The sequence below is a fragment of the Vulpes lagopus genome, chromosome 6, assembly GCF_018345385.1.
Source record: "Vulpes lagopus strain Blue_001 chromosome 6, ASM1834538v1, whole genome shotgun sequence".
In the NCBI taxonomy this organism is placed as follows: Eukaryota; Metazoa; Chordata; class Mammalia; order Carnivora; family Canidae; genus Vulpes; species Vulpes lagopus.
The window spans coordinates 75,603,350-75,725,701 of NC_054829.1; the positions used below are offsets into that span (position 1 = coordinate 75,603,350).

The window sequence follows — 122,352 nt, forward strand, 5'->3', positions numbered from 1 at the left end:
GTTGAGGTTTAGGGTCAGGTTTAGGGTTAGGTTTAGGGTACGGTTTAGGGTTAGTGTTATGGTTAGGGTTAGGGTACTGGTTAGGGTAAGGGTTATGATTAGGGTAAGGGTAATGGTTAGGGTTAGAGTTAGGGTTAAGGATAGGGTACAGTTTAGATTTGTTTTAGGGTTAGGTTTAGGGTTAGGTTTAGGGTACGGGTGGGTTAGGGAACGGGTAAGGGTTAGGGTTAGGGCTGGGTTCAGGTTAGGGTTAGGGTACGGGTTAGTGTTAGGTTAAGGGTTAGGGTTACGGTACGGCTTAGTGTTCGGGTTATGGTTAGGGTTAGGGTGAGGGTTACGGTTAGGGTAAGGTTAGGGTTAAGGGTAGGGTTAGGGTTAGGTTACGGGTTAGGTTACGGGTGAGGGTTAGGGTTAGGTTACGGGTTAAGGATAGGGTTAGCTTTAGGGTACGGGATAGGGTACGGGTTATGGTTAGGGTTAGGGTACGGGTTAGGGTTAGGGTTAGGGTTAGGGTACGGGTTAGGGTTAATTTTAGGGTTAGGGTAGGTTAGGGTACGGGTTATGGTACGGGTTAGGGTTAGGGTACTGGTTAGGGTTAGGGTTAGGGTTCAGGTACTGGTTAGTGTTACAGTTAGGGTTAGGGTTAGGGTTAGGGTTAGGTTACGGGTTAGGGTTAGAGTTTAGGTTAGGGTACGGGTTAGGTTTAGGTTTAGGTTTAGGGTACTGGTTAGGGTTAGGTTTAGAGTTAGGGTTAGGGTACGGGTTAGGTTTAGGTTTAGTGTTAGAGTTAGGTTTAGTGTATGGGTTAGTGTTAGGGTTAGGTTAGGGTATGGGTTAGGGTTACGGTTAGGGTAGGGTACGGGTTAGGCTTAGGGTACGGGTTAAGGTTAGGGTTAGGGTTCGGGTACGGGTCAGAGAAAGTTTAGGGTTATGGGTAGGGTACGGGTTAGAATTAGGATTAGGGTTAGGGTTAGGGTACCTGTTAGGCGTTGGTTTAGGGTACGGGTTAGGTTACAGATTAGGGTTAGGTTTAGGGTACAGGTTCGGGTACGGGGTAGGGTTAGGGTTAGGTTACTGGTTAGGGTCAGGTTTAGGGTACTGGTTAGGGTTAGGGTTAGGGTACGGGTTAGGGTTAGGTTTAGGGTTAGGGGTTAGTGGTTAGGGCTATGTTTAAGGTAGGGTACGGGTACAGTTAGGGTTAGGGTTACGGTACTGGTTAGGGTTAGGGTTATGGTTAGGGTACGGGTTAGGTTTAGGGTTAGTGTTCGGGTTAGGTTTAGGGTATGGGTTAGTGTTAGGATTAGGGTTAGGGTTAGGGTACTTGTTAGGGTTAGGGTTAGGGTTAGGTTTAGGGTACAAGTTGGGTTAGGGTTAGGGTTCTGGTTAGGTTGAGGGTTAGAGTTAAGGTGTGGGTACGGGTTATGATTAGGGTTAGGATTCGGGCACGGGTTATGGTTAGGGTTAGGTAAGGGTACGGGTTAGGATACGGATTAGGTTTAAGTTTAATGTACGGGTTAGGGTACGGGTTAGGGTTAGGGTACGGGTTACGATTAGGGTTAGCATTAGGGAACAGGTTTTGGTACGGGTTAGGGTGAGGTTTAAGGTATGGTTTAGGGTTAGGGTTAGGGTTAGGGTAAGCGTTAGGCTTAGGGTTAGGGTTAGGTTTAGGTTTAGGGGACTGGTAAGGGTTAGGGTTAGGTTTAGGGTACAGATAAGGGATAGGGTTAGGGTTAGGGTTAGGTTACGGGTTAGACTTAGGGGTAGGGTTAGGGTTAGGGTACGTGTTAGGGTTAGGGTTAGGGTTAGGGTTAGGATTCGGGTACTGGTTAGGGTTAGGGTTAGGTTAGGGTACAGGTTAGGGTTAGGGTTAGGGTACTGGTTAGGGTTAGGGAGAGGGTTAGGCTTAGGGTACGGTTTAGGGTTAGGTTTAGGGTACGTGTTATGGCACGGATAAGGGTTAGGGTTATGGTAAGTGTATGGGTGAGGGTTAGGTTTAGGCATAGGGTTAGGTTTAGGGTTAGGGTTAGAGTACGGGTTAGGTTTAGGGTTAGGGTTAGGTTTAGGGTACGGGTTATGGTTAGGGTTAAGGTACGGTTTAGGGTACGGGTTAGGTTTAGAGTTAGGGTACGAGATAGGGTTAGGGTTAGGGTTAAGGTTAGTGTACGGGTTCGGGTTCGGGTTAGGGTTAGGATACTGGTTAGGGTTAGTTTTAGGGTTAGAGTACGGGTTAGGTTTAGGGTTAGGGTTAGGTTTATGTTATGGTTTTGGGTGAGGGTTCGGGTACGGGTTAGGATTAGTGGTAGGGTTAGATTACGGGATAGGGTTATGGTTAGGGTTAGGGTACTGGTTATGGTTAGGTTTAGGGTACGAGTTAGGGTTAGGGTTATGGTTAGTGTTAGGGTACTCGTTAGGGTTAGAGTTAGGTTCAGGGTAGGGGTTAGGTTTAGGAATAGGTTTAGGGTACTGTTTAGGTTTAGGTTTAGGGTTAGGGTACAGGTTAGGGTATGGGTTTGTGTTAGGGTTAGGGTTAGTGTGCAGGTTAGGGTTAGGGTACGGGATAGGGTTAGGGTTAGGATACGGGTTAGGGTTACAGTTAGGGTACTGGTAGAATTAGTGTACGGGTTACGGTTAGGGTACGGATTAGGGTTAGGATTAGGGGTGGGTATGAGTTAGGGTTCGGGTTATGGTTAGGTTTAAGTTTAGGGTTAGGATTAGGGTTAGGGTTAAGGTTAGGGTATGGGTTAGGGTTAGGGTTAGGGTTAGGTTGAGAGTACTGGTGAGGGTTAGGATTAGGGTTAGAGTACGGGTTAGGGTTAGGGTTAGGGTTAGGGTACGGGTTAGTATTAGGCTTAGGTTAGGGGTTCGGGTTAGGGTTAGGTTACGGGTCATGGTTAGGGTTAGGTTACGGGTTAGTGTTCGGGTTATGGTACGGGTTACGGTAAGGGTTAGGGTTAAGGTACCAGTTAGGGTTAGGGTACGGTTTAGGGTATGGTTTAGGGTTAAGATTAGGGATAGGGTACTGGATAGGGTTAGGGTTAGAGTTAGGGTACATGTTAGGGTTAGGGTTAGGGTTAGGTTTAGGGTCAGATTAGGGTAAGGGTAAGTGTTAGGGTTAGGGTTAGAGTTAGGGTTATGTTTAGGGTTAGTTTACGTGTTAGGGTTATGGTTAGTGTACGGGTTAGGGTTAGGGTTAGGCCTGGGTATAGGTTAGGGTCAGGGTACAGGGTAGTGTTAGGGTTAGGTTTAGGGTTACGGTACGTTTTAGGGTTAGGGTACGGGTTAGGGTTAGGGTTAAGTTTAGGGTTAGGTTTAGGGTTAGGGTACAGTTTAGGGTTAGGTTACGGGTTAGGTTTAGGGTTAAGGTGAGGGATAGGGTTAGGATTAGGGTACTGATTAGGGTTACGCTTAGGGTTAGGGTACGGGTTAGGTTTAGGGTTAGTGTTAGGGTACGGGTTAGGGTTAGGGTACGGGTAAGGGTACCTATTAAGGTACAGGTTAGGTTTTAGGGTTAGGGTTAGGGAATGGGTTAGTTTTAGTGTTAGGGTACAGTTTAGGCTTAGGGTTATGGTTAGGGTTAGGCTTAGGGTACCGTTTAGGGTTAGGTTTAGCTTTAGGGTTAAGGTAAGGTTTAGGGTTAGGGTACGGGTTAGGGTTAGTGTTCGGTATGTGTTAGTTTTAGGGTATGGGTACGGGTTAGGGTTAGGTTTAGGGTTAGGGTACAGGTACGGGTTAGCGTTAGTGTTAGTGTTGGGGTTAGGGTACGGGTTAGTGTTAGGGTTAGGGTATGGGTTAGGATACGGGATAGGGTTAGTGTTAGGGTTAGTGTACAGGTTAGGGTATGGGTTAGGCATAGGGTTAGGGTTGGGGTTAGGGTTAGGGTATGGGTTAGGGTTAGGGTACACGTACAGTTTAGGGTTAGGTTAGGGTTGGGGTTAGGGTATGGGTACTGGTACGGGTTATGGTTAGGGTACTGGTTAGCGTTAGAGTTAGGGTTAGGATTAGGGTACGGGTTGGGGTTAGTGTTAGGGTCAGGGTACGGGTAAGTGTTAGGGTAAGGGTTAGGATTAGGTTTAGGATACAGGTTAGGGTTAGGATTAGGGTACTGGTGAAGGTTAGGGTTAGGGTTAAGGTACGAGATATGGTTAGGGTTAGGTTTAGGATTAGGGTATTGGTTAGGGTTAGGGTTAGGGTTAGGTTCAGGGTACAGATAAGGGTTAGTGTTAGGGTTAGGGTTCGGGTTAGGGTTCGGGTTAGATTTAGGGTTAGAGTTAGGGTTCGGGTTAGGATTCAGGTTAGGGTTTGGGTTAGGTTTAGGGTTCGGGTTAAGGTTAGGGTTCCGGTTAGTGTTCGCAATAGTGGTAGGGTTAGGATTAGTGTTCAGTTTAGGGTTAGGGTTCGGTTTAAAGATAGGGTTTGCGTTAGAGTTAGGGTTAGGTTAGGGTTCGGGTTCGGGTTAGGGTTAGGGTTCGTGTTAGGTTTAGGATTAGGGTTCGGGTTCGGGTTTGGGTTCGGGTTAGGTTTAGGGTTAAGATTCATGTTCGGGTTAGGGTTAGGGTTCGGGTTAGGGTTCTGGTGAGGGTTAGTGTTAGGGTTGGGTTAGAGTTAGGATTTGGGTTCGGGTTAGGGTTAGTGTTCGGTTTAGGGTTAGGGTTAGTGTTCTGGTTACAGTTAGGGTTTGTGTTAGGTTATGGTTAGGTTTCAGGTTATAATTAGGGTTCAGGTTAGGGTTAGGGTTAGGGTTAGGGTTCGGGTTAGAGTTAGGGTTTGCTTCGGGTTCGGGTTCGGGTTATGGTTATGGTTAGGGTTAGGGTTAGAGTTAGGGTTAGGGTTCGGGTTAGGATTAGTGTTAGGTGTCCGGTTCCGGTTCCTGTTAGATTAGGGTTAGGGTTAGGTTTAGGGTTCGGGTTCGAATTAGGGTTCAGGTTAGGGTTAGGGTTAGGGTTAGGTTTAGGGTTAGGGTTCGCTTTAGGGTTAAGGTTAGGGTTAGGGTTAGGGTTCGGGTTAGGGTTAGGATTCGGGTTAGGTTTCAAGTTAGGGTTAGTGTTAAGGATAGGGTTCATGTTAGGGTTAGGGTTCCAGTTAGGGTACGGATAAGGTTTAGGGTTAGGATTAGAGTTTGGGTTAGTGTTAGGGTTAGGCTTAGGTTTAGGGTTAGGGTTCACGTTATGGTTAGAGTTCGGGTTAGGGATAGGGTTAGGGTTAGGTTTCAGGTTATGGTTAGTGTCGGGTTAGGGTTAGGGTTCGGGTTAGCGTTAGGGTTAGGATTAGGGTTCAGGTTAGGGTTCTGTTTAGGGTTCGGTTTAGGGTTCTGGTTAGGATTAGGGTTCGGGTTAGGGTTAGGGTTTGGGTTACAGTTAGGTTTAGGTTTAGGGTTAGGTTTAGTGTTCGGGTTAGGGTTCGGTTTAGGGTTAGGGTTTAGGGTTAGGGTTAGGGTTAGGGTTCGGGTTAAGGTTAGGGTTAGGTTTAGGGTAAGGGTTAGGGTTATGGTTAGGGTTCGGTTTTGGGTTCGGTTTCGGATTCGGGTTAGGGTTCGTGTTAGGGTTCGGTTTAGGGTTAGGGTTAGGGTTCGGGTTAGGGTTAGGAATAGGGTTCGGGTTAGGGGTAGGGTTCGAGTTAGGGTTAGGGTTAGGGTTCGGGTTAGGGTTAGGAATAGGGGGGGGGTTTCGGGTTAGGGGGGTAGGGTTCGTAGGGTTAGGAGTATGGGTTAGGGTTCGGTAGTTAGGGTTAGGGTTAATGTTCGTGGTAGGTTTACGGTTCGGGTTAGGGTTAGGGTTCTGGTTAGTGTTAGGGTTCGGGTTAGGGTTTGGGATAGGGTTCGAGTTAGGGTTAGGGTTAGAGTTAGGGTTAGTGTTAGTGTTAGGGTTAGGGTTATTTTTAGGGTTAGGGTTAGGGTTCTGGTTAGGGTTAGATTTCGGGATAGGTTTGAAGTTAGGTTTAGGGTTAGGGTTAGGTTTAGGGTTAGGGTTAGGTTTAGGGTTAGGGTTCCGGTTAGGGTTCGGATTAGGGTTGGGTTGGGTTAGGTTGGGGTTTGGGTTAGGTTAGGGTTTAGGGTTAGGGTTAGGGTTAGGGTTCGGTTACGGTTAAGGTTCGGTTAGGGTGTTAGGGTTCGGGTGTAGGGTTAGGTTAGGTTTGGTGTTAGGTTGGTTAGGGTTAGGTTCGGTTAGGTTGTTGGGTTGGGTTAGGGTTAGGGTTGGGTTCGGTATTGGTTTCGGTTAGGGTTAGGGTTGGTTCGGGTAGGTTTGGTTCGGTTGGTTAGGGTTGGTTGGTTGGGTTAGGGTTGGGTTGGTAGGTTGGTTTAGGTTGGGTTCGGGTAGGTTGGGTTAGGGTTGGTTCGGTGGGTTCGGTTGGTTAGGGTTAGGGTTCGGTTAGGGTTAGGTTGTTAGGGTTGGGTTGGTTAGGGTTGGGTTGGGTGGGTCGGGTTAGGGTTCGGTTGGTTGGTTAGGGTTCGGTTCGGGTTAGGGTGGTTTGGGTTGGGTTGGGTTGGTTCGGTTAGGTTGGGTTGGGTTAGGGTTGGTTGGGTTAGAGTTAGGGTTGGTTGGGTTAGGGTTGGTTTGGGTTGGTTGGTTAGGGTTGGTTAGGTTAGGGTTGGGTTAGGTTCGGTTAGGTTAGGGTTGGGTTGGGTGGTTAGGGTTGGTTGGGTTAGGTTGGTTCGGTTAGGGTTGTTGGTTAGGGTTGGTTGGGTTAGTTGGTTGGTTTCGGGTTAGGGTTAGGGTTTGGGTTCGGTTGGGTTAGGTTCTGGTTAGGTTCGGTTAGGTTCGGTTGGTTAGGTTAGGTTCGGTTAGGTAGGGTTAGGGTTAGGTTAGGGTTCGGTTAGGGTTCGTTAGGGTTAGGGTTGGTTGTGTTAGGGTTGGTTAGGTTCGGTTGTTAGGGTTCGGTTAGGGTTAGGGTTCGGGTTAGGGTTAGGTCGGTTAGGTTAGGGTTCGGTTAGGGTTAGGTTGGTTTGGGTTGGGTTAGGTGGTTCGGGTTGGTTAGGGTTCGGGTTGGGTTGGGTTAGGTTGGTTAGGGTTGGGTTCGGGTTGGGTTAGGGTTCGGTTAGGTTGGGTTAGGGTTGGTTGGGTTCGGTTAGGGTTCGGTTGGTTGGGTTAAGGTTAGGGTTCGGTTGGGTTAGGTTGGGTTAGGTTAGGGTTGGGTTAGGTTGGGTTAGGGTTGGTTAGGGTTAGGGTTAGGGTTCGGGTTAGGGTTGGTTCGGGTTGGTTGGTTGGTTGGTTGGTTAGGGTTAGGGTTGGGTTAGGTTAGGGTTGGGTTGGGTTCGGGTGGTTAGGGTTGGTTAGTTGGGTAGGGTGGGTTAGGGTTAGGTTGGTTGGTTAGGGTTGGTTAGTTGGGTTGGGTTAGGTGGTTAGTAGGTTCGGTGTTGGTTAGGGTTGGGGTTGGTTAGGGTTGGTTAGGGTGTAGGTTCGGTTAGGGTTGGGTTCGGAGGTTGGGTTGGTTAGGGTTAGGGTTCGGGTTGGGTTAGGGTTAGGGTTCGGGGTTAGGTTTAGGGTTCGGGTTAGGGTTAGGGTTGGTTAGGGTTCGGGTTAGTGGGTTGGGTTCGGGTTAGGGTTCGGTTGGGTTATGGGTTCGGGTTAGGGTTAGTGGTTCGGTTCGGTTGGTTAGGTTGGTTCGGGTTAGGGTTGGTTAGGTTAGGGTTGGGTTGGTTGTTCGGGTTAGGGTTCGGGTTAGGGTTAGGGTTCGTGTTAGGTTGGTTAGGGTTGTAGGGTTAGGGTTCGGGTAGGTTAGGGTTGGGTTCGGGTTTAGGGTGGGGTTCGGTGGTTAGGGTTCGGTTAGTTGGTTCGGAGGTTAGGGTTTCAGGTTAGGGGTTGGGTTTGGGTTAGGGTTGGGTTATGGGTTAGGTTAGGGTTCGGTTAGGGTTCGGGTTAGGGTTAGGGTAGGGTTCGGTTAGGGTTCGGGTTAGGGTTCGGTTTAGGGTTATGGGGTTCGGGTTCGGTTAGGGTTAGGGTTCGGTTGGTTAGGGTTAGGGTTAGGGTTGGGTTCGGAGGTTCGGTTAGGGTTAGGGTTAGGGTTCGGGTTAGGGATAGGGTTCGTTTTCGCGTTAGTGAGAGTGTGGGTTAGTGTTTGTGTTAGGGTTCGGGTTACGGTTAGGGTTAGGGTTCAGGCTAGGGTTCCGTTTAGGGTTCGGTTTAGTGTTCGGGTTAGGTTTAGGGTTAGGATTAGGGTTCAGTTCGGGTTAGGGTTAGGATTAGGGTTAGATTTCGGGTACAGGTTCGGGTTAAGGTTAGAGTTACGGTTAGGGTTAGGGTTCGATTCGGGTTATGGTACGGATTCGGGTTAGGGTTAGGTTTAGGGTTACAGTTCGGGTTAGGGTTAGGTTGAGGGTTAGGGTTCGGATTAGGGTTAGGGATAGGGTTACGGTTACGGTTAGTGTTCTGGTTAGGGTTAGGATTTGAGTTCGGATTAGGGTTAGGTTTCGGATTGTTGTTAGGGTTAGGGTTCGGGTCAGGTACACGTTAGGGTTCGGGTTCGGTTTCAGGTTAGGGTTAGTGTTAGGTTTCGGGTTAGGGTTCGGGATAGGGTTTGGGTTAGGGTTCGGGTTAGGGGTAGGGTGAGGATTAGGGTTTGGTTTGGGATAGGTTTAGGGTTATGTTTAGGGTTAGGGTTCGGTTTACGATTCGGGTTCGGGTTAGGGTTAGGTTAGGGTTAGGGTTTGGGTTCGTGTTAGGGTTAGGGTCGGGGTCAGGTTCGGGTTAGGGTTACAGTTAGGGTTAGGGTTAGGTTTCGAGTTCGGTTTCGGCTTCGGGTTAGGGTTCGGGTTAGTGTTACTGGTCGGGTTGGGGTTGGGTTAGGGTTAGGTTTAGGGTTCGGGTTAGGGTTATGGTTACGGTCAGGGTTAGGGTTAGGGTTCGGGTTATGGTTAGTGTTCGGGGTAGGGTTATGTTTATGTTTAGGGTTCGGGTTAGGGTAGGTTCGGGTTAGGGTTAGGGTTAGGGTTAGGGTTAGGGTTAGGGTTATTGTAGGGTAGGTTTCGGGTTAGGTATCTGGTTAGGGTTATGTTTCTGGTGAGGGTTAGGGTTGAGGTTAGGTTTTGGTTTGGGGTTCAGGTTCGGGTTAGGGTTAGGGTTAGGGTAAGGGTGAGGGTTTGGGTTGTGGTTAGGGTTAGGGTTAGGTTTGGAGTTCAAGTTAGGGTTAGGGTTAGGTTTAGGGTTCAGGTTAGGGTAAGGGTTAGGGTCGGTTTAGGGTTAGGGTTAGGATTAGGTTTCGGTTTACTGTTAAGGTTAGGGTTAGGTAGGGTTGGTTAGGGTAGGGTTTAGGGTTAGGGTTAGGGTTAGGTTTCGGGTTATGGTTATGGTTATGGTTAGGGTTAGGGTTTGGGTTAGGGTTAGGGTTAAGGTTAGGGTTCATGTTAGGGTTAGGGTTAGGGTTAGGGGTTTGGGTTCGGGTTAGGTTTCGGGTTAGGGTTAGGGTTAGTTTTAGGTTTAGGGTTAGGGTTCGGGTTCGCTTTAGGGTTATGTTTCAGGTTAGGGTTATGGTTAGGGTTTGGGTTAGTGTTAGGGTTAGGGTTCGGGCTCGGGTTCGGGTTAGGATTAGGCTTAGAGTTAGGGTTAGGGTTTGGTTTAGGGTTCGGGTTCGTGTTAGGTTTCGGGTACGGGTTAGGGTTCGGGTTAGTGTTCAGGTTCGGGTTAGTGTTCGTTTTCGGGATAGGGTTAGGGTTCGGGTTAGGGTTAGGGTTAGTGTTTGGGTTCGGGTTAGTGTTAGGGTTCAGGTTACGGTTTAGTATTAGGCTTTGGGTTAGGGTTAGGTTTAGTGTTCGTTTTAGGGTTAGGATTCGGGTTCGGGAAGCGTTCGTGTTAGGATTAGGGTTAGGGTTCGAGTTCGGTTTAGGGTTAGGTTTAGGGTTACGGTTAGGGTTAGAGTTAGGGCAGGTTAGTGTTAGGGTTAGGATTAGGGTTCGGTTTAGGGTTAGGGTTAGAGTTTGGTTTAGGTTTAGGGTTAGGGTTTGTGTTCGGGTTAGGGTTCGGGATCGTGTTTGGGTTAGGGTTAGGTTTAGGGTTCAGGTTAGGGTTAGGGTTAGGGTTCAGGTTAGGGTTAGGGTTAGGATTAGGGTTAGGGTTATGGTTAGGGTTAGGTTTACGTTTAAGTTTAGGGTTAGCGTTGGGGATAGTGTTTGGGTTAGGGTTAGGGTTGGGGTTGGGGTTGGGGTGGGGTTGGGGTTAGGGTTAGAGTTAGGGTTACGGTTGTGGTTGTGGTTGGAGTTAGGGTTAGAGTTAGGGTTATGGTTAGTGTTGGGGTTGGGTTTAGGGTTAGGGTTAGGTTTAGGGTTGGGGTGGGTTTGGGTTTCGGGTTGGGGTTAGGGTTAGGGTTGGGATTTGGTTTAGGGTTAGGGTTAGGGTTGGGTTTAGGGCTGGGTTCGGGTTAGGGTTAGGGTTAGGGTTTGTGTTAGGGTTACGGTTCGGGTTAGGGTTAGGGTTATCGTTAGGGTTCAGGATTAGTGTTCGAGAGAGGGTTCGGGTTAGGGTTAGGGTTACGTTTATGGTTCAGTTTAGGTTTAGGTTTAGGGTTAGGGTTAGGGTTAGCGTTATGGTAAGGTTTTGGGTTCGGGTTAGGGTTCGGTTCTGGTTGGGTTTAGGGTTAGGGTTAGGGTTAGGGTTAGGCTTAGTTTTCGGGTTAGGGTTAGGGTTAGGGTTATTGTAGGGTTAGGTTTCGAGTTAGGGTTCGGGTTCAGGTTAGGTTAGGGTTAGGTTTCAGGTTGGGAATCGGGTTCGGGTTCGGGTTATGGTTCGGGTTAGGATTCGGGTTAGGGTTTGGGTTAGGGTTAGGGTTAGGGTTGGGGTTGGGTAGGGGTTGGGTTTGGGGTTAGGGTTATGGTTGGTGTTAGGTTTAGGGTTAGGGTTAGGTTTAGGTTTAGGTTTCGCTTTAGGGTTAGGGTTAGGGGTCGGGTTCGGGTTCAGGTTAGGGTTAGTGTAAGTTTTAGGTTAGGTTTAGGGTTCGGGTTCACTATAGGGTTAGGTTTCATGTTAGGGTTAGTGTTAGGGGTAGGGAGGGGTTAGGGTTAGGGTTAGGGTTCGGTTTAGGGTTCGGGTTAGGATTAGGGTAAGGGTTCGGGTTAGGGTTAGGGTTAGTGTTAGGGTTCGGTTTAGGGTTAGGTTTAGGAGTAGGTTTAGGGTTAGGGTTAGGTTTTGGTTTAGGGTTAGGTTTGGGTTTGGGTTAGGGTTAGGGTTAGGAGTTCTGGTTCAAATTAGGTTTCGGGTTAGGGTTAGGGTTAGATTTAGGTTTAGGTTTAGGGTTCGAGTTCGCTTTAGGGTTAGGTTTCGGGCTAGGGTTAGGGTTAGGGTTAGTGTTCGGGTTCGGGTTTGGGGTGGCGGTTTTTGGGGTTTGGGCTAGGGTTAGGGTTACGGTTGTGGTTGGGGTTGGGGTTAGAGCTTGAGTTAGGGGTTAGGGTTAGGGTTCGGGTTAGGTTTAGGGTTAGGGTTCTGGTTAGGATTCGGGTCAGGATTACGCTTAGGTTTAGGCTTATGTTTCGGGTTCAGGTTAAGGTTAGAGTTAGGGTTCGTGTTAGGGTTAGTGTTCGGTGTAGGGTATGATTAGTGTTAGGTTTAGGGTTAGGGTTCGGGTTAGGGTTAGGGTTCGGGTTCAGGTTAGCATTCGGGTTAGGGTTAGGGTTAGGGTTCGGATTAGGGTTCGGGTTAGTGTTAGGGTTAGGGTTCGGGTTAGGGTTAGGGTTCGGCTTAGGGTTAGGGTTCGGTTAGGGTTACGTTTAGGGTTAGGGTTTGGGTTAGGGTTAGGTTTAGGGTTAGGGTTTGGGTTAGGGTTAGGGTTAGGGTTAGGGTTAGGGTTAGGGTTAGGGTTAAGTTTCGGGTTAGGTATAGTGTTTGGGTTAGGGTTCGGTTTCAAGTTAGGGTTCGGGTTAGAGTCCGGGTTAGGTTTCGGGTAAGGGTTAGGGTCAGGGTTAGGATTAGTGTTCGGGTTAGGTTTAGGTTTCGGATTACAGTTAGGGTTAGGATTAGGGTTATGGTTTGGGGTAGTGTTAGTGTTCGGGTTAGGGTTAGGTTTCGGGTCAGGGTTAGGGTAACGGTTAGGTTTCGGTTAAGGTCAGGTTAGGTTTAGGGTTAGAGTTAGGGTTAGAGTTAGGGTTCAGGTTAAGGCTCGGGTTCAGGTTAGGGTTAGGGTTCGGGTTAGGGCTCGGGTTCAGGTTAGGGTTAGGGTTCGGGTTAGGTTTTGGGTTAGGGTTAGGGTTCGGTTTAGGGTTACAGTTAGGGATAGAGTTAGGGTTTGCGTTAGGTTTTGGGTTAGGGTTAGGGTTAGGGTTAGGGTCAGGGTTCGGTTTAGGGTTAGGTTTAGGGTTAGAGTTAGGGTTCGGGTTAGGGCTCCGGTTCAGGTTAGAGTTAGGGTTCAGGTTAGGGTTATGGTTAGGATTCGGGTTAGTTTTATTGTTAGGGTTTGGGATTGGGTTAGGTTTAGGGTAGGGTCGGATTAGGGTAGGGTTCGGATTAGGGTTATGGTTCCGGTTAGTGTTAGGGATCGGGTTAGGGTTAGGGTTCGGGTTAGGGTTAGGGGAAGGGTGAGGGTTCGGTTTAGAGTTCAGGTTAGTTTCAGGGTTAGGTTTAGGGTTCGGGTTAGGGTTCGGGTTAAGGTTCGGGTTAGGGTTCGGTTTAGGGTTTGGGTTAGGGTTACTGTTCAGGTTAGGGTTAGGGTTAGAGTTAGGGTTCGGGTTAGGGTTCAGGTTCAGGTTAGGGTTAGGGTTCGAATTCAGGTATGGTTAGGATTCGGGTTAGGTTTAGTGTTAGGGTTCGGTATCGGGTTAGGGTTAGGGTTAAGGTTCAGATTAGGGTAGGGTTAGGGTTAGGGTTCTTCTTAGGGTGAGGTTTAGGGTTAGGATTCGGGTTAGGGTTATGGTTCGGGTTCGGGTTCGATTAGGGTTAGGGTTTGGGTTAGGGTTCGGGTTATTGTTCGGGTTCGGGTTCGTGTTAGGGTGGGGTTAGGCCTAACCTTAGGGATAGGGCCGTGTTAGGGTTCAGTTTAGGGTTCGGGTAAGGGTTAGGGTTTGCTTTATGGTTAGGGTTAGGGTTAGAGTTAGGGTTCCGGTTAGGGTTACGGTTAGGGTCGGGTTAGGGTTTGGCCTAGCGTTAGGGTTAGGGTTCTGGTTAGGGTTCGTATAAGGTCAGGGATCCCGTTAGGGTTCGGGTTAGGGTTAGGGATCGGTTCAGTGTTAGTGTTCGGGTTCGGGTTAGGGTTCGGGATCCGGTAGGGTTCAGGTTAGGGTTCAGGTTCTGGTTAGGTTTCGGGTTCGGGTTAGGGTTTGGGTTAGGGTTAGGATTTGGCTTAATGTTCGGGTTCGGGTTCGGGTTATGGTTCGGAATCGGGTTAGGGTTTGGATTCGGGTTAGAGTTAGGGTTCGGGTTAGGGTTCAGGTTAGTGTTCCTGTTCGGGTCTGGGTAAGGGTTAGGGTTTGGGTTAGGGTTTGGGTTCGGGTTAGGGTTAGGGTTCAGTTTAGGGTTCGGGTTCAGGTTAGGGTTAGTGTTCCTGTTAGGGTTAGGGTTAGGGTTCGGGATAGGGTTAGGGTTAGGTTTCGGGTTAGTGTTAGGGGTTAGGGTTCAGGTTAGGGTTCGGGATAGGGATAGGGTTCGGGTTAGGGTTCGGGTTAGGCTTAGGTTTCGGGTAGGGTTAGGTTTTGGTTTCGGGTTAGGGTTAGGGTTGTGTTCAGGTTCGGTTTCGGGTTCCGGTTAGGGTTCAGTTTAGGGGTAAGGTTAGAGTTAGGGTTAGGGTTCAGGTTAGGGTTCATGTTAGTGTTTGGGTTCGGTTTAGGGTTCGGGTTCGTGATCGGGTTAGGGTTCGGGGTACGGTTTGGTTAGGGTTCGGGTTTGTGTTCTGGTTCGGGTTCGGGCTAGGGTTTGGTTTACTGTTCGGGTTCGGGTTCGGGATTGGTTTAGGTTTCGGGTTAGGGTTCGGGTTAGGGTTAGGGTTCGTGGTAGGGTGTGGGTTAGGGTTCGGGTTCGGGTTAGGGTTCGCGTTCGGGTTGGTTTAAGGTTCTGGAAAGGGTTCGGGTTCGGGTTCGGGTTAGGCTTAGGGTTCGGGTTAGGGTTCGGGTTAGGGTTAGGATTTGGTTTCGGGTTAGGTTTCGGGTTAGGGTTAGGTTTCGGGTTCAGATTAGAGTTTGGGATGGGTTAGGGTTCGGATTCGGGGTAGGATTAGGTTAGGTTTCGTATAGGGTTAGGTTTCAGGTTTGGGTTAGGTTTCGAGTTAGGTTTAGGTTTAGGGTTCAGGTTTTGGTTAGGGTTAGGGTTCAGGTTCGGGTTAGGGTTACGGTTAGGTTTAGGGCTCATTTTCAGGTTCGGGTTAGGGTTACGGTTAGGTTTAGGGCTCATTTTCAGGTTCGGGTTAGGGTTAGGGTTCGGGTTAGGGTTTGGGTTTGGTTTCGGGTTAGGTTTCGGGTTCGGGTTAGGGTTAAGGTTTGGGTTCGGGTTAGGTTTTGGGTTAGGGGTCAGGTTAGGGTTCGGGTTCGGGTTAGGGTTAGGGTTAGGTTTCGCGTGAGAGTTTGGGGTAGGGTTCGGGTTCGGGTTAGGGTTAGGGTTAGATTTCGGGTTAGGGTTAGGGTTAGGGTTCAGGTTAGGGTTCGGGTTAGGTTAGGGTTAGGTTTCGGGTCGGGTTAGGGTTCGGTTTAGGGTTTGTTTTAGGGTTCGGGTTAGGGTTCTGGTTCGGGTTAGGGTTCGGGTTAGGGTTCAGGTTAGAGTTAGGGTTCGGGTTAGGGTTAGGGTTCGGGTAGGGGTTAGGGTTCGGGTTAGGTTTGTTGTTAGGGTTCGGGTTGGGGTTCAGGTTCGGGTTCGGGTTAGGGTTGGGGTTCGGGTTAGGGTTAGGGTTAGGGTTCAGGTTAGGGTTCGGGTCGGGGTAGGTTTCGTGTTCGATTTAGTCTTAGGGTTTGGGTTAGGGTTAGCGTTAGGGTTAGGATTAGGTTTAGGGTTAGGGTTCGGGTTAGGTTTCGGGTTAGGTTTAGGGTTAGGGTTCGGGTTGTTTAGGGTTCGGTTCAGGGTTCGTTTTAGCGTTCGGGTTAGGGTGGGGTTCGGGTTAGGTTTTGGGTTAGGGTTCAGGTTAGGGTTAGGGTTCGGGTTAGGGTTAGGGTTCGGGTAAGGGTTAGGGTTCGGGTTAGGTTTGTTGTTCGGGTTCGGGTTGGGGTTCGGGTTAGGGTTAGGGTTAGGGTTGGTGTTCGTGTTAGGGTTAGATTTAGGGTTCGGGTTAGGGTTCGGGTTAGGTTTAGGATTAGTGTTGGGGTTGGGGTTGGGGTTTGGTTTAGGGTTAGGGTTAGGAATAGGTTTAGGGTTAGGGTTAGGGTTAGGGTTAGTGTTAGGGTTAGGGTTAGGATTAGGGTATGGGTTAGGGTTAGGGGTAGTGTTAGGGTTAGTGTTAGGGTTAGGGTTATGGTATGGGTTAGGGTTATGGTATGGTTTAGGGTTAGGTTTAGGGTTAGTGTTGGGTTTGGGGTTAGGGTTAGGTTTAGGGTTAGGGTTGGGGTTTGGGTTGGGGTGGGTTTATGGTTAGGGTTAGGGTTGGGGTTTGGTTAGGGTTAGGTTTTGGGTTAGGGTTAGGGTTAGGGTTAGGGTTAGGGTTAGGGTTAGGGTTAGTGTTAGGGTTACGGTTAGGTTTAGGGTTAGTGTTATGGTATGGGTAAAGGTTAGGATAACTGTTAGGGTTAGGCTTAGGGTTACCGTACTGGTTAGGGTTAGGGTTAGGGTTAGGGTTACAGTATGGTTAGGTTTCGATTTGGGTTAGTATTCTGGTTAGGGATAGGGTTAGTGTTAGGGTATGGGTTAGGGTTAGGTTTAGGGTTAGGTTCAGTGTTACGGATAGGTTTAGGGCAAGGGTATGGGTAAGGTTTAGGATTAGGGTTAGGGTTAAGGTTAGGGTTACAGTTACAGTTAGATTTAGGGTTAGGGTTAGGGATAGAGAATGGCTTTCTTTTAGGTTACGGTTAGGGTTAGGGTAAGGTTTAGCGTATGGGTTAGGGTTAGAGTTAGGTTTAGGGTACTGGTTAGGGCTGGGTTTAGGGTTAGGTTTAGGGTTAGGGTACCGGTTAGTATTAGGTTTAGGATTAGTTTTAGGTTATGGTAAGGATTAGGTTTAGGGTTAGGAATAGTGTTAGGGTTAAGTTTAGGGTGAGGGTTATGTTAGGGGTTAGGATTAGGTTTAGGGTTTGCGTTACAGTTAGGTTACGTGTTGGGTTAGGGTTACGGAACGGGTTAGTGATAGGGTTAGGTTTACAGTATGGTTGGTGTTAGGGTTAGGGTTAGTGTTAGGGTTAGGTTAATGGTTAGAGTTAGTGTTAGGGTTAGGGTTAGGGTTAGGGTTGGGGTACTGGTTAGAGTTAGGGTTAGGTATAGGTTTAGGGTTATGGTTAGAGTTTTGGTTAGGGTTAGGGTAACGGTTCGAGTTAGGGGACTGGTTAGTTTTACAGTTAGGCTTAGGTTCAAGGCAAGAGAACGGGTTATGGTAAGGGTAAGAGTTAGTGTTAGGGTTAGGTTTAGGGTTAGGGTGTGGGTACGGGTTAGGTTTAGGGTTAGTGTCAGTTTTAGGATACGAGTTAGGGTTAGGGTACTGGTTAGGTTTAGGGTTAGGGTTAGGGTTAGGGTTAGGGTTAAGGTTAAGTTTAGTGTTAAAATACCGGTCTTGGTTAAGGTTAGGGTTAATGTTACGGTTAGTGTTAGGATTAGGGTTAGGGTTAGGGTTAGGGTTAGGGTTTGTTTTAGGGTACAGGTTAGGGTGAGGTTTAGTTTTAATATTAGTGTTAGTGTTAGTGTTAGGGTTAGTATTAGGGTAATGGTGAGGGATAGTGTTAGGGTTAAGTTTAGGATTAGGGTAGCGGTTATGGTAAGGGTTAGGGTTAGTATTAGGTTTAGGGTTAGGGTTAGGGTTATGATTAGGTTTAGGTTATGGATTAGGGTTAGGTTTAGGGATAGGGTTAGGGTTAGGGTTATGGTTAGGGTTAGGTTTAAGGTTGGGTTCAAGCCTAGGGTACAGATTGTGGTTAGGGTTAGGGTTAGGGTTAGGTTTAGGGTTGGGTTCAAGCCTAGGGTACAGATTGTGGTTAGGGGTAGGGTTAGTGTTAGGGTTTGGGTTAGGTTTAGGTTTAGAGTTCGGGTACGGTTTATGGTTAGGGTTAGGGTTAGTGTTAGGGTTAGGATACAGGTTAGGTTTAGGGTCCTGGTTAGGGTTAGTTTTAGAGTTGGGTTAAGGGTTAGGGTACCAGGTAGGGTTAGGGTTAGAATTAGTGTTAGGGTTATGGTAAGGGTTAGGTGTAGGGTTAGGATTACTGTTAGGGTTAAGTTTATGGTTATGGTTAGGGTAAGGTTAGGGTTAGGTTTAGGGTTTGGGTTAGGTGTAGAGTATGGTTTAGAGTTAGGGTTAGGGTTAGTTTAGTCTTAGGGTTAGATATAGGGTACTACTTAGGGTTAGGAATAAGGTTAGGGTTAGTGTTAGGGTACGGGTTAGTGTTATGGTTATGGTTAGGGTTAGGTTTAGGGTTAGTATTAAGGATAGGGTTAGGGTTAAGTTGAGGGTACGGGTTAGGGAAAGGGTTAGTGTTAGGGTTAGTGTTAAGGTTAGGGTTAGTGTTAGGGTACTGGTGAGGGTTACTGTTAGGGTTAGGTTTAGGTTTAGGGTACAGGTTATGGTAAGGTTTAGGGTTATTATTAGGGTTACGGTTAGGGTTAGGGTTAGGGTTAGGGTTAGGCTTATGGAATGGTTTAGGGTTAGGGTTAGGGTTGGGGAAGGGGTTTTGGTTAGGGTTAGGTTTAGGGTTAGGGTTAGGGTAAGTGTTAGGGTATGGGTTAGGGTTACGGTAAGGGTTAGGGTACTCTTTAGGGCTGGATTTAGGGTAGGTTTAAGGTTAGGTTACCGGTTAGGGTTAGGTTTAGGATTAGTGTTTCGGTTACGGTAAGGATTAGGTGTAGAGTTAGGGTTACTCTTAGGGTTAATTTTAGGTGAGGGTTAGGGTACGATTAGGGTTAGAGTTAGCGTTTGCGTTAGGGTTAGGTTTAGGGTACGGATTAGGTTTAGGGTTAGGGTTAATGTTAGACTTGGTTAGGTATAGGGTACACGTAGGTTTAGGAATAGGGTTAGGGTTAGGTTTAGGGTACGGGTTAGTGTTAGGGTTACAGTTAGGGTTAGGGTTAGGGTTAGTGTTAGGGTTAGGGTTAGGGTTAGGTTAAGTTATGGTTAGGGCTAGCGTTACAGAACGTGTTAGGTTTAGAGTTAGGGTTAGTGTTCGGGTTAGGTTTAGGGTTAGGGTTAGTGTTATGGTTAGGGTTAGGGTTAGTGTTCGGTTACTGGTTAGGGTTGGGTAAGGGTTAGGGTACAGGGTAGGTTTAGGGTTACGGTGAGGGTTAGGTTTATGTTTAAGGTTAGGGTTAGGGTTAGGTTTGGGTTAGGTTACGTTAGGTTTAGGGTTCATGTTAGGGTTAGGGTTAGGGTTAGTGTTCAGGTACTGGTTAGTGTTTGGATTATGGTTAGGGTTAGGGTTAGGGTACGGGTTATGGTAAGGTTTAGGGTTAGTATGAGGGTTAGGGTTAGGTTACAGTTAGGGTTAGCGGTCTATAGTTATGGTATGGGTTATGGTAAGGCTTAGGGTTAGTATTAGGGTTAGGGTTAGGTTAGGGTTAGGGTTTAGGGATAGGGTTTGGGTTAGGGTTACGGTATGGTTAGGGTTAGGTTGAGGGTTGGTGTTAGGGTTAGGGTTAGGGTTAGGGTTAGGGTTAGGGTACTGGTGAGGGTCAGTGAGAGGGTTTGGTTTAGATTTAGGGCACCAGTTATGGTAAGGTTTAGGGTTAGTATTAGGGTTTGGTTAGGGTTAATGGTGGGGTTAGGGTTAGGTTTAGGTTCAGGTTAGGGTTAGGTTTAGTGTAAGGGTTAGGTTTACGGTTAGGGTTAGGGTTAGAGTTAGTGTTAGGGTTAGGGTTAGGTTTAGGGTTAGGGTTAGGGTTAGGGTTAGGGTTAGGGTTAGGTTTAGGGTTACTGTTAGTGTTAGGGTTAGGGTAGGGTCAGGTGTAGGGTTAGGATTAGGTTTAGGTTATGGGTTAGGGTAAGGGTTTGTGTTAGCGTTAGAATTAGGGTTAGTGTTAGGGTACTGGTTGGGGTTAGGTTTAGGGTTAGGTTTTGGTTAGGTTTAGGGTTAGGGTTAGAGTACGGGTAAAAGTTAGGGTCACGGTTTGGGTTACGGTACGGTTAGGGTTAGGGTTAGGGTTAGGTTACAGGTTACGGTTAGAGTTAGGGTTAGTGTTCGGGTACTGGTTAGGGTTTCGATTATGGTTAGGGTTACGGTTAGGGTACGGGTAATGGTAAGGTTTAGGGTTAGTATGATGGTTAGGGTTAGGGTTAGGTTACAGTTAGGGTTAGAGTTAGGGTTTGGGTTAGGATTAGGTTTAGGGTTAGGTTTAAGTTTACGGTACGGCTTATGGTAAGGCTTAGGGTTAGTATTAGGGTTAGGCTTAGGTTAGGGTTAGGGTTAGGGTTACGGTTTGGATTAGGGTTACAGTACGGTTAGGGTTAGCTTGAGGGTTGGTGTTAAGGTTAGGGTTAGGGTTAGTGTTAGGGTACTGGTGAGGGTTAGTGTTAGGGTTAGGGTTAGATTTAGCATACCGTTTGTGGTAAGGGTTAGGGTTAGTATTAGGGTTAGGGTTAGGGTTAAGGGTAGGGTTAGGGTTAGGGTTAGGGTTATGGTAAGGTTAGGGTTAGGTTTAGGATAAGGGTTACTTTACTGTTAGGGTTAGGGTTAGGGTTAGGGTTAGGTTTAGGGTTAGTGTTAGGGTTAGGGTTAGGGTTAGGGTCGGTTAGGTTTAGGTTTAGGGTTTGTGTTAGTGTTAAGGTTAGGTTTAGGGTAGGGTCAGGTTTAGGGTTAGGATGAGTTTTAGTTTACAGGCTAGGATTAGGGTTAGGGTTTGTGTTAGGGTTAGGGTTAGGGTTAGTGTTAGGGTACTGGTTGGGGTTAGGTTTAGGGTTAGGTTTAGGGTTAGGTTTAGGGTTAGGGTTAGAGTACAGGTAAAGGTTAGGGTCACGGTTTGGGTTACGGTACGGTTTAGGGTTAGGGTTAGGGTTAGGGAATGGGTTTTGGTTAGGGCTAGGGTTAGGGGTAGAGTTAGGGTACGGTATAGGGTTAGGGTAACGGTTAGGGTACGGGGTAGGTTTAGGGGTAGGATTACGGTACGATTTAGGGTTAGGGTTAGGGTTAGTGCTAGGGTTAGGATGCGGGTTAGGGTTAGGATTAGGGTTAGGGTTAGGGTTTTGGTATGGTAAGGGTTAGTGTTCGGGTTACGATATGGTTTAGGGTTAGGGTTATGGTTAGGGAACGGGTTTTGATTTGTGTTAGGGAAGGGTTAGGTTTAGATTTAACGGTTAGGGTTAGGGTTAGTATTAGGGTTAGGGTTAGGGTTAGGGTTAGGTTTAGGGTTAGGGTTATTGTTAGAGTTAGGTTTAGGGTTAGTGTTAGGGTTTTGGTTAGGGTTAGGGTTAGGGTTAGGTTTCGGGTTAGGGTTAGGGTTAGTTTTCGGGTTAGGCTTAGGTTCAGGGCTAGGATACGGGTTATGGTTAGTGTTAGGGTTAGGTTTAGGGTTAGGGTACGGGGTAGGGTTAGGGGTAGTGTTAGTGTGAGGGTTAAGATACGGGTTACTGTTAAGGTAATGGTTAGGGTTAGTGTAGGGTTAGGTTTAGGTTAGGGTTCCGGTTAGGGTTAGGGTTAGAGTTAATGTTAGCGTTAGTGTTAGGGTTAGGTTTAGGGTTAGGTGACGGGTTAGGTTTAGGTTTAGGGTTCGGGCTAGGGTTAGGGTTACCGTATGGTTTAGGTTTAGGGTTAGGGTTAGGGTACGGTTAGGGTTAGGTTGAGGGTTAGTGTTAAAGTTAGGGTTTGGGTTAGCATTAGGGTTAGGGTTAGGATTAGGGTTAGAGTTGGGGTACTGGTTAGTGTTATGGTTAGTGTTAGGTTTACGGTTAGAGTTAGGCAACGGGTTTTTTTAGGGTGAGGATTAGGGTTAGTGTTAGGGGACGGGTTAGTGTTTGGTTAGGGTTCTGTTACGGTTTGGGTTAGGGTGAGGGTTAGGGTTAGGGTTAGGGTTAGGTTTAGCGTTTGTGTTAGGATTAGGTCGGGTTAGGTTTGGGGTACTGTTTAGTGTTAGAGTTAGGGTACGTGTTAGGGTTATGGTTACGGTTAGGATTAGGTTTAGGTTTATTGTTAGGGTTAGTGTTAGGATTAGGTTTAGTGTACAGTTTAGATAAGGGTTAGGGTTAGTCTTAGTGTTAGGGGTAGGGTTATGGTTATTATTAGCGTACTGGTGAGGGTTAGGGTCAGTATTAGGGTTAGGGTTAGGTTTAGCGTTTGTGTTAGGATTAGGTCTGGTTAGGTTTGGGGTACTGTTTAGTGTTAGGGTTAGGGTACGTGTAAGGGTTATGGTTACGGTTAGGATTAGGTTTAGGTTTATTGTTAGGGTTAGGGTTAGTATTAGGATTAGGTTTAGGGTACGGTTTAGGGTAAGGGTTAGGGTTAGTCTTAGTGTTAGGGGTAGGGTTATGGTTATTATTAGCATACTGGTGAGGGTTAGGTTGAGGGTTAGGTTACAGTTTAGGGTTAGGTTTAGGGTTCGGGTTAGGGTTTGTGTTAGGGTTAAAGTACGGTTAGCGTTAGCATGAGGGTTAGTGTTAGGGTTAGGGTTAGCATTAGGTTTAGGATAGGGTAGGGATAGGGTTGGGGTACTGGTTAGTGTTAGGGTACGGGTTAGGGTTATGATTACTGTTAATGTTAGGGTTAGTGGTAGGGTTACGGTTAGGTTTAGAGTTAGGTTTAGGGAACGGGTTAGGGTAAGGGTTAGGGTTCGTGTTAGGATTAGTGTTATGGTTAGTTTTAGGGTACTGGTAAGGGTTAGTATTAGTTTAGGTTTAGGGTGAGAGTACCGTTTATGGTAAGGGTTACAGATAGTATTAACATTAGGGTTAGGGTGAGGTTTAGGGAACGGGTTAGGTTTAGGGTTAGCGTTATGGTTAGTGTTAGGGTACTGGTAAGGGTTAGGGTTATGTTTAAGTGTAGGGTTAGGGTACGGTTTATGGTCAGGGTTAGGGTTATTATTAGGTTTAGGGTTAGGTTTAGGGTACGGGTTAGGGTTAGGGTATGGGTTAGGGTTAGGTTTAGGATTAGGGTTAGGGTTAGGGTTTGGGTACAGGTTAGGGGTAGGGTTAGGGTTAGGGTTAAGGTTAGGGAATGGGTTTTGGTTAGGATTAGGGTTAGGGTTAGAGATAGGGTACAGGTTAGTTTAGGGTAAGGGTTAGGACACGAGGTAGGTTGACGGTAGTGTAAGGGGACGGGTTAGTGTTAGGGTTAGGGTTACGGTAAGGTTAGCGTTATGGTGAGGTTTAGTGTTAGGGTTAGGGTTAGGTTTAGCATTTGTGTTAGGGCTAGGGTTAGGGTTAGGGTTGGGGTACTCTTTAGGGTTTGGGTTAGGGTATGGCTTAGGGGTATGGTTACGGTTAGGGTTAAGGTTAGGTTTATTGTTAGGGTTAGGGTTAATATTAGGGTACTGGTGAGGGTTAGTGTTAGGGTTAGGGTTAGGTTTAGGTTTAGGCCTAGGGTAGGGTTTATGGTTAATATTAGGGTTTGGTTAGGGTTACAGTATGGGTTAGGGTTAGGGTTAGGGTCAGTGCTAGGGTTAGGATAAGGGTTAAGTTTAGGGTACTCGTTAGTGTTAGGTTTAGGGTTATGTTTAGGGTTAATGTATCGGTTAGGATTAGCGTTAGAATTAGTGTTAGGATTATGCATAGTGTTAGGTGTATGGTTAGGATTAGTGTTAGGGTTAAGTTTAGGGTGAGGGTTAGGGTACGGGTTAGGGTTAGGTATAGCGTTTGCATTAGGGTTAGGGTACGGGTTAGGGTTAGGTTTAGGGTTAGTGTTAGGGTTAAGGTATGGGTTAGGGTTAGGGTCACCGTTAGGGTTAAGGTGAGGGTTCGTGTTAGGGTAGGGTTAGTGTTAGGTTTAGGTTACAGGTTAAGGTTAGGGTTAGGGTTAGTGTTAGTGTTAGGTGATTGGTTAGGGTAAGCGTTAGGTTTAGGTTTATGTTTAGGGTACGGGTTATGGTAAGGGTTAGGGTTAGTATTAGGGTTAGTGTTAGTGTCAGGATTAGGGTTAGATAAGGGTTAGGGTTGGGTTTAGGGTTAGGTTAGTGTTACAGTACGGGTTAGTGTTAGAGTTATGGTTAGGGTACAGTTAGGGTTATGATTTGGGTTGGTGTTACGGTTAGGGTTAGGGTTGTGTTTGGGTTAGGGGTAGGGTTGGGATACTGGTTAGGGTTAGGGTTAGGGTTAGGGTACGGGTTAGGTTTAGGTTTATGGTTAAGGGTTAGGGTAACAGTACAGGTTAGGGTTAGGTTTCGGGTTACGGTACTGTTAGTGTTAGGGTGAGGGTTAGTGTTAGGGTTAGGGTTAGGGTTAGTGTTAGGGTTAGGGTTAGGGTTGGGGTACTGGTTAGTGTAAGGGTTAGGGTTAGGTTAAGGGTACGGGTTTTGGTTAGGGTTAGGATTAGTGTTAGGGTTAGGGTACGCGTTAGGGTTAGGGTTAGCTTTAGGGGTAGGGGTTAGGGTACCAGGTTTTAGTTAGGGTTAGGACTAGGGTTAGGGTTAGGTTACGGGTTAGAGTTAGGGTTAGGGTTACGGTACGGTTAGGGTTAGTGTGAGGGTTAGTGTTAGGATTAGGGTTTGGTTTAGCGTTAGGGTTAGGGTTAGAGTTGGGGTACTGGTTATTGTAAAGGTTAGTGTTAGGGTTAGTGTTAGAGTTAGGGTACGGGTTTTGTTAGGGTAAGGATTAGGGTAGTGTAAGGGGACGGGTTTGTGTTAGGGTTAGGGTTATGGTAAGGTTAGCGTTATGGTGAGGTTTAGTGTTAGGGTTAGGGTTAGGTTTAGCGTTTGTGTTAGGGCTAGGGTTAGGGTTAAGGTTGGGGTACTCTTCAGGGTTTGGGTTAGGTTACGGCTTAGGGGTATGGTTACGGTTAGGGTTAGGGTTAGGTTTATTGTTAGGGTTAGGGTTAATATTAGGGTACTGGTGAGGGTTAGTGTTAGGGTTAGGGTACCGGTTATGGTAAGAATTAGGGTTATTATTAGGGTTAGGGTATGGGTTAGGTTACGGGTTAGAGGAAGGTTTAGGGTTTGAGTTAGGGTTAGAGTTAGGGTTATGGTGTGGTTAGCATTAGGATTAGGGTTAGTGTTAGGGGTAGGGTTAGGGTTAGCATTAGGGTTAGGGTTAGGTTTAGGGTTGGGGTACTCGTTAGTGTTAGGGTTAGGTACAGGTTAGGTTTATGATTACGGTTAATGTTGGGGTTAGGGTTAGTGTTAGGGTTACGGTTAGGTTTAGGTTTAGGTTTAGGGTACGGGTTAGGGTAAGGGTTAGGGTAAGTGTTAGGATTACTATTATGCTTAGTGTTAGGGTACTGGTGAGGGTTAGTGTTAGGGTTAGGGTTAGGGTGAGAGTACCAGTTATGGGATGGGTTACAGATAGTATTAGTGTTAGGGTAAGGGTGAGGTTTACGGAACGGGTTAGGGTTAGGTTTACGGTTAGGGTTAGTGTTAGGGTACTGGTAAGGGTTAGGGTTATGTTTAGGTGTAGGGTTAGGGTACGGCTTACAGTCAGGGTTAGGGTTGTTATTAGGTTTAGGGTTAGGGTTAGGGTTATGGTTAGGGTTAGGGCTAGGGTACGGGTTAAGGTTAGGTTAGCGTTAGGGTTAGGGTTAGGGTTTTGGTACTAGTTAGGGTTAGTGTTTGGTTTAGGGTTAGGGTTAGCGTTAGGGAACGGGTTTTGGTTAGGGTTAGGGTTAGGGTTAGAATTAGGATACAGGTTAGGGTTAGGGTAAGGGTAAGGGTTAGGGTACGGGGTAGGGTTTGGGTTAGGGTACTGGTTAGGGTTAGGTTTAGGCTTAGGTTCAGGGCTAGGGTAGGGCTTATGGTTGGGTTTAGGGTTAATGTTAGGGTTTGGTTAGCGTTATGGTACGGGTTAGGGTTAGGGTTAGGGTCTGTGCTAGGGTTAGGATAAGGGTTATGTTTAAGGAACTCGTTAGGGTTAGGTTTAGGGTTAGGTTTAGGGTTAGGGTACTGGTTAGGATTAGCATTAGGATTAGTGTTAGGGTTATGGCAAGGGATAGGTGTAGGCTTAGAATTAGTGTTAAGGTTAAGTTTAGGGTGAGAGTTAGGATACGGGTTAGGGTTAGGTATAAGGTTTGATTTAGGGTTAGGGTACGGGTACGGGTTAGGGTTAGTGTTAGGGTTAAGTTACTGGTTAGGGTTAGGGTCACGTTTAGGGTTAGGGTGATGGTTTGTGTTAGGGTAGGGTTAGCGTTTAGTTTAGGTTACCGGTTAGGGTTAGGTTTAGGGTTAGGGTAAGAGTTAGTGTTAGGGTTAGTGTTAGGTGACTGGTTAGGTTTAGTGTTAGGGTTAGGTTTAGGGTTAGGGTACGGGTTATGTTAAGGGTTACTGTTAGTATTAGGGTTAGTGTAGGGTTATAATTAGAGTTATGGTTACGGTACGGATAGGGTTAGGCTTTGAGTTGGTGTTAGGGTTAGGATTAGGGTTAGTGTTGGATTAGGTTTAGCGTTAGGTTTAGGGTTGAGGTACTGCTAGGGTTAGCATTAGGGTTAGGGTACGGGTTAGGTTTAGGTTTAGAGTTAGGGTTAGGTTTAGGGTAAAGGTACAGGTTAGGGTTAGGGTTATGGTACTGTTAGGGTTGGTGTGTGGTTTAGTGTTAGGGTTAGGGTTAGGGTTAGTGTTAGTGTTAGGGTAGGTTTGGGGTACTGGTTAGTGTTAGGGTTAGGGTTAGAGTTAGTGTTAGGGTTAGGGTTGGGGTACTGGTTAGTGTTAGTGTTAGGGTTAGGGTTAGGCTACAGGTTTTGATTAGGGTTAGGATTAGTGTTAGGGTTAGGGTACGCGTTAGGGTTAGGGTTAGGGTTAGGGTTAGGTTTAGGGTTAAGGTTAGGGATAGGGTTAGGGTACAGGTTTTGGTTAGGGTTAGGATTAGGGTTAGGGTTACAGTATGGGTTAGATTTAGGATTAGGGATGAGGTACGTTTTGGTTTAAGGTGAGGTTTAGTGTTAGGGTTAAGGTTAGGGTTAGGGTCAGGGTTAGGGTTAGCGTTAGGATTAGGGTTAGGGTTAGGGTTGGGGTACTGGTTAGTGTTAGGGTTAGGGTTACGTTTAGGGTTAGGGTTAGGGTTAGGGTTGGGGTTAGGATTAGGGTTAGGGTTAGGGTACGGGTAAGGTTTAGGGTTAGGGTTAGGTTTAGGGTTACGGTACGGGTTAGGGTTAGCGTTACTGTTATGGTTAGGTTTAGGGTTAGGGTTAGTGTTAGGGTTAGTGTTAGGGTTAAGGTTAGGGACCTGGTTAGGGTTAAGGTTCGGGTTTGGGAATGGGTTTTGGTCAGGGTTATGGATAGGGTTAGGTTACGGGTTATGGTTAGGTTACGGGTTAAGGTTATAGTTACGGTTAGGGTTAGGGTTAGGGTTAGGGTTAGTGTTAGGGTTAGGGTTAGGTTTCGGTTTAGGGTACGGGTTAGGGTAAGGGTTACGGTTAGGGATAGTGTTAGGGTTAGGGTTAGTGTTAGCATACTGGTGAGGGTAGTGTTAGGGTTAGGTTTAGGTTTAGGGTACCGGTTGAGAAGGGTTAGGGTTATTATTAGGGTTAGGGTTTGAGTTAAGGTTAGGGTTAGGGTTAGGGTTAGGTTTAGGGTACAGATTAGGGTTAGGTTTAGGGTTAAGTTTAGGGTTAGTGTTAGGGTTATGGTACGGGTTAGGGTTAGGGTTAGGTTTAGGGTTAGGGTTAGGTTTAGGGTTAGGGTATGGGTAATGGTTAGGGTTAGGGTTAGTGTTAGGGTACTGGTTAGGGCTGGGTTTAGGGTTAGGTTTAGGGTTAGGGTTGCCATTATGGTATGGGTTAGGGTTAGGGTTAGTGTTAGGGTTAGGGTTAGGGTTAGGGTTAGGGTAAGGGTTAGGGTACTTGTTAGGGTTAGGCTTAGGGTACTGGGTAGGGCTGGGTTGAGAGTTAGGTTTAGGGTTAGTGTTTGGGTTATGGTAAGGATTATGTGTAGGGTTAGGATTAGTGTTAGGTTTAAGTTTAAGGTGAGGTTTAGAGTATGGTTTAGGGTTAGGATTAGGGTTTGCCTTAGGGTTAGCGTACGGGTTAGCGTTAGGTTTAGGGTTAGTGTTAGACTTAGGGTTAGGGATAGGGTACTGTTTAGGTTTAGGGATAAGGTTAGGGTTAGGGTCAGGGTTTGGGTTAGGGTTAAGGTTTGGTTTAGCGTACGGGTTAGGATTAGTGTTACAGTTAGTGTAACGATTAGAGTTAGGATTAGGGTTAGGGTTAGGGGTAAGTTTAGGGTACGGGTTAGGGTACGGGTTAGGGTTAGGGTTAGAGTTACTTTTAGGTTTAGGTTAACGGTTGGGTGAGTGTTACTGTTAGGGTGAGGGTTAGAGTTGGGTACTGGTTAGGGTTAGGGTTAGGTTTCGGTGAGGGAACAGGTTTTCCTTAGTGTTAGCGTGAGGGTTAGGGTACAGGTTAGGGTTAGGTTCAGGGCAAGGTTACTTGTAAGGTTAGGGTCAGGGTTAGTATTAGGGTTAGGGTTAGGGTTAGGGTTAGGTTACGGGTTATTGTTAGGTTTAGGGTACGGGTTAGGTTTAGGGTTACGGTATGGGTTAGGGTTAGGGTTAGGGTTAGGTTTAGGGTATGGTACAGTTGTGGTTAGGCTTAGGGTTAGTGTTAGTGTTAGTGTTAGTGTTAGGGTTAGGGTTAGGGTTAGAGTTAGTGTTAGGGTTAGGGTTAGGGTTGGGTTGGGGTACTCGTTAGGGTTAGGGTTAGGGTTAGGTTTAGAGTTAGGGTTTTGGTTAGGGTTAGGGTTAGGGTTAGGGTATTTGTTAGTGTTAGGGTATGGTTAGGGTTAGGGTTAGGCTTGGGATAGTGATAGTGTTACAGTTAGGGTTACGGTTAGGGTTAGTTTTAGTTATGGGTTAGGGTTAGGGTTAGTGTTAGGTTTAGGGTTAGTGTTAGGGTTTGTGTTAGGGTTAGGGTACGAGTTACGGTTAGGTTTAGGGTTAGGGTTAGGGTTAGGGTTTTGGTTAGGTTTAGGTTTAGTGTTAGGGTTAGGTTAGGGTACGGGTTACGGTTTGGTTTAGGGTTAGTATTAGATTTAGGGTTAGGGTATGATTTAGGTTTAGGATACGGGTTATGGTTAGGGATCAGGGATATTTACGGTTAGTGTTAGGTTTAGGGTTAGGGTACATTTAAGTGTTAGGTTTAGGGTTAAGGATAGGGTTATGGTACGGGTTAGGTATAGGTTCAAGCATAGGGTACAGGTTATGGTTAGGGTTAGGGTTACTGTTAGGGTTTGGGTTAGGGTTAGGTTTATGTTTAGGGTACCGGTTATGGCAAGGGTTAGAGTTATTATTAGAGTTAGGTTTAAGGTTAGGGTTAGGGTTAGGGTACGGTTTAGGTTTCGGTTTAGGGTTAGGTTTAGGGTTAGGATTACGGTACGGGTTATGGTTAGGGTTATGGTACGGTTACGGTTAGGGTTAGGGTTCAGGTACCGTTAGAGTACGGGATAGGGTTAGGTTTAGGGTTAGGGTATGTGTAAGGGTTAGGGTTAGGGTTAGGGTTAGAGTTACGGTACGGGTTAGAGTTAGGGTTAGGTAACGGGTTTTGTTTAGGGTTAGGGTTAGGGTTAGGTTAAGGGTTAGTGTATGGGTTACCCTTAGGGTTAAGGTTAAGGTACTGGTTAGGGCTGGGTTTAGGTTAGGTTTAGGGTTAGATACCAGAGAGAGTTAGGTGTCGGATTAGTATTTGGGTTATGGTAAGGATTAGGTGTAAGTTAAGGGTTAGTGTTAGGGTTAAGTTTAGTGTGAGGGTTAGGGTACGGGTTAGGGTTAAGTTTAGGGTTAGTGTTAGCGTTAGGTATAGGGTACTGTTTAGGCTTAGGGATAGGTTTAGGGTTAGGGTTAGTTTATGGGATTGGGTTAGGCTTAGTGTTAGTGTTTGAGTTAGGGTATGGGTCAAGGTTAGGGTTACAGTTAGGATTAGGTTAGGGTTAGTGTTCGGTGTAGGGTTAAGGTTAGTTTTAGGGTACTGGTTAGGGTTAGGGTTAGGGTTAGGTACGGGTTATGGTAAGGGTTAGGGTTAGTATTAGGGTTAGGTATATCGTAAGGGGTTAGGGTTAGGGTTACGTTTAGGGTTAGTGTTAGGGTACAGTACGGGTTACGGTTAGGTTTAGGGTTAGGGTACGGGTTATGGTAAGGTTTAGGGTTATTATTAGGTTAGGGATAGGGTTAGGGTTATGGTTAGGTTTAGGGTTAGGGTTAGGTTTAAGGTACGGGTTAGGCTTAGAGTTAGGGGTACAGTAAGGTTAGGTTCAGGATTAGGGTTGGTGTTAGGGTTATGGTTATGGTTAGTGTTAGGGTTATGGTTAGGGTTAGCGTTGGGGTACTTGTAAGGGTTAGGTTTAGGGTTAGGTTTAAGGTTAGGGTTAGGGTTTTGGTTAGGGTTAGGTTTAGGGTTAGGGTTATGGTTAGGTTTACAGTTAGGGTTAGGGGTCGGTTTAGGGTACTGGTTAGGGTTAGGGTTAGGGTTAGGCTTAGGTTCAGGGCTAGGGTACTGGTTATGGTTAGGGTTAGGGTTAGTGTTAGGTTTATGTTTAATGTTAGGGTACGGGTTAGAGTTAGGATTAGGGTTAGTGTCAGGTTTAGGATACAGGTTAGGGTTAGGGTACTAGTTAGGTTTAGGTTTAGTGTTAGGTTTAGTGTTGGGGTAACAGTTAGGGTTAGGATTAGGGTAAATGTTAGGGTTAGTGTTAGGATTAGGGTTAGGGTTAGAATTAGGGTACGGGTTAGGATTATGTTTTCGGTTAGTGTTAGGTTTATGGTTAGTGTTAGGGTTAGGGTTAGGGTCAGGTTTAGGGTACTGGTTATGGTAAGGGTTAGGGTTAAGCTTAGGGTTAGGGTTAGGGTTAGGTTTAGGGTACGGATAGGGTTAGGTTAGGGTTAGGGTTAGGGTTAGGGTACGGGTACGGGTTAGGGTTAGGGTATGGGTAGTTAGGTTTAGGGTTAGGGTAAGGGTTAGATTAGTTTTAGGGTTAGGGTTAGGGATAGGTTTAGGGTACGGGTTAGGGTAAGGGTTAGGGTTAGGGTTAGTATTAGGGTTAGGGTTATGGTTAGTGTTAGGGTACTGGTGAGGGTTAGTGTTAGGTTTAAGTTTAGGATTAGGTACCCGTTATGTTAAGGGTTAGGGTTAGGTTTAAGGTTAGGGTTACGGTACGGTTTAGGGTTAGGGTTAGGGATAGGTAAAGGTTTTGGTTTGGGCTAGGGTTAGGGTTAGAGTTAGGGAACGGGTTAGGGTTAGGGTAAGGGTTAGGGTACGCGGTACGGTTAGGGTTAGCGTTAGGGTTATGGTACGGGTTAGGCTTAGCCTTAGGGTTACTGTACGGGTAGGATTAGAGTGAGGTTTAGTGTTAGTGTTAAGGTTAGGGTTAGGGTTAGGATTAGGGTTTTGGTTAGGTTTAGGTTTAGGGTTAGGTTACGGGTTAGGGTTAGTGTTAGTGTTAGAGTTAGTGTATGTGAGGTTAGGGTAAGGGGTCGTGTTAGGTTTACGGTATGGTTTAGGGTTAGGGTTGGGTCCGGGGTAGGGTTAGGGTTTGGGTTAGGGTACTGGTTAGGGTTAGGGTTACCTTAGGTTCAGGGCTAGGGTATGGGTTATGTTTGGTTTAGGGTTAGTGTTAGGGTTTGGGTTAATGTTAAGGTATGATTTAGGGTTAGGTTTAGGGTTAGGTTTAGGGTAGGGTACCAGTTAGGGTTAGGGTTAGGGTTTGTGTTAGACTTTTGGTTAGATATATAGTATTGGTTAGGGATAGGGTAAGGGTTAGGGTTAGGAGACGGGTTTGGGTTAGGGTTAGGGTTATTGTGAGGGTTAGGGTACGGGTTAGGGTTACGGTTATGGTTAGGTTTAGGTTTAGTGTTAGCGTTAGTGTCAGGGTTAGGTTTAGGGTAGGTGTTAGAGTAAGGGTTAGGGGTAGGATTAGTGTTAGAGTTAGGGTTAGGGTTAGTGTTAGGGTACTGGTGAGGGTTAGTGTTAAGGTTATGTTTAGATTAAGGCTTCTGGTTATGGTAAGGGTTAGGGTTAGTATTAGGGTACAATTAGGGTTAGGTTTAGGGTGTTGTACGGTTAAGGTTCGGGTTAGTGTTAGTGTTAGGGTCACGGTTAGGGTTAATGTTAGGGTTAGGGTTACGTTACGGGTTAGGGTTAGGTTTAGGGTACAGGTAGGGTTAGGGTTACGGTATGGTTAGAGTTAGGATTAGGATTAGTGTTAGGGTTGGGGTTATGATTAATGTTAGGTTTAGGGTTTGGGTTAGTGTTGGGTTACTGCTTAGGGATAGGGTTAGGTTTAGGGTTAGCGTTAGGATAAGGGTACGGGTTAGGGTGAGGGTTAGTGTTATGTTTAGGTTTAGGGTTATGTTTAGGTTTAGTTACGGGTAAGGGTTAAGGTTAGGGTTAGGGTTACGGTACAGGTTAGGGTTATGGTTAGGGTTATGGTACGGTTAGGGTTAGCGTTAGTGTTCGGGTTATGGTTAGGTGTGGGGTACTGATTAGGGTTAGGTTTAGGGTTAGGGTTAAGTTTAGGGTTAGGGTTTTGGTTAGCATTAGGGTTAGGGAGTGTTAGGGTCCGGGTTAGGGTTAGGTTTAGGGTTAAGTTTAGGTTAGGGTTAGTTTTTGTGTTAGGGTATGGGTCATGGTTAGGGTTAGGGTTAGGGTTAGGGTTAGGGTTAGGGTTACGGTACAGGTTAGAATTAGGGAACGGGTTTTCGTGATGGTTAGGGTTAGGGTTAGGTTTAGGGTTAGGGTATGATTTACGGTACGGGTTAGTGTTAGGGTACTCATTAGGGTTAGGATTAGGGTTAGATTAGGTTTAGGGTACCAGTTAGGGTTAGTTTTAGGATTAGTGTTTGGGTTATGGGAAGGGTTCGGTGTAGTCTTAGGATTAGTGTTAGGGTTAAGTTTAGGGTCAGGGTTAGGGTACAGTGTAGGGTTAAGTTTAGTGTTTTCGTTAAGGGTAGGGTACGGGTAAGGGTTAGGTTTAGGGTTAGTGTTAGACATAGGGTTAGGTATAGGGTACTGGTTAGGGTTACGGATAGGGTTAGGTTTAGGGTTAGGGTATGGGTTTGGGTTAGGGTTTGATACTGATTGGGTTAGGGTATGGATTACGGTTAGGGTTACAGTTAGGGTTATGGTTAGGGTTAGTGTTAGGGTTAGCGTTAGGTTTACGTTACGGGTTAGGGTTAGGGCTACAGAACGGGTTAGGGTTAGGGTAGGTTTAGGGTTGGGGTACTGGTTACGGTTATGGTTAGGGTTCGGGTTAGGGAACGGGTTTTGGTTAGGGTTAGGGTTAGGGTTAGGGTATGGTTTAGTGTTAGGTTCAGGGCTAGGGTTCGGGTGTGGTTAGAGTTAGGGTTACTGTTAGGGTTTGTGGTAGGGTTACGGTTAGGGTTAGGGTTAGGGTTAATGTTAGGGATAGGATATGGGTTAGGTTTCGGGTACTGGTTAGGGTTAGGTTTAGGGTTAGGTTCGGGTAGGGTACCGGTTAGGGTTACGGTTAGGATTAGTTTAGGATTATGGTAAGGGTTAGATGTAGGGTTAGGATTAGTGTAGGGTTAAGTTTAGTGTTAGGGTACAGGTTAGGGTTAGGTTTAGGGTTAGTGTTAGACTTAGCTTTAGGTATATGGTACTGGTTATGTTTAGGGATAGGGTTAGGGTTAGGTTACGGTTTGGGTTATGGTAGGTGTTAGTGTTAGGTTTAGGGTATGGGTTATGGTTATGATTACGGTTAGGGTAAGGGTTAGTTTAGTGTTAGTTTTAGGGTTAGTTTTAGGGTTAGGGTTAGGGTTAGGTTTATGGTCCAGGTTAGGGTATGGTTAGGGTTAGGGTTAGTTTTAGGGTTAGGGTTATGTTTAGTGTTCAGGTACTGGTGAGGGTCAGTGTTAGGGTTGGTTTTCAGATTAGGGTACCGGTTATGGTAAGGGTTATGGTTAGGTTTAGGGTTAGGGTTACGGTATGGTTTATGGTTAGGTTTAGGGTTAGGGAACAGGTTTTGATTAGGGCTAGGGTTAGGGTCAGAGTCAGGGACGGGTTAGGGTTAGGGTAAGTCTTAAGGTACAGGGTAGGGTTAGGGTTAGGGTTAGGGTTACGATACGGGTTAAGGTTAAGGTTTGGGTTACGGTGGTTAGGGTTATGGTGAGGGTTAATGTTAGTGTTAGGATTAGGGTTAGGGTTAGTTTCGGTTCTATTCGATTCGACTCTTTTCCATTCTCTTCGATTCTATTCTATTCCTTTCTCTTCGATTCAATTTGACTCGTTCTTTTCTATTCGATTCATTTCGATTCGATTCAAATCAATTTATTCGATTCGATTCGATTCTTTTCTATTCTATACTATTCTATTATATTCGATTCGATTTGATTCGATTCTTTTCTATTTTATTCTACTCGATTCGATTCTATTCTATTCGTTTTAATTCTTTTCTATTCTATTCAATTCTATTTGATTCGTTATTATTCAATTCTTTTCTATTAAATTATATTCTATTCTATTCTACTGTATTCTTTTCTATTCTATTTTACTCTATTCGATTCGATTCGATTTTATTCTATTCGATTCGATTCGATTCTTTTCTATTCTATTTGATTCTCCTTGATTCTATTCTATTCTTTTCGATTCGATTCGAATCGATTCTTTTCTATTCTATTGTATTCGAAGCATCCTATGAAGGGGGGTCCCCTCCTTGCAAAGGACACCAGGTCCCTGTGAAGGCTATGAATGGTGAAATCTGTACTCCTCACTTTCAGCTTCTGGTTTTCCTCCTAAATGCCATTTTCCTCAACCATAATAGCAAAATTTTTTTTTGTTTTTAAATTTTTTTTTTATTGGAGTCCAATTTGTATGAATTCTTTCTTCAGCAAGGGTGTCATTCAGGATAGAAGGAGAGATAAAGAGTTTCCCAGACAGGCAAAATATAAAGGAGTTCATGACCACTAAACCAGTCCAGGAAGGAATTTTAAGAGGGACTCTTCTAGTGGAGGGAAAAAAGAGACTGAAAGCAACAAAGACTAGAAAGGACCAGAGAACGTCACCAGAAACACCAACTCTACCGGTAACACAAAGGCACTTATTTCATATCTTTCAATAATCACTCTGAATGCTGATAGACTAAATGCTCCAATCAAAAGATATAGGGTATCAGAGTGGCTTAAAAAACATGATCCGGGATGCCTGGGTGGCTCAAGGGTTGAGCCTCTGCCTTTGACTCAGGGTGTGATCCTGGAGTCTGGGATCGAGTCCCATATTGGGCTCCGGGTGGGGAGCCTGCTTCTCTCTCTGCCTAATTTTCTGCCTCTCTCTCTCTCTCTCTCTCTCTCTCTCACTCTCTCATAAATAAAATTGTTATTAAAAAAAACAAGATCCATCTGTATGCTGCCTGCCAGATGCTCACCTTAGACCTATAGACACCAGCAAGTTGAAAGTCAGGGGATGGAAAATCATCTATCACACTAATGGACATCAAAAGAAAGCTGGAGGACCCATACTTATATCAGACAAACTAGATTTGAAACCAAACCCTGGGGGACACCTGGTGGCTCAGTGGTTGAGCATCTGCCTTTGGCTCAGGGTGTGATCCTGGGATCCCAGGATTGAGTCCCACATAGGCCTCCCTTTGGGGATCCTGCCTCTCCCTCTGCCAATGTTTCTGCCTCTGCTTCTCTGTGTATCTCTCATGAATAAATAAATAAAATATTTAAATTTCAAAAAAGAAAGAACAAATACTGTAAGAAGAGATGAAGAAGGGCATTATTTCATAATTAAAAAGACTCTCTATCAAGATCAAACAACTAAATATTTATGCTGCCAACATGGGAGTACCTCAATATAGAAACCAATTAACAACAAACATACAGGAACTCACTGATAATAATACAATGACAGGGGATTTTAACACCCACTTATGGCAATGGACCGATGCAGAAAATCAACAGGGGAACAATAGCCTTGACACACTGGACCACAGGGACTCAACAGATATAGTCAGAACATTTCATCCTAAAGCAGAATACACATTCCTTTCAAGTTCACATAGGACATTCTCCAGAACAGATCATATCATGGGCCACAAATCAGCCTTCAACAGGTACCACAGGTACAAGAAGGTTGATATCACACCCTGTACATTTTCGGACCATGACGCTATGAAACTCGAAGTCGACAGTAAGAGAAAGTTTGGACAGACTAAAAATACGTGGAGATTATGAACATCCTACTAGAGAATGAATGGAGCAACCAGGAAATTAAAGAGGAGATTTAAAACAAATGAAAATGAAAACATGTTTCTCCAAACCTCTAGGATGTAGCAAAGGCAGTCCTAAGAGGGAAGTACATAGCAATCCAGGCCTACCTCAAGAAACAAGAAGTCTCCAATACACAACCTAACCCTACACCTAAAGGAGCTGGAAAAGGAATAGCAAACAAAGCCTACAGCCTACAGAAGAAGGGAAAAAATAAAGATGAGAGCAGAAATAAACAATACAGAAACAACAAAACAGTAGAATGGAATAACGAAACTAAGCCTGGTTCTTCAAAATAATTAATAATATGGATCAATCCCTAGCCAGCCTTATCAACGAGAAAAGAGAAAAGACCTAAATAAATAAAATCACAAATGAGAGAAGAGAGATCACAATCAACACCAGAAAAATAAGACAATTATAAGGGGATACTATGAAAGATTATACACTAACAAACTGGGAGACCTGGAAGAAATGGACAAATCCCTAGAAATGTGCAAATGAGCAAAACTGAAATAGGAAGAAATAGAAAATGTGAACAGACCCATAACTAGCAAAGCAATTGAATCAGCAAGGCACCTGGGTGCCTCAGTGGTTGAGCATCTGCTTTGGCTCAAGTCATGATCCCGGGGTCCTGGTGGATCAAGTCCCACATCAGGCTCCCGGCATGGAGCCTCATTTTCCCTCTATAAGAGCCTATACCTCTGCCTCTCTGTGTCTCTCAGGAATACATAAATAAAATCCTTAAAAAAGAAAAAAGGTAAAAAATTGAGAAAGGACCCAAATAAAATCACAAATGAGAAAAGAGAAATACAAACGTTTATAAGAGAACATTATGAAAAATTATATGCCAGCAACCTCGAACCTGGAAGAAATAGATCAATTCCTAGAAATATATAACATAGCAAAAATTAAAAAGGAAGAAATAAGAAACTTGAACAGACAGATAACCAGCAAAGAAATTGAGTCAGCAATCAAGAATCTCCCAACAGGGGGAGGGGCAAGATGGCTGAAGAGTAGGGTCCCCAAGTCACCTGTCCTCAACAAATTACCTAGAAAACCTTCCAATCATCCTGAAAATCTACGAATTCGGCCCGAGATTTAAAGAGAGACCAGCTGGAATGCTACAGTGAGAAGAGTTCGCGCTTCTATCAAGGTAGGAAGACGGGGGGAAAAGAAATAAAGAAACAAAAGGCCTCCAAGGGGGAGGGGCCCCGCGAGGAGCCGGGCTGAGGCCGGGGCGAGTGTCCCCAGGACAGGAGAGCCCCGTCCCGGAGAAGCAGGAGCTGCACCAACCTTCCCTGTGGAAAGGCCTCCCGGGGAATTGGAGTAGGATCCCCAGAAAGGCGGGGATGCCCTCAGGCTCCCGGGGACACTAACAGGCACCTGCGCCCCGGAGATGCGCTGAGCTCCCTAAGGGCTGCAGCGCGCACGGCGGGACCCGGAGCAGCTCGGAGGGGCTCGGGCGGCGGCTCCGCGGAGGGGGCTGCGGGGTGGGAGCGAATCCAAAAGCGCAGGCTCCCGAGCACAGGGCGCCGGGACACAGCCCAGGATCCGGCCTCCCCCGGGACAGGCAGAGGCCGGGAGGGCCCAGGACAGTGAGGACGCTCCTGCCCGGAGCTGAACAGATCAGCGGCCTCGCCCGGGAGCCCCCAGGCCCTGCAGATGGAGAGCCCCGGAGCTACTGCGGGGGCTGACTCCAGGGCTGCAGAACTGCCCCCGCCACTGTGGCTTCCTCCCGGGGCCTCACGGGGTGAGCAACCCCCACTGAGCCCTGCACCAGGCAGGGGCAGAGCAGCTCCCCCAACTGCTAACACCTGAGAATCAGCACAGCAGGCCCCTCCCCCAGAAGACCAGCGAGATGGACCAGTTCCAGGGGAAGTCAAGGGACTTAAAGTATACAGAATCGGAAGATACTCCCCCGTGTTTTTTGTTTGTTTGTTTGTTTGTTTGTTTTTGTTTTGTTTTGTGCTTTTTTTTCTTTCTTTCTTTCTTCTTGATTTCTGATTGCTTCCCCCACCACACCCCCCCTTTTTTTTCTTTTTCTCCTTTCTTTCTTTTTCTTTCTCTTTTTCTTCTCTTTTTCCCCTTTTTTTTCCTCTTTCTCTTTTTTCTTTTTCTCTTTTCTTTCCTTCTCTCTCTTTTTCTCCTTTTCCCAATACAACTTGTTTTTGGCCACTCTGCACTGAGCAAAATGACTAGAAGGAAAGCCTCACCTCAAAAGAAAGAATCAGAAACAGTCCTCTCTCCCACAAAATTACAAAATCTGCCCTCGGGCAGATGATGGATAAAGAGGATGGGAGATAGATGATGGTCATAGATGATAGATAGATAGATAGATAGATGATAGGAATGGTACTCAGCTATCAAAGAGAAGGAAATCTTGCCATTTGCAATGACGTGGATAGAACTAGAGGGATCGTGTTAAGTGAAATAAGTCAGTCGGGAAAGAGAATGACCGTGTGGTGTCATTCATAGGTGGAATTAAAGAAGCAAAGCAGATGAACATCTGTGAAGGGAAGGCAAAACAAATTAGATGAAAACAGATGCAGAAAATACAGAGTCTTAATCATAGGAAACAAACTGAGGGTCGCTGGAGGGGAGGGGAGAGGGGAGGAGATAAGAGGGGACCGGCATGAAGGACGGCACGTGACGTCATGAACACTAGGGTTATCTCCAACTGGTGAATCCCTGAATTCTTCCTCTGAAAGTATAATACACTATACGTTAATTAATTGGGCTAAATTAAATTAAGTTAAAAAAAAACAGTTGTATCAGAGCACATTTCCTTCTGGACTCTGTTCTCCAGCTTATGCCGGGACCACCCCCCCCCCCCCGTGGGTCTGGTTTGTTTAAGTAGGCGCCATGCCTCGTCCATGGCCCAGCCCAGGGCTAGAACTCACGACCCCGAGATCAGGACCGGAGGTGAGGTCGGGAGTTGGATGCTTAACCAACGGAGCCAGCCGGGGGCCGAGAACCACACTGCTTTCTCCTGTGTCTCTGTGAAATAGGAAAGTGCTGCATCCCGCTCTGTCTTGCTTCTCCTACACTGATTTGCTGTCTGGGGTCATTTGTGGGGGCGGATGGATGTTATGGGGTTTTTTTCCTATTTCTAAGATCTGCCACCATGGTTTTGATAGGAATGACATTGAAACTGAGGCTGGCTTCAGGAACTGCGGACATTTTCACAAGATGAGGCTCCCACCCCTCGAGCCCAGGACGGCCTCCCAGAGCCTGGTATGGCTCAGTGCACATGTCTTGTGCTCCTTTGGTTCAGTCTCATTATTTATTCTCTGTGATGCTCCTGAGACGGGAGTCACGTCCTTCATTTCCTTCCTGAGTGCTCATTGTCAGGACACAGCAAGGCTACTGAGCTCTGTAGGGTCAGTTTGTGTCCCGTGACTTTACTGAACTCACTCCTTAGTTCTAACAGGTTTTGGTGGAGGCTCTCAGGTTTCCTGTTTCTAGGACCTCGTCTTCAGCAAATAGGGACAGTGTGACGTCCCCCTTCCAGGAGTGGAACCTTTGCTGTTTCCTGTCTCTTGACTACATTAGGACTTCCAGCGCTGAGAGGGGACCTCCTTGGCTTGTTCCTACTCAGGGGAGAAGATTTCAGGTTTTCACCCTTGAGGATGACGTCAGCTGCGGGCCTTCCTAGCGGCCTTTATTCTGTTGATAGACATTTCCTCAAAACCCACTATGCTTTTGATGTTGTATTTTGTCAAATGCTTTTTCTGCAACTCTTGAGAGGATAATATGCATTTTGTCCTTTCTCTTGTTTTTCTTTTTTAAAAAGATTTTATTTACATATCCTTGAGAGACAGAGAGAGAGAGAGGCAGAGACACAGGCAGAGAGAGAAGGCGGCTCCATGTAGGGAACCTGACATGGGACTCGATCTGGGGACTCCAGAATCCCGCCCTGGGCCAAAGGCAGGCACTAACCTGCTGAACCATCCGGGCTGCCCCATGTCCTTTCTCTGGTTAATGTGATGGATCCTGCTGACCAACGGACAGAGGGGCCGTGGGTAGGACATGGGCAACATAGATGAACAATAGTAACAGCTATAAGCGTCTGGTTCTCAAATAAAGAAGTCACAGAAATTTAGAAAGTACAGCCTAGGGAATAGAGTCAGTACTGTTGTGACAACTTTGTACGGGGACAGACGGTGACGCCACTTCTCGTGGGGGGGGAGCAGAGTAAGGCACAGAATTGTCAAGTCACTAGTTGTAGCCCTAAAACTACTGTCACATTGTGTGTCGACTGTACTTCAATAAATATCAAGGAAAAGGGGTTTCTGGTAGGACTCCCGGTGGGTCCGTGAAAGGCATTTACACGGTTGTTACACACACGAAGGCACCTCTGTAGAGGAGATAAAGATGTTCACATGTCTTCATGTTAATTTTTAGAAGATTTACTTGAGAAAGGGTGCAGTGGGGAGGGGCGGAGGGATGAGGGGGAACCTGGAGGGGACTCCTCACCCACCGGAGCCCAAGCCCCACGCGAGGCTCCACGCCACAACCTCAAGATCCTGACCTGAACCAAACCAAAGATTTGGCGTGGAACCAACTGAACCACCCAGGAGCCCCTCAAATGTTCTTAAGTGCAACCCCATGCTGTGAACTCTGGGGGTCGGGGGGACATCTGTGACCCCCAGTCTGCCTAGAAGGGCAGAAGGCCTGCAGGGTCCAAGGATGGGAACTGAGGATGTGGGAGTGCCTGCATCCCCTTCCCACCCAGTATGGGACCAGACCCTCCCCCGGGACCCTCAGCCTTCAGGGTGAAGGGCTAAGTGCTGATTGGACCCTGCCTGCCCACAGTCATTATGCGGGACCCCACTGTGGGCGGAACTGTGCCGCCCCCGGGTTCCACTGCTGCCTGGCGCTCACTGTGTGTCTGCAGACCTTTGGAAGCACTCGGGCTCCGGATCTGGCTCACAGAGACCCGACTCTCCCGCTCTCCCCAGTAGCTCAGTCCTCCCACTCTCCTCAGTACCCCAACTCTCCCACTCTCCCCAGTACCCCAGAACTCCCACTCTCCCAAGTTCCCCAACTCTCCCACTCTCCCCAATATCCCAGTACTCCCACTCTCCCCAGTTCCCCAACTCTCCCACTCTCCCCAGTACCCCGGTGCATAAAGAGGAGGCGCTCACACAGTGACAGGTCACAAGTGAGTGGCCGCTGATGACTGCTCCCCGCGGGCCACTCTGGGGCCTGTGGGTCCCGTTGGAGGCGCTGGCCTCCCGGGCTGGGGTCCAAAACACCCCGACCCCAATACGATGACCGTGAGCAGCTCCTGCAGCCCTTCCACAGCCCCACAGGGTGAGGGCGGCCCCCTAAGGCCCTGTCCAGGGAAGGAGGCTGCAGTTGCAGTTCGGCAGCTCCGCCAGGACCCCCGCTCCCCTGTAAGCCCTGTGCTGTGCAGGGAGACCCAATACATGACCATTCTAGCCCATCCTAGATGCATGGACCCCGACAGGGATAACACCCCCCCCCCCCGCCCATCCCTGTGATCAGAGAAGGACGCTCAGGGCCTGTTGGGTCCCCCTGGCTGGTGAGCCGTCTTGCTCTTCACGCACTGGAACGCGGAGTCCCTCGTGCTCCCCCCAGACCCCCCTCAGGCTATTCACGCATCGTTGCCCTCAGGGTGGGGAGTTTGATCCCACTCTTGCTGGCATCAGGTTTTAATTTTGATGAAGTCCAGTCCGTTGCTTTCTCCCCTTGATCGTTGTGCTTGTTGTCTCTTGATCAAAGAGAAACCTTTGATCTCCCCCGGGCTGGGAGACATCACCCCAAGCATCAGATCGGCAGTTCCCCAGAGCCTCCTGGGTCCCCCGCCCGTGTGCTCCTCATACCGGGGTGGGAGCGCTCTGTGATCCCAGCATGACGGCGTGTCCTGGGACAGTGGCTGGGAAGGTGGACTGTAGGTGGACGAGCGACAGACAGGCAGTGAGGGCCCGTGTGTGATGTTCCAGCCCAGCCTGTGCCCCTCAGGGATATGGGGTTGTCTCCGGCTCCAGTCAGACGGCGGGGGACCTGCCCTTGGGGAGCACCCTCACGCATGTGTCCTCGGAAGGTTCTCATGCGCCGTCATTCTTGGATGTGTTTGGATTCCAGCACCATGTAGGAGGACTCGGAGACCTTGCTGGACTTGCAAAGGGCCAATATCGTGGCCCAGTACCATCAGGTGAGGCCCAGAAGGGACCATAGACACTACACACTCACGAGAGGGGGGAACCATACCTGCAAGAGCAGGGGAGGCCCAGGAGAGGATCAGAGCCAAGGATGAGCCAGGTCAGCCCAGACAAGGACCATAGTCACCAGGAACAAGTGAGAATCTGGGGATGGTCCCGGTATCAGTAGCAACTAAGGGTTCATCCTGGATCGTAGTCATCGGTAGCTGAGGAGCCCAGTCACCAGGTACGGTGAGGCCCAGGTGGGGACCACAGTCACCAGATCCAGATGAAGTCCACAGCTACCATGTCCAGGTGAGGCCCAGGTGGGGACCAGAGTCACCAGGTCCAGGTGAGGTCAAGGTGGAGACCACAGTCGCCAGGTCCACATGAGGCCCAGATGGGGACCAGAGTCACTAGGTCCAGGTGAGGCCCAGTTGGGGACTAGAGTCACCAGGTCTGGCTGAGGCCCAGGTGGGAACCACAGTCACCAGGTCCAAGTGAGGCCCAGGCGGGAACCGCCTTGATAGAAATGCAAACTCTAGCTGTTCTCTCTTTAAATCTCAGGCCGAATTCATAGGTTTTCAGGATGATTTGAAAGTTAGCTAGGTAATTTGGTGGGGACAGGTGACTTGGGGACCCTACTCTTCGGCCGTCTTGCCCCTCTGACAGGAATATTTTTAGCAGTGAACAGTAAAGTCCGTTTATTAAAAGTTGTTATTAATTTGTGCAAACTTCTGTTGGCTTAAAGCAACTGTGAATCACACATATCCACACTGGCTAGAAAATTTTGTTAACCTGAGTTTCTAGATCATTTTCATTATGTGAGCGATTTCTTTCCAAAACTAATTCCCAAAGGAAGTAGGGCAATGTGACAAGAGAAACAGCCAAGCAACAGGAGGATAAAAAAAGCAACAAAAAAACTCTAAGCATTTTTCTTGGGATCAGAGAAATCTGATCGTGTAAGGTTTTTTCACCCTGCCCTGAGAAAAACCAATTCCCTGACTCAGATGCTTCAGGAGAGAACTGGGTTTCTGATCCAGTAAATCGTGACTGCCTCTGGCACTTGGTTCCCACAGCTGTGGATGTGGCCTCAGACCAACTCGGTGGCTTCCAGGCTGCACTTGGAGGAGTTGGAAGGGCTCTGAACATGCACCTTAGGGGCAGCCTGGGATTCATACCCTACAGCTTTTAATTGATAGGTACACCAACTCACATAAAACTTTGCTAGAAAGAAGCTAAATTGTGTGTTTTAAGAAGACTTGAAAAAGGGCAGCCTGGGTGGCTCAGCTGTTTAGCACTGCCTTCTTCCCAGGGCGTGATCCTGGAGACCCAGGATGCAGTCCCACATCCGGCTCCCCACATGGAGCCTGCCTCTCCCTCTGTCTGTGTCTCTGCCTCTCTCTCTCTCTCTCTCTCTCTCTCTCAAATGTATAAATAAATAAATTAATTAATTAATTAATAAATAAATAGTATATTGCAGCTATATTGGTAGCTATATTAATAAAATGTGTTGTTTTTACATTTTATGGTGACTGGACCTAGCAACTCTTTACATCCACAGCCATCACTTCTAGTCCTTACAACAGTATTGTGGGACACGCGGTATTATTTCCTTTTTACAGATGAAATTGATGACCTCAAGCACATAGGGTTCCTTCCCTTTCTTTTTTTCTGTTCAGAATATACAAGCTATAAGTGAGTAAATTGCAAGAAACCCACTTCTGTGATCAACACCTTTACTTTCCTCAAATGATTTTAATATTTTTCTCAATTCTGAACTCCTTACCTATCTTACTACTCCTTTTCAAATAACTTAGGATACTAAATAAATCTTTAAAAAAAAAGGGGGGGTGGGGGTAGCCATGGTGGCGCAGCGGTTTAGCGCCACCTGCAGCCTGGGGTGTGATCCTGGAGACGGGGATCCAGTCCCACATCGGGCTTCCTGCATGGAGCCTGTTTCTCCCTCTGCCTGTGTCTCTGCCTCTCTCTTGCTCTCTGAATGAATAAATAAATAAATCTTTAAAAAAAAAAAACTTAGGATACATTTTCCCAGGACTTGTTCAGAGAACCATTCCCTGGATTAATATCTCTCCCTAAGTATGAACTGTGACAATGTTTCTTAGTAGACCTTTTCTCAGAGCCACATCTCTCCAGATGTGGAGACATAGACGCAACCCCATATGTCCCGAAGCCAAAGTGCAGGTCCTCAGGAGGAGGGGGGTCCTGTCAGTGTTGACGTGGCCCCACATTGTCCTCAAGCCTCACCATAAGACCTGAGGAGGCTGGGGGCTCCTGTCAGCATGGACGCGGCCCCCAAATCTTCCCAAACCTTCACAGTGGGTGCTGAGAAGGCCGGAGACTCCTGTCAGTGTGGATGCGGTCCCATCTTTCTTAGGCCTCACCACAGCCCTGACAAGGCTGAGGTCTTCTGTCCGCATGGACACATCCCCATATTTCCCGAAGTCTACACCGGGGGTCCTGAGGAGGTCAGCGTCCTGTTGTGTGGACGTGGCGCCACGTCCTCCCAAAGCGAAACCGCGGGTTCTCAGGAGGCCGGGGCTCCTGTCACCGTGGACGCGGCCCCCAGCGTCCAGAAGCCTAAACTTATGTCCTGAGGGGTCCCGGAGCTCCTGCCAGAGTGGACGCGGCGCCACATCTTCCTGAAGCCTCCCCGCGGGTCGTGAGGAGACCGGGGCTCCTGTCAGCGTGAACACGGCCCAATGTCCCCCTGAAGCCTCCCCGCGGGTCCTGAGGATGCTGCGGCTCATCAGCGTGGTCGCGTCCCCACGTCCTCCTCAGGCCTCCCCAGCACAGGCGGGCTCCTGTTAGTGCAGGTGGACGAGGCCTATTGAGCATGCGCGCCCCCTGGGCGGACGGGGGCTGAGGCGCCCCCTGCGGGACGCTCAGGCGCTGCAGGAGACGGTGCAGGAGGCAGCGTCCCCGCGCCCAGGGCCGCACCTGCCTCCTTCCAGGCTCCAGCTGAGGCCTGTGAGCTTCGGAAACGTCTCACTGAAATGGAGCCCAACACAGGGCTTCCTCAGAAATACTTAAGGACAATGAATGGAGCCCACAGGACGGAAAATGAAATGTGGACCAGACTTTTACCACGTCCTGCAAAACTCACTCAATCCTCTTCCACTGTGGGCGGGACCGCGGGCTGGTGCAGCTGCCCCGGAAACAGTGTGGAGGCTCCTCAGGAAGTTACAAATAGAGCCGCCCTGTGACCGGCAGGTGCACGGCCTGGAGCTCACTCCGAAGATACAGATGCAGTGAGACTCGGGACACCTGCACCCCAATGTCCACAGCAGCCGGGTCCACAGAAGCCACACTGTGGGAGGAGCCTCGGTGCCCACGGGCAGATGATGGATAAAGAGGATGGGAGATAGATGATGGTCATGGATGATAGATAGATAGATGATAGGAATGGTACTCAGCTATCAAAGAGAAGGAAATCTTGCCATTTGCAATGACGTGGATAGAACTAGAGGGATCGTGTTAAGTGAAATAAGTCAGGAAAGAAAATTACCGTCTGGTTTCATTCATAGGTGAAATTAAAGAAGCAAAGCAGATGGGCATGTGTGAAGGGAAGGAAAAACAAATAAGATGAAAACAGAGATGGAGGAAAAAGAGACTCAATCACAGGAAACAAACTGAGGGTCGCTGGAGGGGAGGGGAGTGGAGGGACAGGGTAACTGGTAGACGGGCATGAAGGAGGGCACGTGATGTCATGATCCCTGAGGTTATCTCCAACTGGTGAATCCCTGAATTCTACCTCTGAAAGTATAATACACTATACTGTTAATTAATTGGGTTTAAATTAAATTAAGTTTAAAAAACCAGTTGACTGTATCAGAGTGCATTTTCTTCCAGGCTCTCTATTCTGCTCCTTCAGCTTATGCCAGAACCACAGCCCTGTGGGTTTGGTTTGTTTAAGTAGGCTCCATGCCTCGTCCACAGCCCAGCACAGGGCTAGAACTCATGACCCCGAGATCAAGACCAGGGGTGAGGTCAGGAGTCGGATGCGTAACCAATGGAGCCAGCCGGGGGCCCGAGAACCACACTGCTTTATCCTGTGTCTCTGTCACATCGTTTGAAATAGGAGAGTGCTGTGTCCCGCTCTGTCCCGCTTCTCCTATACTGACTTGCTGTCCGGGGTCATTTGTGGGGGCGGACGAATGTTACGAGTGCTTTTTCTATTTCTAAAATCTGCCACCATGATTTTGATAGGAATGACATTGGAACTGCAGGTGGCTTCTGGAACTGTGGACATTTTAACAAGATGAAGGCTCCGACCCCACGAGCCCAGGATGTCCTCCCAAAGTCTTGTAATTTTCAGTGTACAAGACTTGCACTCCCTTGGTTCAGTCTAATTATTTTGTTCTTTTGGATGCTCCTGATAAGGGAGTCATGTCCTGAATTTCCTTTCTGAGTGCTCATTGTCGGAACACAGCAAGGCTACTGATCTCTGTTCATTGTGTGTCCCACAACTTTACTGAATTCACTCATTAGTTCTAACAGTTTTTGGTGGAGTCTCTCGGGTTTCCTGTTTCTAATGCCACATCTTCAGCAAATAGGGACAGTTTGACATCCCCCTTACAGGTGTGGAACTGTTTCTGTTTCCTGTCTGTTGACTGCGGTAGGATTTCCAGTGCTGAGAGGGGACTTCCTTGGCTTGTTCCTGCTCTTAGGGGAGACGATTTCAAGTTTTCACCCTTGAGGATGATGTCAGCTGTGGGCCTTCCTGCACGGCCTTTATTCTTTTGATATATGTTTCCTCAAAACCCACTATGCCCCCCCCAAAAAAAATTTAAAAACCCGCTATGCTTTTTATGTTGTATTTTGTCAAATGCTTTTTCTGCAACTCTTGAGAGGATCTTATGCCTTTGTCCTTTCTCTTGTTTTTGTTTTTTTTTTCTTTCTTTTTTTTTTAATAATATCTTCAATTAGAATGGAGTCACTCCTTACTCCAATCAATGAGAGGCTACCTTATACCTGCCTCCGAAGTGTACATACTTCAGTGACTTGAGCTTCTGGCCTGTACTTCCCACATCCATATTGCCTGTACTCTTAGCTTCGGAAGAGCCTATCTTCGAGGCTAGACCGAACTTGTGTGAGAGGCAAGTGGAAGGTACAGGCCCATAAATTTTGCGTGTGCAAGCCCAATACAGCGATTTCCAGGAACATCTTCCCTTAGAGTGGAGCTACATGCTAACTCCCATAAAAGAGAGGCTAGTTGAAAGCCGTCTTCAAGGCGTACTGCCTTCTGTGAGGTGAGCACACGCCATGTCCCTCACAGGTCCACAGTTCCTGCAGATATAGTTTCGCACATCTTCATTTTAGATGTTTGTCAGAAGCTCATGAGAGACAAGTGGCAAGCTACAGGCTTGAAGACTTGAGTCTCCGAGAACAGAACAGCTCTATTCATGGAACCTCCTTACCTACAATGTTGCTACATGATATCTGCAATAGGAACGAAGCTGGATGAAAGCAGGCTTCACGGCATTCTTACTCGTGAGAGCTGAGCTCATAGCATGACCTTCTGCAACCTGAATGCCTGTCGACCTAGCTTCTGAAAATCTTACATGAGCAATGAAGCTGCCTGAAAGCAGGCTTCAAGGCATGCTTACTTTTGAGAGCTCAGCTCACAGCATGACCCTCCCACCAACTGAATGCCTGTCAACCTTGCTTCTGAAATCTTATGTTGGATTCTGGAAGAAGTTGTGTGAATGCACATGGAAGTGGCAGGCTCAGTATTCATGTGCATCCCAGTTCAATAGGGCGATTTCCGAGTAATATCTTCAATTAGAATGGAGTTGCTCCTAACTCCAATAAATGAGAGGCTGCCTTATATCTGCACCCAAAGCCTACATACTTCAGTGACTTGAGCTTCCGGCCTATAGCTCCCAACTCCAGATTGCCTGTATACTTAGCTTTGGAGAAGCCTATCTTCAAGGCTAGACTGAACTTGTGTGAGAGGCAAATGGAAGGTGCAGGTCCATTATTTTTTGTGTTCCAGCCAAATACTGTGATTTCCCAGGAACATCGTCCCTTTGAATGGAGCTACATGTTAACTCCCATAAAAGAGAGGCTAGTTGAAAGCTGTCTTCAAGCCATACTTCCTTCTGCGAGGTGAGCACAAACCATGTCCCTCGCAGGTCCACAGTTCCTGCAGATATAGTTTCACACATCTTCATTTTAGATGTTTGTCAGAAGCTCATGAGAGGCAAGTGTCAAGGTGCAGGCTTAAAAACTTGAGACTCCGAGGACAGAACAGTGCAATTCATGAAACCTCTTCCCCTACAATGTTTCTACATCCTATCTGCAACAGGAACGATGCTGGCTGAAAGCAAGCTTCATGGCATGCTTACGTTTGAGAGCCAAGCTCACAGCATGACCCTCCTGCCACCTGAATGCCTGTCCACCTAGCTTCTGAAAATCTTATGTTAACAACGAAGCTGGCTGAGAGCAGGCTTCACCGCATTCTTATTTGTCAGAGCTGAGAACATAGCAGGGCCCTCCTACAACCTAAATGCCTGTCAATATTGCTTCAAAAATCTTATGTTGGATTCTGGAAGAAGTTGTGTGAAATGCATATGGAAGTGGCAGGCCCTGTAGTCATATGCATCCTAGTTCAAAAGGGCGACTTCCGAGTAATATCTTCAGTTAGAATGGAGTCGCTCCTTACTCCAATTAATGAGAGACTACCTTATACCTGCCTACGAAGCATACATACTTCAGTGACTTGAGCTTCTGGCCTGTACTTCCCACATCCATATTGCCTGTACACTTAGCTTCGGAAGAGCCTATCTTCGAGGCTAGACCGAACTTGTGTGAGCAGCAAGTCGAAGGTACAGGCCCATAAATTTGGCGTGTGCAAGCCCAATACAGCAATTTCCCAGGAACATCTTCCCTTAGAGTGGAGCTACATGCTAACTCCCATAAAAGAGAGGCTAGTTGAAAGCTGTCTTCAAGGTGTACTGCCTTCTGCGAGGTGAGCACATGCCATGTCCCTCGCAGGTCCATAGTTCCTGCAGATATAGCTTCGAACATCTTCATTTTAGATGTTTGTCAGAAGCTCATGAGAGACAAGTGGCAAGCTACAGGCTTGAAGACTTGAGTCTCCGAGAACAGAACAGCTCTATTCATGGAACCTCCTCACCTACAATGTTGCTACATGATATCTGCAATAGGAACGAAGCTGGCTGAAAGCAGGCTTCATGGCATTCTTACATGTGACAGCTGAGCTGATAGCATGACCCTCCCGCAACCTAAATGTCTGTCCACCTAGCTTCTGAAAATCTTCTGTTAGCAACGAAGTTGACTTAAAGCAGGTGTCACAGCATTCTTACTTGTGAGAGCTGAGCTCATAGCATGACCTTCCGCAACCTGAATGTCTGTCGACGTAGTTTCTGAAAATCTTACATTAGCAACGAAGCTGCCTGAAAGCAGGCTTCACGGCATTCTTACTTGTGAGAGTTGAGATCGTACAAGGACCCTCCCACAACCTGAATGGCTACCGACCCAGCTTCAGAAATCTTATGTCGGATTCTTGAAGAAGTTGTGTGAATGCACATGGAAGTGGCAGGCCCAGTATTCATGTGCATCCTAGTTCAATAGAGCGATTTCTGAGTAATATCTTCAATTAGAATGGAGTTGCTCTTAACTCCTATAAATGAGAGGCTGCCTTATATCTGCACCCAAAGTCTACATACTTCAGAGACTTGAGCTTCAGGTCTGTAGCTCCCAACTCCAGATTGCCTGTATACTTAGCTTTGGAGAAGCCTATCTTCAAGGCTAGACTGAACTTGTGTGAGAGGCAAGTGGAAAGGCAAGTGCAGGCACATAAATTTTTTTGTTCCAGCCAAATTTTACGATTTCCCAGGAACATCGTCCCTTAGAATGGAGCTACATGCTCACTCCCATAAAAGAGAGGCTAGTTGAAAGCTGTATTGAAGGCGTACTTCCTTCTGCGAGTTGGGCAGAAGGCATGACCCTTGCAGGTCCACAGTTCCTGCGGATATAATTTCGAACATCTTCATTTTAGATGTTTGTCAGAATCTCGTGAGAGGCAAGTGTCAAGCTGCAGGCTTGAAAATTTCATTCTTTGAGGACAGAACAGCGCTATTCATTGAGCCATCTCCCCTGCAATGTTTTTACATCCTATCTCCAAAAGGAAGGAAGCTGGCTTAAAGCACGTGTCACCGCATTCTTATATGTCAGAGCTGAGAAGATAACAGGACCCTCCTGCATCCTGAATGCCTGTCGACCTAGCTTCTGAATCTTATGTTGGATTTTGGAGGAAGTTGTGTGTAACGCATATGGAAGTGGCAGGCCCTGTGGTCATGTGCATCCTAGTTCAATAGGGCGATTCCCGAGTAATATCTTCAATTAGAATGGAGTTGCTCCTTACTACAATATTTGAGAGGCTACCTTACACCTGCCTGCAAAGCGTACATACTTCAGAGACTTTAGCTTCTGGCCTGTACCTCCCACCTCCGGATTGTCTGTACACTTAGCTTCGGAAGAGCCTATCTTCAAGGCTAGACTGAACTTTTGTGAGCGGCAAGTGGAAGGTACAGGCCCATAAATTTGGCGTGTGCAGCCAATACAGCGATTTCCCAGGAACATCCTTCCTTAGAGTGGAACTACATGCTAACTTGCTAACTCCCATAAAAGAGACGCTAGTTGAAAGCTGTCTTCAAGGCGTACTTCCTTCTGCGAGTTGAGCACACAGCATGTCCCTCGCAGTTTCACAGTTCCTGCGGATATAGCTTCGAACATCATCATTTTAGATGTTTGTCAGAAGCTCATGAGAGACAAGTGGCAAGCTACAGGCTTGAAGACTTGAGTCTCCCGGGTCAGTACAGCACTATTCATGGAATCTCCTCATGTACAATGTTGCTACTTGTTATCAGGAAGAGGAACAAAACTGGCTGAAAGCAGGGTTCAAGGCATTCTTTGTGAGAGCTGAGCTCATAGCATGACCCTCCCACAACCTGAATGCCTGTAGACCTAGGTTCTGAAAATCTTACGATAGCAACGAAGCTGGGTGAAAGCCAGCTTCACAGCATTCTTACTTCTGACAGCTGAGCTCATAGGATGACCCTCCTGCAACCTGAAATCCTGTCGACCTAGCTTCTGAAAATCTTATGTTAGCAACAAAGCTGGCTGAAAGCAGGTTTCATGGCATTCTTACTTGTGAGTGCTGAGCTCATAGCATTTCCCTCCTGCATCCTGAATGCCTGTCTACCTAGCTTCTGAAATCTTATGTTGGATTCTGGAAGAGGTTTTGTGAAACTCATGTGGTAGACGCAAGTCCAGGAATCATGTGCATCCGAGTTCAATGGAGCGATTTCCTAATAATATCTTCAATTAGAAAGGAGTTGATCCTTACTTCCATAAATGAGAGGCTACCTTATATCTGATGACACAGCGTACTTACTTCAGATAGTTGAGCTCTGGGCTGTACCTCCCACATCCATATTGCTTGTAAACTTAGCTTCTGCGAAGTCTATCTTCGAGGCTAGACCATACTTGCGTGAGAGGCAAGTGGAAGTTGCAGGTCCGTAAATTTTTGTGTCCAAGCCAAATACATTGATTTCCCAGGAACATTGTCCATTCAAATAAAGCTACATGCTAAAAATAAAAAATAAAAAATAAAATAAAATAAATAAAGCTACATGCTAACTCCCATAAAAGAGTGCCTAGTTGAAAGCTGTATTTTTTTAAAGATTTATTTATTTATTCATAGAGACACAGAGAGAGAGAGAGAGAGGCAAAGACACTGGCAGAGGGAGAAGCAGGCTCCCTGCAGGAAGCCTGACGTGGGGCTCGATCCTAGGTCTTCAGGGTCATGCCCTGGGCTGAAGGTGGCGCCAAACCGGGGCTGCCCGGAAAGCTGTATTGAAGGCGTACTTCTTTCCTAGAGTTGAGCACCCTTCATGTCCCTCGCAATTCCACATTTCCTGCAGATATAATTTCGAACATCTTCATTTTAGATGTTTGTCAGAAGCTCGTGAGAGGCAAGTGTCAAGCTGCAGGCTTGAAAACTTGAGTCTCCGAAGAAAGAACAGCGCAATTCATGGAACCTCCTCCCCTACAGTGTTTCTACATCCTATCTCCAATAGGAACGAAGCTGGATGAAAGCAGGCTTCACAGCATTCTTACTTGTGCCAGCTTATCTCATAGCATGATCCTACCGAACCTGAATGCCTGTCGACCTAGCTTCTGAAAAATCTTACGTTAGCAACGAAGCTGGCTGGAAGCAGGCTTCATGGCATTCTTTTTTGTGAGAGCTGTGATCATAGCAGGACCCTTCCACAACCTGAATGCCTGTCGACCTTGCTTCTGAAATCTTATGTTGGATTCTGGAAGAGGTTGTGTGAAACTCATGTGGTAGAGGCAGGCTCAGGGTCATGTGCATCCGAGTTCAATGGAGGGATTTCCTAGTAATATCTTCAATTAGAAAGGAGTTTATCCTTACTCCCATAAAAGCGAGGCTACCTTATATCTGATGACACAGCGTACTTACTTCAGATAGTTGAGCTCCGGCCTGTACCTCCCATATCCATATTGCTTGTAAACTTAGCTTCGGAGAAGTCTATCTTCGATGCTAGACTGAAATTGCGTGAGAGGCAAGTGGAAGGTGCAGGTCCATAAATTTTTGTGCTCCAGCCATATACAGCGATTTCCCAGGAACATCTTCCCTTAGAGTGGAGCTACATGCTAACTCCCATAAAAGAGAGTCTAGTTGAAAGGTGTCTTCAGGTTGTACTTCCTTTTGCAAGGTGAGCACATGACATGTCCCTCGCAGTTCCACAGTTCCTGCGGATATAGCTTCGAACATCTTCATTTTAGATGTTTGTGAGAAGCTCGTGAGAGGCAAGTGGCAAGCTACAGGCTTGAAGACTTGAGTCTCTGAGGACAGAACAGCGCTATTCATGGATCCTCCTCACCTACAATGTTGCTACATCATATCTGCAATAGGAACCAAGCTGGCTGAAAGCAGGCTTCACGGCATTCTTACTTGTGAGAGCTGAGCTCATAGCATGACCCTCCCGCCACCTGAATGCCTGTTGACCTGCTTCAGAAAATCGTATACTAGGAATGAAGCTGGCTGAGAGCATGCCTCACGGCATTCTTACTTGTGAGAGCTGAGCTCATAGCATGACCCTCCCGCAACCTGAATGCCTGTCCACCTAGCTTCTGAAAATCTTATGATAGCAACGAAGCTGGCTGATAGCCAGCTTCACAGCATTCTTACTTGTGACAGCTGAGCTCATAGGATGACCCTCCTGCAACCTGAAATCCTGTCGACCTAGCTTCTGAAAATCTTATGTTAGCAACAACGCTGGCTGAAAGCAGGTTTCATGGCATTCTTACTTGTGAGCGCTGAGCTCATAGCATTTCCCTCTCACTTCCTGAATGCCTGTCAACCTAGCTTCTGAAAATCTTATGTTAGAATCTGGAAGACGTTTTGTGAAACGCATGTGGAAGTGGCAGGCCCAGTAGTCATGTGTATCCGAGTTAAATTGAGCGATTTCCTAGTAATATCTTCAATTAGAATGGAGCTTGTTCTAACTCCCATAAATGAGAGGCTGCTTTATATCTGCCTCTAATTGGTACATACTTCTGAGAGTTGAGCTTATGGCCTGGACCCCCTGCATCCATTTGCTTGTACACTTAGCTTCCCACAAGCTTATTTTCGATGCAAGACTGAACTTGTGTGATAGGGAACTGGAAGTTTTAGGCCCATAAGTTTTGTGTCTCCAAGGTCAATATAGCGATTTCCCAGGAACATCGTCCCTTAGAATGGAGCTACATAGTAACTCCAATATAAGAGTGGCTAGTTGAAACCTATCTTCAAGGCATACTTACTTCTGAGAGTTGAGGACATGTACTGTTCCTGCAGTTCCACAGTTCCTTTCAATGTAGCTTCTAACACTCTGCTTTTATATGTTTGTGAGAAGCCTTTGAGAGGCATGTGGCAAGCTGCAGGCTTGAAGCCCTGTGTCTACAAGTACATTACAGAGCTTTTCATGGAATCTCCTCACCGAGAATGTTGTTAGGTTCTAACTCCAAGAAGTACAAAGCTCTTACGGAGCAGATGCAGAAGAGTAGTTTCCCCAAGTCAGCTGTCTCCACCAAATTACTAGATAACTTTCAAATCATCCTGAAAACTCTGAATTCGGCCTGAGATTTAAAGATAAATCAGGTAGGAGGGGCAAGATGGCTGAAGAGTAGGGTCCCCAAATCACCTGTCCCCACCAAATTACCTAGATAACCTTCAAATCATCCTGAAAATCTACGAATTCGGCCTGAGATTTAAAGAGAGAACAGCTGGAATGCTACAGTGAGAGGAGTTCCTGCTTCTATCAAGGTAGGAAGACGGGAAAAAATAAATAAAGAAACAAAAGACCTCCAAGGGGGAGGGGCCCCGCGAGGAGCCGGGCTGAGGCCGGGGCGAGTGTCCCCAGGACAGGAGAGCCCCGTCCCGGAGAAGCAGGAGCTGCACCAACCTTCCCGGGCGGAAAGGGGCCCGCAGGGAGGTGGAGCAGGACCCAGGAGGGCGAGGATGCCCTCGGGCTCCCGGGGACACTAACAGGCACCTGCGCCCTGGGAGAGTCCGCCGAGCTTCCTAAGGGCTGCAGCACGCACGGCGGGACCCGGAGCAGCTCGGAGGGGCTTGGGCGGCGGCTCCGCGGAGGGGGCTCCGGGGTGGGAGCGCGAATCCAACAGCGCAGGCCCCGGAGCACAGGGCGCGGGACACAGCCCAGGATCCGGCCTTCCCCCGGGACAGGCAGAGGCCGGGAGGGCCCAGGACAGCGAGGACGCTCCTGCCCCGAGCTGAGCAGATCAGCGGCCCCGCCCGGAGCCTCCAGGCCCTGCAGACGGAGAGCCCCGGAGCTACTGCGGGAGCTGACTCCAGGGCTCCAGAGCTGGCCCCACCACTGCGGTTGTTCCTCCCGGGGCCTCACGGGGTGAACCCCACTGAGCCCTGCACTCCAGGGCAGGGGGCAGAGCAGCTCCCCCAAGTGCTAACACCTGAGAATCAGCACAGCAGGCACCTCCCCCAGAAGACCAGCTAGAAGGACCAGTTCCAGGGGAAGTCGAGGGACTTAAAGTATACAGAATCAGAGGATATTCCCCCGTGAGTTTTTTTTTTTTTTCTGATTGCTTCCTCCATCCTTTTTTTTTTCACCTGTCTTTCTTTTCCTTCTCTTTTTCTTCTCTTTTTTCCTTTTTCTTCCTTTTTTCTTTTTTCTTTTTCTCTTTTCTTTCCTTCTCTCTCTCTTTTTCTCCTTTCCCAATACAACTTGTTTTTGGCCACTCTGCACTGAGCAAAATGACTAGAAGGAAAACCTCACCTCAAAAGAAAGAATCAGAAACAGTCCTCTCTCCCACAGAGTTACAAAATCTGGATTATAATTCAATGTCAAAAAGCCAATTCAGAAGCACTATTATACAGCTACTGGTGGCTCTAGAAAAAAAGCATAAAGGACTCAAGAGAATTCATGACTGCAGAATTGAGATCCAATCAGGCAGAAATTAAAAATCAATTGAATGAGATGCAATCCAAACTAGAAGTCCTAATGACGGGGGTTAATGAGGTGGAAGAACGAGTGAGTGACATAGAAGACAAGTTGATGGCAAAGAGGGAAAATGAGGGAAAAAGAGACAGACAATTAAAAGACCATGAAGACAGATTAAGGGAAATAAACGACAGCCTGAGGAAGAAAAACCTACGTTTAATTGGGGTTCCCAAGGGCGCCGAAAGGGACAGAGGGCCAGAATATGTATTTGAACAAATCCTAGCTGAAAACTTTCCTAATCTGGGAAGGGAAACAGGCATTCGGATCCAGGAAATAGAGAGATCCCCCCCTAAAATCAATAAAAACTGTTCAACACCTCAACATCTAATAGTGAAGCTTGCAAATTCCAAAGATAAAGAGAAGATCCTTAAAGCAGGAAGAGACAAGAAATCCCTGACTTTTATGGGGAGGAGTATTAGGGTAACAGCAGACCTCTCCACAGAGACCTGGCAGGCCAGAAAGGGCTGGCAGGATATATTCAGGGTCCGAAATGAGAAGAACATGCAAGTATACAAGAATACTTTATCCAGCAAGGCTCTCATTCAAAATGGAAGGAGAGATAAAGAGCTTCCAAGACAGGCAGGAACTGAAAGAATATGTGACCTCCAAACCAGCTCTGCAAGAAATTTTAAGGGGGACTCTTAAAATTCCCCTTTAAGAAGTTCAGTGGAACAATCCACAAAAACAAGGACTGAATAGATATCATGATAACACTAAACTCATATCTGTTGATAGTAAGTCTGAACGTGAACGGGCTTAATGACCTCATCAAAAGGCTCAGGGTTTCACGCTGGATAAAAAAGCAGGACCCATCTATTTGCTGTCTACAAGAGACTCATTTTAGACAGAAGGAAACCTACAACCTGAGAATAAAAGGTTGGAGAACCATTTACCATTCAAATGGTCCTCAAAAGAAAGCAGGGGTAGCCATCCTTATATCAGATAAACTAAAATTTACCCCGAAGCCTGTAGTGAGAGATGAAGAGGGACACTATCTCATACTTAAAGGATTTATCCAACAAGAGGACTTAACAATCCTCAATATATATGCCCCGAATGTGGGAGCTGCCAAATATTTAAACCAATTAATAACCAAAGTGAAGAAATACTTAGATAATAATACACTTATACTTGGTGACTTCAATCTAGCTCTTTCTACCCTCGACAGGTCTCTAAGCACAACATCTCCAAAGAAACGAGAGCTTTAAATGATACACGGGACCAGATGGATTTCACAGATATCTACAGAACTTTACATCCAAACTCAACTGAATACACATTCTTCTCAAGTGCACATGGAACTTTCTCCAGAATAGACCACATACTGGGTCACAAATCGGGTCTGAACCGATACCAAAAGATTGGGATCGTCCCCTGCATATTCTCAGACCATAATGCCTTGAAGTTAGAACTAAATCACAATAAGAAGTTTGGAAGGACCTCAAACACGTGGAGGTTAAGGTCCATCCTGCTAATAGATGAAAGGGTCAACCAAGAAATTAAGGAAGAGTTAAAAAGATTCATGGAAACTAATGAGAATGAAGATAAAACTGTTCAAAATCTTTGGGACGCAGCAAAAGCTGTCCTAAGGAGGAAATACATCGCAATACAAGCATCCATTCAAAAACTGGAAAGAACTCAAATACAAAAGCTAACCTTACACATAAGGAGTTAGAGAAAAAACAGCAGATGGACCCTACGCCCAGCAGAAGAAGAGAGTTAATTAAGATTCGAGCAGAACTCAACGAAATCGAGACCAGAAGAAATGTGGAACAGATCAACAGAACGAGGAGATGGTTCTTTGAAAGAATTAATAAGATAGATAAACCATTAGTCAACCTTATTAAAAAGAAGAGAGAGAAGACTCAAATTAATAAAATCATGAATGAGAAAGGAGAGTTCACGACCAACACCAAGGAAATACAAATGATTTTAAAAACATATTATGAACAGCTATACACCAATAAATTAGGCAATCTAGAAGTAATGGACGCATTCCTGGAAAGCCACAAACTACCAAAACTGGAAGAGGAAGAAATAGAAAACCTGAACAGGCCAATAACCAGGGAGGAAATTGAAGCAGTCACCAAAAACCTCCCAAGACACAAAAGGCCAGGGCCAGATGGCTTCCCAGGGGAATTCTATCAAATGTTTAAGGAAGAAATCATACCTATTCTACTAAAGCTGTTTGGAAAGATAGAAAGAGATGGAGTACTTCCAAATTCATTCTATGAGGCCAGCATCATCTTAATTCCAAAACCAGACAAAGACCCCACCAAAAAGAAGAATTACAGACCAATATCCCTGATGAACATGGATGCAAAAATTCTCAACAAGATACTAGCCAATAGGATCCAACAACACATTAAGAAAATTATTCACCATGGCCAAGTAGTTTTTATCCCCGGGACACAAGGCTGGTTCAACACTCGTAAAACAATCAGTGTGATTCATCATATCAGCAAGAGAAAAACCAAGAACCATATGATCCTCTCATTAGATGCAGAGAAAACATTTGACAAAATACAGCATCCATTCCTGATCAAAACTCTTCAGAGCGTAGGGATAGAGGGAACTTTCCTCGACATCTTAAAAGCCATCTACGACAAGCCCACAGCAAATATCATTCTCAATGGGGAAGCACTGGGAGCCTTTCCCCTAAGATCAGGAACAAGACAGGGATGTCCACTCTCACCACTGCTATTCAACATAGTATTGGAAGTCCTAGCCTCAGCAATCAGACAACAAAAAGACATTAAAGGCATTCAAAGGGATCCCTGGGTGGCGCAGCGGTTTGGCGCCTGCCTTTGGCCCAGGGCGCGATCCTGGAGACCCGGGATCGAATCCCACGTCGGGCTCCCGGTGCATGGGGCCTGCTTCTCCCTCTGCCTGTGTCTCTGCCTCTCTCTCTCACTGTGTTCCTATCATAAATAAATAAAAGTTAAAAAAAAAAAATAAAGGCATTCAAATTGGCAAAGAAGAAGTCAAACTCTCCCTCTTTGCTGATGACATGATACTCTACATAGAAAACCCAAAAGCCTCCACTCCAAGATTGCTAGAACTCATACAGCAATTTGGTAGCGTGGCAGGATACAAAATCAATGCCCAGAAACCAATGGCATTTCTATACACTAACAATGAGACTGAAGAAAGAGAAATTAAGGAGTCAATCCCATTTACAATTGTACCCAAAAGCATAAGATACCTAGGAATAAACCTAACCAAAGAGGTAAAGGATCTATACCCTAAAAACTATAGAACACTTCTGAAAGAAATTGAGGAAGACACAAAGAGATGGAAAAATATTCCATGCTCATGGATTGGCAGAATTAATATTGTGAAAATGTCAATGTTACCCTGAGCAATTTACATGTTTAATGCAATCCCTATCAAAATTCCGTGGACTTTCTTCAGAGAGTTAGAACAAATTATTTTAAGATTTGTGTGGAATCAGAAAAGACCCCGAAAAGCGAGGGGAATTTTAAAAAAGAAAACCATAGCTGGGGGCATCACAATGCCAGATTTCAGGTTGTACTACAAAGCTGTGGTCATCAAGACAGTGTGGTACTGGCACAAAAACAGACACATAGATCAATGGAACTGAATAGAGAATCCAGAAGTGGACCCTCAACTTTATGGTCACCTAGTATTCGACAAAGCAGGAAAGACCACCCATTGGAAGAAAGACAGTCTCTTCAATAAATGGTGCTGGGAAAATTGGACATCCACATGCAGAAGAATGAAACTGGACCACTCTCTTGCACCAGACACAAAGATAAAGTCAAAATGGATGAAAGATCCAAATGTGAGACAAGATTCCATCGAAATCCTAGAGGAGAACACAGGCAACACCCTTTTTGAACTTGGCCACAGTAACTTCTTGCAAGATACATCCACGAAGGCAAAAGAAACAAAAGCAAAAATGAGCTATTGGGACTTCATCAAGATAAGAAGCTTTTGCACAGCAAAGGATACAGTCAACGAAACTAAAAGACAACCTAAAGAATGGGAGAAGATATTTGCAAATGGCATATCAGATAAAGGGCTGCATCCAAAATCTGTAAAGAACTTAACTAAACTGAACAGCCAAGAAACAAACAAACCAATCACAAAATGGGCAAAAGACACGAACAGAAATTTCACAGAGGAATCTCATAGACATGGCCAACACGCACATGAGAAAATGCTCTGCATCACTTGCCATCAGGGAAATACAAATCAAAACCACAATGAGATACCACCTCACACCAGTGAGGATGGGGAAAATTAACAAGACAGGAAACCACAAACGTTGGAGAGGATGTGGAGAAAGGGGAACCCTCTTGAACTGTTGGTGGGCATGTGAACTGGTGCAGCCACTCTGGAAAACTGTGTGGAGGTTCCTCAAAGAGTTAAAAATAGACCTGCCCTATGACCCCAAAATTGCACTGTTGGGGATTTACCCCAAAGATTCAGATGCAATGAAATGCCAGGACACCTGCACCCCGATGTTTCTAGCAGCAATGTCCACAATAGCCAAACTGTGGAAGGAGCCTCGGTGTCCGTCGAAAGATGAATGGGTAAAGAAGATGTGGTCTATGTATACAATGGAATATTACTCAGCCATTAGGAATGACAAATACCCACCATTTTCTTCGACGTGGATGGAACTGGAGGGTATTATGCTGAGTGAAATAAGTCAGTCAGAAAAGGACAAACATTATATGGTCTCATTCATTTAGGGAATATAAATAATAGTGAAAGGGAATAGAGGGGAAGGGAGAAATAGTGGGTAGGAAATATTAGAAAGGGAGACAGAACATAAAGACTCCTAACTCTTAGGGGTGGTGGATGGGGAGGAGGTGGGGGGTGGGGGTGACTGGGTGGTGGGCACTGAGGGGGCACTTGACAGAATGAGCACTGGGTGTTATTCTGTATTTTGGCAAATTGAACACCAATAAAAAAAATAAATTTAGTATTAAAAAAATACGGCTGGCTAGGGGTTTATGTATCTTCTTAATTCTTTCAAAGAACCAACTCCTGGGTTTGTTGATCTGTTCTACAGTTATGTTCTCTATTTCATTGTGTTCTGCTCAAAACTTTATTAACTCTCTTCTGTTTGGTGTAGGTTTTATTTACTGTTCTTTCTCCACCTCCTTTAGGTGTGAGGTTATCTTGTGTATTGAGTTTTTTTTTCCAATTTTTTGAGGGATGCTTGTATTGTGATGTATTTCCCTCTTAGTACTGCTTTTGCTGTATCCCAAAGATTTGAATGGTTGTATCTTCATTCTCACTAGTTTCCATGAATCTTTATTCTTCCCTAATTTCCTGGTTGACCCTTTCATCTTTTTTCAGGATGCTCTTTAACCTCCACGTGTTTGAGTGTCTTCCAATTTCTTCTTGTGATTGAGTACTAGTTTCAAAGCATGGTGGTCTGAAAATATGCAGGGGACAATCCCAAAATTTTGGTATCGGTTGAAACCTGATTTGTGACCCAGTATGTTGTCTATTCTGGAGAAAGCTCCATGTGCACTTGAGAAGAATGTGTATTCAGTTGCATCCAGGTGCAAATTCTGTATATATCTATGAAATCCATCTGGTCTAGTGTATCATTTAAAGCTCTTGTTTCTTTGGTGATGCTGTGCTAAGGATATCTGTCATTTGCTGAAAGTGCCGTGTTGAAGTCTCCTACTATTAGTGTATTATTATCTAAGTATGTCTTTACTTTGGTTATTAATTGATTGATGTACTTTGCAGCTCCCACATTAGGGACATAAATATTCGTGATTGTTAGGTCCTTTTGGAGAGATCCTTTAAGTATGATATAGTGTCCGTCTTCATCCCTTACATGAGGCCTCATCCCCACGTCTTTGGGATAAACTTTAATTTTTCTGATATGAGGATTGCTACCCCAGTTTTCTTTTGAGGACCATTTGAATGGTAAATGGTTCTCCACCCTTTCATTTTCAGGCTGTAGATGTCCTTCTGTCTAAAATGAGTCTCTTGTAGACAGCAAATAGATGGGTCCTGCTTTTTTTATCCAGTCTGAAAACCTGCTTCTTTTGATGGGATCGGTTAGCCTATTCACGTTCAGAGTTACTATTGAAAGATACGACTTTAGTGTCATAATACCTATTCAGTCCCTGTTTTGTGGATTCTTTGTGCTTCCTCTTTATTTAAAGTGTCCCTCCTTGGGATCCCTGGGTGGCACAGCAGTTTAGCGCCTGCCTTTGGCCCAGGGCGAGATCCTGGATACCTGGGATCGAATCCCACGTCAGGCTCCTGGTGCATGGAGCCTGCTTCTCCCTCTGCCTGTGTCTCTGCCTCTCTCTCTCTCACTGTGTGCCTATCATAAATAAATAAAAATAAATAAAAAAATAAAGTGTCCCTCCTTAATATTTCTTGCAGAGGTGTTTCATGGTCATATATTCTTTCAGTTTCTGCCTATCTTTGAAGCTATTTTTCTCTCCTTCTAATCTGAATGAGAGCCTTGCTTGATATAGTATTCTTGCTGCAGGTTCTTCTCATTTAGTACCCTGAATATATCCTGCCAGCCCTTTCTGGCCTGCCAGGTCTCTGTGAAGAGGTCTGCTGTTAATCTAATATTTCTCTCCATATAAGTTAGGGATCTCTTGTCTGTTGCTGCTCTGTGGATTTTCTCTTTATCCTTGGAATTTGCAAGTTTCAGTATTAAATGTCGAGGTGTTGAACGGTTTTTATTGATTTTCGAGGGTGACTTCTCTATCTCCTGGATCTGAATGCCTGTTTCCCTCCCCAAATTAGGGAAGTTCTCAGCTATGATTTGTTCAAATATGCTTTCTGGCCCTCTGTTCCTCTCGGCATTCTCTGCAATGCCAATTAAATGTAGATTTTTCTTTTGAGGCTATCATTTATTTCCTTTAACCTTTCCTTGTGGTCTTTTGTTTTTCTCTTTTTTCCTCAGCTTCCTTCCTTGCCATCAACTTGTCTTCTATGTCGCTCACTCTTTCTTCTACCTCATTAACCCTCATTGTCAGGACATCCAGTTTGGATTGCATCTCATTTAATTGATTTTTAATTTTGGCCTGATTAGATCTAATTTCCACCTTTATGCTTTTTTCCAGAGCCACCAGTAGCTTTATAATTGTGCTTCTGAATTGGCTTTCTGACCTCAAATTGTAATCCAAATTCTGTAACTCTGTGGCAGAGAGTAGTGTTTCTGAGTCTTTCTTTTGTGGTGAATTCTTCTTTCTGGTCATTTTGCTCAGTGCAGATGGGCTGTATGAGTGATCTGAGGCAAGAATATCAACCATGACCTATGTAAATTTCATCCTAGATGATTCTGACAAGGTCAGAAGCCAGAAATTGAAAACAATGATCAGAACAAAATAAAACAAAAGGACCGCTAAAGTGAAAAGCACATCTTAAAACAAAGTAGTAATAAATAAAAGGCCAAGAATCCCAAAGAAGAAGAGAAAAAAAAAAGAAAAAAGAAAGGAGAAGGGAAAAAAAGGGAGGGACTGGGAGATGGTGGTGTTGACGAAGTTGTAGTGGAGCAGAATGTAGCCTACCTAAGGGGTTCTAGAGGGTGATCCTCTTGGTTCTGAGTATATTAAGTTCTGTATGTTAGAAGATGCTCAGTCCCAGATTTATATAAGCCAGAAATACTTGTAGAAAGCCCCAGCATTGACCACCAAAACATAAATGAGATAGAAGAGGGGGAAGAATGGGAATGAGGAAACTCACAGAATGAACCAGCATGGTATACCACTTGGTTCTGGGTGCATGCTGGTCATGCTTTAGAAAGTATTAATTCTGCCATTGTAGAAAAAAATGAGGCAGAGAAAACGCAAACACAAAACAACAACAACAACAACAAAAAACACACATCTGTATATCTCCCAAAATAAGTTGAGTATGTTGAAGGGAATCTAGGAGTGGAAAATATATCTAGGACCTGTAATTGTAGAAATATGAAAGTCACAAAGGAAGAATCTTAAAACTGAAGAGGTGTTAAAATATTGTAGTTAAGGTGAGAAAAGAGAAAAAAAATGGTAATTTACAGTCTGATATCAAAACAAGTTGTACTAGAAAAAGGAAGAAAAATGAGAGAGAAAAAAAAAAGGAGGGGTATCCTCTGGTTCTATATACTATAAATCCCTCGACTTCCCCTGGAGCTTTCCAGCAACTGCTTGGTCCAGAACTAGCTGTCCTTTCAGCTGGTCTTCTGAGGGAGGGGTCTGCTGTGCTGATGCTTAGGTGCATGCACCTGGGGGAACTGCCCCACCCCCCCCTGCCGGGTCCACGGTTCAGTGGAAGCTGTTTATCCTGTGAGGCCTCTGTTCCCTGGTGGCCCCGCTCTGTCCCAGGCACAGGGTGACACAAGGAGGAACAACAACACTGGTGGCAACCAGGTCTCCAGCTCTGGAGTCAGCTTCCGCCTGCACTCTCCCAGTCCCCACTGGCCTAGATGCTCCCAGGGTAGGGGCGCTGACCTGCACAGCTTGGGGGCCCCCTGGCAGCAGGAGCGTCCTCACTGTCCTGTGCCCTTCCCACCTCCGCCTGTCCTGGGGGGACTGCAGGATGGTGGGTTGTGTCTGCCCAGCACCCTGGGATCCGGGGCCTGCGCTGCTGGAATCGTGCTCCTGGAGGCACAGCTCCCAAAGGCAGCAGGATGCAGTCGCCTCCCTCCGGAGACCCCTGACTGACCCGCTTCTCCCAGAGGCCCCTCCAGGTGCGCGCTCCAGCGCTTTACCGAGATCAGCTGCGGTGTGCGGTGCGCTCTCCCCCCAGGTTCACTTCCTCTGTTAGTGACCCCAGGAGACTGGAAGTGTCCCTGCCCGTCCTGCGATTCTGCCCGATTTCCCAGCTGAGCATCTTTCCACCCAGGAAGAATCCAGCACAGATTTTTTAAAGTTCCTGCTTCTCTGGGCCTGGGCTTTCCTGTCCTGGAGGCTCTTGCCGCCCACCCCACCCCACCCGCCCCCCTTAGCCCGGCTCCTCGCGGTTAGTCTCCGTGACTCGATTCTTTTTTTTTTTTTTTTACACCTTCCTACCTTGCTAGAAGCGAAAACCCTTCTCTTTGTAGCGTTCCAGTTGTTCTCTCTCTCTCTTTTTAAATTTTTATTTATTTATTTATGAGAGAGAGAGAGAGAGAGAGGCAGAGACACAGGCAGAGGGAGAAGCCGGTTCCATGCACCGGGAGCCCGACGTGGGATTCGATCCCGGGTCTCCAGGATCGCGCCCTGGGCCAAAGGCAGGCGCCAAACCGCTCAGCCACCCAGGGATCCCTGTTCTCTCTTTAAATCTCAGTTCGAATTTGTGGGTGTTCAGGATGATTTGAAAGTTATCTAGGTGAATTGGTGGGGCTGTGAGCTGAAGACCCTACTCCTCCGCCAGCTTGCAGAGCTTAATGTTAGCAAGTAGGAAAGGAGCTAGGTAGATAATCTCAAGAGGTAGCAGATATCAGAGACATCACAATATAGCTATCTTTGTCTAAACCTTTTACATAAATTAATCTTGACAAATTACCCATGACCATGAAACACAGAGAGGTTAAATAAGTTGCCCAAGGCCAAATAGCAAGTGAATGGCAGAGCCAATATACAAATGCCAGCAATCTGTCTCTAGAGCCTGTGACCTTAACTACTCTTCTCTACTGCTTAATAAACAATTATGACTATTAATGGAAAGGGAATTATTTAAATGTATCAAGAATTTTTAGGTATTATTGCTCTTACCTTAAAGAAAACTGATTGCCAAGAAAATTACTTGCCCCATACTAAGCAGAGAAATTAGGAAGTAATCCAAGTCTCCCCTTCACAATTAAGCCATTCTAAAATTTGTAAGATTCTTTTCCCTTCTAAATTTAGGAACAAATTTGTTCTTTTGAGAAATCAGAATGTATTACCATGACCCCTAACATAATGTCCTTCATCACAACCTTACAAAAATTTGTCAGCTGCTTTTACAAAGAGAATGGATTCCTCCTACAACAAGCTCAAATCTTCCACAACTGGACTAATTCATCCACCAACCAACCAGTCAGCTGAGCATATAGTCACTCAGATCCAAAGACTGGTTCATTGCCAAGTGAAACCTGTAAGGAGGCAGGGGAGAAAAAGCCTTTCTTCATAAAGGACAGAACAATAGGTTCCTATCATCCTTCATGAAAAAATGAGTCAAACAGATCTGGCCAGGATGAAAAATATGCCCAGGGAGTTGAAGAGGTCTGGGCTGCAGGCTGAATAAAATGAGACCAATTTCCTGGTGTGATGTTAGAAGAACCTCATCATCTATGAGGCTCCTGTAGGCAGAGCAAGGTGCAAGGCCTAATCTACTTGAGGGCATGTGTCCCTGGGCAGACTCCCAAGCACCCTCCAGGCCACACCTAGGTGATAATGGTATAGCCTGCACCCTATTCCAGTCTTGGAAACTTGGGGACACTGGTATAATTCGCTGGGATAACATGCGGTAGATTACCTAAATGCTGCAAACAGGAAGATTCTGAGGTTAATATCTACTTAGAGTGCAGTGTGCACCAGGCACTATTTAGTGCTTTATCTAATTTAAACCTCACAACACAAATCCTATGCAATTTTTACTACTCTCCTTATTTTACAGAGTAATATGTCTGTGTAGTTAAGAACTGACCCAAGTTCACATGCCAGTATATGTTAGATTGAAGCAATTATAACTTTTATCTCTGCTTCCAAAGTCCAAGCTATATCTATTATATCAAACAGTTCATGTGATAAACAATTCATAACATTGAGTAACTCTGAGGAAGCTAGCACTGCCAGCACTGCTTCCCTCTCAAAATGACAGAGTGGAAGGTGCCACAGCTCATACCATCCCTGAAGGTTAGGCCAATTTTAGAGTCTATTCCAGAAAGAAGCTATTTATCTCATCCTCTATAAATTACATTCAGCCCCCGGGGTAAACCAGATTCAGATTATCTTCCATCCTCTGAAATTTTAGACTGGACTAGAAGCCCAAATATTTGGATCTACAAATACACCTGATTGCAATGCCCAGCTTTGATACTGGGAAGTACAGCTTGGAGGAGATACCTCTTCTATTTACTCCTCCATTTTTTCATTCTTCTCCCAAAGTCCTCATGTCTCCCTTCCCCAAACCCACATTATCTCTCTTGATCTTTAGATCTTGGGAGTTTGTCAAAAGGGACATTTCAGTCTCCAACATATTTACTGAGTCTCGGGAGATAAAGGTGCAGAAAATCAAGAGAGTCTTCCTTTGCAAGCCTTCGTAGAAAAAGGTTGCTGCCCCCCTTAGCCTGGCTAAGGGGTTTGCTGGGCTTCAGTTTGCACAAGCAAAACCAGAGTGGGTTGGACTATATGGTCTTCTAGCTTCAAAGCCTATAATCCCATTATTTTAGACAAATCCATTAATTTTCACAATGAAATGGCCCCAAAGAAATACATCAATTTACAAAGAAAAAGATCAAAGGGTAGATTAATTCTAACAAATACCACACTTTGTCTAATAATAATTTGATTTTTTTTTTTAATTTGATTTTTTTTTTAAAACGTACACAGACTTACACAAGCCAGCACTGCTTCCCTCTCAAAATGACAGAGTGGAAGGTGCCACAGCTCATACCATCCCTGAAGGTCAGGCCAATTTTAGAGTCTGTTCCAGAAAGAAGCTATTTATCTCATCCTCTATAAATTACATTCAGCCCCCCGGGGTAAACCAGATTCAGATTATCTTCCATCCAAAGAATGCCAGGATCTAGGGCTGCCTCAGGGTCTTTGACAGAAGATTTCTCTATATTCTTGCCTCAGCTAACTAAGGGATACTGCCCTCTTTGGAAGTACTAGGAAGAAGGCCTCTATCCCTCCCTCCACGGCTTCCCTATTAACCCTTACCCACCAAAGGAGAGTTATCTGATGGTGAGATTTGAGAAAAAGCCATTGCACCTGTGTGGTCTAAGCCCTTTCTAGGGTGCTAGCCTTGCCCCAGGCAGCTGCAATATTTAGAACTCACTACTCCTCTCTCTAGGACAGAGTCTCCCCTGTAAAAGGATACCTGTAGCCTGTGACTTTATGGTAATTTCAATGGAGAAAAAGGAAGAGCAAACCCAATTTGGCCTGGCTCCAAGCCACAATCCCCTTTCCAGCTTTAGCAGCAATATTAGACTCCCATCTTTACTTCTCAATTGATTTAAGACTTGATTCAGAACTCCAGAGGAATATAACCCTTTTAAACTTTAAGAGAAAGCACAGATCATACTAAGTTCAAAGTCAGACACTGTCCGAATTGCTCTAAAGGAAACTAAAATTCAACAAGGGACATTAACATGTAAATAATCTAAGCAAGGCTGACTGGAACAAATGCCAACCAGAGATTTCAAGCAAATGTTGTTGTGATGCCAAGTGGGAGGTGGGGAAAAGGGGGTGGTCCAGGGCATTCAGGGCTGGGTTTCTAAAAATCTCTTGAAGGATGTTGTGACCAGGCCCTGGGAGAAGATCCAGAACCATCCCTATCTCTCAGGGTACTCCACACTCCAGCAGGCAGGCTTAGTACCTCAGGGTCCCACACACTTGATGAGGAGCCAATGGTCAAGCCCCCACCTAAATCCACTCTACTGGCAATGGCTGCAGTTCCAAGAGCCTCTAGATGGGCTAAAGAGCAGTTTATCATAATTAGCTCATTCTGATTTCTGACTCCAGAAAAACAGAACACATGCACATGAGACGAGGAAAAGGACAGAATGAAAACAGGACAGAAGTTGGAAGCAGGTTGGTGATTAAGAAAAGTTCTGACTTCAATTTGAATATATGTTGTTTGAGTCTAGGGGAGAAAAAAAGTGCAACCAGCCAGAAGCTTTGATTTTGACCAGAGGTTGACAAAAGTAGATGCTTGGCATGCCTAAGCAACATAATCTGGGCAACAGCAATCCTTAATGAACTGAGGAATGGCAGGTGTTCCACCAGGAACCCAGTGTATCACATATCACAGAGTGAGCCTTTGTTAGTTGACATCCATAGGAATCTAAGTTGAAATGCCTATTCTAAAATAGAGGGTATACAAGTCACAGATTTACACACCTCTCAAAGACCATATTTTTGTGGTCTGTGTGTGGCAGAACCAAGACAAAAAGTTGTGCTGAAAAGGCTATTTCTCAGGGCTCCTTATTGAGCCACTTAACACAGAGGTTAGAATTCAGCCAAAGACTCCCACAGCACTTTGTCAGTCACACATCCACCTCTTGCACGTCAGGAACAATCTGAGGTCATTTGCTGTCTTTCTCATTCTTTTGCATAATCCAGCTCTACATACTGTGGCACATAACTAGTACAAAATAAACATTTGTTAAATGCAATAAACAAATAGATGGGCCTAATAACCAGATTCCAGCATGACTTGATTTCTGTCTTCTAGTTTGAGAGAGGTGTGATATCATCACTTTTCGACCCATATGTTCTAGTGTTAAACACTTGGTTGGGGGAGGTTGGGAAGTCACTTCAACCAATTTTTGTATATATGCATACACACCCTTTTATCAGATCTTTTATGTATGATGAAAATTTAAGAATATCTTAACCTCACTAGAAACTCAACAAATTCTTATGAGCAAGATATGCGATGAAAAAAATCCATCACTGTCCTCAGAATGTAAGACTCTTTCTCTCACCCTGACCCTGATCAGCTGCTTCCTGTTTTGTCTTGCACAGCCAACTTTCAGTAGCTTTAATTGTACTCCCACCCAGACCCAGCTTTATCTGCAAGAAGCTTTACATACTGTTTCATAAACAATGTTGAATTGAGGGGAAAAGCAAAAACTGAACGATAATAAAGGAAATGCTACTTTAAAACTGGTACAAACTGCTTATCATTTAGAAGGAGAGATCATAAAAGAATTTTGGATATTAATCAGCATTCATGACAAAGGTAAACTTTGAGCTGGACTACGAAGCAAGCAGCAGGTCTTTGACAACTACATTTCTCTAAGAATGATTGTTCCATGAAGGAACCATATCCTCAAAGGAACAAAAATTCAGAAGCTATGTGTTTTAAAAATATATGTAAATAATGAAAAATAAAACTGAAAAGATAAAATTAGAGCAATTTCGTAAAGACTTCAAAGCAAGAAATCTGGGCTTAATCAAATGAACATTAGAAAATTTGTACGTTATTTTGAACAAAACTGCAATGGGTCTAAGTTTAGGAAAAGTAATCTGGCAGAATGGATACATAAGGGGAGACAAAGTGAAATCAAATGTAAGATAACCACACAGGGTGTAAGGCTTTATGGGAATGAAAAGGATTACGTTGAACAAACAAAAAAAGCAGACCTGCCCAAAGTTGGCATATAATCCAAAGAATTGGACAAACACAAGGGAAAAAACCCACATGAAAATGGCAGTAAGAAACAAGTCCACTTAGAAATAAATTCGGTGGGGGGGGCGGGGCACCCAGGTGGCTCGGCGGTTGAGCATCTGCCTTCAGCCCAGGGCGTGACCCCGGGGTCCTGGGATCAAGTCCCACATTGGGATCCCTGTATGGAGCCTACTTCTCCCTCTGCCTGTGTCTCTCATGAATAAATAAAATCTTTAAAAAAAAAAAAACTGTAGAATCATCAAAGCATTTTTGTGTATTTTGTTCCTGAATTAAGAGGTGTCTTTAATTCCATTACATGAGCCCAAAAAAGTATTATGAAATCAGAGATCTTGTCAGGAATACTCCATGCCTTCTACTCACCCATCCTACTTTCAAGCACTTTAGGAAGAAGGAATCCACCCATTTACCACAAAAACCACCACTTCATGCTTAAAGAAAGTAGGGAAAAGGCTAGTCATGAGGCATATGAGGGATGAGGCACCACCATGAGGGCAGGGACTTTGGTCTATATTGTTCACTGTTGTCTCCATAGACATCTAAGAACTTTACCCAGCAAATAGCAGTTGCTCATTAAATACTTGCCAACAGAATAAATTAAAAACTCCTTGAAGAAATAACTTTGTGAAACCAAATCAAAAAAACATTTTTTAAAGATTTATTTATTTATTCATGAGACAGACTGAGAGAGAAAGGCAGAGACATAGGCAGAGCAAGAAGCGGGCTCCTCGCAGGTAGTCTGATGTGGGACTCAATCCCAGATCCCAGGACCATGACCTGAGCCAAAGGCAGGTGTCCAACCGCTGAGCCACCCAGGTGTCCCAAAATTATTTTCTTTTTTTTTTTTAATTTTTATTTATTTTTGATAGAGAGAGAGAGAGGCAGAGACACAGGCAGAGGGAGAAGCAGGCTCCATGCACCGGGAGCCCGACGTGGGATTCGATCCCGGGTCTCCAGGATCGTGCCCTGGGCCAAAGGCAGGCGCCAAACCACTGTGCCACCCAGGGATCCCCCAAAATTATTTTCAATGTTGATTTTTTTTCTTAAGGCTTGGAAGAGTTCTATTATTTTATATTTTCCCAACTAGTGTAATGGAATAAAACTTCAAAAGAAAAAAAGTTTTCTATAGAAATATATATACACACACACATATATATTATGTATATTTGTATTTATAAAGAAATACATATGACTATATTGCCCAAATTGAACCAAAAATAAATAACTTTGGAAAGAACTTTCAATAAAAGTTTCAATATAATTTTATTAGCAGTTATTACATCAAAATTCACATTTACAGGATCCAAAGGGCTGTCTTAGAAAATTCTAAAGTATATATCATAAGATTTCAACAGTAAGACAGAACATATTCTCATTATAGCACAGCCCTTAAAAAGTCAAGAATAATACTGAGAAACAAGTGCAGTTCTATCAAGAACTAGAAATGAACTCTTTGTGCATAGTGTCACTTAAAGCAAAGTTCCATGGAAGCAGAATATACTTCTATGGATGTGAATTTCAGTGGCAAACATCATGGGCTTCCAAACAACTGACACTAAGAGAATTTCCAATCAATAAACAAGCACAGTGGCTTTCATCCAACATAAATAAAGCTATGATATTTTATAACGAGACCCTGAATCCTTAAGTACGTGTAATATGATTTTATGCTGTGACACTAGTACAAAACACATCAACTCTAATGCATAGATTCTGACACATTATAACAACTGAATACTAAAGAGACTTTTTCTAGATCAGAAAATGCTGAGTTTTCCAATGCAGTATACGCTGGTCATTGCTGATCTAGTGAAATTCTATTAGCTTGAGCAGTATTGTAGGATTCACAAATATTACATTTCATGCCTAATATATGGAACTGGACTGTAGATCTCCCATTACAATCATTGCAGAGAATCTGAAAAGTGAAGAGATTAATTCAAATTAAGTATATTAAACCTTATAGATAGAAAATAGCACTGTCTGCTCAAAACAATTCTTCAAAAATCATACTGAAGAACTGAAACACATATAGCTAAGTCTAAACATTTCCCAAAACAGAAATGCCTTTTGTTTTCTGAAAATTCTAAGAGTAGCTTTGAATTTAGAAGATGAAACTGAGTTAAGAAGTCTTATTTTAAAACTGTTTCCAAGTAGTATAAATAGTGTGGAGCATAAAATCTACTTACATAGGCATAATCTGATTGACATCTATACTTAAAATTCAAAATAACCTATGATTTCTTTTTCCTTGACATTAAAAAAAAAAGTCCAAAAAAGCAGTTCCTAATTTAATCTAATAAAAAGCAGCTTTGGCTTATCCCTACAATGACAATAAGATGTCATTTGAGACTTAATCTCTTCTAGTACTGAGATCCTGAAGAATAAAAACGGTTAACCTGAAAATAGATCAATACATTACTATGGGAGAAAAGCATTACCTTTTGAATAGTCATACCACAATAAATAGAAAACTTCCAAATTTGCTCAAAATTATAATCTGGAAAATAATTAAGAATACAATCTGAATGTCAAAAGACTACTAATTGCCTAGAGCTAGGGGGATTGGGAGATGACTGCTAATAGGTATGGGATTTCTTTTGGGGGTGACAAAAATATTCTAAAATTGATGGTCATGATGTTTGACAATTTCAAGAATGTATGATAAAGCACTAAACTGTACACTTCAAATGGACAAGTTATATGGCATATAAATTATATCTCAATAAAACTGTTATTTGTATTCTAAAAGTGATACTTCATTGACCTTACTAGCAATTCAATTATCCACATGAATAAAAAGGGTAATGAACATTAAAAAACAAAACAATCTTCTTCAAAAATCAACAAATATGTATGCCTGAAATAAAATTTAAAATAATTATAAATAAAATATCATTAAAATAAAACAGCAGACCAGTAATTCATCTCCAGTTACATTAACTAACTGGCTCTGACAAATAGCATGTAAATAATTCAGAATAAAGTTTTGCCTGCCATCTAGTGTTGGCAAGAATTATATAAAGGTATTCTCAAGATTTTTTTAGTCTGGGGACACCTGGGTGGCTTGGTGTTGAGTGTCTGCCTTCAGCTTAGGGCGTGATCCTGGGTCCAGGGATCAAGTCCCACATCAGGCTCCCAGCAGGAAGCGTGCTTCTCCCTCTGCCTGTGTCTCTGCCTCTCTCTCTCTTTTGGTCTGGTTTGTTGAATTTGAAGTAACTAAAATCTGTATTTGGTCCTTTCAAATACAATACAATAATCGCATTGGTGTCAATGCCAAAGCAGTATTTTTTAAACAGATTCGAGCAAAAAGGCAAAAGTAAACCAGCACATCAAACAGGAACCTAAAAAGTTTTAAGCACTGATTATACTCACATCCACAGTCATGTTCTGGTATTCTGATGGCATAGGAGTCTGTGCTACCTCATCATCCAGCTGTCTCCAGTATCTAGTCATATCTAAAGCAGAATGCATACACAAGGGACATCTGTAGCCTCTAGAAGAGATAGAAAGGTTATTTTCCAAACATTAGACAAGGAGTCTATCAACTCCAGTATACAAGATGCATGCTAACTGGTACATAAACCATCCAAAACAGAGCATTATTCTGTGTTTCAAGATGACCTGTTACAAGCCTGGGAACTTGTAACTTGGTTAATTAAATCCTGTAACCTATGGTATTTTTTAGATCTACTTTTTCCTCAGTTCTCTAAAGTGGGGAGGAATTAGTTCATATTCTTTACAGAATATATTTAATACTTTTTTATATTAAGTTATTTATTTAAGTAATCCCTACACCTAACATCTGGCTTGAACTCACGTCTCCAAGATCTTCCAAATGAGTGAGCCAGGCGCCCCTATATTTAATATATTTTAAAAACCAATTCAGCTGCTTCATTTTTTTTTTTAGCTAAATAACCTCAATTTCTTAATATACTCAGGCAATTCAGATTGTATTATTTTCTTCCTAAAAATTCTGAAAAAGTTCCCTTCTACCTGGCTCTTAAATTACAATTTCTGCTTACGAATGCACAGGACCAAAATACATTTTCACAGTCTCTTCTCTCCTGACTATGCTCATTTCATTTTAACATCCTTCACCCACAATAAAGTCTCTGCTTTAGATAATCTTGTTACCAGCTCTCTTTGCAGATGATTAACATGCGCTAATATAATGACTTAACAGATCTTTGAGTGACAAGCCTCAGTATTTTTACAATGGTATGGATTGCCTTTAGCAGAGCCTGTGCCCCCTGGTAAGCACAGCCAGAAAAATAAGAGGTAGCTCTTGTGAACTGTGGGATGAGATATGGCATAATACAAGCACAGGGGCAAAGATGCAGTTCCTACAACCACAAGATGCTTTGCCCAATTTAACACTATTCATTTACTCTACCCATCTCAAAATAACCTGCCATGCACAGTAAAGTAACACAGCAATGTTTGCCCACTTCCATATCCCTGCACAAAGTAACTAAATAAATAAATCACACATCTTACAATTTTAACCTTTAAAAATCCCATCAAACACTTACTCTTTCAACATTTCTTCATAACATGTTCTGAAAAAAATATATAACACTATTTTAGTAAGGCAAAAACCATCTCCACTACTTTCAAACATTTTTGAGGAAAAAAAAAATTACCTATGTAAAAGATGTCCACATGGCAAGACATGAGCAACAACACGGGATGTATGAATATCCTATAAAGGAAATAAATGTTACTGCTTGCATAAAGAGTATATAAACAACCAAGTACTTTAAGTTCAAGAAGGAATATTTCCAAAGCAGATAATAGTTTAAGATTACCTCCAAACATATTGGACAATTCTGCCGGGAAACATTTTCAATACACTGTTTAAAGGAGAAACTCAAATTACTAAAGCTTAACTAGATGGAAATGACAGATATATACATAGTAATAAAAACTAATGATAAAGCAATGATGCTAATGATACTAACCTAAAGATAATAATTAACATTAATACATGTCTCTTATATGTCAGACAAGAACTGAACAGTTAACTCACACAACTATTTCAGGCTTTGCGCATTACCTGAAACAATGAATTAATACAACTTAATTGTTCAAATTATCTTCATTTTACAAATGAGAAAAATCAGAGAATTAAGATTTACAAAGATTCAGAGATAATAACATTTGGAATCTATTTCATATGTATTTTGTTCCAAAACTACTTAATGATATTGACGATTCATATTACTGAAGTTTACTACATGCTATACATTAGCTCAACCAAGTCCCACAACTCTAAATGAAACAGGTACAACTATTACTCCATTTTACAGATGAGGTATCTGAGGCCTAGAGAAGCTCAATAACTTCCAAAGTCACATGCTAATAAGAGGTTGAACAGTATTTGAGTTCCAACAGGCTGCCTCCAGTGCCAGTTCCTAACTTGACAAGATAGGGTGAGTAAATGCAGGAAGGTATGGGATAGGACCATTTACTGAAATACAGACAATGAAAAATAACTGAGAAACAAAGATACCACAAGAGAAACTGCGTAGTTTTTGAAAGACCACACAGCTATCATGCCCCAACTGAAGTCTATAAAACCAAACTCAATCTTTTAATTCCAGCAAATTCATGGTCTACTAATCAAAGATAATAGCAAGGGCTAAAAGCCTCAGGAGTCATCTCTACTCAGCCCCATCCTTTTTCCCTTCTAACTTGTCATTGTATCCCAAATGCTCATTATTCATCTCAATTTCTCTTAACACTTGACCTATTTTAGGCCAGTTTTTATCCAGCATCTATTTAAAAAATCCTCATTAATGTTACCTATACCAGAATTAAAATGAAAAACTTAACGAAAAAAATCCTGATTAGCCTCTCCATTCTCTGTTGTTTATTAGATATTTTCTGAATAATGAAAAATAATCTTAAAGAGCCTGGTATGATATAATTACCATATCCAAAATTAAAAATATTTTTTAAAGATTTTATTTATTGATTCACGAGAGACAGAGAGAGAGAGAGAGAGAGAGAGAGAGAGAGAGAGGCAGAGACACAGGCAGAGAGTGAAGCAGGCTCCATGCAGGGAGCCCGATGTGGGACTGGATCCCGGGACCCCAGGATCACGCCCTGACCTGAAGGCAGCACTAAACCGCTGAGCCACCCAGGGATCCCCCTTAAAAATACTTCTAACTATGAAAGTAAATATAAAACTATTTTCTGATTTTTCTCGAAATGCTGTTACATTGCTATTCCTTCTTTACTATGCATTTTTTTGTTATTCTTAAAACCAGTACCAATGAGATGAATCCAAAAACCTAGAAGCTGTCAACATTATGCAAATAACTGATATAATATTCTTATATACTATGGAGTGCCCAGGTGGCTCAGGTGGTTAAGCGGCCAACTCTTGCTTTTGACTCAGGTCATGATCTCAGGGTCTCGGGATCGAGCCCCATATGGAGTCCCATGCTCAGCACAGAGTCTACTTGAGATTCCTCCCTCTCCCACTCCCACTCCCTCTCCCCCTGCTTGTGTACTCTCTCTAAAATAAATCTTTTTTAAAAAAAGTTTTCTTACATACTACACAGATGAAAAAGAATTGTAGATCAGATATTCTGAGGCATATGCCTTAAAACACCTACTTAATGCTTAAAAATAAAAAAAACAACATAGTTGTACTTGGTAATATATGAAAAATAGCAAAATATCTGAAAAATCCAAACATTTTAGGATTTAGCTGGTTTTCAGACACAATATAATACTTTTTAAGTTATGCAAACTTAATTATATACCTTGTGCTTTCCTTGGAGATTCATAGCTAGGCATAAGTTACATTTCAAACAATGGAAAAAATCTTCCTTTGGACCAATCCTAAAAATACATGTGAAAGCCAAAAAATTAAGTTCATTTTTACTGCAGTGGTAATTTACTCATTTTTATTTAAGTTTAGTTTCACTGTAAAATTAGTTCAAACCATAATGAAGAACATGGGGTAAACCACTACCCCCTCAATAACACTCCCCAAATGTAATAAGCACTATTAACAGAATGCTCTCTGTCCAGGCGTTTTCTCTCTCTCTCTCTCTCTCTCTCTCTCTCTCTCTCACACACACACACACACACACACACACACACACCTTTTAGGTTTTCTTTTTTACATAAGTGGATTCTTTCTATATATCCCGGTCTGCGACTTTTTTTAACTGAACAATATCCTAAAGATTGTTCTAACTAGAACCACTTGATTCCTCTTCATGATTTACACAGTATTACATAGTATGGACAGATCATAATTTTTAAAAGTACTCCCTTATATAATTTACATCTTAACACAATGATATAAAATAAATATGCTTATACAGATGTCACTTAGCCCATCTCTTGGTAATTTTTATAAGATTCCTATACGTGAAACTATGGGATCAGAGGGTATTGCATCATTGATTTCGATATTGACAAACTGACCTCCAAAAAGGTAATATTACATTATATTCCCCCTAACAATGTGCGACAGCACCCATGTTCCCCGTACCCTAGTGAACACTGGTTACCTATAATGATAGACAAATAAAAGATGTATTTTTAATTTGCATTTCTCAGGTTATGAGATGAAGATATATTTTAATATTTATGAACCATATGGATTTCTATTGTGGATTATCTGTTCATGTGCTCTGTTCATTCTAGGGTATTTGTCTTTTACCACTTCAAAATAGCTGTTTATATATCCTGAATATTAATCTTTTTCATTAGTATATTTACAATTAACTGGTATGTCACCTATCTTGATTTATATATTTTGTCATACAGCCATTTTAATTTCTTTTTTTTTTTTAAATGCTTTTTTTTTTAATTTTTTTTATTTATTTATGATAGTCACAGAGAGAGAGAGAGAGAGAGAGAGAGAGAGAGAGAGGCAGAGACACAGGCAGAGGGAGAAGCAGGCTTCATGCACCGGGAGCCTGACGTGGGATTCGATCTCGGGTCTCCCAGATCACGCCCTGGGCCAAAGGCAGGCGCCAAACCGCTGCGCCACCCAGGGATCCCGCCATTTTAATTTCTATGTACTAAAAAGCCATTGGTATTTTCCTTTATTGCTTCTGCTTTTGAAACCTATAGGTCATAAATATACGTATACCTCCAATACTTACCTTTAATTTTTAGATTTTTCTTTCATCCATTTGAAACATATTATGCATGATAAAGATAATATTGCTAGTTGCCAAGTTTTCATTATCCCCTTCTTTCACAACAACAAAATACTTAGCTATGCACAGGATGTCCTGAATAAAGACTATCTGCAACTTCTCTGGAAGTTGTGAAGAGAAGAAATACATGAGACTTCTGTGTTATGCCCTTAAAAGGAAAGCTCAACAAACCCTAAACACAAGCAAGATGAAAAAAACTCATGGAACATCAAACTCAAACTGTTCAAAACCAAAGATAAAATCTTAAAAGCAGCCAGAAAAAACAAAAGGCTTATACAGAGGAACAAAGATAAGGATGGCACCAGATTCCTCATTGCAAACAATGTACAATGTATTGTACAGAACACAATATAGCAACATCTTTAAGGTACTGAAAAAAACCCTGTCAGCTTAGAATTCTATACCCAAAAAATATCCGTCAAAAATGAAAGCAAAATAAAGATGTTTCAAACATACAAAAGCCAAAATGACTGATTACCAGGAGATTCTGTTTTAAGCAAAAACAGTCAATTTGGCATCAGTACTTGAAAGTGACCTGCCAGGCTCTGCAGCATTGTCCTCAAACTTCACTTCAACACACAGTAAATACTTTTACATTCTGACCCAGTTCTCCTTTCCCCCCCTCACACGCGTATATATATATATATATATACACACACTCAAAGTGCTAATAAAACTTCCACCCAACAGTACTTATCCTTACCATACACATATATATATTTTTTTTAATGGTGACAGGGACTCAGTAGATTTCCTTCACTTTCAAATAACTACTGTAGGGGGACCTGGGTGCAGCTCAGTGGTTGAGCATCTGCCTTTGGCTCACGGGATGATCCCAGGGTCCTGGGAAGGAGTCCTCCATCGGGCTCCCTACAGGAAGCATGCTTCTCCCTCCTCCTGTGTCCCTGCCTCTCTGTCTCATGAATAAATAAAATTTAAAAATAAAATAAAATAAAATAACTACTCTATATAATACATCCTCTTTATTTCCAACCTCAACCACAGTCTCTACCTCCACCTCCACTGCCCCTCGCTCCATTCTTTCACTGCCTTCTCTCAGGCTTGGTTATTTATTTATAGCCTGGTGCATTCTAATGTCTTCAGCATTGGTCTATCTATATTAAAACTTTACTCAAATTTTCCTAAAATTAAGACTACTCCAATCCATGTAATCTGACAAACTCTACAGTAGTGACTATTATGAAGCCTTATTATTCCACAAACAGAATATAAATTCAAGAACAAGAACATGCTTGCCTAAGAATGAAACCAGACCATTCTCTTAAATCATACACAGGGATCCCTGGGTGGCGCAGCGGTTTGGCGCCTGCCTTTGGCCCAGGGCACGATCCTGGAGACCCGGGATCGAATCCCACGTCGGGTTCCCAGTGCATGGAGCCTGCTTCTCCCTCTGCCTGTGTCTCTGCCTCTCTCTCTCTCTCTCTCTCTATCATAAATAAATAAAAATTTAAAAAAAAATTAAATCATACACAAAGATAAACTCAAAATGATGAAAGATCTAAATGTGAGACAAGATTCCATCAAAATCCTAGAGGAAAACCCAGGCAACACCCTTTCTGAACTTGGATGTAACTTCTTGCAAGATACATCCATGAGGGCAAGAGAAACAAAAGCAAAAATGAACTATTGGGACTTCATCAAGATAAGAAGCTTTTGCACAGCAAAAGAAACAGTTAACAAAACCAAAAGACAACCTACAGAATGGGAGAGGATATTTGCAAATGACATATCATATAAAGGGCTAGTTTCCAAGATCTATTAAGAACTTATTAAACTCAACACCAAAGAAACAATCCAATCACGAAATGGGCAAAAGACATGAACAGAAATCTCACAGAGGAAGACATAGACATGGCCAACAAGCACATGAGAAAATGCTCCACATCACTTGCCATCAGGGAAACACAAAACCACAATGAGATACCACCTCACACCAGTGAGAATGGGGAAAATTAACAAGGCAGGAAACCACAAATGTTGGAGAGATGTGGAGAAAGGGGAACCCTCTTGAACTGTTGGTGGGAATGTGAACTGGTGCAGCCACTCTGGAAAACTGTGTGGAGGTTCCTCAAAGAGTTAAAAATAGACCTGCCCTATGACCCAGCAATTGCACTGTTGGGGATTTACCCCAAAGATACAGATGCAGTGAAACGCCGGGACACCTGCACCCTGATGTTTATAGCAGCAATGTCCACAATAGCCAAACTGTGGAAGGAGCCTCGGTGTCCTTCAACAGATGAATGGATAAAGAAGATGTGGTCTCTGTATACAATGGAATATTACTCAGCCATTAGAAACTACAATACCGGGATCCCTGGGTGGCGCAGCGGTTTGGCGCCTGCCTTTGGCCCAGGGCGCGATCCTGGAGACCGGGGATCGAATCCCACGTCGGGCTCCCGGTGCATGGAGCCTGCTTCTCCCTCTGCCTATGACTCTGCCTCTCTCTCTCTCTCTGTGACTATCATAAATAAAAAAAAAAAAAAAAAAAAAGAAACTACAATACCCACCATTTGCTTTGACGTGGATGGAACTGGAGGGTATTATGCTGAGTGAAATAAGTCAACTGGAAAAGGACAAACACTATATGGTCTCATTCATTTGGGGAATATAAAAATTAGTGAAAGGGAATAAAGGGAAAGGAGAGAAAATGAGTGAAATTATCAGTGAGGGTGACAAAACAGGAGAGACACCGAACTCTGGGAAATGAACAAGGGGTAGTGGAAAGGGAGGTGGACGGGGGGTTGGGGTAACTGGATGCTGGGCACTGAGGGTGGCACTTGGCAGGATGAGCACTGGGTATTATGCTAAATGTTGGCAAATTGAACTCCAATTAAAAAAATTAAATAAAAAAAAAAGAACATGCCTGCCTTCTACCCACTCCTGCTCAACACATAAACACATAACAAAGATTTGTCTGATGCTTCTTTAATAACTTGCAGAAATGCAAAAATACATCCTTCCCTTAAAGCATCATTTTATGAGATGTTTTATTTCCCCAATGTAGTTATACAAATTTATATACCTTTTTATATTTTAAAAGTAATATCCATTATTTAAAATGTATAAAACCCAGAAGAACATGAACCAACAAATATACCAACAAATACTTAACATCAATCATGATCCCACCATTCATGGGTAAGTACTGCTAATATTGTGGTATGTGTGATATCCTGATAGACATTTTTGACCAATCATTCTCCCAATCCCTAAATATTATTCAAGAATTTACTCTTAATATGGGCTTGCAAATTTAACAATCTCCCAGACATACAGGTTGTTTTTCATTTTTCTTTATCTGTACAAGACATATACTATACATAATTCTTGGTACATATCTCCATTTCCTTGGGATAATCTAAAAATGGAATTATACAAAAGGATGAAACATTTTTTTAAGATCAGAAATAAGAACACCAAAACCACATCTGCCATATTGTACTCTCATAACAAGTATCCTGGTGCTTATTTTTTTTTTTTTTTTTTCCTGGTGCTTATTTAATAACAGTAAGAAATTATATTTCCCCATTAAAAAAAAAAAAAGTTCATTCTTATACATTTCAGTAAGGATGTATGCACCCATTGCCAAAAAATTCAGTGTTGGATGTCTGTCCCTAGTTAAAGAAAAACTGAAACCCTATCTCTAGGGCACATCGCTCTTTGAATTACTGCCATAGCCAAAGATTATCTAACTATCATGGAGCTATTCTTTTTTTAAGATTTTATTTATTTATTTATGAGAGATACAAAGAGAGAGAGGCAGAGAAACAAGCAGAGGGAGAAGCAGGCTCCACACAAGGAGCCCGACACGGGACTCGATCCCGGGTCTCCAGGATCACACCCCCCGCTGAAGGCGGCTAAACCGCTGAGCCACCCAGGCTGCCCCATGGAGCTATTTTAAAATATAAATCAGGAATAACATATTCCTTAGAGCGATTATTGCCTAAAAACAACAATTTTCAAGCCCACACTTCAGACCAGAGTCAAGCCTAGAGGTGCTATAAACACCAGTAGGAGAGGGATCCCTGGGTGGCGCAGCGGTTTGGCGCCTGCCTTTGGCCCAGGGCGCGATCCTGGAGACCCGGGATCGAATCCCACGTCAGGCTCCCAGTGCATGGAGTCTGCTTCTCCCTCTGCCTGTATCTCTGCCTCTCTCTCTCTCTCTGTGACTATCATAAATAAATAAAAAAATTAAAAAAAAAAAAATTAAAAAAAAAAAAACACCAGTAGGAGAAATCTAATCACCTTGCAGATTTGTATAATGGACTAAAAGCAATAATTAAGTTTCATAATATACTTAAGTCAAAAATGTTTGTCTTTAATGTCAAAAAGAGGACTCATAAAAGAGTATCAAAGAAGGTTCAGCTACAAAATAAAAAGACTGATATTTAAGCAAAAACGTAAGACCTCATACATTTAAATCATGTGATTTTTTAATGTCATCATCATGGAAACTTCTTTAGTTTCCAACACTACTACTGCAAAAACATTTTTAAACTTGTGATATTTTTATTGTTTAAAACAATTGTTATTATCTGGTGGTCATTTCTGACTAAACACAGTATTTGCCAATCTTATTTAATGGATTTTGCTCCCAATATCTTTTTTCTTTTCTTTTCTTTTCTTTTCTTTTCTTTTCTTTTCTTTTCTTTTCTTCTTTTCTTTTCTTTTCTTCTTCTTTTCTTTTCTTTTTTCGTTTCTTTTCTTTTCTTTTAAAGAGAGGAAGAGGGACGGGGGAGAGGCTCCACACCCGGTACAAAGCCCAAGACAGGTCTGGATCTCAGAGCCCTGAAACCGTGACTTGAGCCAAAATCAAGACCAAACCTTCCACTGAGAACTAGGGCTGGTTCAAAGAAAAGAAACAAGCTATTTAAAAGCAGTAAAGAACAAGGAGGTCTGGGTGGTTCAGATGGTTAAAAACAGTAAAGAACAAGGAAGGACTTAAAAGAGTCAATATTCCAGAGAAAAGGGAAATACCCTGAGGCAAAGCCAACATTCCCAGCTTCTTCCTCATTGGGGAACTTGCAGTCCCTAAACTATTCTATTTAGGAGCTAAGCAAGCAGCAGGTAAGAGGGTATGAAACCAAGTAAACCATTTGGCAATTTCTCTGCTGGGGAGGCAGAAAAATGGATGCCAGGCCCTGCCACAAGAGATGCCCTGGTGAACACCCCTGGCTTTAAGTTAAAATCACTGAGGAACCCTATGCTAGCAGCATATGGTTCGGCGTTAGGGAAAAAAGAACAAGACTTGTAAATGAAACTTGGCCTCTAATCATCTCAATCTTTAATTGGATTCATGGGATCCACCTTTACACTAACTGCTTGCCAAAAGAAAATTCTCTTTGGAAAAGATTAGCATCCAGAGCTTATACAGTTTTGTCCAACTAAAAAAAATATCGAGCATGGGATCCCTGGGTGGCGCAGTGGTTTGGCGCCTGCCTTTGGCCCAGGGCGCGATCCTGGAGACCCGGGATCGAATCCCACATCAGGCTCCCGGTGCATGGAGCCTGCTTCTCCCTCCGCCTGTGTCTCTGCCTCTCTCTCTCTCTCTGTGACTATCATAAATAAATAAAAAATTAAAAAAAAATTAAAAAAAAAAATATCGAGCATACCAAAAGGCAAGATGAAGAAACAAACACCAAGGGGGGAAAAACAGAAAACAGAACTGACCCAAAGATAATCAAGATATTGGAGTTCTCACACTGCCCTAAAAGTACTGATAATTAATATGTTGAAGGAAAAAAAAAAAAAAAAGGTGAAGAAATTTCACCTGAAAAATGGAAGCTACAGAAAGGGAGGGACTAAATGCAAACTCTATAGTTTTGAGGAAAAAAAAAAATACCTAAAATGAAAAACTTGATAGGTTAAACAGAAGATTCCACATATTACAATGGAGACCTGGAAGATAAATCAGGAGGACCTATCCAATTTAAGCGTGAAAGGGCGAAAAAAAAAAAAAGATAGGGATCCCTGGGTGGCGCAGCGGTTTGGCGCCTGCCTTTGGCCCAGGGCGCGATCCTGGAGACCCGGGATCGAATCCCACATCAGGCTCCCGGTGCATGGAGCCTGCTTCTCCCTCTGCCTGTGTCTCTGCCTCTCTCTCTTTCTCTCTGTATGACTATCATAAAAAAAAAAAAAAAAAAAAAAAGATAAATACAGGAAAAAAATTTAAGACACATATGGGACACAGTGAAAAGGTCTATACCTCAAGTCTCAGGAGAGGTAAGAGCAGAAGGCAGAAACACTACCTGAAGAAATACTGGCCAAGAATATTTCAAAACTGACAGAAGACATCATCAAGCCACAGATTCAAGAAATTCTACAAACTGCAAGTTGGACAAATATCTCACACACCTGGACACATCATGGAAAAACTGCTAAAAACCAATGACTGAAAACATCAAGAGAGGGATAAAAGACAGATTATCTTCAAAGAAGCAATAATAATCCTGTTAGATGACTCTAAACCAGAAACCATGGCACCAGAATATCGCTGAAGTGCTGAGAGAAAGTAATTCTACCCCCTCAAAAGATAAAATGTTTTAAATGAAGGCAAAATAAAGACATTTTCAAAGAGACAAAAAACTGACAATTTGTGACCAGCGGAGTCTCACTAAAAGTAATAATGAGGGGATCCCTGGGTAGCTCAGTGGTTTGGCGCCTGCCTTTGGCCCAGGGCGCGATCCTGTAGTCCCGGGATCGAGTTCCGTGTTGGGATCCCGGTGTGGAGCCTGCTTCTCCCTCTGCCTGTGTCTCTGCTTCTCTCTCTCTCTCTCTATCATGAAAAAATAATCTTTTTTTTTTTAAGTAATAATGAAAAGAATTCTTAAAGATGAAGGAAAATAATCCCGAAGACAAAGGAGATGCAGAAAGGCAAGAAGAGCAACAGAAATGGTAAATATCATAAATCTAAGAGAATACTGACTGTTCAAAACAATGTCTTAGAATTTAAAATATACATAAATTAAAAAACATGACAATTGAATGTAAATCCTCTTAGTTAAGGTTCCTGCACTGTCCAGAAATGATAAATGCATTACTCTAGCAAACCAAGGAAGTATGTTATAATTTCTAAGATAACTGCTAAGAGAATAATAGAAGAATGTATCTCTAAGTAGTTTATAGTTTATAGTTTAAAAACAAAATAGAAAAACTGATTATTCCAAAAAAATGCAAGAAAGGAGAAAAAAAAGACAAATGGACAAAAGCTAAGGGAACAAAAAATACTAAAATTGTAGATTGAATTAGAAAATTGTACATTGTAGATTACACGTGTATTTATATATACAATTATATTAATATACAATTATATAGTTATACTATATAGTATATAGTAGACTAAGTATAAAGAGACAGAGTAAAGGACAGAGTTTTCACCAAACTCCATAAAAAAATAAAATTCTGATTACAAGATACATGCCTTACATATAAGTATACAGAATGATTGGAATAAAAAAAAAGAGATATTCATGCAAAAACTAATCAAATGAAAGATCTAGATACTACTGTTCTTAAGGCAGAAAATATTGAAGATAAAAAGAGTATATAATGATAAATAGGTCATAAAGAAAATAGAAAAATTCTATGTAAACACCTAAAGATACTGCCTTAAAATACATAAAGACACAAAAGAGCATATACAATATGAACAAAAGTTCAGGAGAGTGGTTACCTTTGGAAAAGTATATAGACTTGAAGGGAGCATAAGAGAGGCTACTACAGTGCTAAGAACATTCCATTTTTTCATCTGGGTGATAATCAAAAGAATGTTTTCCTAAGCAAACTCATAAGGTTGCTTATGGCTTACGCATCTTTTGGTATGTTTGTTATCCTTCCTTAAAAACAAACTATATAAGAGCTAGAAAGTGTTCTAAAATATTCAGGCAGTGGTTATTTCCAATGAGAACAAGGAGAAAAGACTAATGTGGAACACTTGGGGTTTCAACAGTATTGATTAATATTCTATTTCTGAAACCGAGTGGCTTATTTATTGTATTAGTATACTTTATAACATATGCTACATATGTACTTTCCTATATATCTAATACTGCAGAGTTTTTAGAAAGAAAAAATTCCTATCTACTATCTACGCATGTAAATAGTAGCTTATCAATGAGAGACTGGACTATAGGTTATATTTATTCTTTCTACTTTTTTGTATTTTCTAATTTTTATAAAATTAGCCTATACTTTGAGAATTTTTTAAAAACTAATTGCGGGGAGGGGGCAAGATGGAGGAGGAGTAGGGTCCTCAACTCACCTGGCCCCACCAACTCACCTAGATAACTTTCAAACCATCCTGAAAACCTAAGAATTTGACCTGAGAACAGCCAGAACGCTACACAGAGAAGGGTTTTTGCTTCTAACAAGGTAGGAAAGCAGACAAAAATAAAATAAAAAAGAATCAAGTGGGGAAGGGGCCCCGTGAGGAGCTGGGCTAAGGGGGGCTGCGAGAGCCTCCAGGACACAGGAGAGCCCAGCCCCGGAGACGCAGGAACTTTAAAAATCCATGCTGGATTCTTCCCAGACGGAAAGGTGCTCAGCAGGGAAATTGGGCAGAATCGCAGGAGGGACAGGGACATCTCCAGTCTCCCGAAGTCACATGGAGAGGAAGTGGGGGGGGGTGGCAGTGCATGCGCCACACACTGCAGCCGATCTTGGTAAAGGGCTGGAACGTGCACCCAGCGGGGCCTCGGGGAGAAGCCAGTAGGTCAGGAGGCTCCGGGTGGACACAGCCCAGGATCCTGTGGTCCTCCTGGGACAGGTGGAGGCAAGCAGGGCACAGGACAGCGAGGACGCTCCTGCCACTGGGTGCTCCCAAGCTGTGCAGATCAGCACACCCGCCCAGGGAGCATCTAGGCCAGTGCAGACTGGGAGCTGCGGGTGGTTACTGGGGGAGCTGACTCCAGAGCTGGAGACCTGGCCACTGACAGTGTAGTTGTTCCTCCTTGTGTCACCCTGTACCAGGGAGGGGCGGGGCTGCCAGGGAACAGAGGCCTCACGGGGTAAACAGCCCTCACTGAGCCCAGCACCGGGCAGGAGTGGGGCATCTCCCCCAGGTACACACACCTGAGAATCAGCACAGCAGCCCCTCCCACAGAAGACCAGCTGGGAGAACATGGGAAGAGCAAGTTCTGGACCAACCAGTGCTGGAAAGCTCCAGGGGAAGTCAAGGGATTTACAGTATATAGAACTATAGGGTACCCCTCCTATTTTTTTTTCTTCCTTTTTCCAGTACAACTCGTTTTTATATCAGACTGTAAATTTCCTTTATTTTTTCATTTTCCCACAGTAACTACAATATTTTACCACCTCTTCATTTTTAACTTTTTTTTTTCCATTCTGACTTTCATATTTCTACAATTATAGGTCTTAGATATATTTTTCACTTCTGGATGCTTTTCAACATAATTTAATTATGAGAGCTATATGAGATATGGTTTTTTGTTTTGTGTTTTTTGTTTTCTCTGCCTCATTTTTTTCTACAAGAGCAGAAATTAATTCCTTCTACAACATGACCAGCATGCACCCAGAACCAAGTGGTATCCCTTGCTGGTTCATTCTGTGAGATTATATTCTCTCTTCATTCCCATTCTGCCCTCCTCTTTTATCTCGTTTATGTTTTGGTGGTCAATGTTGGGGCTTTCTACAATGATTTCTGCTTTATATAAATTTGGGAATGAGCATTTTCTACTATATAGAACATAATACACTCAGAACAAAGAGTGTACCCTACAAGACCCCTCAGGTAGACTACATTCTGTTCCACTACAACTACTCCACCACCAGCAGACCCCTCTTTCTTTCTTTCTTTCCTTTTTTCTTTTTATCCTCTTCACTTTTGCTTTTTTCTCTTCTTTGGGATTCTTGGCCTTTTATTTTTTACTACTTTGTTTTAAAATTTGGTTTTCACTTTAGGGGTCCTTTTGTTTTATTTTGTTCTGATCTTTATTTTCATTTTCTGGTCTCTGGGCTCGTCAGAATCATTTAGGGTGAAATTTACTTAGGTCGTGGTTGATCTTCTTAACTCAGCCCACTCAAAGACCACTCTGCATTGAGCAAAATGACTAAAAGGAAGACTTCACCACAAAAAAAAAAAAAAAAAAAAAAGAACTGGAAACAGTACTCTCTGCTACAGAGAGACAGAATGTGGATTACAATCCAATGTCAGAAAGCCAATTCAGAAGCACAATTATAAAGCTCCAGACAGCTCTGGAAAAAAAAAATAAAGGATTCTAGAAATTTCATGACTGCAGAATTTAGATCTAATCAGGCCAAAATAAAATTCAATTAAATGAGATGCAATCCGAACTGGATGTCCTAACGACTAGGGTTAATGAGGTGGAAGAAAAGAATGAGCAACAAAGAAGACACTTGATGGCAAGGAAGGAACCTGAAGAAAAAAAAGAAAAACAATTAAAAGACCACAAGGAAAGGTAAAGGAAAATAAATGATAACCTCAAAGGAAGAATCTAAGTATAATTGGGGTTCCAGAAAACACCAAAACAGAGGACCAGAAAGCATATTTGAACAAATCATAGCTGAGAACTTCCCTAATTTGGGGAGGGAAACAGGCATTCAGATCCAGGAGACAGAGAGGTCCCCCTCGAAAATCAATAAAAACTGTTCAACAACTCGACATTTAATGGTGAAACTTGCAAATTCCAAAGATGAAGAGAAAATCCTTAAAGCAGCAAGAGACAAGAGATCCCTAAGTTATATGGGGAGAAATATTAGATTAACAGCAGACCTCTTCACAGAGACCTGGCAGGCCAGAAAGGGCTGGCAGGATATATTCAGGGTACTAAACGGGAAGAACATGCAGCCAAAGGTACTAAATCAAGCAAGGCTCTCATTCAGAATAGGAGAGAAAAAGAGCTTCCAGGATAGGCAGAAAGTGAAACAATATATGACCACTAAACCAGCTCTGCAAGAAATATTAAGGGGGAACCCTTTAAAGAAAGAGGAAGCACAAAGAAACAATCCACAACAGGGACTGAATAGGTATTATGACACTAAAGTCGTATCTTTCAATAGTAACTCTGAACGTGAATGGGCTAAACGATCCCATCAAAAGACACAGGTTTTCAGACTGGATAAAAAAGCAAGACCCATCTATTTGCTGCCTACAAGAGACTCATTTTAGACCTAAGAACACCTACAGCCTGAAAATGAAAGGGTGGAGAACCATTTACCATTCAAATGGTCCTCAAAAGAAAGCTGGGGTAGCAATCCTCATATCAGAAAAATTAAAGTTTATCCCAAAGACTATAGTGAGAGATGAAGAGGGACACTATATCATACTTAAAGGATCTATCCAACAAGAAGGCCGAACAATCATGAATGTTTATGTCCCTAATGTGGAGCTGCCAAGTACATCAATCAATAACCAAAGTAAAGACATACTTAGAAAATAATACACTAATAGTAGGAGACTTCAACACAGCACTTTCAGCAAATGACAGATATTCTAAGCACAATATCACCAAAGAAGCAAGCGCTTTATTATTATTATTATTATTTTTTTTTATGATAGTCACAGAGAGAGAGAGAGAGAGGCAGAGACACAGGCGGAGGGAGAAGCAGGCTCCATGCACCGGGAGCCTGATGTGGGATTCGATCCCGGGTCTCCAGGATCGCGCCCTGGGCCAAAGGCAGGCGCCAAACCGCTGCGCCACCCAGGGATCCCCGAAGCAAGCGCTTTAAATGATACACAAGACCAGATGGATTTCACAGATATACACAAAACTTTGCATCTGGATGCAACTGAATACACATTCTTCTCAAGTGCACATGGAAATTCCTCCAGAATAATCACATACTGGGTTACAAATCATGTCTCCACCAACACCAAAAGATTGGGATTGTCCCCTACATACTTTGAGAACTCAATACCTTGAAACTAGAACTTAATCACAGGAAGAAATTTGGAAGACACTCAAACACGAGGAGATTAAAGAGCATCCTACTAAAATATGAATGGGTCAACCACAAAATTAGAGAAGAATAAAAAAGATTCATGGAAAATGAATATGAACATACAACCATTCACAATCTTTGAGAAACAGCAAAGCAGTCCTAAGAGGGAAATACACTGGAATACAAGTATCCCTCAAAAAATTGGAAAAAACTACACAAGCTAACCTCACACCTAAAAATCTGAAGAAAGAACAGCAAATAAAACGTACACCAAGCAGGAGAAGAGAGTTAATAAAGATTTGAGCACAACTCAATGAAATAGAGACCAGAAGAACTGTAGAACAGATCAACAAAACCAGGAGTTGGTTCTTTGAAAGAATTAATAAGATAGATAAACCATTAGCCAACCTTATTAAAAAGAAAAAAGACTCAAATTAATAAAATCACAAATGAGAAAGGAGATCACAACCAATACCAAGGAAATACAAACCATTTTAGTAACATACTATGAGCAGCTATCCATAAATAAATTAGGCAATCTAGAAGAAATGGACACATTTCTGGAAAACCACAAACTCCCAAAACTGGAACAGGAAGAAAAAGAAAACCTGAACAGGCAGATAACCAGGGAGAAAATTGAAGCAGTCATCAAAAACCTCCCAAAACACAAAAGTCCAGGGCCAGATGGCTTCCCAGGGAAATTCTATCAAACATTTAAAGAAGAAACAATACCCATTCTACTAAAGCTGTTTCGAAGGATAGAAGGATGGAATACCTCCAATCTCGTTCTATGAGGCCAGCATCACCTTAATTCCAAAACCAAAGACCCACCAAAAAGATTTTAGACCAATATCCCTGATGAACACAGATGCAAAATTCTCAACAAGATACTAGCCAATAGGATCCAACTGTATATTAAGAAGATTCTTCACCATGACCACGTGGGATTTATCCCTGGGATGCAAGGCTGGTTCTACACTCGAGAAAAAATCTACATGATAGATCATATCAACAAAAGAAAAAACAAGAACCATATGATCCTCTCAATAGATGCAGAGAAAGTATTTGACAAAATACAGCATCCATTCCTGATCAAAACTCTTCAGAGTGTAGGGATAGAGGGAACATCCCTCAGCATCTTAAAAGCCATCTGTGAAAAGCCCACAGCAAATATCATGCTCAATGGGGAAACACGGGGAGCCTTTCCCCTAAGATCAGGAACCCAACAGGGATGTCTACTCTCACCACTGTTGTTTAACATAGTACTAGAAGTCCTAGCTTCAGCAATCAGGCAACAAAAAGAAATCAAAGGCATTCAAATTGGCAAAGAAGTCAACTCTCCCTCTTCACAAATGACATGATACTGTATGTAGAAAACCCAAAAGACTCAACCCCAACACTGCTAGAACTCATACAGCAATTCGGCAATGTGGCAAGATACAAAATCAAAGCCCAGAAATCAGTGGCATTTCTGTACACTAACAATGAGACTGAAGAAAAAGAAATTAGGGAGTCAATCCCATTTACAATTGCACTCAAAAGTATAAGATACCTAGGAATAAACCTAACTAAGAGGTAAAAGATCTATACCCTAAAAACTACAGAACACTTCTGAAAGAAATTGAGGAAGACACAAAGAGATGGAAAAACACTCCATGCTCATGGTTTGGAAGAATTAATGTTGTGAAAATGTCAGTGCTACCCAGAGCAATTTACACATTCAATGCAATCCCTAATAAAATACCATGGACTTTCTTCAGAGAGTTGGAACAAATCATCTTGAGATTTGTGTGGAATGTGTGGAAGCAAATGGTGCATATTGGTCCTTTCTGATGGCTGAGTAATATTCCATCTTATCCACTCATCTGTCAAAGGACATCATGGCTCCTTCCACAGTTTGGCTATTGTGGACATTGCTGCTATAAACACTGGGGTACAGGTGTCGCGGTCTGTCACTGCATCTGTATCTTTGGGGTAAATACCCAAAAGATTTAATTATTTTTTTTATGTTTGCTTCAACGTGGATCGAACTGGAGGGTATTATGCTGAGTGAAGTAGAGAAGGACAAACATTATATGGTTTCACTTGTACAGGGAATATAAAAAAAATGTGACAGGGACTATAGGGGAAGGAGAGAAAATGAGTGGGAAAAATCAGAGAGGGTGACAAAACGAGAGACTCCTAATTCTGGAAAAAGAACATGGGGTAGTGGAAGGGGAGGTGAGTGGGGGGGATGGATGATTGGGTGACAGGCACTGAGGGAGGCACTTGACAGGACGGGTGGTATACTATATGTTTGCAAATCAAACTCCAATAAAAAATACACACACAAAAAAAAACATAAAAAAATAATTAAATAAATAAATGTTTAAACCTTAGCTGGTTTGAAAATAATAACTGTTTAAAAAGAAAAGCCCACCCTAATTTTCTTTTTTTTTTCCACCCTAATTTCCTACTTCAGTTGCCTACAAATTCTTCATATAAAAGCATATTTCGGGATCCCTGGGTGGCGCAGCGGTTTGGCGCCTGCCTTTGGCCCAGGGCGCGATCCTGGAGACCCGGGATCGAATCCCATATCAGGCTCCCGGTGCATGGAGCCTGCTTCTCCCTCTGCCTATGTCTCTGCCTCTCTCTCTCTCTCTGTGACTATCATAAATAAATAAAAATTTAAAAAATAAATAAATAAATAAATAAATAAAAGCATATTTCATATCTAAATTTAAAAATTTTAAATAGCCACACAATAGCTGAAGGGCTACTTATTACTACAAAAGAGACATGAACATTTTTTTTTAGTATAATGGAAATGCTTTTTATCTTGATCATGTTGGTAACTTACTAACCTGGACACTTAAAATGAATGCATTTTTATTAGATGCAAATTTTATCCCAACAGAGTTGATTTTAAAACTATTATTGCCCAGGTACACTAAAAGTAATTAGAAAACATTTTACATACAGTACCTACAAATTCCACAGTTTTCACAATGATACTGCTTCTTGTCTTTGTCAAAGAGATGGCATATACTGCAATAATATTCCCCAAACAATGTGCTACATTCCTCACAGGTCTGTTGGGCCTAAAACAGACACATGTAATTAAAAATTAGATTAAATTTACCAACACATTTTGTATTATTACTTGAATACCCACAATTTATGTTGTAATATATGCTGATATGCTTATTTTTACAAGGTTTTAAACATTTAAATCAAAGATATTGCATACAGAAGATCTTATTTGCAATACTCTTAATTAAATTTTGTAAATCAAAAAAAATTTTGTAAATCACTTTAACATTTTTTAAAAAGAAAATAGAAATGTGATAAAATCTTACATGTTGAATTTTTTCACAGTTTATGCACTGCACTTCCTTCACTTTAAAGCGATCTAGCTGATGATCTTCATTGTTATCATGACACAACCGACAAGTATAAAGTTTGTCACAGCAAGGTGCCTAATGCCCAGGGGGGAAAAGAGTTATAAGAAAAACAGGTTTACAATGCAAAATTAAATTTTTCTTCCTCCTCCTCCTATAACGAAGTCAAAGAATACAACCAATGGATCAGTTTGTAAACTGATGCTAAACTTAACTTTTCACTGTTTTTTTTAGCATATTTTAAGTATCCCCTTTAACATCTATGTCTGTATCAAGTTGAACATAATCCGGTCCTTAAAGACAAAAGAATTATGAAGAATGGACATCCACAACTGAAGAACTAATCCCACGACACCCTAAATTTATCCTCAGCCTAAACACCAGACAGGTAACTTCTTCTGAGATATTTCTAGATAATTCATTTAACTACTTCAACACTTAAACATTAACTATAATAAAGATTATATTTTAATTCACTTGTACTTATTAATCATCATCTATATCCTTGATGTTTTTTACAAGATACAATAAATGTAAGAGACTTATTTTAAGAGTGGCAGACTACCAAAATCCTTTCTCTCCTTCCTCCTGGACACATGATTGCCCAGCTATACTACAGTTCCCAGCCTTTTTTGATTTCAGCTGTGGCCAAACAACTAAGTTCTTACCAAAAGAATATGAGCAGAAGATATCAGTGCCACTCCTGAGCCTGAATATTAAGAAACTGGCATGCCTTCTCCTCCACGCTCCCTTTACCCTTTCCATCAGATGAAACCTGGACATGGCAGCAACCCAGCTGATGACTGCATGCCCTAAAACATGGCAAAATAATACAATGGGAAAAACGTGTCCCTGGGTGATCATGTGGAACAGTCTCATCACCAAACTGGATAATTCACTTTGAAATTGTTAGGTGGGAAAAAATAAACTCTTTATTCTTAAACCCACATTATTGTTGGGTTTTTGTTGTTGTTGTTGTTGTTGTTACCCTTAGTAACTTAGCCTTATCCTAACTAGTACATCAATGAGTTTCTAAGCCAGTAAATTAACCCAGTACTTTCCACGATACTATGACCTTCCAGATCCACTCATTTCTGAAGATTTCTTATCCTATGATTTACCACAACACAGTTCATTCCTTAAATATTTTAACAAGTTGAGTAACTGGCATCTTTTCTCTCCCAAAACTATTCTTGTCCTAAATCTTAGTGATCTGCACATCCACCACAATAATCCTTCCAATACTTTGAACTCTCAATTTCTTGGCTTTCTCACTTCCAATAGCCTTGCCCTCCAACACTCCTCAGCCACATATTCTCATGGTCAAACCACATAACAGTAGTTTTCAAACGTTTTGGTTTTAGAATTCCTTTACACTCTTTTTTTTTTTTAATTTTTTTTAAATTTTTATTTATTTATGATAGTCACACAGAGAGAGAGAGAGAGAGGCAGAGACATAGGCAGAGGGAGAAGCAGGCTCCATGCACTGGGAGCCTGATGTGGGATTCGATCCCGGGTCTCCAAGATCGCGCCCTGGGCCAAAGGCAAGCGCCAAACCACTGCGCCACCCAGGGATCCCTCCTTTACACTCTTAAAAATTACTGAGGATCTCAAAGAGCTTTTGATTATGTGCATTATGTCTACTGAAACCATACTATAAAACTGAAAGGTTTTTAAAGTATTACTTCTTTTAAAAATAATAGTAATGAACTCATTACATGTTAATGTAAATGACATATTTTAATGAAAAACAGTTTCCCCCAAAATAGCTGGATTCTCATTTCTGCTTCAACTTCCGTATTCCATTTAGTTGAAGTATATGAAGAAACTCTGGACTCCCACAAATATACAGTTGGAAAAGGGAGGAGTATTTTAAGTATTTTGGCCTTTAGAGAGAATTATGGATATTCTCTAATACTACGCCAAAACCTGACAACTCTTATAAATGATCAATTGTAACACGGACTCTGAAATTGCATCAGTGAACTTTTCTCCCTCTGTTATTTCAGAATGCAAGACCCACTGATTTTGTATTTTGAATCAATCTTTTACCCATGCATTAGTCATTCAGAAAATATCAGTTCACTGAGTTCTACAGGTCTTCCAAATGTTCACACATTTTCCATGCAATATAAAAAAATATTTGTTAATATCACTACCGATCTCATCAGCAAAGTCATTAGGTATTGGAATATTTTCAAGCTCAAAGAGGCTTATACAAGTATTCCAAAATTCTAATTTTTATGTGAAAGCTTGAATTTTACCACTGTCAATTGTTTTCCTTGTAATGACAGTTTCTTTTCAACAGTTCACTTTTTGAGAAAGTGCTTACCAAATACTCAAGTCTGAACAACCAAGTTCAAGTAAAAATTGTATGAGAAACTATTTCAGTTCACAATCCAACTGCATAAGAACTTTCCTCACAAGCATCTAATTTTAGTTTGCAGAAGTGCTTGAACATCCCATTTCACCAAACACGTAAATAGATATATATTCAAAAGTTGAGATTTTATAAAATTAATAATTTTATTGCTTTAATTCTATCACTTTAATTTTATCATTGACATTCTAAAATGAAAACGTTTTGGGTTTTTTTGTTTGTTTGTTTTTTAACTATAGGTGCAGTACAGGTCAGTGCCACTACCTTCATTCCTGCTAAGGTGCCAGCAGTTTTAATCACTGCTTTTGCACACACTGAAAAAGACATCTTAGTATTAGAGAGTAGTTTTGAACTGGAGGATCCCTGAAAGGGCCTCAGGAATCACCAAGGGGTCCATTCACCACACTTTGAAAACTACTGCTGTAAAACAAGAACTAAATCCTGTTTATATCTTAATTTCAAGCATGAAATTCTCTAACCACGACCTCTTCACTTTCCAACTCATTAGATGCTTCCCTTGCACATACTCTAGCTCCGTCCTTCTCTCCTCCTCTAAATACTATCGTAACCAAAACCCCAAGTGGTTAAATCCAATTCTCTTCTGTTGGAGAGAACAGTCATACATAGTTGAAGAAAAACAGCACTGGTCTCACTTTCAAGTCATGATACTAATAAAAAAGTGGGTTTTTACTACCAAGTTTCCCCTAGTCAATTCCTTCATTCGTCTACAGTCTAGGACCTAAAATCTAGATGATTTTATTTCATATCTTCTCTCTCTAAACCTTTTCCTCCACCCTTACACTTGGCTCATAACCCAGCTTATTTTGAAAATACAAATAATCAAAAGAAAAACATTCTCTCACAAACTATCAACCTATTTGCAAATGTACCTAATCCTCATTCTTCCCTTCTGTTAGATGTTATTCTCTAAGGCCAACTCCTCCACTTGGCACTGGATTCCATCTCTTCTTTGACTACTAAAGGCGGTAAGTGGTCCTATAGTTTTCCCTTTCCCGTCTGCATTATAAAATGTTCTTGCTTTGGGGCACCTGGATGGCTCAGTCCATGAAGCAATCTGTATTCTGCTCAGGTCATGGTCTCAGGGTCCTGGGATGAGCCCTGCTCTAAGCTCCCTGCTCATTGGGGAGTCTGCCTCTCCCTCTCCATCAACCTCTCCCCCAGCTCATGTGTGCTGTTCCCTCTCTCTCAAATAAATAAAATCTTAAAAAAAAAAAAAAAAAGTTCTCACTTCATGGGGTCATTTCCAAGAATATGGAAATATGCTGTAATACCTCCTGTTTTAAAGGGGGGAAAAAAAATCTCATGATCCACATCTCTCATCAACCACAGCCTATTATTTTTTTTTGCTCTTTTTTACAGCAAAACTCCAAGAATTGTCTACAGAGGCTATTTCCAGTTTCACTACTCTCATTCTCTCTCATATCCACTCCAATGAGGCTTTGTCCCAATCTCACCACTGAAATGTCTCTTGTCAAGATCACCAGTGACATCCTCGCCAAATTTAAAGGTCAATTTTCAGTTCTTATCTTCCCAAACAGCATTTGATTTAGTCAATTATTTCTTGCTTAAAACTCTTCACTCGGCTTCTGGTATTTAAGGAGGGGGAAGGCAAAAAAGTATTTGATACTGAGAGTCAAGTATCTCAGCGCTATGAAACACAGGCTTATCTATGTGGCTTCTGGGGGAAAGGGCCAACATGTTGAATTCAGTTCTAATTACCAATTTTCAAAGAGTAACAGGAAGTATCAATGGAAACGGAATCCTAACCATAGCATTCAATTTGCTTACACAACACTCGGTGAACTTTGATAGAGCTTCACCCAGTGCACTGGAGACACGTTCACCAAGCCTGGCCTACAGAGGCAGCTCTAAGTTGTCCTTAGAGGCCTCATACTTTTTTTTTTTTTTAATGAAACGGGAACTTCTATCACCCCAATTGCACAAACAGCACTTGCTCAAAGCACTAAGCTATCCAGGGTCAGAGCTAGATTTGGGGGTACAGCTGTGGGACTCCAAAGCTCAAGCTTTCTAAGTAAAATCTTTAAACTGCTTCTTGTGACAAAAACAACAAAAAATCAGGAAACTTAAACTGAATGGGTTCCAATTTAAAAAGTTCTAGATTGACTAGCAATTTTCCTCGCAGGGTAAAAGTAACAATATATGTATACTAAGCACTTTCCTACCCATAATCTCCTATTTAGTGGCAATTACATGGCTGTCTTTCTATTTCACAAAAAACATTTTCTCCTTTGCAGGCTTAGGCATACTCATGGACTCTAAAACGAAGCTGGCAAGCCGTAAAACGTACTTACTACGGGAGCTGACATCGTATCCCGATTCTCTACTTACTTATCCCTCTTCCATTATTTCATCACACACCTGAAAGTCACCATGGCGAAATGCCAGCCCAGGCCGGGGTGCCTCGGCCTACTTAGAGTAGCAGAAGACGAAATAAATCACATTAGTAGTGACTGGTGTGCAAGACCAGACTCTTCCCAAAGAGTTTTGCTTACAGAGTGTAGAGCAGGCGTTCAGGTGCGGCCTGTGGTCGCGTCCCTAAACGTTCTCACGCAGAAACCCAGTGCGAGGTGAAGGTCTCCTGACCAACAATTCAGCCTCTAATTTAAGCCCAAGCCCAACCGCCTTGCCCACTCCGCCCCACGCCTGGCCCGGCGGAAGCTTGTAAGGGAAGAGCCCGTTGAAGCCGTCACCTTCAGGAGGCATCCTCTGTCGTAGTGCTCGCAGCCCCTAAGCCCTTGCTTTTGGCCTCGGGCGCCATCTTCCCGCGCCGAAGCCGCCATCTTCTCCACCTCCACTGAAGCTCCACGGGCCCTTCCCCCGCGCCCGACGGAAACCACGCCCAGAGAAGCAGCGTCACTAGCAACCTAGCTGCTATGGCGACTGAGCGTGTGACCCCCGGGCGGCCGGATTTCCGGCTCCCGGGGCAACGGGGCGGAAGTGAAGGGAAACGCAATCTGTCGTCGACGTTAGTCGCTGACTTCGCTGCTAACGGTAATAACTCTTAGGCTGCTTCTCTCCCCTTTGCCCCCCTCATCGCTACTCGCCCAAGCTTTGGGTGCGGTTCGAGGCGAGGTGGACCGCAGCGGCGCGGAGGAGCCTGGTGGCCCCCTGAGGAAGGGATGCTCTGCGGCCGCATCCGCACCTGTGACAGGGCGGCCCGGAACCTCGTAAAACGGGCAGAGCCCCGCGGGTCCGCTGCGCTGTGAGCCGGTACCTGCGCGCGCTGCTTCTGCAGCTGCTGGGCACCCGGACCTTGGCCCGCACGCGAACACTTCGCTGGACAAAAAGTGAGAAAAAGCGCACGCCCCACCATGCCCGCTTGGAACTCACAGACTGGTAAGGGAGAAAGACGTTAATCAGAAAATCACTGAAATAAGATTACGGCTTTGAGAAGTGCTAGGAAGAAGTGCGTGTTCTATGAGATCTAATGCTAGAGGAGACGTGATTTAATCTGAGTGTCAAGGAAGATCTCCCTGGACAAAAATGAAGCAACACGGAGCCGAAAGCTGAGTAGGAGTTAGTGTGTAAAGGCCTTGTGGCCTGGTTCCCATAGGAAGCCGCGGAAGGGAGAGGTACGAGCCTGCAGGTTGCAGTCAGACCTCAGAGTGTGTAGTGAAATCCGATTTGCCTTTTAAAGAGCCAAGTCCCTGGAAAATTTTTAAAGCTGCTGGTCTCAAAATATTTGCTTTTGGCTTTCTAGCATGAGTTCACGGTACATGAAACACGCTGGGAAAAGTCAGTATGTCCGCCTTAGCTTTGAAGGTATTAACTCTTACCGTTTTAATTTTCTTTCAGTTCTGTTATGACTTGCTAAAATCATGGTGAAATGTTGCTCGGCCATTGGATGCGCTTCCCGCTGCTTGCCAAATTCCAAGTTAAAAGGACTGACATTTCACGTGTAAGATTTTGCAGTAGTTAAGCCAAGTATTTCTGACTTATAAAAAGCCAAAGACAGTTCCACTTAAATCTTCAGTTTTGAACTTTGGTTCCCAAATCCTTAAACAGCTTTTTTAGTTGATTTGAAGTGCCGGTGATACATTTTTATAATTTAGTCTAAAAGTTTAAGATACGTGCCATGGTTAGTAAACAAAAATATGAAGCTCATTTTTTCTAATATCATTATCATTATCATTTTTTTTTAAAGTTTTCAAGTTTTATTTATAATGGGAGAATAGTTCCAAGAGATGCCAAGCTTCCAGATGTATTATTGGCTATAAAGAAAAAAAAAAAAAGGCTACATGGCTGGATTCAATCTGCTAATATTTGTTAAGGAGTCTGCATCTATTTTCATGAGACTGGCTTCTAGTTGCTTTTTTTATTTCTTGTAATTTCTTTCTCAGGCTTTAGTATCACGATTATGCAAATAACTGTCAGGGTGACAGTTAATCTTGGGTGGGGGTAGAAACTGTCCAGAGATGCAAGGGGACTTGCTTGGCACTGCTGGAAATCATACTGCATACTGCACATTTGCTTGGAGTTGCACACCTCTAACGGGAAAAAAAAGGAGAAGAGAGAAACTTCATTCAGAGGTTCTGTTAGGTGACAGATGATCACATGCATTTCATGACTACTAGGTAATAATAATGTGGGACTGGAGTGATAATAGGGAATTGAAAGACTATAAATGGCACACCCGTGCCTAGCTCTGGGGTTGGAAGTGTGGATTTTTTTTTTTTTTTGAGATTTTTCATTCATGTATTTATTCCACAATCAAAATAAATCATAATTTAAAGCCATAACATTTTGAAAAGGTAAAGGAGACTTTGTGTCACAGTTGCATTAATAAAACACAATGGTCTAAAGTACAACACTAAACAGGTGTTTTCTGTTCCCAAGGTGGAATAAATATATAACAATTATACATAAAATTTCACTAAAGACCAGAGATGAGGCAAATAACCCTTGGAAAGAAACTCTCCAATGAATAGAGGCAGATTGCACATAATTTTTCTTAACATTTTACCACAAGAAGGAAAAATCCTCTCGGTGTCTACTAGTGCAAACCCCCATTTCATGCTCCTGGTCTTGGCTTCTTTCTTCCTTCCTCAGTAGCATCCAAATCCAGGAAGGCCTCTGCACTCCATGTTCAAAAACACCACTGTGGGTCCCTAAGGACCTCAGCATAGACTGCTGCCAATAAGCCTACGTGCAGTGCAACCTTCCTCTAGAATCTCCAGGGAAGTCAGGAGCCCAAGAAGCAGCAGCACTGCTGCTGGTGCCGGTCATTTACCTGGGTTCCACGGATGTGTTCCAGACACCCTGCGTGCCCAGGGGCAAGCCTGGTACTTCCCCCTGCATTATCTCAGCAAGTCTTCGGAGAAGCACCGAATTGCTCCTTGCCTTCCCTGATGACTGAAGATTCCCACCTCGCCCCTCATTGCCCCGTGACTTGGTGTCGTCCTGGCCATGACCAGGCCTCACGGACACAAGGTCTTACCCTTTCCCAACACCTTGCATCTCGTTTGCTGCAGGGCAGGTTTAGGGGAGAGCTGGGGAATGGCTGGGGCTGCAGCTGCAGCCACATCCCCCCCCGCGGGGGGAGGGTTCATGCACCCCCCTGGGCTCGTGCCTCCTCCCCTGGCCTCACTCTCTCCCGAGGTAGGTGGACAGCATCACCTCTCCGTTCCTCCCAGCTTACACGTTCTCTGTTCTAAATCCATCCATCAAACACTATTTTGAGGGTTTCGAAGTGCAAAAAAAAAAAAAAAAAAAAAAAAAAGCATTTTAACATACCTTCAAAGAAATCCAGTTTTGTTTATATGGAGTTTACAATCTGAAGGAAGAAAGGATCTTTGCCCAAATATGTTCTTTCTTCTTTTTTTTTTTTTTTTTTTTAGATTTTATTTATTTATTCATGAGAGACACAGAGAGAGAGCGAGGCAGAGACACAGGCAGAGGGAGAAGCAGGCTCCCTACGAGGAGCCCAACGTGGGACTCGATTCCGGGTCTGGTCTCCAGGATCAGGCCTTGGGCTGAAGGCGGCGCTAAACTGCTGAGCGCCCCTCCCCCCCTGTCCCCCCCCCCCCCCCGTTCTGTTCTTTCTAATTAGAAATAGATCAAACTTAGGTTATAGAGAAGAAATATAAATTACAAATTCAGACCAAGGGTTCTTTAGCAGTATTACATGTAAATCAAGATAATCCTACTAATTTTCTATTTTAGCCATTCTGCTGACAGCAAAGGAAAGAAAGAGTAATAAGATTTAATAATTATTCATTTGCCAAAAGTTTATTTTGCTGCTTTTGTGCTACATACTAGAGAAAGAGTTGCTAACTACTTTGCGAGGTATGAGGAAATAAAAAATGAATATGTATATCCTACCGTATTCCAAAAGAGATTTGAATCAGCTTGGAAAAGTGAAAAGATAGTTATTAGTTTCCAGATCTCTCAAGATAGTTCTTTTCTCTAGAACTCCAAACTCTGCAGCTGTTCTCTGCCTTCCTTCACTAAGCATTTATAGACTATGTATTAGATGCTATTAGTGAATAACTTTCTGATGCTGACAGAAGAATGAAAGTACAAGATACTCTATTCATCTGGGATAAATTCTGGATATCACGTCACATAGGAAAAGGCCCGAGTGTTATTATCATGTATAGATGAAGAAAAACCTCCAGTTGTAGATCTTCCTATAAGCTTGAAATATCCATTGAAACTTTTCTTCTTTATAGTATGAGGAAAATTGAAGGCTATATGTCTGCAGTGTTATTGGTAGAAAAACCTATTAAAACTGAAAGTTCTGAAAGCATGATTCACAATGGCTTTCCTGAATATTCCATCTCCCAAGAGTTATAACAAACTCATCAACGAACCAATATAGTTACAGCTTGAATTCAAGTATCTATCAATAGTGTTTAATTTTAAAATGCTTTATATACTTTTTTCTAGATTCCCCACAGATGAAAACGTCAAAAGAAAATGGGTGTTAGCAATGAAAAGACTTGATGTGAATGCTGCAGGCATTTGGGAGCCTAAAAAAGGAGATGTGTTGTGTTCAAGGCATTTTAAGAAGACAGATTTTGATAGAAGTACTCCAAATATTAAACTGAAACCTGGAGTCATACCTTCTATCTTTGACCCCCCATCTCACTTGCAGGTTTGTTTATGAGACACTGCTTACCATCATTACTCCTTTTTTATGGTACTACTGAAGAACTAACATTCTTACTGTTTACTTATTTCTTTGAAATCCATTTTTTGAGTTTTTATATTTGTAAGCTACTGCTTCAGCTTTTGTAATATGTAGTAGGAGTACCAGTAGCCACTCAGAAATATTTTACGTTGCTAAGATTAATGAAGGAGACTGACTTTAGGAGTTCATATAACTCAGGATTTGTATCTAAACAATGGAGGAAAATAAGAGGGTTGAACTGAAGTTCCAAGTTGCCAGTCCTCCTCACACTGAAACAAAAGTCAAGAGCAGAGCCACTAACAGAACCAAAGTATAGTTTTAGAGCCAAAGCCTAAGTAGAACTGAAAGGAAGAAAAGCCAAAGAGATGCAAACAAGAGGATGAAAGGAAAGAAGAGATAAGAAAAAGAAAATAAAAGGATTATATAAGTAAAATCCAGTTGAATTTGGTGTTTTTTCTGTGATATTAGTACAGCTGGAAACAAGGGAAGTAAGATGGTCCTGGACTTATGATTTTCAATTTTATTGAGCCACCAGGGCTGCCCCTCGTGCTTACTCTTTTAAAAAATAAAATAGGGGGGGAACCCTATTTTATTTAGGGTGGCTCAGCGGTTTAGCACCGCCTTCAGCCCAGGGCATGATCCTGGAGACCCGGAATCGAGTTCCACATTGGGCTCCCTACATGGAGCCTGCTTCTCCCTCTGCCTGTGTCTCTGCCTCTCTCTCTCTCTTTCTCTCTCTGTCTCTCTGCCTCTCATGAATAAATAAATAAAATCTTAAAAAATAATAAAAATAGGCTTTTAGATGACTTTGCTCAACTATATAATGTAAGTGTTCTGAGCATGTTTAAGGTAGGCTAAGCTAAACTATTATGTTCAGTACGTTAGGTGTATCAATGCCTTTTCAACTCACAGTATTTCAATTTATGTAACCCTATCATATGTCAAGGAAGGTCTGTAACCCAGAAATGTACCTATGTGGTCTTGGCCACAGTGCCAATGTCTTTATTTGGTCATATTCCAGTGCCTGAGTGATCAAGTAGAGACTGTCTCACTCTCTCCCATATTAATAAATGCACAATATCTTTTTTTTTAATTTTTTTTAAAATTTTTATTTATTTATGATAGTCACACACAGAGAGAGAAAGAGGCAGAGACACAGGCAGAGGGAGAAGCAGGCTCCATGCACCGGGAGCCCGACATGGGATTCGATCCCAGGTCTCCAGTATCGTGCCCTGGGCCAAAGGCAGACGCTAAACCGCTGTGCCACCCAGGGATCCCTAAATGCACAATATCTTGTGCAAATTGTTGTGAAGAGTTTTCTTCCCTTATAGCAAGTGCCCTCTAGCTTTAATGTTGAAAACCTTACAAAATGTGGGCATAATTAAACTATAAGTTACTAACATTCACAAACTATTTATACCCTTATAACAAAAGAAGTTTTTCATTATAGAAAATTAGATGATAACAAGCAAAAAAAAAAAATTAATAATTGGGGGTGCCTGGGTAGCTCAGTTGGTTGAACATCTGACTCAGCTCAGGCCATGATCCCAGAGTCCTGGGATCAAGCCCCACATGGTGCTTCCTGCTCAGCAGGGAGTCTGCTTCTTTCTCTCCCTTTCCCTTCCCCTATGCTTTTGTGCTTTCTCTCTCAAATAAATACATAAATCTTCTTAAAAAAGGAATAATTAGGGACTCCTGGCTGTTTTAGTAGAGCGTGTGACTCAATCTCAAGGTCCTGAGTTTAAGCCCCACATTGGGCATAAAGCCTACTGTAAAAAAAATAAAAAATAAAAAATAAAAAATAAATTAGCAATAACCACATAATCCAGAGATAATACTTTTAACACTTCGATATATATCTTTCCAGTCATTTGTATGTATATGATTGCATATAAATTCATCTGTATATTACAAAAATATAATTAAACTGTACATTTGATCCTTGAACAACAGAGTTTGAATGTATAGTTCCTCTTATGCACAGATTTTTTTCAATAAATACAGTACAGTACTATAAATGTATTTTTTCCTTAGGCTTTAATAACATTCTCTCTAGTTTATTGTAAGAATACAATATAGAATACATAAACAAAATATGTGTTAATCAACCATTTGTGTTTTCAGTAAGGCTTCCAGTCAACAAACAGGCTATTAGTAGTTAAATTTTGGGAGAGTCATCAGTGATACACAGATTTTCAACTGTGCAAGGGAATTGGTGCCATTAACCCTGCATTGTTCAAGGATCAACTGCTTATTCTTAATTTTCTTTCATCTCTCTCTCTCATCTCGGCATTTATACAGTGTTTATTAGATACCAGGCACTATTCTAAGCACCTTATATGTAAATTCATTCAGTCCTCTTAACTGCCATGTGAAATAAATACTATTATTACTCTCATTTTACTTCTTGAGGAAACCTAGGTCCAGAGAACTGGAATACCTTCTCCAGGGTCACACAACTACTAAATGGCAGAGGCTTATTTGAACCTAGACATCGTGACTCCAAAGTCTGTTAACTTTCCATGGAGTTAAATATTTTTCCGTAACAATGGCTTTCCAACTTTAGTCTACATAAGAACTATCCAAGGAGCTTGTTTAAAATGGATAATCCAGGGCTCCTGGGTGGCTTAGTCAGTTAAGCAACCTACTTCTGGTTTCAGCTCAAGTCATAATCTCAGGGTCTTGAGATCAAGCTGTAAGTAGGGCTCCATGCTCAGCAGGGTATCTACTTGAAGATTGTCTCCCTTTGCCCCTCCCTTCACTCACACACTCTCTCTCTTAAATTAAAAAATAAATCTTTAAAGAGTAAATAAAATAATAAAATAAATATAAAAGAAAATAATCCTATGCTGGAGTCCAGAAAGCTGCATTTTTTCACAAGCACCCCACACAATTGTGTTGCAGATCTACAGACTATATTTTTAAGAGAAACCTATATAGAACATCCTTTTTTTTAAGAACATCTAGTTTTTAACATCTAGTTTTTAAACAAAACTTTATACTAAAATATAACATACATATGGAAAAGTGCACACATCATAAATGTACCTGACAATAAATTGTCATAAAGAGAATACACTTGTGTAACTCTTTTCAAACCAAGATGTAAAATATTACCAGCACCCCAGAAGCCTCCTTTCCCAGTCACTATACCCCCACAAAGGTAAATACTATCCTGACTTATATCACTGTCAGTGATATAAATAGAGCCAGTCTAATTCTTTAGCTCAACATTTTCTTTTTTTTTTAATTTTTTTTTTTAATTTTTATTTATGATAGTCACACAGAGAGAGAGAGAGAGAGGCAGAGACACAAACAGGCTCCATGCACCAGGAGCCCGACGTGGGACTTGATCCTGGGTCTCCAGGATTGCGCCCTGGGCAAAGGCAGGCACTAAACCGCTGCGCCACCCAGGGATCCCTAGCTCAACATTTTCTATATGCGATTCATCCATGTTGTAGTATGTGACAGTAGTCCATTTATTTACTTTGCAATATAGTATTGTCTACGTTATAATTTCACCATCCTATTGATAAATTTTTGGGCTGTTTTCACTTTAAGGCTATTAGGAATATCTATGAGTATTTTTCTCCGTGCCTTTTGGTGCACTTGGGTTCACATATCTGCAAAGTAATTCAATTCTCTTAGAAGAGGAACTACTGGGTCCCAGGGATATGTATGTTCAGCTGGAGCAGATATTGCCATCATTTTCCCAAAGTGGTTTTGCTAATTTGTAGTCTTATCATCCACATATAAATGTTGTTCTGGTTCTATATCCTTGTCAGTAACTGGTGGTATCAATTTTATGCAGCATTTAAAAATGACCATGTAGCAATTGATTTTATATATGAACAGTGGTTTATGTAACTGATCACTATTGTATCTAGATTATCATCACTTACTATTTTAAATAGTGTTGTGATGAACATTATTCTAGGTGAATCTTTGTACATATCCTTATTTCCTCAAACTAAATTCCTGGAAATAAAATTGTTGAATCAAAGATTATATTCATTTTTAAAGCCTTTTCTTTTGATACAGAGCCCCAAAGGCCCAAGGGGAAACTTGTACCAATCTATTCCCCTATTACCTATACATGGAAGGTTCGATCCACCCTAATCCTCAGAGTAAGTTGTGTTTTTAACCTCTGTTAAAACTGACAGTTAAAATGACATTTTATTGTTTTAACTTATTTTTTAATATGGTCTCTACATTTTTTATGTGTTTATTACACATTCATATATTTTCTTTTGTGAGTTACTTATTGAGGTCCTCTTCTATTTTCATCTTTTTTCTAACCTACATGTAAAAACGCTGTTTGTTGAAGATAGGGATCATTTAACTGCCATCTGTGTGGCAGTTCCTTTTTGTTGCCTTTAGTACTAATGATCAGGTTGGTTTTTTTGTTTTGCTTGAAATTCAGATGTCTCTTTTAAATAATCAATTCTATATTTTCAATTGAATTATCTGACTTTAGCCTTCCCCACCCTAAGATAATATAAATATTACCTATTTTTTCTATTTCCTAAGGATTTTCGTTTTTACATAAATTTTCAGTACTAGAATTTCAGCATGATTCATTGTATATAAAGGATATAACCTTAATTAATTCATTTTTGAATGATTTATAGCATTTCTTCTTTATAGCGTTTCTTACTTTTTTTAAGTTTTTATTTATTTGAGAGGGAGAGAGCAGGCATGCCCATACTATGGGCAAGGTTGGGGGAAGCGCAGAGGAGGAGAAGCAGACTCCCTGCTGAGCACAGAGCCCAAGGCAGGGTTTATTCTTTAACAACCCTGAGCCAAAACCAAAAACTGACCTAGCCACCCAGGTGTCCCAGGTTTTCTCCACTTACTTAGATTGCCATTTTTTATCCTGAAACATTTTAGCTACCTGATCTATTTCTAGATTTCTCCGTCTCATCTTTAAGAGAGTAGCACACTATATTAGCTGTTGTTAATGAGTAATATATCTTTAATATGTGGTAAGACATTCTTTCTTAATCACACTCTTACTTTAGGAAAATTTGTGTTTCTAGATGAACTTTAGAGTTATTTTCTAGAAGTTCCTTTAAACTAATCTCAGAAATTTAAATTTTACTGAGCTTTTCAAGCAGTTTCCATGAAAAAAAATATTGTATTCCACTAGACAAAGTTAAGAAGGAATAAAAATTTAAGAAAGGACAGAAGTATCTATTATGATTTTTATTAACTCTTCTTAACAGGGGAAAAGAGAAAAACTTCATTGTAGAAAAAACTTCACCCTCAAAACGCTTCCAGTCACACACCACAATCACCAGTTTGTTGGTCTTTCCTCATGTCCTGAAGAATTCCAATCCCAGTTCATTTTTGTAAGTAAAATTACTTACTGACCTAATGTTGATATTTTTAAGATAATATGCCTTTTCCACTAAGACTAAACTAGAGGTTTAGGTATTTGAGGTTTTTTAATATAGATGTAATGTCCCAAAATAATATTGTTTCCCAGGGCCATTATAATGTTTATGTATACAATATTAATATAGAGGTAGTTAATCCTTTGGTTACATACTTAGTTCAAAGAGTGTTTTCACACAGGTATTTTTACCAAGAAAAAGGCAATAATTAATTTCTCCTTTTGGGTACTATATTTTCTACATGGAACTATAATAAAAAATATAGTTAGTTCTTCAGGTTTTCTTAAAGAACGGTCATACACATACAGAGTTTTCAAGCTTGCATGATTATTTGCCTCATTGCATATTCATGTTACAGCTAGACCTAGAATCCAGATCTTTTTACTTTATTGGTTGCTATAGCTTTATAATAATTCTTGAAATCAGGCAGTGTTTGTCTTCCAACTTTGTAATTTTTCAAAGTTGTTTGAATATTCTAGATCTTTTGCATTTTCATGTGAATTTTAGAATCACTTTGTAGCAATTTCTATAAAAATGCCTGCTGGAGTTTTAACTGGGATTGTATTGAATCTACAGATTCCTTTGAGGAAAGAATTGACATTGTAAGGAAACTATCTTAAGTCCTTGAACCTGTGAACTCATTATATCTCACCTTTATTTAAGTTTAACTTCTCTCAGCAATGCTTTGTAGTTTTCAATATACCATTCTTTAACTTTGTCAGATTTATCCCTAACTATTGTATGTGATTGGATGCCATTATAAATGGTGTTGTTTTGTTTTGTTTTTTCTTATAATATATGGAAGTTTATTTTCGTATGCTTATCTTGTATTGGCAAACTTGCTAAACTCACATTTTAATCATAAAAGCTTTTTTGAAAAAAAAAAAATTAAAAAAAAAAAATAAAAGCTTTTTTGTAGAGTCTGTTAGGTTTTCTACATAATCGTGTTGTCTGTCATTAAAGACAGTTTTAATTCTTCCTTTCCAATATGGATGCCTCTTATTTCTTTTTCTTGCTTTATTGCACTGCTTTGAACTTCCAGGGTTGTGCTGAATAGAAGAATTGAGAGCGGATCTCCTGGCTTTGCTCCTGGTTTTAAGAAGCAGGCATTCAGTCTTTCACCACTAAATACAGTGTTAACTGTAGGTTTTTCATAAATGCATTTTATCAGGTTGAAAAAGTGTCTTTCTGTTCCTAGTTTGCTGAGACTTTTTATCAAAAGTGAATGTTGGTTTTGTCAAGTATTTTTTCTGTATCTATTGAGATCACGTGGGGGTTTTTTTAGTTTGTTAATATGATTAGTTATATTAGAACCATTCCGGTCCCATACAACTATTATGTTTTTTACTTCCAATAACAGTACTCAATAAATTACATAAGATATTCAACACTTTATTATAAAATACGCCTTGTGAAACTCATCGTAGGTGGTGGAAGATCTGTATCTTTTTCCACTCTTTTACTTTCAACCTATTTAGTTTGCTTGAAGTGCATTTTTTTAAGGCACTTTATACTTTTGGGTCTTGATTTTTTTAATTTAACCTGATAATTTCAGCCTTTTTAAAAAGATTTTATTTATTCATCAGAGACACAGAGAGAGAGGCAGAGACACAGGCGGAGGCAGAAGCAGGCTCACCGTGGGGAGCCTGACACAGGACTTGATCCCAGGACCTGGGATCATGGTCTAAGCCAAAGACAAATGCCCAACCACTGAGCCACTCAGGCATCCCTAATTTCAGCCTTTTAATCAGATTATTTAGACCATTTACACTTAATATGTTTATTGTTATTGTTTGGTTTAAATCTGTCATCTTGTTTTCTACTTGTTCCATTTGTTCTTTGTTCCCATTTTGTTCTTTTTTTTGCCTTTTTTTTTTTTTTGGATTGATTGAAATTTTTGTTTCCATTTTATATCCCTTTTTTGACTTATTAGCTATAACTTTTTGTTTTGTTTTAGTAATTGCTTTTGAATCTATAGCATTCCTCTTTAAATTATCAAAGGCTATATTCAAGTGATATTATTCCATATAACATATAGTATAAGAAACTTACAATACTCTCATTTCCCTTCTCCCAATTTTTGTGTTATTGCTATCTACATTTCACTTTTACATATGCTATAAACCCCACACTGCATTGTTACCATTTTTATTTTAACAATAAATTATCTTTTAAAGAGATATAAATAATCAGAAAAAAATTGTATACATTACCCATGTAAGTGGCCATTGCCAGGGTTTTTCATTCCTTGGTGTAAGTCCATGTGTCCATCTGGTATCATTCTGTCTAAAGGATTTTAACATTTCTTACAGTGCAGCTATGCTGGTGACAAATTCTTTCAGCTTTAATATTTCTGAAGGGAGTCGTTATTTAGTCTTCATTTTTGAAAGATTTCTTCATTAGGTATCCAATCCTAGGTTGATAGTTTTGGAGATTTGTTTTGTTTTTAGTTCTTCAGAGATGTTGCTCCACTGTATCCTCACAGGCATTGTTTCTAATGAAAAATCTGTCATCTTTATTCCCTATACCTAACATTTCTTTTTTTCTTTGTTTTTAAGAATTTTTCTTTCCCAATGGTTTGAATAATTTGATTATAATATACCTTAATTTAGTTTTCCTCATATTTCTTGTGCTTGGGATTTTTGAGGTTCTTTATCTGTGGGATTTTGGTTTTCATCAAACTTGGACAAATCTTGGCCGTGGACTCTTCAGATATTTCATTCTACCTCAACTTTTCTTTCCATTCCTTCAAGGACCCTGATTTAATGTATATTAGGCTATTTGAGTCTTACTATCAGTCACTTGTGCTCTGCTAATTTTTTGGATATTTTTCTGGTTTTGTTTTTCTGGATTCCTTTTTCTCTCTGTAGTCTATTCTGGATAGTTCATATTGCTGTATCTTCACCTTCACTAATCTGCCATTAATTCCCTCCAATGTATTTTTCACCTCACACATTGTAGATTTATCTCTAGATGTCCTGATTCTTTTTTATATCTTTTATGTCTCTACCTAATTTTTGAAAATATAGAATACAACTTTAATAACTTTCATAATTTCCCCTGCCTCCGCCCCAGCCGGCCTGGGGCGGGCGGGGGTGCTAAAAAAAAATAATAATAAGTTTCATAATTCCTTTGTCTGCTAATTCCAACATTTATGTCAATTCCGGGTTAGTTTCCATTGACTGGTTTATCTTTATTTATTTATTTTGTTTAGCTTTAGGATTTTTCTTTCTTTTTTTTTTAATAAATTTATTTTTTATTGGTGCTCAATTTGTCAACATGCAGAATAACACCCAGTGCTCATCCCGTCAAGTGCCCACCTCAATTCCCACCACCCAGTCACCCCCACCCCCTGCCCACCTCCCCTTCCACCACCCCTAGTTCGTTTCCCAGAGTTAGGAGTCTTTCATGTTCTGTCTCCCTTTCTTATCTTTTATGATAGCTTGTGTTGTCTTGTTTCTTTGCATACCTGATTAATGGTGTGTGTCACCTTGTGGATTTTACTTTGCTGGATGCTGGATATTTTTGTATCCTGTTTGGGCTTTGTTCTGGGATACCACAAAGTTATATCCTTTCAGGTTTTGTTTGTTAGGCAGGACTAGAAGAGTATTTGGTCTAGGGCTATTTTTTTTCCACTACGGCAGCAAGACACTTCTGTATATTCTTCAGTGCCCCCATGAATCTTTACATATTCTAATCTGGCAGGGGTGGGAATAGTGGCCATGCCCTCTGAGCACAGGGCATTCCTGGTCTTTTCTGGTCATTCTTTTCCCAGCCATGAGCAGTTTCCTACCTGTGTGGAACATGTAAGGATCTTCAGAGTTCTCTCTGTCCTCTAGTACTTTCTCCTGGGAACTGAACCGAAGCCACCTTGGTTTTTCTGAACACTTTGTACAATCTCAGTCTACCAAGCTCTGCCTGGGTTTCCCCTCCTTGCAATGAGGCATACACTTTCTCTCAAAGCAGTAAGCTGGGGTGGTTGGCCATAAGGCTCACCTCTTAGTTTCCCATCCCTCTAGGATTGCTGCCTTCCTTGACTGATGTCAGTTATCTGCACAACATTTTTTTATGGCTTTTAGCCACATGTTGGGTTTTTTTAGATAAGCAATTCATTCTCTGTTATTTCTTTTTTTTTTTTTTTGATTGTTATTTCTTTTTTTAAAAAAAAATTATTTATTCATGAGAGACACAGAGAGAGAGAGGCAGAGACACAGGCAGAGGGGGAAGCAGGCTCCACACAGGGAGCCCAATGCTGGACTCCATCCTAGGACCCTGGGATCATGCCCGGAGCCAAAGGCAGACGCTCAACCACTGAGCTACCCAGGTGTCCCAATTCTGTTATTTTATCTTGGCTAGAAGCAAAGTCCTCTTTACTGATTTTAATATTAACAGCTTTTCAAAATTATTTTATAGTAGCTTTTTAAGATATGTCAGTGTTACTTTCCCTATTTTCAAATGAAAAAAAGTATACCCAGCAAACTTAAGCATAACCATAATAAATATTGAGAGAGCTTAAATTCTCTCTAAAACCCCAAACCAGAGTCCTCTCTAAATATATAACACTCAGCCTGAGGACCAGCCCTAGGGCTCCTTTTCTGTCATCTTCTTTAAAAGAAATATTCATGGGACACCTGGTGGCTCAGCGGTTGAACATCTGCCTTCAGCTCAGGGTGTGATCCTGCGGTCCCGGTCCCGGGATGGTCCTGGGATCAAGTTCCACATCAGGCTCCTCATAGGGAGCCTGCTTCTCCCTCTGCCTCTGTCTCTGCCTCTCTCACTCTGTGTCTGTCGTAAATAAATAAATAAAATCTTCTTTTAAAAATAGGGCAGCCCAGGTGGCATAGAGGTTTAACACCTGCCTTCAGCCCAGGACATGATCCTGGAGACTCAGGATCGAGTCCCACGTCAGGCTCCCTGCATGGAGCCTACTTCTCCCTCTGCCTGTGTCTCTGCTTCTCTGTGTGTGTGTGTGTGTGTGTGTGTGTGTCTTTCATGAATGGATGAATAAAATCTTAAAAAAAAAAAAAACTTTTTTAAAAAATAAAAAATAAAACAAATATTCATCAAAATAAAATAAAATAGTTCAAAGTTTAACAACTGAATATTTGTTGATAGGTAAAGCTTAAACTTAGCAGCCCCACACCTGTGGAATAAAAAGCCATATATAGTTATTACAAATGTCTTGTTGATAGCAGATTCTTAGCCCCAATTAGCAGTGCTTCCCATCCATAGATTCTGTACCCTCATATTACATCTAGCCTTAGATGAAGGAGGGAGGCTCTTGGCAGCCAAAATATTGCTTCTACCCCCATCTTGTCCCTGTGTTCTTTAAACCTCTAACTATTGCCAAGTTAAAGATACCTAAGCATTATAAATGGAGAAACAGCTGAGAGCTAGCTATAAGCTTTTATGTAACTACTTGTCTCTCTGGTTTAATAACTTGGTGTTTATGTTTTTAGGAACATAGCTACAGTGTAATGGACAGTCCAAAGAAACTTAAGCATAAATTAGATCATGTGATCAGCGAGCTAGAGGATACCAAGAAAAGTCTGCGGAATGTTTTAGACCGAGAAAAACGTTTCCAAAAATCATTGAGGAAGACAATCAGGGAATTAAAAGATGAATGTCTCATCAGCCAAGAAACAGCAAATAGACTGGAAGCTTTCTGTTGGGAGTGTTGTCAGGAAAGCATAAAAAGAGACTATATTTCATGAAATAATTCCATGTTATGTTCTACCTAAAATTAACATTGGTACAGCTATTTAGAAAATAATTCTCATTTACCATCATTAAATACTATCCATCATTTAGAGTGCTTCTTTGGATCTTCTGTAGCATTATGTATTTAGTTGTTACCCAAAGATTTTTTTTTTGAAGATGTACAGAAATGTGTGCTAGTTATCATGTTTTGTGTGATTTGTGGCAATTATGTTTTTATAGAGCTAAACTAGTGCCAGGTCACTATCATAAGATGTTAAAAGATCAAGAAGAATCCACAGAACTTAGGAAATGATATCAAATTAGCCATATTCAGCAATGGTAATAGGAACTGGACTCTCCTTCAGCAGCATCAGATTTTTGGCTTCAAAGGAGTACCTTTACTTACGTATGCTTTATGGTAAGTTCATTGAATTATTCTTTAAATGTATTTTACTATAAAGCAGAATTCATTTCTAACATATGTCCATCTTGATCCAATCCAAGATGTTTTTGTTATCAGTAATACCAATTTTATTTTTTACTTGACATCCCATAATACTGACCCTGAGAATAGCATATGGTACAAATCTGTTGGCTCTTAAAGTTGTTCAGAGCCAAGTTGAGAAGACCTCTGACAAGGTCGCAGTTTTTCAGTATGGTACATCATTCCTCCGCTCTAGGAGCACTTTGATGTAAACCTGTATACATTTAAGAAGCATAAAAAGGTCATAAATCTGGTTTTTACATGGTTGGTTGCTGGCAGTTGTTCTGAACATTTTGTTTCATTATAAAGGAATATCTCCAAAATCTAGATGCTAGTACTAGCTGAATATTTTTAATGTTCTGTATTTTATAGAAAGTAATATTGATGACATTTCTAAAATATAAAATGTAGGTAGAATCATTAAAAACTAATGATTGTGGTTCTTCCAATTGCAAAAGAATTTGGAGAAAGGGTTAGAATATTTTCCTGTGATTAGGAGAGTATACTGTCCAAAGGCTTTAATTTAAAGAAAGTAAAGCAGCAGCTTTAGAATAGCTTCCTACTGAATATACAAAAGAAGAACCTTTAGCTATTTTTTGATCCAAGTATCAGAAATTTACCTTTTCTCCTAATTTCTTATAAAAAACAGTGAAATTAAGAGTCATAAATACAATAGATTAGAATAAGAATTACCAGCCCAACATCAAATTCTACTTTGAAGAGTATGTATGTATGTATTCAAACCTTATTCAGATGTCTGTGCAATATTAAGTTAGAATATGATTAAAAGTTGTTTCAGTGTGTTAACGAGAAATGAATTGCATTTTGTGCTCAAATGCTCATGGATATTTTATTTGCATTATATTAATATCAGCAAGGATATGGTCACTTAACTTTTCTTTGTATTCAAGAATTTTCTGTGTGTAAATGCATGTTATATTTTTATGTAGGATTCCAAACCTTTCCTTTGAATGGGAACCTTCCCACATTTCAGAGGTCAGCATTATGTTAAGAAGAAACAGTAAGGTCATATCTTTTTACTACCTAGAAAAAAAATTTCATCAGCTACCCATTATTTATTTTAGTTTATTTAATTTTGAGTTCTTTATGGAATTCTTTATTCTAAGGGGAAGTTTGGGTATGATCTTAGGTTTTATAGAGATACTATGATAGAGATGGAGACTATTTTGAGTATAAAAATTAAAGTCAGTGGACAGTGGAGAAAAGTAGGACTGATCCAAATACAATCTGTCCACATTCTAGCTGTCTGCTGACCAGTTAGAGAAACTCCAGCCCAGGAGACCTTTCCAAGAGTCACAGCCCCGTTTGTGTCACGATCACAGTTGCCACAGTCACTTTTACCACTTGTGTTCACAGTGAATTCAGCCCTCTCTTCTTTGTCATTGGTCTTAATATCACTGAGAGGTAACAGAACAAATATTGGTGTCATTGAGGACCCAGAGCTACCCATTTGCTCTTTATTCTAATGGAGAAATGATTGCTAACAGAAATCTGATGTGAGAAATAGGGTTCTCCTCACCTGCCACCCTAAACAAATGCCTGGACACAGTAAATACCTCAGTCCTCTGTTCCAGATACTCCAGCCTAGCCCAGGGAGAAACTGTCCTGTGCAGAGCAAACCAGTCACCCCCATCCACAGGTTCCACAAGCAGCGAAGGCCAACCTAGAGTTTCACTTTGCTTTCAAGCTTGGGGTAGCCTCTGGATCCTGGCACAAACCAATACACCAGTTCAACCTCAGCACCAAATCAAGTACAAAAGACTTGACATGGCATTTTTCTCCATATCAAGTTTAAGTCGCTGAAAATAGACTCTGGTTGCTAAAGATAATCATAGTTATACCACAGTCTTTGAGAAAAGATGAAATGTATTAAAATAAATATTTAGTTTTAATAAGATAAAACACTATAGAAATGATTGAGGAGTGAAGAATCCATTATTCATTTGAAAAAATAAAATAACTTTTCCAGTAATGTATTTGTATGTGGTTTTTATACAGTTACTCAATAAAATGAGTAAAGAAAAATGAGTATATGTACTATGGTTTTGCTTTAATTTCTTCTGTATTTTTTCCCTCTACCAATAACTCTAATATCATAGGGTCTGCTAGGTTAGATGACCCACATGGAAAACCTGCTTTTACTACAATATGGATGTGCCATTAGAGCCCTTTCTGCTTGGGCCTCATTCAAAATTGGCAGCCTTTCATGTCACCCAGTATAATAGCTGAGAACAGTATTTTTAGGTGTGAAATGTGCTCCCTTCAAAATCCAAAGAGGCCTGTTAGGCATTGTGCTTCCTTCTTCTTAGTGAGAGATACAGGTTGTAATAATTTGTTTTTTACTTTAGAAGGGATGTTCTAGCATTCTCCTGTTCCCTGGGCATTCCTCCCACCAAATTTTACTGATGGGTTTTATCTCACCCTCTAGAGCACATGTACTTTATCAAGACCTCAGATTTACTAGTCACATCTTGCTCATTCCATCGGATTAACATAATCCAATCCATCAGTGTAGTGACCTAAGTGATTTTCTGTAGAATGTCTACCTGGTCTAGGTCTTTTTCAATTGTATTAACAGAAGCAAGAAAGTTAGATGGCCTGTTCATTCCATGTTAATGTAAACTGTTTGTGATCTTGTTTTCTTACGGGGATGGAAAGTCATGTGCCCGCCAGATAGGTAGTCGCCTACCATGTACACATAGCCATGTTAACCTGCTCTAACAAAGATACATATCTGTCACAGTATCTAATCAGAGCTACTACTTAGTTGAATTTGCCTTAGTCCACTATCATCCTACAGGATCTGTCTAAATTTTGCAGAATAAATAGAGCTATGATAAAGATCACCACTCCTGCACCTTATATGTAGGTCTGTAAAGATGGCACTTAGCCAACTTCACAAAAAAATCTGAAGCTGAGCTAAAGTGCAAAAGGAGTTGACATAGCAGACCTGAGACTGCTCTTCATAGAAAGGCCTGCCTACAAGGTTGGCTGTTGGCTGGCATCTGGAAACTTCAGTTTTGAGAGGATTCCCACCATTCCCTAAGTAATAAGAAGCTCACTGTGCCTAAACTGTTTGTAGAAACAATATGGTTTATGCTGAATGCCTGCTTTCCTTCTGGGAGTCTGGAATTTGGGAATGTGTCAAGCAAAGGGTGCCTGTATGACCAGCCACCAAATAAAACCTTAGACACTGAATCTTTAATGAACTTCCCTCAGGGACAACATGTCAACGTGTATGACATGTTGTCAAATTCAGTGCTCATTGAAGGCCTGATTCTGTGCCCAAAGGAAGAACTTCACTATCTGTAGGAAGATGAAAGATATAATTGGCTCCTCCATTAGAGTAATGGGGAGAATATGATATTCAGTAGTCTGACAAGAATGAGGTTGCAATGTCTGGAGGCAAGCCTGGATGGCTTGCCTGTACCTGTTACCTACCTTCTCCATAGGCCTCATGGTCTTCCTTCATATTGCTTCCTCACACTTCACCATAGTTCTTTTTTTTTATAATAAATTTATTTTTTATTGGTGTTCAATTTACCAGCATACGGAATAACACCCAGTGCTCATCCCATCAAGTGCCCCCCTCAGTGCCCGTCACCCATTCACCCCCACCCCCCGCCCTCTTCCCCTTCCACCACCCCTAGTTTGTTTCCCAGAGTTAGGAGTCTTTACGTTCTGTCTCCCTTTCTGATATTTCCTACCCACTATTTCTCCCTTCCCCTCTATTCCCTTTCACTATTATTTATATTCCCCAAATGAATGAGAACATACAATGTTTGTCCTTCTCCGATTGACTTACTTCACTCAGCATAATACCCTCCAGTTCCATCCACGTCGAAGCAAATGGTGGGTATTTGTCATTTCTAATGGCTGAGTAATATTCCATTGTATACATAAACCACGTCTTCTTTATCCATTCATCTTTCAATGGACACCGAGGCTCCTTCCACAGTTTGGCTGTTGTGGACATTGCTGCTAGAAACATCGGGGTGCAGGTGTCCCGGCGTTTCACTGCATCTGTATCTTTGGGGTAAATCCCCAACAGTGCAATTGCTGGGTCGTAGGGCAGGTCTATTCTTAACTCTTTGAGGAACCTCCACACAGTTTTCCAGAGTGGCTGCACCAGTTCACATTCCCACCAACAGTGCAGGAGGGTTCCCTTTTCTCCGCATCCTCTCCAACATTTGTGGCTTCCTGCCTTGTTAATTTTCCCCATTCTCACTTTCACCATAGTTCTTTTTTTTTTTAATTTTTTATTTATTTATGATAGTCACAGAGAGAGAGAGAGAGAGAGGCAAAGACACAGGCAGAGGGAGAAGCAGGCTCCATGCACGGGGAGCCCAATGTGGGATTCGATCCCGGGTCTCCAGGATTGTGCCCTGGGCCAAAGGCAGGCGCCAAAATGCTGCGCCACCCAGGGATCCTTTCACCATAGTTCTAACAATTGTCAACTCTCTCACCTTCCTCCCTGCTGTGCTTCTGGTCCTAGAATTGGCCCTGATGCAAAGCAGGAGCTTTGCTATGATAAAAGCAAAAAGATAGAAAAAGAAGAAAAAAATGTGAGATCAGGCCTAGGAAATCCAGGAGCAGAAGAAAATACAGAACCCTGATGCAGGCCCTGATGCAAAGCAGGAGCTTTGCTATGATAAAAGCAAAAAGATAGAAAAAGAAGAAAAAAATGTGAGATCAGGCCTAGGAAATCCAGGAGCAGAAGAAAATACAGAACCACATGGGTGACGGGCACTGAGGGGAACACTTGATGGGATGAGCACTGGGTGTTATTCTGTATGTTGGTAAATTGAACACCAATAAAAAATTATTTTATTAAAAAAAAAGAACCACATGGGAATTAATAGCACTGGTAACAACAGTTTAGGAGCAAGTGCTGAGAATTTAGCACACTGAGTAATTCTACACTTTTTTCAAGTGCCAGGAACTATATGCCAAGGAACATGCTAGACACTGGAGAAACAATAAAGAGACCCAGTTCCTGTCCTCAAGGAGTTTATAGACAAGTTCCAAACACCATGATCCAGGGACAGCTAGGAATGCATCTCAGGAGACAGGGCTGCCTGGTGCCTTTCTCCCCACCATGCACTGCTTTATAAGACTGCACACATGCTCAGATTCATAACACAACATCTTAAAGCATTTGTGTATGAGTCTCACTCAGTCTCATTCATCTAATATTTATCTTTGGCACATAGAGAACTTTATAGGCTAAGAATATTCAATGCAACAACTCCTCATGTAATACGGCTTTTAAAGCCGTATTGTCCTATTGTGAGGGACACAAAAGTGATAAGATGAAGGTATTCTCTACTACAGGGACACATAAGTATCTAATAAACTCAGAGAAGTGGGCAACGTGGCAGGACTGCAGCAATGAAACAAGGTACCAAGCCTGAGGGGCTAATGGAACCTCAAAGTTTCAAAATGGAACTTTATGTCAGTATGGGCACTTTTCAAGTTCTGTTGCAGGACCTGAATTCTCTTTGTACCTCCTCAGATGTGAGAGCAGAAGACCAAAACACCTGGTAGAGAAGTAAACAGACCTAGGGTCAAGGCTCAAGCCTGCCACGTTATTACATGAAGGACCTGGACCAAGTCACTAAACATCTCTGGGCGTTGACAAAGTAGTAATACTTTCCTCAGCCAGTTGTGGTGAGAATTGTATTTAATTGTTTGCAAAACAGAAAACATACAAGGAGCTTTCCATATATTATTTTTCTTTCTTTAAATCCCATTCCAGAAGCATGGAAAAAGGAGATAAGAACAAGAAGAAGGGCAAAAGCATGAAGAGAAATGCATGTTCTACGGAATGATAGTGGTACAGGCAATGGTGGCCTTAAATAAGCTTCTCTCTCTGGGGTAGCTCAAAAGCAGGTACAAAACACTGTCCCTTTGAAAGAGAAAACTGTAATCACCATTCTCCATCCTCCCACCTCAACTCTGAAAAAGCCATTCATTCCAGATTTCATAAAGCATCCCAGTGCTAATCAAAAATGTGGTTCACAGACCACTGTACAAAGTAAGGAGTTTGCATCAGAATGTAAATCAACTATGTCACTAAAGCAGTTTAGTTCAGTTAACTTTTTTTTTTTATGATCTTTATTATTTGAGAGAGAGCATCCAGGGAGAATGAGAAGCAGACTCCCCAGTGAGCAGGAAGCCAGATGCAGACTCAATCCCAGGACCCTGAGATCATGACCTGAGCTGAAGGCAGACACTCACCTGATTGAGCCACTCAGGCACCCCTTCAGTTAACATTTTTTCCATAGCAAGACTTTTTCGGTGAGTGAAACAGTACAGTGGTTTACATTCTGGAACAAGTGCATTATCTCATTCTGGACCAGTAAAAAAGAGTTCACAGGCTAGCTACTTTGAGTAGCACTGTCTCAGACTATCAGTCACTAAATAGATCATCTTTGAACTCATCTTAGCTCCTTTGTGGTAGTTGGCAACAGAGGAGTTCCTGACGGAATTGTGTCCCAAATCCTTGTGGTAGAGCTTGTGCAGTTCAAAGATATTACATCTGACTCAGCAGGTCTGGCCTCACTTTTTTTTAAATAGACATGTTTTATTAAACAAAGATGGTAAGGCTGTGCAGAATTCTGACCACAAATACAGATGATGAGCACCTTGTGGAGACGGGCATTCAGCTACAGACTTGCTAACAGTATACTCCTCAGACAATTTTAAATGAATGATACTGGTGCTTATAAAAGGTTGATTTTATTTTTTTTTTAAGATTTTATTTATTTGACAGTGCAAGAGAGCACAAGCAGGGGGAGCCACAGAGGGAGAGGGAGAAGACTCCCCACTGAGCAGGGAGCCTGATATGGGGATCTATCCCAGAGCCCCAGGATCATGACCTGAGCCGAAAGCAGGTTTTTAGCAACTGAGCCACCCAACATTTTATAATGGTACAAAATGTTGCCAGGCTACACAGCTGAAGGAAATTACGTCTGAAATCCTGAGGATTTCAGCAAACATTTTGGTTGTCACTCTATCACACACTTGTAGATGGGACTTAAAAGTAGAGAGTGTCTTATTGAGATTCAGATTTCACCTTTCTGTGGCCATCAACATTATCTGGCCATTTTATTGAAAAGATGGGAAATATATATTTTTAAGATTTTATTTATTTGAGAAAGAGTATGCCTGCACACACGCAAGAGAGAGCACGTGTGCACGCTTGAGCAGGAAGAGCAGCAGAGGGAGAAAAGCAGGCTCCCCACTGAACAGGGAGCCCGATGCAGAACTCGATCCCAGAACCCTGAGATAATGACCTGAGCCAAAGGCAGACACTTAACCAACAGAGCCATGCAGGCACCCAAAGATGGGAAATCATTTTAACCAGCAATAAAGGCTCAAACCCACCAAGGCCCCACAGGGATTGGGAAATTTCAGAGAGAAATGAAAATGTGTTCTATAATTTAAATCTAGACACGGTTTCAGCAGGTTATTTTTCAATGTACCTTATGGCAAAAAAAAGCCCTGCATGTGCCCAAAGAGGGCCATGGAAGGATTGCAAGAGCAAAAAATGAAAGCAGCTCAAATTCTATCAAATGATAATAAACTATGTTGCACTCATGCAGTAATAAGCAACAATTGAAAAGAGATCCATCTATATGTAATGTCATGGAAAGAAAAGGTGTTTTAAGTGAAAAATAATTTAGGGGCACCTAGTGGCTTAGTTGGTTGAGCAACCAACTCTTGGTTTGTCTCTTGTTCCTCTGCTCCTCCTTGCACGTGCTCTCTCTCTCAAATAAATAATCTTTAAAAGATTTAGATGACAACTCAAAATGTCCCATTTATATAAAAATTGTTTAAACCCTTCTACAAAATAGTTTCTATGTGTGTGCAAACATACAGAAAAAGGAATAAAAGGATGTCAAACTGGTAAAAATGGTTACTCCTGGAGAGGGGAGCATATACTTCCTGTGAAACAGAGAAAGGGGGAAGTGGAAGGAAAAAAGGGAGGGAAAGAAAATTATTAACAAGAGCATTCTACAAATGTAAATCCAAATTGTTTCATCTCTGAAAACCTAGGGGCTGCTAGGTTCAGCCCTCATCATCTCCTTGAGACATTGGCTAAATTTGTTTCCAAGTCTTGAATTACTACTACTTCCTGTGCCACCTGGATATTTCAAAGAACTCTCTCAAACCCCTACCAGCTGAACTATTGAGATGTACAGAAACCACTGTCTGGTAAGGTATGGTTACAAGATGGTAGTGAGCTAGCCTGTGATGGTCACCTAGCAGAACCCTAAGGGAGAAAGAAACAATGC

General features: G+C 42.5%; 2 protein-coding genes across 12 annotated transcripts; one reads left to right on the forward strand and one right to left on the reverse strand.

The window, feature by feature from the left end:
- Window positions 1-70,623: 70,623 nt before the first annotated feature.
- Window positions 70,624-98,139, reverse strand: RCHY1 (ring finger and CHY zinc finger domain containing 1). Of its 5 annotated transcripts, XM_041759519.1 has the most exons (9): window positions 98,010-98,139; window positions 92,856-92,975; window positions 92,482-92,597; window positions 76,162-76,240; window positions 74,197-74,241; window positions 74,032-74,090; window positions 73,921-73,947; window positions 72,761-72,881; window positions 70,624-71,303 (listed from the first exon to the last, which is right to left on the reverse strand). In XM_041759519.1, exons 1-9 carry the CDS (start codon window positions 98,097-98,099, stop codon window positions 71,181-71,183), a joined length of 780 nt encoding a protein of 259 aa, XP_041615453.1. In that variant the 5' UTR covers window positions 98,100-98,139; the 3' UTR covers window positions 70,624-71,180. The 5 variants fall into 5 exon arrangements, with proteins under 5 accessions (XP_041615453.1, XP_041615457.1, XP_041615454.1 ...); XM_041759523.1 differs by lacking the exon at window positions 74,197-74,241; XM_041759520.1 differs by lacking the exon at window positions 73,921-73,947.
- Window positions 98,140-98,238: 99 nt separating this feature from the next.
- Window positions 98,239-113,657, forward strand: THAP6 (THAP domain containing 6). Of its 7 annotated transcripts, none has more exons than XM_041759410.1 (5): window positions 98,239-98,655; window positions 99,115-99,217; window positions 102,208-102,415; window positions 107,677-107,802; window positions 113,307-113,657. In XM_041759410.1, the coding sequence occupies exons 2-5, from the start codon at window positions 99,138-99,140 to the stop codon at window positions 113,559-113,561; spliced, it is 669 nt and encodes a 222-aa protein (XP_041615344.1). In that variant the 5' UTR covers window positions 98,239-98,655; window positions 99,115-99,137; the 3' UTR covers window positions 113,562-113,657. The 7 variants fall into 7 exon arrangements, with proteins under 7 accessions (XP_041615344.1, XP_041615346.1, XP_041615349.1 ...); XM_041759412.1 differs by lacking the exon at window positions 102,208-102,415 and adding an exon at window positions 108,890-108,989 and having other exon boundaries at window positions 98,243-98,655; XM_041759415.1 differs by lacking the exon at window positions 99,115-99,217 and adding an exon at window positions 99,020-99,081 and having other exon boundaries at window positions 98,245-98,655.
- The last annotated feature ends 8,695 nt before the right edge of the window (window positions 113,658-122,352 follow it).

Bases quoted from the DNA above. Each gene is read 5' to 3' on its own strand.
- RCHY1 (XM_041759519.1), bottom strand. From the start codon at position 98,099: ATGGCGGCTTCGGCGCGGGAAGATGGCGCCCGAGGCCAAAAGCAAGGG. The intron at 76,241-92,481 runs GTACTGTATGTA...ATGTATTTTTAG, and splicing joins GAAAACTGTGGAATTTGTAG to GATTGGTCCAAAGGAAGATT. The intron at 73,948-74,031 runs GTAATTTTTTTT...TATTTTTTTCAG, and splicing joins TGTGGACATCTTTTACATAG to AACATGTTATGAAGAAATGT.
- THAP6 (XM_041759410.1), top strand. From the start codon at position 99,138: ATGGTGAAATGTTGCTCGGCCATTGGATGCGCTTCCCGCTGCTTGCCA. The intron at 102,416-107,676 runs GTTTGTTTATGA...TCTTCTTAACAG, and splicing joins ACCCCCCATCTCACTTGCAG to GGGAAAAGAGAAAAACTTCA. The intron at 107,803-113,306 runs GTAAGTAAAATT...TTATGTTTTTAG, and splicing joins TCCAATCCCAGTTCATTTTT to GAACATAGCTACAGTGTAAT.